Source organism: Mytilus trossulus, chromosome 7 (assembly GCF_036588685.1).
Source record: "Mytilus trossulus isolate FHL-02 chromosome 7, PNRI_Mtr1.1.1.hap1, whole genome shotgun sequence".
NCBI classification, from domain to species: Eukaryota; Metazoa; Mollusca; class Bivalvia; order Mytilida; family Mytilidae; genus Mytilus; species Mytilus trossulus.
Window position 1 is genome coordinate 12972018 of NC_086379.1, and position 144179 is coordinate 13116196.

Consider the following 144179-nt stretch of genomic DNA (forward strand, 5'->3'; position numbering starts at 1 on the left):
AGATTATGAGAAAAGACACCAAACTAAACACAATCAACAATCAATATATAGCACAGCTAGATATGAGCTAAAAAAAAAGTATGATCATATCTATAAGTTGTATTACATAAATTGTTTTTCTTATTTAGGTTATTAAGTTAAATAGAAACCTTGACCTTCTGGTTGTAATTTGAATATACTTCGATAGAGATATATTTCATCGCGAAATAGTTAACGAATCATTTCCATTTATTATTGTGTAACGATAAAAAAAAAATAGGTGCTTTGTATAGATAATTGAAAATTCATGTAGCATTATGCACGGAAAGAGTCAGAACAGGGATTGCGACAATTGCATACTTTACATTAATTTGAAGATTATGAGAAAAAACACCAAACTAAACACAACTGAGAATAGGAGCCAGTTTACATTCAGTCATAATATTTTCCTTATGGAAAAAAAGAATACATTTGATAACTGTTGTGTAGTGTCAGCAACACAACACTGGCACCTCATTAAATAAAGCCTTGAGGACTCTATTATATATCAACCATTTTGTTTGCAGCTATATTTTTTCTATCATGTGTAGCAAACGTGGGTTGTTTTTTTTTTTTGCTTCTTTGTGAATTTAAACAAAGATGATTAATTAAAAGTTTCTAGTTAAACACAAAAAAAAATAAACATGATGACAAAAAGACTTAAAAAAGACATTATAGACATATTGCTATTCTTTGTTTAGATCTTAAAATTGATACTCCAGGAACATTCGTTCGTTTGAATATAACTATAAATGTAACAAAACATGTTAACATACCTCTGTCCAAGAAAGTAATTGTACACTGGTGCAACGCAACTTTACTGAATAATGTTACCAACTAGATAACGATTAAAAAAAAACGAAATAGTTGTTTCCGGATAATTCTTACCCGTCAAACTTAACATGTATTACCAAATGTTACACCCGATCTGTGCAGGAACATATATATATATATATATACATATTTTATTGTTTTCTGTTTAGTATTAAATTTATATTAAGATCCATTATGTTAAATTTTCTGTACAATTTTATTTGGGAATCGCCAATGGCAGTCAGCAGGGTTTAAGAACATCAGTTGATCGACCTGTTAGTCAAATGCGCTTTGTTAAAATATACTTTTTCACTTTTGTGGGTCTTTTGGAAAATGTTGTTTGTGCTGTATTTAACAGTTCTACAACGAAATTTGTTTTACATGCACACGTATAAAAATTGCGGTTGTTATATATCCAACGCAATCATAGGTTTGAACGTAGTTTTCAATTTAGACACATATACACATATATAAATATATATATACAACTCGTCTAAACATCAACCCAGCAATGTTAGATCTGTAAATTTGCTTTCGCAAATTTTTTGTTCTGCCCTCGCCGGGATTCGAACCCATGCTACTCCTATATCGTGACACCAAATCGCCTGCAGTGTAACCGGCGCGCTAGACCACACCACCACCTGGGATTCATAAAATGAAGCTTTCGATGGCCAGTTGTTACCTTTCCACGACAGCTTTTAATCTAGCGTCGTACTACAGCACATGATATATAAGGCATGATTATGTTATATTTACATATCATCATAATATATAGATACTGGTTCCAGGTATGTGTCATATTGCTTATTTCTGTTTAATAAATTAATATGATTGAAAATGTACCACCAATCATAGAAAGCGACATAAATGTCTTTAATTTGTTTTTAATAAAAAGAGTTCGGTACATTTTTTTTTCTTAACCTTTTTTTTTAGCTTAATATAAATATTTATACATTCCTTATCGTAATAAATGCCACAATACGCCATTATTGTTGGTGAGGATGATGTAAAGAACTTAACATTGATCAGAGCAAAGAAGAAAGATATACAAAAACATCATACATTTTCCCCATGAGGTAGCTTAACCTAATAACATACAACAAGGACCCTTGGTATTTTTTTTTTATTTCACATATCTTTATTTATCTTTTTATGCTGAATTTAGAAATGCAAATGCAAAAGGAGTCACCAGGCTTTTATTTTTCCTCCATGAAGCGAAATCGCGATTTTGACCCAATTTTCAAACATATTTGCCCTCCAAAAATCAGGGCTACATCAAATTCAACAATTGTTTAAACTAAAAAGTAAAATCACAAAATTAATATACTTGACTCTTAGGAAAATTGAAAACGGAAAGTCCCCGATCAAATGTCAAAGCTCAAACACATTAAAAGGATAGATAACAACTGTCCTTTCCTGACTTGGTATAGGCATTTCCATATGCAGAAAATGGTGAACTTAACCTGATTTTATAGCTAGCTAATCCTCTCACTTGTATGACAGTCGCATCAAATTTCATTACAGTGAAAACGATTTGTTAACAAAACATAACAAGAATGTAACACATAGAGACACAGCAGCTAGCATTGTGTTATAATCTTAATCGATATAAAAACAAACAATAAATCACAATGAAGCACAAAACGACATATAAACAAAGCACACTAGCAAAAACGAAGACCAAACAGCCTATTCATTTCTACCAGTGATTTTTCCTTAAAATTTTGTGTGAAGGTATTTAATGATTTGAGGAACAAAATATGATGAAAAAAATTGGGGGTCACCGACTTAGTTTTGTCGCTATAGCAACCTCAGTTTCGTGTTTTCCCGAATATTAACATAATATTTGCTTGTTATATAAACTCTCAAAAAAATACTTTATATCAAACCTACAAGCATAATTCTTGTTTCACGTTAAACAGTAGATTTGTATCTAGCTGATACAGGTTCAAGAGTTTAAGACTCATATTGTTTTGATCTTTAAAAATATGATTTATTTCATTCCCGCCAAAAATAAAACGTAAAAATGAAAAACGTTTCCAGTATTAAAAAATATCTACCAGTGATTTCTTTATAATAATTTCAAGAAGGAAAGTGCCATGTGCACTTTTCAAAATAAAGCAAAAAAAAGTGTATGTCACCGACCTTTCAAAAAAGTTATGAGTAATTTTCATGTTTTTTTCTCTTTCGTTTTGAAGAAAAGAGTTGTCTTTCTTCAGAACATTGCATCTGACGTCATAGTACAAAACTTTCCTTGCTGGCGCACTATTTGAAAAAAATCGCAAATTGAATGTTTGAAACCCACATTTAAATTTCCAAGAATAACAACTTAATTCACCTACTTTATTATCCGGTAATACAAGAGATTATGCATGTGTCAGTATTAGATCTTATGATGTTGTTTCCGCACAATATTAACGTTCAGAAACATGCACCATCCGTCGGAATGGAAAATTGTTTGAAATTACCTTTCACGCCGCTTTTGTTAGAAAGTCTGTTTTTGTCCTCTGCCCCTCATTAACAAAATTATTGAAAATAAAAAAAGAAATGAAAGATGGCACTGGCTAACTACAGAGTATTTGACTATATCAGACTAGATGTGTGTGGGTTTTTTTTCGCGTTAATTTCAGAAGTTTGCCGTAACGAACTCATTTGCTACTGTTGACAGACGGACATACAAAAGCATGGACACAATTATATTTTCCTGACTAAGATGAACGTATAAAAGATATATTCCATCTAGTTTGTGAATTCATTATTTCTGAATATTTATCTTTCGTCCCTCTTTTAAGATGTAAGGAAATTAAAATTATAGGTATAATTTATGAATTAAAGATTTTGATTCTAAAACTTTATACATCTATCATAAAATACAATCCCTGTTATTACTACCTCACGTGTTTTGAATAAACTAGACAGTAAATATAAAATACAAAAAGTTTTTAATTTAAAAATAATTTTCTGTTGAAAATTACAAAGTAAGATTTCTCCAACAGGATAAAATATTATAAATCTAAATTGCTAATTTTGGAAATTAAAACAAAGACACTAAGGTTGTTGTCGGCATTGAAAATCGAAATTTGTTTTCAATCTTTTCGCTCATAGTCGTAGCTAAATGAAAGGGAGATATTTTTTGTTGTATATTATTCTTGGAGCAATTTTTTTTTTTGTCATAAGTTAAATTTACAACAATTAAGTTTTAAACACCGACCATTTTGATTTAAATCATATTTGCTGAGTATTAATTTGATTAATATGTTTTGCCTTACAGCTAATTTCCGAATGCAAGTAGGGTAAAACTTTGGTTGGCTTCCTTGCTTTGTTTGTATGAATGTTTATTCAAGCTTTGTAATTAAGATTGACATCTTCATATATAGGTATGTAAACCTGTATATATGATATTTAAATTCCATTGGACATTATCAAAATAAAATTATACAACATATACAAACAAACCAAAGTGTTGATCTACATACATTAGGAAATTAGCTGTAAGTTTCAGTCAGATCAGCCGAAATGTTTATCATTTCTTCTTAAGACAATTTGAAATGAAACAAATGACAAACGACAATGACCCTTTATCATAATTTAATTTTTATTATGAGATTTTGCCAAACAAGCAGTATAAATAAATTTTAACTTCATTGCCAGTTCGGACATTATTTTACGAGAATCATCCAGATATCAGTTACATGCATACGTTGCAAGTATGTCAAAACTTCTAGAAATAATTTTTTATCGGCCTGACCTTCTGAATACTCAATTTTTGATATTTTTGAAAAAATGACATTGAAATTAGAAGGATCAAATCATAGGAAACATGTGTACTAAGTTTTAAGTTGACATGCAGGACTTCAACTTCATCAAAAACTTCCTTGACCAAAAACTTTAACATGAAGCGGGACGGACAGACGAACGAACGGCCAAACGAACGCACAGATCAGAAAACATAAACTGGACATAAAAATAATTTTCACCCCGGTAATCCGTACACAATCGGCGCAAATGAAAGACAAAATCTACACAAGTGAAAGAATAAAAACAAATGAAATGCAGATCGGCGCAAATATAAGACAAAATCTATGAGCATGTGAAAGAATAAAAAAAATGAGATGCAGATCGGCGCAAAAAAGTCGTGATCAAAATTCATATTTTATTATTTTTATTAAAACGAAGGTTAAATATAGTGTAGTATCTTTTGTGTCCATTTGTGTTAAATTTCCACAAGATATCAGCGCAACGCTTAATTCCTCTTTTCTTGGGAGACGTATTTTTAAAAAGCGTACACCATGTTGGAATTCCGGCGTGAAAAACGCGAAATAGGACGTTATAATTTGACGTTTTCTCATTGCTAGAAACAACGTCATAGAGCTTTTATGTCACTACCAAGTTGCGTTAGTTGATGCGCATAAACAATAGGCTGTTTGGTACAGAGTCACATCATATGAACATAAACGAAACAAAAAAATGCACAAAAACAAATCACATTAGCAAAAATTAAAGACAAGAATACAAAAAAATATCAATGAACAATATAACACAATGACGGGATGTGTAAGTACCGAGCCACGCCAAATGGATATCATGAAAAAAGACTAAACAGTAAATTTTTTGAAGTTGATGCAGAAACTGCCAATGCGACTCTGATGCATAATACCACCGATGCCAATGTCAATTGTATAACCTTGTAACATTTCGTATAGTGGAAAAATCTGTCTGTTATTGTTATCTGCTGTTACAATACTAACGGTTAATTTTGTCGGTTGGCATGACTCTGGGTTTTTTTTGTTAACCGATATACGTTTTACTGTATTCCCTTTTCAAGTAACATGTTTCGGTGATGATTGATATCAAAACTCCATAAGTGGATAGATAATATCTAAATCATAAAACTAGTGACATAATTGTACATATGAAGAAAAAGTAAATGAAATTACATATTTCATGAATATTTTATGGTAAAAACATAGATCTTCTGCCAACACCAACACCAGTACCAGGCTGTAATGAAAAGTAACATAAGTATGATATTTTGTTTAAAACATTGCAAATTATTTGGTATATAGTGTAAATATTATCGCTAGACGGTAGCATAAAATGGAAATAAATTAAAGTAAAATAAAGAAAAGGAATAGTCCAACTTTATTTCTATGGTCTATTTTAGGGGAACTGTTTAATTACGGTCTCATTATGTACGATCACAATCGGCAATCATTTGGGGAATCCTTTGGGGAATACTTTGAAATATCAATAACTATGTCTGGAACGCTTCGTCTTACTCATGTGATGACCATTCCATGCGTCTTGGATATCAAAGACTTTCTTAGGAACACTTGATTACGCTTACGCGGTGGTCGTTTCAGGCGTCTGGAATATTAAAGATTCTCACAGGAACGCTTGGTTTAACTTACGTGGTGACCTTTACAGGTGTCTGGAATATAAAACATTTTCTCAGGAACGCTTGGTTTAACTTACGTAATGACCGTAACAGGCGTCCGGAATATCAAAGAATCTATCAGGAACGCTTGGTTTGAATAACTTAATTGACCGTAACAGGCAACTGAAATATCAAAGACTCTCATGGGAACGCTTGGTTTAACTTACCTGATGGCCATTGCAGGCGTCTGGAAGATCAAAGATTCTCTCAGGAACGCTTGGTTTAAAGTCCATAAACATGTAGTTTATTTCAGTTACAACTATTAAAAAAACATCACGTATAACAGATTAGAAAATTATTCTTTTTACATACTAGAATGAATATTGCTAAAAATCTTTCTAAATTAACAAGGCTCGTTTGTTTATGTGTTACATATTTGTTTTTTGTTCATTCTTTTACATAAATAAGGCCGTTAGTTTTCTCGCTTGAATTGTTTTACGTTGTCTTATCGGGGCCTTTTATAGCTGACTATATGCGGTATGGGCTTTGCTCATTGTTAAAGGCCGTACGGTGACCTATAATTGTTAATGTTTGTGTCATTTTGGTCTTTTGTGGATAGTTGTCTCATTGGCAATCATACCACATCTACTTTTTTATATTTAGTCTGAAGATTAGTGGTTGTTGTTGGTTCATGTTTGTCTGATTGGTTTTCGTAAAATATTTGTTTTAATACATTAGGCCGTTAATTTTCCCTTTTGAATTGTTTATCATGTTTCATGTCAGAGCCTTTTATATCTTATTAAACGGTATGGGATTTTCTCATTGTTGAAGGCTGTATGGTGGTCTAAAATTACTAACATCCTTTGAAATCAAGTAGATACATGACGTGGCAATCATACCACAAATGCGAATCTTTATAATATGTAGCTTGCTTGCCAGGAACTGTTTTGAAGTATCATGTCTTTAGAGCATATAACCATTTCTTTTCGATTAAACATGTCCGATTAAAAAGGAAAGTTACTAAGGTGTATATAATTATAATTTCTATGCAACAGACTGAAATGTCTTCAAATACCATTCGGACGTCATACCTACGGGGCGCCGAATGGGACTCTTGTGGTTTTGTACTCAAAATTCAATTTTGTACGGACAAAAGTGACTTTTGTTCAACAAAAATAAGTTCAGTTTAACAAAATTTGTATCATACTACAAATTTAAAATTTTGTCATACAAAATTATCTATCAGCGGACAAAAGTCACTTTTGTCATGACAAAATTTATTTTTGTTACACAGAGTTGAATTTTGTTAACTTATTTGAAAATTGGGCGACAAAAGTCAATTTTGTATTCAAATTAGTTTAGTTTGGTTTCTGTGAACTAATTTGCATACAAAATCGACTTTTGTTACACAAAATTGACTTTTGTGAGACAAAATTGACTTTTGTCTCAACAAAATTGACAAAATTGAATTTTGTCTGAACAAAATTGACAAAATTGACTTTTGTCTCAACAAAATTGACAAAATTGACTTTTGTCTCAACAAAATTGACAAAATTGAATTTTGTCTCAACAAAATTGACAAAGTTGACTTTTGTCTCAACAAAATTGACAAAATTGAATTTTGTCTCAACAAAATTGATTTTTGTCTCACGAAAGTCAATTTTGTCTCATAAAAGTCAATTTTGTTGTTACAAAATTGAATTTTGTCGTCACAAAAATGAATTTTGTCGTCACAAAATTGACTTTTGTCTCAACAAAATTAACAAAATTGACTTTTGTCTCAACAAAATTAACAAAATTGACTTTTGTCTCAACAAAATTGACAAAATTGAATTTTGTCTCACAAAAGTCAATTTTGTCTCACAAAAGTCAATTTTGTCTCACAAAAGTCAATTTTGTCTCACAAAAGTCAATTTTGTCTCACAAAAGTTAATTTTGTCTCACAAAAGTCAATTTTGTCTCACAAAATTGAATCTTACATCATACAATTGACTTTTGTAATTTAATTTCCATATCAGGTAACAAAAGTCAATTTTGTATGCAAATATGTTTATATTTGCATACCTTTTAGACAAAATTGACTTTTGTCATGACAAATATGAATTTTGTCTACAAAAATGAATTTTGTCATGACAAAAATGAATTTTGTCTACACAAATGAATTTTGTCATCACAAAATTGAAGTTCTCACAAAACAAGTCTGTAGCACATAGTTTTGTAAGACAAAACTGATTTTGTTGTGACAGAATTGAATTTTGTACAAAAACACAAGAGTCCCATTCGGCGCCCCGTAATACCGGTCAATATTGAAGATCTTACATATATATTAAATGGTTGCGATCAAGTCGCGCTGAGAGGTGGGGACTGGATCGTAACCCATGGCTAGCGAAGAAGTAGAACAAGATGTATTGTAAATACTTCGACTAAACTTAATCACCTCAATTGTAAATTTACCAAATCTAGGACACAAATCTTGAAATATTTAAGGACTAGTAGATCATGAAAAAACATTGGCGCTGATGACAAACTTATGCCTGTATATGTGCTAATAAAGACTAAACCTTTTAACCAATTAGAAGCATGTGAATTACGTCCAAAATAAAAATAACTTGCTATTAGATGTAGATCGCATCATTCAAATTTTTTGCTATTAAACGTAAATCGCATCATTCAAAACTTTTGCTATTATACGTAGATCGCATCATTTAAAACTTTTGCTATTAGACGTAGATCGCATCATTCAAAACTTTTGCTATTAGACGTAAATCGCATCATTCAAAATTTTTGCTATTAGACGTAGATCGCATCATTCAAAATTTTTGCTATTAGACGTAGATCGCATAATTCAAAATTTTTGCTATTAGACGTAGATCGCATAATTCATTTTTTTTGCTATTAGACGTAGATCGCATCATTCGAAACTTTTGCTATTATACGTAGATCGCATCATTTAAAACTTTTGCTATTAGACGTAGATCGCATCATTCAAAATTTTTGCTATTAGACGTAGATCGCATCATTCAAAATTTTTGCTATTAGACGTAGATCGCATCATTCAAAACTTTTGCTACTAGACGTAGATCGCATCATTCAAAACTTTTGCTATTAGACGTAGATCGCATCATTCAAAATTTTTGCTATTAGACGTAGATCGCATCATTCAAAACTTTTGCTATTAGACGTAAATCGCATCATTCAAAATTTTTGCTATTAGACGTAGATCGCATCATTCAAAACTTTTGCTTTTAGACGTAGATCGCATCATTCAAAATTTTTGCTATTAGACGTAGATCGCATCATTCAAAACTTTTGCTATTAGACGTAGATCGCATCATTCAATATTTAAGTACGAAACATAATATTGTTCACCATTATTAACAGATCCCCATGTCGACTCAGAAAACGGGATACAGTGGTCTTTTGTCATCGACATCTTTATGAAGAAGGTTGGCATTGCTATTTTCCATGTGTTCACAGAGAAGCTTCTGCTTCCTGATCCTATTTTCGAGGTAGCTATGTAGGTGGAATTATCTGAAAGAAAAGAAAGTTGATAAATATGATGTAGAAGACCATTTACATTCTGGAGGAAGGGGCAATTGGATTTTTTTTTCATGATTATTCTTATTGATTTGGTACGCATGATCTTTTTTCTAAAGCAAGAAAATCTGTTCCAAATTTTGTTGCATATTTGTTTCCTGTATTTTGTGCTGTAAAATGATCATTTTAATCCAGCTTAAAAAAAATATTATAAATTAAGGAATGTATCTCCCTCATGCATAGCTCTGATTCCTTTCACGGATTTGGCTATACTTTTTGGTACTTTTGGATTATAGCTCTTCGTCTTTTATATAAGCTTTGGATTTTACATATTTTGGCCACGAGCATCACTGAAGAGACATGCATTGTCGAAATGCGCATCTGGTGCAGAAAATTTGGTACCGTTAATGTTATTATTTAATCCAGCCTTGTGCAAAACTTTCTTTTTCAGTTCATACATGGACAATCAAGTCCTTTCATTTCATTGACACTAATTGTAAAATTAATAATGTGTCCAGCGAAATATAAAAAAAAACAATTTACATATTTACATGTAAGAATTTCGAGTGACATGTAAAAAAAAAAAATTCAAGTTATAATACTAGTATAAAGAAGAAAATTTCAGAATTTCCACCGTGATAAAAAAATCAAAAATCCTAGGAAAAATTAAGAATTTGAAGTCGTTTACGAAAGAAAGTTTCAGAAATTTGTGTTATGTTTTAAGAAGAAAATCTTAGAATTTCGAATGCAATAAAAAAAAATATTTTAGAATCTGTACATGCAAAACTTATGTAGAACAAACAAAAACAATGAACTATATATAAATGAAAACAATTGTAGAGTTTGACATCTTTTTTGAAGAACTATGTTTAAAACCAACATTATAGGCATTCATTCATATTCTTCATCAATATTCCTTATTTTTTATTTTCAAAAGATGTTTGAAAATATTAGTCTGTCTATTCTGCTCCGATAAACGAAACATACCAACAAGCGGTTATAATACAATTGAACTGAAACGACGAATTAAGTACTTGACTCACCCGGTATACAATTAGCTGTCATTGGTGCTGTTTCATTTAGGACACTACACTTCCCCCCAACTATGGTATACTGCTTCATCTGCAAATAGTCGACAAAACATGCATAGTCAACACCGGGGGATGTGAATGAAAAAAATTAATCAACAAAATAAAGGATTGAGAAACAGGAACCCTATCAAAAACTGAGTAGAACTGAGGAGTGCTCCGGAAGGGATGAGTATTTCCTTCTCCACAATTGACCTGCATCGTATGACAGACTATCGATAAACCCGATAAACAACAAAAAAATATTCCGATTACAAATCGCCATATAATGTCTTATCTAGTAACCTCGGCATTTGGTCAAATTTATAAACAACAATATCATCCCATGCAAATTCCTCAACCCTGATACATGTACGATTGTAAAAGTTAATAACGATCAGTGTTGCTGAACAATATACGTTACCAACAGAAATAATACAGACATGAAAGTTAAATACATTAAATTGTGTAACACAGATATGTCTGCAACATAAAGGGAGGCTTAATTGCCATACCCTGGAAGAAATACATGTATATATTAGCTCAACTCATAGAACATCATCCTGAGTCGCATGATAATGGCGGAGATGGTATGCACACATCATAGGCTTTATTGATTATTTGTAACTTGATAGATGATGTTTAAAAGAAAGGTGGTTTACAATGACACATCACACAGTCGGATCTCGATGTGTTTAATTCGACTCTTGGATAAGTAAATTTATATAGACAGTCCCATATAAAGTCCGGATACAGTTTTCTTTCTCCAAATCACGCTTGACTGCGATGAGTCGAACTCAGCTGATTCGAAATCCCGGTTTACTCGAAGTATTTCGTCGACGAAAAATGTTGAAAATCTAACACCTGTATCATCCATACATCATAAAAAAAATATATAAAAGGAACACAAATAAATTATTTTAATGTAACTGTAAAATGTACATGCCTTATTAAAGTCTGTTATAACTGTTACTCTTCGCATGGCACCAGCAGCTAGTGGCATATCTCGGTCAGCTCGTAACATCTTGTTATCATAATCATAATATACTGTGGCTGTAAACTAACAACACATATTAATGATTAAAGTCGACGGAGATATAAAGTAAATCAACACAATAAAACTCATACATGTAACACATCCCGGGTTGTATGCATATATGTGCAAGTTTTTGAAACGAAATTTGTCATAAATAAAAAAAAAACATTTTATATATGTCATTACAATATCATTCGAAGAATGTTGACAGTTTTATTTTGGTTCAGTCATGAACAGTTTGTTAGAAATATGTTTCAAATACAACAATGTACACGCCGTACGATCTCATATTAAGTTGTTAATTTCTGTGTCATTTGTTGTCTTGTGGAGACTTGTCTCATTGCCATCATACCACATCTTCTATTTTATATGCATGCATTAATGTCTTGTCTATTATTTTATTTGTTGACGTGCTGTTTCGTACAGTCTCAATTTAATTTTTTGTATTGATTGTTATCCCTCTGCATTCAACTCATTCATTGAAATCATTTTGCCCAAATATCAAATATATTTCTTATTCTTGTTATTTAGAATGATTTATAGGACTCAATTTATAACCATCATTCAAATGGAAAATGAGGAGGACTTGTTCTCAAAGTCGCCAATCTTGAAATCCGATTTTGCAACTATTAACTGATGATAAATTGGCATTTAGTGGTAATATGTATACTGAAAATAATGTTCCATTATAAAGAAATAAGTTTGGGATACTGAAAAGGAACATAAAACGTAAGGAAACAGTAGGCCCACATGTTTCTCTCTCTCTTTAGAAATCAAATATCAAATGTTTGCAACAAACACCACATACTAGTATATGCTTCGTTGGATTATAAGCTAGTCCCTTTTCGTGTTCTAATGCTTGACTAAACTATAATACTTACGTCTACGGGTGTTGGAATATTTGATACGGGGTCCAAATATCCTCCTAATTCTACCAAACTAGTCGTGAACTTAGTTCTGGTACAGCATGGCTGTGGGTCTGCACCAAAAACCAATGGCAACAAAAACAAAGCAATAAACTTCATTTTAAAAATTCTAAATTTTAAACTTCTAAATTTAAAAATCCGACTATCTTCTGACAACTCTTCGGAACTTCTGTCATATCTTTTTCACCTTTGTACATTTAAGCGGGAATTATCAGGTGCCAGTATGAATCACTGCTTATCTTGTGAACAAATAATATGCACTGTCTGTATATATCATGCAAACTGATAGTGATTTTTGACGTCATGTTTGTACTGTTATTTGGCTAAAATAATTTCACTATAGAGACAAACAATAATTTTCTTATGGTTTTGGAATGAGGTAGAGGTAACTCTAATGATTTCTCAAGGATTGGATTCTGATTTTCATGCACTTGTTGCTAGACTGACTTATTCTGCGCAGTAAAGAGGCCCCTCATGGGGGTCCTAGTAATCACATAATCACCATTTTTTTTTGCCAATATAATCACATAATCATTAAATATTTGCTTATCTTTAGTAATCAAATAATCATAAACTAAAAATACAGTCCTAGGTAATCAAATAATCATGAAATATTTGGCTTAATAATCAAATAATCATTAAAAAAACGGCCAAGTAATCACATAATCAAAAACCCCATGAGGGCCCTCAGTAAAGATAACTTATCACGAATCCTTCACCCTTCAAAAGATCATCAAAGTACTGAAGTATACTGAATATCAAGGGACCGCTAGTTTTGTGGGATGGTTACAGGCAATTCATATTTTCCGCGTTTGTTGCATAGCGTTCTTGCGATATTCTTCCGAATGCGTTAACACACAAATGTTCGGTATTCTTGATTTCAGTTATTTATATATATATATATATATATATCACGACAAACATAATCATATTATCTTGTTCTTAAAATATATTTTATATATAACAACCAATAATGAATGTTATTTTGCACTCGATAGTATTCGCGTAATTACACGAAATACGTCCGGTTATCAGTCGAAAACGCAAGTAAAGTGGGTAGAAATGTTTGTTGCTACACATAGCACAGGAACGATCTGACGGTCATCCGCTGTGAAAACCAAATGATAGTCTCCTATAATAGAACCTCTTATGCGCTTCTTCTAACGTATATGATATTGTGTACTTATGATATTCTAAATGAATACACGAAGAGAATAGCATACGAAACCCAATATACATTACTACTAAACTAAGTAAACGTTCAACTAACGTGTACATGTAAATTTCTTTTGAAAAGGCATGAAACGGTTAAAATAAAACCCGGTATTATGATTCTCTGATGGTGTACATGTTGCTTAACCTTTAATATGACGTGTAGCTTTTTTGACTTGCTTTTGTCAAAGTACACTTTCATGGTGTTATAACGCATTCTAATTTTGTTGTATCATATTTTGAATACAGTTACCATGGATATGAAATTAAACACACGGCAATTAAATTGCTTGCATTGTTCAACAGCAAGAATCTAAAGCGAGATATATACTTTATAATGGTTCTGTCTTTCAATGGTTTTGCGATTTCAAATATACCTACTGGCCTCTTAAATGCTGTTAACTAATTTCAATTTTGTCAATGGACTTAAAAAATAAATGTAAGAAGTGTTGTATCGAAGTGGCAGTATAATTCAACCAACAGCTATCATTCATGGGCCATTGGCTATACCCTGAAGTTGACTATGACTTAACAACATAAGCTGGTGACAGGACTGTAATGAATTTTTATTGTGTGTTTTATTTACACGGAGTATGTTTTTCTCTGGCTTCAGTTTCCTCCACCAATAAAAGCAGACATCTACATATAGCTAAAAGTGCTAAAAATGGCAGAAAATACCAACAATCAATCAGAAAGTTCGGATCCAGAAGAACTATTTCGTGTATCTTCGGGACCATATATCGTATATATCCCCACTAGTCTTTGAACGATCAGCAAAACATTCAGTGATTATGAGTATATTGTATAAAGTCATCTTCTATATAATCATGAGCATATGTCTTTATGATAATTTACCCTCTGGTTTTGTTTATGAATATGTTTCGGCAAACCGTAGGATTATACAAGAGACGTCAATCAATTACTATATTTTATACGAGGAAAGCATTACGGTCTCAAATTAGGAACTGTATATTTGTATATAGCATGCCTGTTTGCCACTTTGTTCATGTGTGTGTCTGTCCCGGGTCGGGAGCCTGTAAATCAGTGGTTGTCGTTTGTTTGTGTGTTGCATGTTTGTTTTTTGTTCGTTTTTTTAACATAAATAAGGCCATTAGATTTTTTTTGTTTGAATTGTTTTACAATGTCTTAATGGGGCCTTTTATAGCTGACTATGCAGTATGGGCTTTGTTCATTGTTGAAGGCCGTACGGTGACCTATAGTTGTTAATGTTTGTGTCATTTTGGTTTTTTGTGGATAGTTGTCTCATTGGCAATCATACCACATCTTCTTTTTTATACTGTTTGTGTGATCTAGGGTGCTGGATACAGTGCAGGTGGATTTGCCCAATGTCTTAGGTTCGAATACTTAGGAAATACCTAAATTTTGCGAAAAACTAAAGTTGTATACAAATGTGTTTCATTTCATTGGAAAACAACGATAATGGCTGAGAATCAATCTCTAATTCCATCCCTAACATTGTTATCATTTTTGTGAAATGGCCAACTGAAGCCCATCTCTGGGTTATGGATTTTCTCACTGTGTTGAAGACCCATTGGTGGCCTTCGACTGTTTTCTGATCTTTGGTTGAGTTGTTGTCTCTTTGACACATTCCCCATTCCATTCTCACATGTATTAGCTTGTTTCTAAATTTAAGGAGTGTTAACCAGATATACATTTGTATTCAGATATCGCAGATCAAATTTATTCGTTCTTTGTGTAATCATACGTTTTTTGATTGAGTTAAGTCTGCTAATTGATATTTTATCGTATGTTTTTATATGTTGTGATGTTATGCTATTGTTTCAGAAAAAGGGAGAAGGTTTGGGCCCATTAAAACGTTTAATCCCGCTGCAAATGTTTGCACCTGTCCTAAGTCAGGAATCTGATGAACAGTAGTTGTCGTTTGTTTATGTAATATATACGTGTTTCTCGTTTCTCGTTTTGTTTATATAGATTAGACCGTTGGTTTTCCCGTTTGAATGGTTTTACACTAGTAATTTTGGGGCCCTTTATAGCTTGTTGTTCGGTGTGAGCCAAGGCTCCGTGTTGAAGGCCGTACTTTAACCTATAATGGTTTAATTTTTAAATTGTTATATGGATGGAGAGTTGTCTCATTGGCACTCACACCACATCTTCCTATATCTATATAATAACCCTAAATAACATTTTTAAAAGAAAAACATTTGTACCATTGGACATGTAGAATTCTAGTATGTGTACCAGGTGTGGACATGCAAAAATTTAAGGCCTAGGAAATAGAGCACATGTTCCACAAACTTAATATTCAAGACATTTATACAAGTTGGTAGAGAAAAAGTAAATCTTTCGTTTCCATTGATCATGAAGCATGAGGTCCATGTTTCCTGTCCTAAATTAGGAGATAAGCTAAATGTGTGCTATTTGTGAGGTGATGAAAAGAAGTTTCAATAAAATTAAATTTTGTGATATATGACTGTCTGTGGTTTCAGAGGTCATCTAGCTAGATGATCTAGGTCATCTAGATGACATCTAGTAAAATATATTAGACCGTTGGTTTTCCCGTTTGAATGGTTTTACACTAGTTATTTTGGGGCCCTTTATAGCTTGTTGTTGGGTGTGAGCCAAGGCTCCGTGTCAAAGGCCATACTTTAACCTATAATGGTTTACTTTTTAAATTGTTATTTGGATGGAGAGTTGTCTCATTGGCTCACACCACATCTTCCTATATCTATGAAATGTAGGTTTATATTACCAAGTCCATTAATTGTTTAAAATTGTTAATTTTTGACTTTTTGTAATTTGGTCCTTTTTTGGATAAACTATTTAGTATGTTATAAATCAAATGAGAATTTGAATAAAATAGGTGAACAAGAATTTGACAACTTATGCCCCTTTAATGATCTCAGCATTAAACTTACAAAACATTCATTCAACCAAATTTTATGCCAACAGTATTTATTTGATATAAAATCTTAATCTGGTTATATTTGTTATTCTTGTGGGATTTTGTCTGATGCTCGGTCCGTTTCTGTGTGTTACATTTTAGTGTTATGTCGTTGTTCTCCTCTTATATTTAATGCGTTTCCTTCGGTTTTAGTTTGTTACCCCGATTTTGTTTTTTGTCCATGGTTTATGAGTTTTGAACAGCAGTATACTGCTGTTGACTTTAATTTTTACCTTAGGAAAACAGAGCTAAAGGAGAAACAGCTTGATGAAATATACAGTACTCCCAGTCACACTTGCTTGATATTTAATACTTTTTCAGCATTATTGCCAATTTTCTTATCAGTCAGTTTCTATTGGTAAAGGAAACTAGAATGCAAGAGAGAAATCTCTACAACCTTCGAATGCACCTGCCGAGTTCAGGCTTTTAGGAGCCAGCTGAAGGACGCCTCCGGGTGTGGGAATTTCTGGCTACCTTGAAGACCTGTTGGTGACCTTCTGCTGTTGTTTTTTCTATGGTCTGGTTGTTGTCTCTTTGACACATTTCCCATTTCCATTCTCAATTCTATTTTGAACTGACAACATCAGTGTTGACAGGCTAGTGATACAGTATTTTAAAAAGTCTGATTAGGAAGGAAAAACTAAGTTTATACAGACTACAGTCAAGACAACATTATAAAAACAAGATTTATTATATATTTAAGGCAAAACAATTATAAATAATTGAATAAATAAATTATGATCACAGTTATATCTTCAAAATCAGACAGGAAAATTGGTACTGTGTACATTCATGATAAAAAAATCAAAGAAAATTACAAGCTGTTGCACTGAAGATTGGTTTCTACCATCTTCAGTCAACATTATCTGAATGGATGGATCTTTGAAAATTTATCAGATATACTTATCAATTACAATGTAGAATAAAATATTGATTTTTTTTTCTTCATTTAACAAAATATTTATGCAATATGATCTTCTCAACTGTTTATTTCCCTGTCATGCCTGTAAGGGCTTATAATTTTCTTTTAAAAATATTCAAATGTATTCAACTAATTTTAAAATATTCCAAGGGATCTTTAAATGACCCTCACAATACTGACAAAAATATTGTCTTCATACTTATTTACATATTTCATTATCACAGTTTTTGTATACAAATATAGTTGATATTTATGTTTTCCTACGTGTCTTGTGGTCGTATATGACAATCTGTATGTATTTGGGAGATTCTATTATTGTTCTCTCTGTGTTATCCCCTGGTGAAGGAGCCTGCAAAATAAAATATTCATAATTTATATTGACATATTATATATAGAATAAATCATTTTAGAACATTCACATTTGTATCCATGAGAATATTGCATAACAATACATAGTCCACTTAAAAAGTTTTGTACTGAAACAAAATTCAAAGTAGATTAAATCAATATCTTCAAGCACAAAGAAAAAAAGTATGGAAAACTGATTTGCCAGACTGACGGAGAGACAGATAGACAGAATGAAAACCTAAAGTCCCCTTTGACTTCATTCATAGGGGAATTATAAGTTGCATCCAAGTCACATTTTGTTAAAGTTAACAGTTTAACCATTACAGGTCAAAGTAAGGCCTTCAATACGGAGTTTTAGTCGAAACTGAACAGAAACCTATAATGAGTTTCAAAAATGTTTTAGTTTATTCCAGCTTTTCAAGAGGCATTTGATTATCAGCTTATCACTGTTAATATTAACTTACTTTAGGGTCCACATCGACTTTCTTTCTGTCTCTCTTATTTTTAAATATCAGTCCCTTAGCATTGTCAGCCATTACTAGATAATTTGGTGTAGGGTTTGATGTTGATGTCTGTGTTTCCCAATTATAAAAACTGAAAAAGAAAGAAAATCTTATTTCTATAACAAACATATAAATATAGATTCTACCAAGCTGCATCGAGTGTAATACGAAATTTATCCACTCAAGACAGTTTAATTTTCAAATTTAAAACGCAAGGCTTGCCTGAGGGTTTTACATATTTTTAATTTAACTGTCAAAGTGGATAAATATTGTATTACAAGAGATTTGATTGTGGAATCTGTTTCTCTAATGATTTACTAACATTATTCAGGCAAATTTATTCCTTCTTTTGAATGATCAGCAAAAAGATGTCAGTCAGGGGTACTACTTGTACAAGTGTATTTTATTTAAGTGAAAAAAAATATACACATATAAGTAAATAAATAATGTTTGAATAATCTCCCCTTAATTTTCTGAAAAATTTACTTGTATAAGTAAATTTTTCTTACAATCCCACAAAAATCCTCAAGTTTTGAAATGTAAAATCATGACTTTAATGATTTTTCCCAGGTTTGCTCAAATTTTTTCATTAAAGTTCAATGTTTCATCTCATTAATTCATCAAAGAAACTGATTGAGCAAAGATCTTGTATATTTGCGCAAGGCCTTCAAAAATTGCTCCTTTGGGGCTTGTAAATGAGCAGTGTTAAGAAGATAACAGACAAATGGGACTTCATTGTCCATGAAATTACACTTAAATGATAAGTAAAGACATCTGCAAATGGTACACAATTTAAAATTCTATTAGAGCAAAGAAATATTCAGAATTTAAGAAAAGAAGAAAGGTTGATTTTTTTACCTATACAAGTAAAAAAATCTGAATGGCGAAGGGACATAACTCAGCCAATATTTTTTTTACCTATACAAGTAAATAAAATCCACTTGTATAAGTATCCTACAAATTTACTTATATGTGTATATTTTTTTTTACTTCTTCAAGTAAATAAAATACACTTGTATAAGTAGTACCCCTGACTGGATGTGTTCTTTCTATGTGATGTTATCAGGCATGGTCGCCTTTTTCATGCCGTCACAATAGGTAATTCAGAGGAAAGCAAGAAAATTTGATGCCATAATTGGATCTTAACCAATGAAGAACTGAGATCAAACGGACCACACGTTGATTAAATTTTTTTTATACAATGGGTGCAGAAAGGGATAAATTGACAAAGAATTAGAGAAACAGTATAATTAAAATAAATAATTTAGATATAAACATAAAATTTCAAAATCTTGTTGCAGATTGAGACATTTGTTTTGAAAAAAACACCAATCTGATTGATCATTTATATATCATCTCAATTGTTATAAAACTGAAAGTTTTTCTGATCAAATGATACAAATTAACATAAATATTTGTTTCTGACTCCTTGTTTGTATTGTGTGTAAATGACTGATTGATTTTCCATCATTTAGCAGAAAGAACTTACAATCAATGAAGAAAATGAAATTGCATCCATACAATCACAACAGATTGAACAAGAATGTGTCCTCAGTACACGGATGATCCATCCGCACTATCATTTTCTATGTTTAGTGGAAGGTTAAAATGGGGGAAACTATCTAATTTGTCATTAAAATTAGAAAGATCATATCATAGGGAACATGTATACTAAGTTTCAAGTTGATTTGACTTCAACTTCATCAAAGACGACCTCTACCAAAAACTTTAACCTGAAGCGAGACGAATGGACAAAAGGATAAACAGACGGACAGACGCACAGACCAGAAAAACATTAATGGACAATAAGTGAATGAGATGCAAAAGAAAATATGTTTCACTGGGTTTTTTTTAAACTTTGTATGATTTTGAGAATTTTAACATTATTTCATAATTCAAAGGTAACTAACCTTAAATCAGATGGTCTTGGTAAGAGTTTTTTCTTTCCAGAGAAATATGGTTCAAAATCTTCTGTCTTGAGTCTGTGAGCATAATCTATATAACCAGAAATTTCCTGATCCCGTGCATTCTTATCTCTAATGAATATAATACTCTGGAAAAAAGATATAAGATCTATTATGTTGATTAGGAACAGTAAAAGTAAGGTATAAATAGTACGTTTCTATAACTTGTATTGTATTGTACATGTATGATGCATTTTATTATCCTGACAAAATCTGATTGTGTGTTATAAAAATCCCTTTTAATGTGCATGTTAGCAATGTACTATCTTTATTATACATGCACTCTTATCTGAGTTAGGGGATTCAACTTATTCATTTCCTGATCCTAAACCTATTTTATATGTAAATTTTCTCTATTCCTTTTTTTTTTTACACATTATTTCCTTTAAGAATTGAATGGTTTTTTTGTAACTTCATTGGGTGTAAAAGCGTTGATGGAAGTACATTTTGTATGAAGCTCAGAAATATGTGCGCAGTCAAGGCTTTTGCAACCCTATGAAGGTACAAAAAGTAGCATTCAATAATTATAATTACATTTTTTAGCTATGATCATGAAAACATGAATTTTATAATTGTTTTATTTAATTCACATGTGCACTTTATTGTGGGACCACGTGTTATCATGAATGAAAAGTTTTATTGAGTAATGCAATTGCTTAAGGAATAACATGTGATGTGCAATTAGCAAATCAGAATAAAGTATTCTTATGAAACACACATTTAATGTAATTATATAATGTTAACACTACTGTGGATTCATTTATTTTTCGTGGGTACCAATTTTGTTGGATTAAGAAAAACTTGCATGTTCATGGATATTTAATTTTGTGGTTTATACATAACCTGCATACAAGCCTACAGAATTTTTTTCTTTCGTTTAAATTTCAATTGGCGAGGTTCATCTATTCCCAGAGAATCTGAGAAAATTGGAATATAACGAATAATTATGACTCCACAGTATTCTTGCCATCCTGCAGTGCAAGTGATACAAGGTGCATGTTTCTGTCAATTTATTATTGTGTTGTTTACTCTTGTTAGTAATCTCCTTTTCTATTCTCTAAGCAAATTTTATTACAATATTTTAACTTCATTATCTTCCATTCTTCACTTACTGTCATTTTTCCACTTCTATTTCCTTCCTCTCTCATTGCAAGAGCTTTCAAAAATGGATCATTTATTTCCTTTCCTGAATGTGCCAAAGTCCTGTTAACAAAATTATATAATTCATAAAGGTTAATTAATCTTATAACACATAATATAATGATGAAATTTTGAATATTATTTACTTCTAGTACTTATTTTTTGTACCCACAGAAAAGACAAAAAAATAAATTCAGTAATACAGGTTCATGTAATATGAAAGTAAAAAAGTGCTGTACAAGTATAATTTCTTCTACCAAACATCAAAACTGATGACCAGACAACTTTAGGGAAAACAAAGCAGCTAAATCTAAGTGACAATAACAACAAAATGTCAAAACATAAAGATTCCCAAAAAATGTCTGTTAAGGTTTCATCATTAAAACAAGAGGTAGGTTGATATTTCCATTTCATTATTATGCAACATTATTATGAGTATTGTTGTGGTCTGAATTGTTCATGGGGTGAGTTTTCCTGGTTTTTTTTTTAAATGTTTGATTATTTCCCTTTGATATAGATTGTAAAAAATTGTGAGCATTATTTTATAACTGAAGTAGTATTTTTTCGCAAAACAACTGTTATATTCATGTTTGTTAACATTAGGATGTGTATCAGTCAGTCAGATAACCTTAAACGGACATATATTTTTTTTGCCTGATGGACAGAGAAATTTTGTCTTATTGTCAGCCAGCCATATTAGGTCCGAGACCACAATTGTCGTCCCTTGATTTTCGTTGTTCATGAATATAGTCCCTAGTGTTAACAGTGGGTTACTTGCCAATAATTTTTATACCCCTTCCAAATTTATTTCTCCATGTTTAATGCCTCAAATTGTAAGTAGGGGGCTGAAATTACACTGTAAAAAAAATTAAGAATTTTACAGGAAAGTAGTGATTTGGTCCAGCTGAGAAAGGTTAAAAATTAGCACTTCAGAAGCTGTCAAAAGATTTCAAGACACCCTAAACACAAAATTGTCCATATTTTGAGTTAGAGACGATGAACTTCTCTATAATTTTGATATAATTTGTCCCAAAAGTAGTACAACACACTGTAAAAATTTCACTGAGAAAGCGTAGGAGGGATTTTTTTTAATTTTCATTTATGTTCTTAAAGAAATGCACTACGAATTAATCGTGGTCTCAGACCAGTAAAGCCATGCTTGTTTTCATCTTGAGGGTCAATTTTTTTATAAAAGCAGAATTTATCAGACATTTAGAATACTTGATTGTTGGTTGCTTAAAATGTGCAGTTGCAAATATCCTATGTATACACTTTGTAAATCATTTGTTCATGTAAATGCATTGATCTGACAATTCTTTTTTGTTAGTTTCATTTTTATTCACATACTTCTGTTGACTCCTTTTAGATAGTCGACTAGCTTCAGCAGCCTGTTTACGAGCCTCAAATTCTTCACGCTTCAAAACTTCTCCACTACCTCTGTATCCAAGCTCAACAACCTGTCTAGCCAACTCTTCATCCTAAAAATACATAATGTTCAATGAAAATGATTATTGAAACTAACTTTTTATACTGTACAATATAAAGGAGTTGCAGGGAAGGCACAATTCAATTTTTAAGTATGCCCCAACCAAATGTTCTGAAACACATACACAATGCTTATATTATAACTATAGATCAAGATTGGATTTTGGTAGCTTCACCTTCAAAATGCATACTGTTCACAAATTAGAAAATTACAGAATTTTAAGTTTCCTGACTTGTGTCCTTAAATATAATGTTATTTGCAAGCGCCAGCGGGGACATTGTCTGTGGCCTCAACTTGCTCAATGTACACATTACCCCCTGTGCCAGGTTGTGACCTCAATGGAAATATTCAGCATTTATTTAATCAAAACATAGACAAGTGTGCACGGTCAGCATGGATGTATAGTAAAAGGCATGCCTGACCAACAATGGTTGAAGTGGTGTATGACCACAAAGACATTTGGCAGAACAGGTTAATGGACCATATGTCTCGAAAGCAATAACTGCAAGACACTTGCCAACTATCATCTGTGGCCTCAATACACACATTCCCCATTTATCTAAATTTTGATGTGAAAATCCATGGATGGTACCAGCGGGATTCAAACCCTCAATCTCAAGGCAGCTCTCTAACCAATTGAGCCAAAGAAGATCTTCCCTTACTCAACTAGTTAGACTACCTTTATATCTCCAGGTCTACAACTGTGAACACTTCCCCCTTTTCTTTTTTTCGGTTGCATACCTTCCATCCGAGCAACTCACAGGTCCACTACTGTACAAACCCGAGACTTCTACTCCGAAACCCTCTGGTCAGTTCCCTAGATACCACCTAGAATTGTCATGGTTTCGTTTGACCAATTCTAACATCTCACTGCCAGGCAATATTCAGAATACAATATTCTATGTACAATGTTTGTACAAGTAGTAGATGCTCGCAGCGCCGATGATGTGAAAATCCATGGATTGTACCAGTGGGTTTCGAAACCATCAATCTCGGGATCTAAAGGCAGCGCTCTAACCAATTGAGCTAAAGAAGATCTTCCCTTACTCAACTAGTTAGACTACCTTTATATCTCAAGGTCTACAACACTTTCAATCAAAATATATAGAACAGTAGAGTATAGGTCATCATGCACGTATTGAAAATGGCTTATTTGACCGAAACGACCATGGCCGAAGTGGTGTATGACCAAAACAAAATGTGGCAGAACGGGTTTTTGGCCGAAACGTCTCATAAAGTATCACGGCAAGACACTTTCTAGGTCATGATGAAGGCTATATATTGCTTTCTGAAGATTCATGTTTTCAAATATCATGAAAAAAAATAACCTCAAGATAGTATAAATCGATTGGTTTTATCTGGAAATCAAGAAACTCCTCGTAGGTGTTGAAATCTGCGACAATATTATCGGCTCCACCTGCTCCTTCTTCCTCCATGTTGTTTACATGCCGTATAACATTAAATGCTAGTAAGATTACACACAATATAAATCTAAAGAGAAATTACTCATTTCACAATAAAGATGACTTTTATTGGTAAAATAATAAAAATGTTTATTCGTTTAAAATAGATATATAAAAATATTGCAAACAATTATCAATTAATTATAAAAACATAGCTATCGCTTTATTGCGTATGAATTCAGTAGTTACTAAGGCAGAATGACTAAAGGAAAGAATTTTAATATCAAGTAAATAAAAAAACTGGGTCTCACTAATTAGCGACAAGAATCGTCTAGAAGCGACGAGAATAATAATTTTAGCGACAAGAAGCTTTTTAGCGACAAGAAAACATTTTTTTTTATTAAATATGCATTTAGTCTTTTTTAATATACGGGCAATGAATTGATATTTTTTAATATTGAATAGCAATATAATATTTCCCACAGAAAGTAACCAAAAGTTAACGTGCAATAAATTCTAATATTGCACTAGTGCAATAAATCTCCAAAATTCATGACGTCATCAACGACAAAATCTTAGTTTAAACCAAATTTTACTTTCAAATATTATATTGCTATACAATATATCGCAAGCTCATGCAATATAAAATTCTACTCGGGACAATATTCCCCAATATTCATGCAACAACCCTATATTATTTTATTGATAGATGAAGAAATTTTATATTAAGAGGCAATGTCAGAAAGCACCAGGCAGTACTGTTCAACTAAAAAAAATAATTGGTAAAAAATATATTTTACCTTTCAGTATAACATACTGACTGGGAAAATATAATTTTTTATATTTTTTTGTGAATTTGACATTTTTTTTTAAAGAAAATCAATATAAGCGCGCAAACTGCGAATATTCATTGAAATGTATGGGGAAAAAAACAGTTTCTAACCGTTTTCAATGATCCATCATCGGAGAAAAACAACCGCTTATGACTAAACTACCTATATAGAAGTCTACTATTATGTTGGTGTAAAAAATAATGAAAATAAAATTTTTGGTATCTTTTTTGCTTTTTTAAAAAGAAATAAGGTAAAAAAATGCTAAAATAAGGAAAATTGAGAAAGTTGAGTAAAGCCAGTTTGTAACCGTTTTCAATTATCCATCACCAGAGAAAAACAGCACTTATGACTTAACTATCTATATGGAAGTCTAGTACTATGTTGGTGTAAAAAATAATGAAAATAAAATTTTTGGTATCTTTTTGATTTTTTTCAAAAAATAAGGTAAAAAAATGCTAAAATAGGGAAAATTGAGAATATTTGAGAAAAAACGTTTTCTGATCGTTTTAAATTATCCAGCACCAGAGGAAAACAACACTTATGACTAAACTACCTATATGGAAGTCTAGTACTATTTTGGTGTGAAAAAATTATGAAAATGAAGTTTTGGTATCTTTTTGATTTTTTTTCAAAAAATAAGGTAAAAAATGCTAAAATAAGAAAAATTGAGAAAATTTGTGAAAAGCCAGTTTCTTTCCTTTTTCAAATATCCATCACCAGAGGAAAACAACACTTTAAAAAAATAACGAAAATTCAATTTTTGGTATCTTTTTTACTCTTTTAAAAAAAATGAAAAAAATAAGGAAAATTGTAATATTGAGAAAATTATGTTTTGCCAAACCAAAATGGTATTACATGGATTAAGTTGCAAAATACCATAAACTTTTGCATCTTTATTGTATTTATCATGTTTAAGTGGTAAGTTGTAGTCTTGTCGCCACTTTGTTCCTTTGGTTGCCATAGCAGCCATAAAATGTACACTATTCATTTCCTGTAAGCCTTTTTTGTACAAATTTTCACCAGGAAATTACTTAGTTGGAAGATGCAAGAAAATTCTTATTGAATTGGCATGTAGATCATAAGTCAATGTCACAGATACCTACAATACAATTTTATGCTGTACTTTGACCTTTGACCTCAAAGTAAAAAGATGACTTTTGTTTACAATTCTTTGTAGGGAGCATGATCTGTTTGCCCTTTGACATTTGGCACATGTGTGCAGCACCTCAAGACAATGTGTTGTGTTCCAAGGACCATCATCCCCAAATTTATCCAAACCTTTTAACAAAATTTCATAGAGATCCATTGATTGAAAATAAAGTTATTGTCGGAAAACCAATGTGTCTTCAGACAACAACAATGACGACATCATACCATTATACATTTCCAAAAATTGTTTGCGGTCGAATAATAACTGATTAGAGCCTCATTTCTTAACCTTATATATTCTGAACTCCCAACTGGCATGACCATCATGACCATGGATCTTGTCCATTGATATTTTTTTTTGGGGGGGGGGGGGGCAGGGAGGATTTCAAATCAAGGACGGACACCACATGAATACATTGGTACATGCACGTATATACTTGATAATGACAAAATCTACAAATAAGGATGCTCTTGGTTTTTGCAAAATAAAATATGATATGCAGAGTGGTTTAGTGCCTTATTGAAGGCTGTACCTATTACTATAAACTTTTACATTGTATGGTCTCTTAATGGAGATTGAGATGTCTGATTACACTTATGCAGAGGCGGAATAAAGGGGGGCAGGGGGGCTTATATAGGGAATCACTGAAGTGTGACTGGAGCGAACCCCCTTAGGTCAGTCAGTGGGCCCCCTCTTATGAAAATTTCTGGATCCGCCACTGTTATACTACATCTTCTGATTATTATTGTGTTCCATAGCAGTTTCTTCAAAACCTTTGGAAATAGAAGCACCATTTATCTTCATCACTTGGTTTGTATAAAAGTCAGAATATGACAACAGAGAATTATTCCTATACGTCACAATGATTATGGCCTAAAGAGAACTGTGATAGGTACATGTAGCCTTGAAATTGGCAATCATATAAAAAATCTCCTTTGTTAATAAGGCGGATAACTTGGCCTGATTAAATGTGACATATACTTAGCTACAGTGTTAACATAACAATTAGTTTATTCTGTCTATTCAATCCATAAATTTTGGTCAAGATTCAAATGCATGTACTGCACAAAACAAAAAATAACAAGGGCATACCACATTGATACTTATAATAAAGTTTATTTTTTGGTGTACATATTTCTAAATAGCACAGAAATGTTAACACAATTATTTTAAAAAATACAATTTTTGACTTTTCTTTTCCTTTAAACAGATTTGTTTTAATATAAATTGGTCCCATTTCCTGTTACTCTGTAATAATTTGAAATTTATTTTATCAACACATATACATCTTTTTAGTAATTCATATAACCCCTTGCTTAACCGATAAATGACATGTATAAATATTTGCCTATAAGCACATGAAACGTGATAAATATCTAAATAGTTTCAGAAAAAATTGAAATATTCTTTCAGACACCCAGTAATATTTTAAAAGATACAGATCCATAAACAATTAAGTTGATATTCTTAAAATTGTCCTCTATTAAAATTGTCATTTTCAACATTGAGGTCTCTCAAATACTGAAGTAACTGCCAAAATATTACCAATAGTCAAACAATACACAAAAAACTAGACTAGGTATTGAAATGTTCTTCTGGTCACTTTGAGGGTCCCAAACTGGTTACAGTTTCATGTGTGTTTTTCTTTTAGCTCAGTCACCTGAAAAAAATTGAAGGAATAGTCAAGCCATACATTTATACATCAGTTTTTTGCTTGAAAATGTTTTAAATTAATTATATTAAATAAGATGAATTTTAATATTATATACATGTATTCAAGTACACATATTTGAAGTTAAATATAATTTTTTAGAAGATTTCACATTCAGGACTTCATATACATTTGTAGTGAGAGATTAAAACCCTTCTTGCATATCTGGAGAATAAATACTTGGTCTCATTAATTTTTGTGTGTGTGTCATCTGTGTTTTAATTTGTTCTTGAATTATTAAAAGCTGACACTGGTCATCTCAAAATGTTTAACGATTCATTTGTTTTTTCACAATTTGTGCATCATGTATTTTCTAGACAATGATGCACACACATAATGCATTTTGCAAGTTTTTTTTTTATATATTGTACAAAGATAGTTTCAGTAAAAACAAATTATAAGATAGATATATTATTGTTCCAAAACACAAGAAAAGTAACTTTATCATAATACGACAGGGTAAACGTAATACCATAATATTAGAGATTTCCAATAAAATGACTTTACTCGACATAACCGACCTAACTCAGCGTATTTCGTCCTACTACATTGAAGCGTGACGGAGGGGAGCATACACTGCATGCATGTTTTGCTATTTGAACACGCATTGTTGCTGGAATATGCCTTCAGTAAAATTCAACCACAACTGGTTTTTTTTTACTCTTTAAATATTTTGTCATTAAACTTTGAATGACTTTATTGAAATAAATACTATAATAGAAAAAGTAAATTAGCAACTTGTAATCAAACACACCCACCATTTTTTGTCATTTCACTTGACCCATATTTTAGTTCTTCTCACATTATGAATTTTAAAAACTACCGAGACGACATTTAGCATACACATATTAAAATAACAAATTCCGAAGCGAGAAGGTTGCCTTTTTATTGTTTTTAAAAGATTTAACGTTTAGCACACCCGAATGTAAAAGGTGTACTCGACTTTTAAAACAAAATAATATTTTTCTATAATTTAATTGAAGATAATTTGAAGTGGGCAGAAATTCATATCAATTATCAATTTTTCAAAAGTACTTTTTCGTCTTTAACTACTATGAATCGTATGATAGGTATAGATACGTATATATACGTGGTCTTATGACAGTGATGTTTAGGCGGGAATCTCAATAATCACGTGATATATACAAATCATGATTTCTTTCGTTTTTCATCATCTTAGAAATATTTCATATTGATAAAATTTATTATGAATGGGTGTCATAGTTACGGAATACTTAGTTAAAACTTGAGTAACGCATTTAACAAAATTATATTGGTTAGCAACAACCGCCCGGTCCCGTTACGTAAGTACGTCGAGTTAGGTACGTATGTCATTTTATTGGAAATCTCTAATACGACAGGGTTACGACCCCCCCCCACCCCCCCCACCCCGGTTACGTAAACGTAATACTTACTGTGATACATAATAAAATATCATGTAAATAAAATATTTGGAATAAGTAATTTTAATAACAAAAAATATGTTTCTTGGCGCTTAATAGTTTCTTGTCGCTTAATAGTTTCTTGTCGCTTAATAGTTTCTTGTCGCTTAATAGTTTCTTTTTGTCGCTTAATAGTTTCTTGTCGCTAATATTATTCTTCCTGTCGTTTCATGACGCTTCTTGTCGCTAACATTCTTCTTGTCTCTAATTAGTGAGACCAAAAAAACTGAACACATGAATTGAAAATAAAAAAATCAATGAAAACTGAGTAATTTGTGTATTTTCAGTCATTTCTTAAAAAAAGTGCTTTAAATTTCATTTCTATTGGAAATTGTGAATTTATTTTAATATTTTTTTCAACATTTACTCTATCTTTTCTTAGTTTTAAAATAGGGCAAAGTGAAATCCCGCAAATTATCGCGAGATATAAACAATCTCCAGGACGACGAATGGCGGCTGCCACAGTATTTCTAGACTTTCTAAAAAAAGCTTAGTTATTTGTTGACAAACAAGACTACAACACAATACTGACACGCATTAGAGATACGATTCTGAACTTTATATTGAAATAGCTGTCACTTCTGTAAGACTTTTATATTTTCACAGGTCAACCATTGACATTGTCCTCATTCTAACTTTCCAGAAAAAAAATGTTCATTTAACAAATTAACGATTTTCTTTCATGAAAATATAGATAATTTGATTAACACAACCTTAAAAACATCTTATAATTCAACAGTTGTTTTAATAGAATTTTAAATGTAGGGTGCAAAGTGGTAGCCAGGGAGGAATGCATTTTTTGAGCGAAAGGAACTGATACCAATAGTCACTTGTTGGGTCTCTCATGTTACATATACTCACCAGTTGCCAGAGTAATTTATTTCACTTCATACAATAATTCTATAATATTTTTAAAGCGCCACCTACAATATATAAGTACAAAGGAGAAACTACATTTGTGATAATTATTTTACAAGAGAGGATAATTTACAAGAGAGATTACTCTGTCATCACGACAAAGATTGAAGATTGAAGAGTTCTTTTGATTTGCCAATATTGCAAAATGTCTTCCTTATTTCTGCTGGCGTAAAAAATAAATAGCATATAAACCCACATCAATGTTAAATCAATTCTTACTGCATATACTGTGACATTAAAACATAAGCATTGTGTGCATGAATAGTCCAGATTACTCTGACTCCAATGGCTGTTTTGCCAGACAAGCTGGGGCCATGGGACGTCAGAGCTCGTCCCATATCAAAAAGTGGATATTTGCCCACCCAAAATAGATGCACTGCTTCCTCACTTCTGGAGCCAACTGGGGGTCTTGGAATTTTATAAATCGGGCATCAATCTCTTCATTTTTCATTTATCTCTTCATTTATGTAAGTTTCACCTACCTGCCAATCTTTATTTTTCTATATTTTAACAGTTTTCATAGTGACCCCTCCATTTCAGCATTTTGACTTTCACTTTCAAATATGGACGTCAAGTTACGAGAGAGTTCGTGGCCTCGAGACTCAAATATACAAATATTTATATTTTTTTACCTCCTTTGTAGGAGATCGATGTTTAACATCTAGAAGCAACCACGTTTTTTCACCTCCTTTAGAGGAAATCGCTAATCAGCATTTAGTTCCGACCACGATAACAATCGGAAGCTCTCGGACCTTTAGGTAATTGCATCGTAAATGAACAAGTTGTCACATTATGGTCATTTGCACTGTTTCTCGTGGTCGCGTGATAATCTTTGAAAATGATAGTCAAAATGCTGAAATGGAGGGGTCACTATGAAAACTGTGAAAATATAGAAAAATAAAGATCGGCAGGTAGGTGAAACTTACATAGATGAAGATAAATAAAAAAAGGAAGAGATTGATGCCCGATTTATAAAATTCCAAGCCCCCAGTCGGCTCCAGAAGCGAGGAAGCAGCACGTCTATTTTGGGTGGGTAAAAATATCCACTTTTTGATATGGGACGAGCTCTGAATCCAACGGCCCAAGCTTGTCTGGCAAAACAGCCGTTGGATGTCAGAGTAATCTCGGACTATGTGTCAGGAAATTTAAAGGATCCATAAATGGTCAAATAGAAAAGTTGAAATAGTCATAGGTTCATACAAACATGCTTCTGTTGTTTGGTGGCTGTCATGATTTCTGGTTATTCTGTCACTTTTGATTACATTATGGTATACAATGGTATATGCCTACATTAATTCCCTCTTTTACAATTACAGTGTAGTCCCCAGTTGTCCGTGTGGCCGGTGATATCACGCATTTACTGATTTCATCATATCAACACAGTAACAAAGATAATCATTTTATTCATTTTTTTATTCTTCCGAAGGGATGAAAAAGAATAAATTTGATAAGTGCGAGGGGTCAAATATTTAATAACTGCAATCTCATGATTTACATTATTTGGCCAATTTGAATTTCCATTTAAAAAAAATACATTATCAGATAAAATTTGTTTTATATAAATCAAATTTATATCAAATTGAAATAATTTTTGCTCTGCATACTTGGCAGTATACATGGTATACATGTGTTTGGTTCAAATTCAGCTATATTTCATCTATAGTCATGATAGTAGAAAATCTTTCCTTTTTTTTTTTTCCAAATAAGCTATTTTTGGAAATCACCAGACTTTGGAGGAACTCTCAGAACAGGGGTTTCCTTAATTTTAGACACACATTACACACAATATTGAGGGTGAAACCATACAAACAGAAGATTTTATAATGAATGTAATCACATAATATTATCCAAATATTGGTTTTATCAGTCATGTCAGTTGAATGAAGTGAAGTAACGAGTCTTAGGTGTGCGGATTCACCGGACTGCACCGTACATGAATTGAGGTATAATGTTCCTATGAGTTTAGGGGAAACACAGGTACATTTGTACAGGCATAATTTTTTGGGAGTTAATACAATGTATTTGTAGATACATGTACATGTATGTGTCTTCATTGACAATTTGACAGACAACCAGTAAATATATATATGGATTCAATTGATATTAATTTAATTAATTTAATTATCAAACAAATTAAACAAATTAATAATTAATTAAATTATCAAACAAATTAAACAAATTAATAATTAATTAATTGGTTGAATTACTAATTAATTAATTATGTTTTGACAAGTTTTAAACATGTTTTTGTATATAACAAGCAAGTTATAACAATTCTTCATTAATTTTGCCTTGATCATATAGTAATCCTTATTGAACTCACCTCAATTCCTATGAGCAAGACAATTTTGTTGTATTCTTTTTTACTTGATGTATGATTTAATTTTGATTTAGAAAATTGTTGGATTTTTTTTAGAATTAAGAAGTCATGGTTTTAACCGATTTACCTTTTGAACGTGGAACATTGATCCATCAACGTTACAATTTGTTGAGACGACCAGGAAGTGCACCTGCTTTCAAGAGAGATGAAGATGAGAAAAAGGAACAGAGCAAAACTTATGCTACTTTTTTAAGGTAATCAGAGTTTAGGATAGAATTTTACTAAAATTACCATTGGCTTATTCAGATCATGGGGTGCTATAAAAAGTTATATTTATAATGAAAACGGCAGTGAGGCCAATTTAAACATATGTTCAACTGTGTAATAATATTTAAACTGTATATGAGTTCTTCATATATCCATGACATGTCTACTTTGGTTAAAAACTACAAAAGCATCAACTTGGCAATTGGTGGTATTATATTCAATCATAAGAGACATACTGAAACAATGCTGTATTTGTTCACAAAATATGTAGTAAACTTTGAAATATAAACTTCAATTCATGGACAAATTTTGATTTAAAGCACCATTTATCGATGGAATATATATATGTGGAAAATAAAAATCATAGCAAACAGGTCTGAATATTATTAAAAAAAATGTGCATAGGGTTAAAAATGTATACTATAGATACTCAATGAATAGATTGCACTAAGACACCTAGAACATGTAGAATGAGCAGTGTCACAACAATATCATGCCACATTAAAAAAATTAGCCCTTTTGTCTCATTATTGCAATATCTAATGGACGACTTCACCTTTGGGTTTTCAACTTTGAATAATGTTTTAGGCTATTAATAATGTATTGGTCAGTGTTTTTAATCCATATTGAATATCTTTATCAGGGAGCAAGAAAGGAAAGTTGATCCAGAACTTGGGTTTTTAGACTCAACAAGATTCACAAATCCGTATGTTGTAAAGAAGAACAAAGAAAGAACAAAGTTCTCACATTCTGGCAGCGGTAAACCATCCATTGTGTCTCTGTCCAACAGGATTGCAAATGGCCAGAAAGAACATAACAAAAGAATCAAAGTGATTGAGGTAGATAAAAACAAGAGTACCTCATATCATGGCATTGATATATATTTATACTGTGATTTCTGCAGTGTGAGATCTTTATTGTTCTATGATTAAAAATTACCAATAACTAATTCAGCATTAATTCATTTTTCACAAAAAAAAAATTTGTACATTTGTAGGTCAAAATTAATTTTTAATAAAAACAATTTAAGTTGTAAGATATGTTTGCAATGTTTTAAGTGGGAAATGTAAAAGAGGTATTCTGATCCCAGGAAAATGGGACTTATTTTCAGCTGACTGAAGCTTGAATCCTGATAAACAGTGTGTTCTTGTAAGATAAAGAAAGTTCTGTTAGATTTGAAAAAAATAATATATTTATATTTTCATACAGGATCACATGTGGCAACATAAACAAGAAGAGCGAGAACTAAAACGTATTGAAGGAGATATAATCAAAAACCAGAGAGCTGTCAGACATACCATGAGAGATTTTGAAAATGGTTGGTATAACAATTCTTTAGTAAGAGATAAAAATTATGATAAAAAATAAACAAGAATGGTTTTACTCGTCATATTCGGGGCCATTTATAGCTTGCTGTTCGAGCTAAGGGTCAGTGTTGAAGACTGTACAATGACCTATAAGGGTTTATTTTAAAAATTATGACTTGGACGGAGATTTTTCTCATTGGCACTCATGCCATCTCTTCTTAAAGCTATATAATATGATAAAAACCAACGCAGAACAGAAACAACAGTAGAGAAGAATATGGCAATTGGCATTACATTTTTGTGAGGAGATTATGATTTTAAAATGTTACAAAATAGTTCATTATTCTGAAAATTAAGGACATATATATAGACATTTTTAAAGCAATTTCAGAAGATATTTTTAATAAGAAACTTATTGAAAGGAGATTTTTAAACCTATATTCTTGAAGAATGTGATTTTTCAGATGAAATTTATTTTAGAAAGAATGGAATGTTTAATATTAAATAGTTTATATGAATTGTTTTGACATAAAATACATATATTGTAATATCAGAACATTTTTTAGTCACATCTAGCTAACATTTTTCTCATTCTCGCATGACGATAATGTTTTATATATCAATATTTTGAAATCTTTTAAATTTGTAGACTATAATTTATTTGAATTATCTCCCTTGGTGTATGTTTTCATTATTTTCTGCAATTTTACAGCAATAAATAAAAAGAGATTAGAAGAAGAAAAAAAATTAAATCAAGGATTGGAGAAATACACAGTCATACAGAGAGAACATATACACAGGAAAGAAGAGGTAACTAAAATATAAAAAATAAAAAAAACAACACTAAAATGCCTGGTAAAAAAGAGTTTATACACAAAAAGAACACATACGTAAGTTTCATTTATACATTGTCAGACACAAAGTTTCAAAAGACAAACAGCACTATGAAAAATTCTGCGGCAAAAGGATTCATACTTATATCATGTTTATACTTTTTTATAAAAAACAATAAAAAAAAAAGGGAACTACTTATTCATATTTACAAGTTTTGAGATTGAATAGTTATAGAAGACAAAATGTTCCCCCAAAAAGACATTATTATGAATTTTCATAAAGAGATATGGAAGTCTTTTATATATACCAAGTAGAAAGGTTATCATGAATTATTTCTTACGTTTTTTTCAATTCTTTAAAGTTTAAGGAGACTGTTTGTAAGTATTTGGCATTGACTTGCTTTATTTATACACAGATTTCATAAATGTTCTCATTGTTAAAGGCCGTACATTGACCTATATAGTTGTTAATGTCTGTGTCATTTTGGTCTTTTGTGGATAGTTGTCTCATTGGCAATCTTACCTCACCTTCTTTTTTATATCATTGTAGTTAGAATTAATTCTGTTGTGAAGCATGGACTTTTATATGTGTAATCTTTTTTGAATTTTGAATTTATATTATATCGTTTTAAGAGAAAGAGCATGCATTTATGAAATAGGAGATAGACATCAGCACATACATGTAAACACCTTATTGCTACTTGTCTGCCATTACTGGACATCACAACAGGTCCCTTAAATTTTGACATCTTATGCAAAGTATCTGACGCTACAATGGAAAAGTGGTTGTTGTATGACATAAATAGTTCAAGTGGCAAAGATTCTCAGGTCAATCATGGTAGATTTCCTTATTGTGATAAGGTGCACTATATAGAAGCTCTTTACATGATTTTTTTCCTTTCCATCTTAGGTCAATATTCCAAAAGAAGAATTCATCTCCAAATTTACTTTTATTGTCAAGATGCAATAATGTTTGACAAACTTTAATGATTCATTCAATAAAGCATATTTTGGTGATAAATAACAGAATTAAATTTTACCTGCACTGTCCTGTGGCAAACAGGATGACCATTGAACTAGAAAATAAAATACAGCACACAATTAACAAAGCAAGATATTTTTTTTTTTCAGCTGATGACTGCATGTCTTTGCAACTATTTTTGTATGTGTTTGTTTCAGTTAAGTTGGGAAAGAGAGAGTTCAAAAGACAGGGTAGAAATTTTTTTACGAACAGTTAGTCATATGACAATATATATATATATATATATATAGTAACTTACACTTTCACTTTCAGTCAACAAAAGAACGATCTCAACAAACGATGAACTTTGAACAGGGAAGTAAATCTGTTGGTAGAAAGAATGAGCTCACAAAGTAAGTAAGATTGAATATATATATCTTCCCCTAATTCTTAGCTGTTTTATTGTTTACCTTACTTGTTGATTATTTTTATTTAATCAACATATGGTTTGTTTGATTATAGCTATTCATTGGTCCAAATTTGATAATGACGTCAAATTTTCTTGCTTTCCTCTGAATTTCTTATTGTGACTTCATGAAAAAAGGCCACCACACCTAATGACCTTGCATAGAAAGAACACATCTTTTTTCAGATCAATTGAGAAGAAGGAATAAGTTTGCCTGCATACTGCATACACATAATTAGAGAAAATGTTCTCTATATTTTATTTTTTTGCCAATTATTCTCTATCCAGACCTCTTTTTTTTTTATATTTGTCCATCAATAAGTCAAATTAAAACTCACAATTTATTGCTACTTTTGATTTATTAAAGGTCAGATACTGCTAGAAAATATAAAGCCAAAATGAGTGAAATAGAATTAAAAAGGACTGAATTAATGAGACTGAATCAGGAATATGAATCTAAAATGAGATCAAAAGAGGTTTGTTTATATATGTATTATTACAGGGAACACTAAATTTATTTATTTTAATATGCAAATAAAAAAGGTTAGCCTAAAATTTGATAAACAACACATTGTTTATTACTATGGGATGTTTAACAACCTTGAATAACAATGAAGGTCTAGGTGGTGGGTTATTGATTAAATTAATGTATCCTGTCATTTACCGTGATTTCAATTTTGAACACCTCATTCAGAATTTCCCATTACATCATTGTGAAATTTTTTATTCATATTGTTTATTATAATATTTATCCACTGCACATAGTTGAATTTTAAAATGCTTGGTATAAAAATTTATCTATTTCTTGTTTTCCATTTATTTTAACTCTGAAAGGGCTCATAGAATTCACAAAACTTGACAATTAAATTGCAAACAATATAGATAAAAAATTGTTGTTGCATTTGTGATTTTTTTTTACTTTGTAAATGTTTGTTCGGGATTATGTAACTTAGACAATTGTAAATTGCCTTTTTTCCTAAAATTGCAAATGGAAATGGGGAATGTGTCAAAGAGACAACAACCTGACCATAGAAAAAACAACAGCAGAAGGTCACCAACAGGTCTTCAATGTAGTTAGAAATTCCCGCACCTGGAGGCGTCCTTCAACTGGCCCCTAAACAAATAAATACTTGTTCAGTGATAATGAACGCTATACTAATTTCCAAATTGTACACAAGAAACTAAAATAAAAATAATGCAAGACTAACAAAGGCCAGAGGCTCCTGACTTGGGACAGGCGCAAAAATGCGGCGGGGTTAAACATGTTTATGAGATCTCAACCCTCCCCTATACCTCAAGCCAATGTAGAAAAGTAAACGCATAACAATACGCACATTTAAAATTCAGTTCAAGAGAAGTTTGAGTCTGATGTCAGAAGATGTAACCTAAAAAAATAAACAAAATGACAATAATACATAAATAACAACAGACTACTAGCAGTTAACTGATAAGCCAGCCTCAGATTTCAATTAAACTGATTGAAAGATTATGATTTCATCATATGAACATCAGGCACAATCCTTCCCGTTAGGGGTTTAGTATCATACCATCATAACATATATGAGAAGAACATAACCCGTGTCATGCCAACAACTGTTTTTTAAAGGCAGTGCTTTAAGGCCTGACTTTTAAGTCATGAGGTTCATCTTTTCATACGCAATCTTTGCAGGGGGTCTTTTGGCCAGAAATAGACCCGGAAATGTTCGAATTTCTCCTCTTCTTTTTATGGTATAATATGGTTTTTGTTTCTTTCATTTACATTGGGGACTAAAGAAACGATCAGTGTGTATTGTTCGTTTTATAGAAATTGTTATTAGTGTGTATTTTGCATTATAAGCAGTCAACCTGACTACAAACTATCATTATGTGTATTCCGTGTGGAAAGAGGTCGGGTCAATTTCGAGTGTTATCTGACATCTAAAGATTCTTTAATTAGTTCAGACGTTGATATAACAATGAAAAGTCGACTGAACATGATTAATATTGCATCTTCTATAATTCAAAGCGGAATTCGGTTTATGAACGAGAAACCGTAAAAGCGTTTCTAGTTATGTATGTTGTCTACGTATTATCCTGGTTCCCGATACTACGTTCCGGGTATTAGCTTTTTGATATATGTGATGTGTAACATTACGATCGGGTACCAGCCAATCTACGTGTGTATGTGTATATGATTTCCCGCCAAAATGGCCGATTTACAGCTAAAAAAATAGTTCATAAACGTTCCGTATAATGATATGCTAATTCATGATTAATCGTAATTTTTTTTTATCTTTGTATAATAAATATAACAAAATGGATTCCACAAAATTGAAAATAACATTATTTTACGAGGATTTCTCATATTTTTCTCACTTCCGGCGCAGTAATACGTATGTTTTGAAGAAGCTCGAAGGATTTGACAAAGTGAATTGAGAAGGAAACGGATAGATATACGTCCTTGCTATCAGGTAAAACAATTTAAATGTACAGAACAAAACATTTACTTCACGCAAATAGTACAGGCTTAAGCTTTTTACTGTCTTACACGACTGTAGTCGAGTGTTTAAACGACGGCGGTGACCTACAAGGTACGGGTCATACTGGGTCAAGTCTAAATATGTAAACATCTCCACGTGCTATTAGGTAGAAAGCATCGTAATGCAATGTCTACAATTTTTCCTCCTTTATACATCGTTTAACCAGATATATTTCTCTTTCAAATACTCTTTAACACGGATTGAATGTACGTATATTTTCTAGTGTTTTCTTGTCCTTATTAAAGTTCATTTGTTGATGTTTAAATATTTTTGAACGACTGAAAACAGGAGTGAATGAATGCAACAATTATATATACTGAAGACTTGGGCTGTAAAATGATAGTGTACGTATATCATACTGATAATTAATCTTGCAGTAATTATGTTAATTTAGGATGTAATGACAGGAATTCACGAGTTATGCCTCAGGCTTTCTGAAAAAATATCAATGACAATGTAAAAAGGAACAAAACATTGACACGAATGATGCTCTCTTCTATGTTATAGTTATTTAGGTATGTGTGTTGCACAAGTTTCAAAAAAACTTAAGTTATAAAACTTTTTTTCAGGGCACAAACCCACTTTAAAGAGACTTGTCTACTGCCATACCCATCCTATTTTCATGCTCCATTTGCAAGCAAGAGACTGAATGGTTTGCAAAATTAAAAATCAGGACGGTGTCCAATTAAAACAAAAGAACTAAACTGGATGAATATTGTAGGAGAAATCTAGAGGAAAGTTTTGATTTGTGAAATTGGTTTTCCTGAAAAGTCATTCATCCTAGCCTGTAGAAAGGAACTATAACTGTCCACCACCAACTGACGAGCTAATGTTGAGCTTCACATATGGAATTACTCAAATACCATCAATGTCTATGTTTTCAGCACAGATTTCACAAGTTATGACAAAGCTGTGCTTTTTTTTATACCTGTTAAAGAGTTGTATACTAAATTTAATTTTTTTATCAATAAATATATATTGTGTCATTTAAGAACTTGTATTTTGCCAAAAAATGCATACTAGTGAATGAAAGTGGTGCAGTTCATTTTGCTTTGGTATATAAAATTGAATTACAATTGTTCATGTTATTGGAATGCTTATAAAAATAAGGAGATGTGGTACAATGTATATGATATTTAGTGAGTTTATCAAGCAAAAGTGAATAAGAAATAGGTATAAGCAGTTACAGGTACATGTACTACTGTACAATCTCAAACTATGAGAAAAACTCATACCGTAAAGAGAATTTCATATTTACAAGTAAGTTTTGTCTTTGTGTTGAATAATTTTCTTCTATTGTTTTAATTTCAAATATGGGAAGTGGTTAAATGCTAATGAGACAGCTGTTATGGCCACAGAGCTTTAATTGAAAACTTCTTTTTCATTCATACCGGTAGATTTTGCCTGGAGTTAGAAACATATCTGCCAACTTTTCATATTGCACATGGGGGTTTTACGTGAAAGATGGTCAATATAGTCATACAAAACCTTCAAGGGAGCCTTCAAATGGAAGCAGGACAAGTTGCCCCACTGGCTAATCGCCCCACTTTTTTAAAAACTGCCACAAACTGATTTATCAAATCGCCCCACATGTGAAATTGGTTAAATCATGTTTAATATTACTCCTGTCAACTCGCCCTACTTATAAAAAAACGGTAATATTTAGATTAATATATACAATTAAAAATAAAAACTCGCACCACTTTAACGAAAACTAATCTACACAGAATACAAACAAACCAAAAATTAATTTAATTACTACATGTATTATTGATATATACTGAAATTATAATTCTAAAAATAAAACTGATTGTTGAAGAATAACTGTAAGTTTTGAAGCTTAGTTATTTGCATAACAGTTGAAAAGAAACCAGTTAAATGTATCAAAATGCAATATAAGGAATTTAACTTATATTTAATGGAATAACATCTTTTTCCATAAGTGGGGCGAGTTGGCATTACTAAATTCATCCTGGTTAATAATATATTTATCTAGATTTCACCCATTTCCATTAGGTGGGACCAGTTGGCAGGAGAAATATTAACGGGATTTATCACAGTTCACAAGTGGGGCGATTTGGTAATTCAGGTTGGGGCAGTTTTTTTGTCGAGCCTGCGACTTTTGTCGCAGAAAGCTCAACATACATTGTAGGGATAGTGATACGGCGGCGGCGATGTTAGCTCAGTTCTTAATAGGTTTATATTTTAGAAGGTCCGAGACCTGGATGCTTCATACTTTGTATATGGTTGCCTCATGTTATGAAGATTCCGTCGGTCACATGTCCAATGTCCTTGACCTCATTTTCATGGTTCAGTTACTACTTGAAAAAAAAGTTAAAAATTTTTGTAATGTTAAATTCTCTCTTATTATAAGTAATAGGATAACTATATTTGGTATGTGCGTACCTTGCAAGGTCCTCTTGCCCGTCAGACAGTTTTAACTTGACCTCGACCTCATTTCATGGATCAGCGAACAAGGTTAAGTTTTGGTGGTCAAGTCCATATCTGAGATACTATAAGCAATAGGTCTAGTATATTCGGTGTATGGAAGCACTGTAAGGTGTACATGTCCAACTGGCAGGTGTCATCTGACCTTGACCTCATTTTCATGGTTTAGTGGTTATAGTTAAGTTTTGTGTTTTGGTCTGTTTTTCTTATACTGTTTGCAATAGGTCTTCTATATTTTGTGTATGGAATGGTTGTAAGGTGTACAGGTCTACCTGGCCGGTGTCATATGACCTTGACCTCATTTTCATGGTTCAGTGGTCAAAGTTAAGTTTTTGAGATTTGGCCTTTTTTTCTAATACTATATGCAATAGGTCAACTATATTTGGTGTATGGAAATATTTCATGATCTATATGTCAGTCGCACAGGTTTTATTTGACCTTGATCTCATTTTTTACGGTTCATTGCTCAGTGTTAAGCTTTTGTGTTTTGGTCTGTTTTTCTTAAACTATAAGCAATAAGTCAATTTTATTTGTTGTATGGAAGAATTGTAAGCTGTACATGTCTACCTGGCATGGTTTATCTGACCTTGACCTCATTTTCATGGTTCAAAGGTCAATGTTTAGTTTTCTTGGTTTATGTTAAGATTATGTGACAGTTGTAATAACGCTTTATTATTAGGACTATCAACATAATATCAATGATTAGTAAAGAAGAATAGACATTTCAGTGTGTGCACCCTTGTTTTTAAAGTGGGGCGAGTTAGTGAAAAGTGGGGCGATTTGTCATGGATTCCCTACAAATATATTCTAATGTGGATTTTGGCTTCTTCGTGCATTAGCAAGTTCATAGCCATTGTTAAATTAATTGTTTTCTTTAAAATAGTCGACAAAATTGCTCTTACAAAATTTCCATTTGGGAGCCTTGAGCTCGATTGGGGAAATACTCTGCAAAAACTGACAGTTGACAGGTATGGTCATCAAAAAAGTTGACATGTTACTATGTACATTTACCATTATGTTACTTGATGTCCTTGCTATACACACAGTACAGAGACTAGTCAATCTTTGTGAACTTTTTTTTATGGGAGTCATAGAATATGTGTATACAATCAATAATTAAAAATAGTCTATTTATATTGAAAAGGAAAAGTTCTTATATGTCTAAAGAAAAGGGACGGACGACACCAAAGGGACAGTCAAACTCATAAATTTAAAGCAAACTGACAAGGCCATGGCTAAAAATGCATTTCATGGGAGGCACAGAAAATATACTGTAAACAGTAGACTAGATATAGGTGAAATAGGTACAAAAGAACTCTAAATCTTAAATTCTACAAACCACCTCTGTTCTATCCATGGAAGATAATGATATAACTGGACTAGAAATACACACAACCTGTAATTAACTGCCTTTACAGCGCTTTCGCGCTTTGATTGAATAAATGTGTTTAGTTCCGATGCAAAGACCCTATAAGTGAATCAATATTAACGCCAAAATATGCAATCTTTAATGACCTAACAACAGTATCGTAACTATATCCCTTCTTAATAAGTCTATTTAAAGGTTGTTTTAGTATCTGAGGAGAATATTGACATTTTGTGCTTTATGAAGAATATTTTCATAAAAATATTTTTTATGATAACTGCGCAAGATTTTATAGCACTGTGATAACCAATTTATCTGTGTATTTTTCGAAATGAAAACCAAATAGGGTTAGTTGTTTTAGAAATGATTCCTTATATTGTTAGTAATTTTTTCTTTTGTAGTATCGGAATTCGTGGACTTATTGCCTTTTTTGTGTCTTCTGTCTCTTTTTGATACAATGCTGTTGGTTTTTTTAGGAAGAAGAGCACAGATTACAACAAGAACTAACAGACTTAGCCATTACTTTGAATATGGAGGCTCAGAAAGGCAGAAAACAACAATTTGATTTGAACAAGTATGTATCCTTTCATATACTGTAAATTCAGAAATTATTGTGTGCATTTATTATTTCAAATTTGTCATTTTAAAAAAAATGCAATTTTAGTTTTTGTGATATTGAGATAATTTCTGTTTAATTCAGAATAAAAAAAATCAAATGTGATAATAAAACTTCACAATAATTTCTGAATTAACAGTACTTGTTTTAACATCAACAGTACACATTTTATTGTATCAGATACATATTTCAATAATAAATGCCTCTCCTGTGGAGCATGAGGCCAAACTATTTTAAGATCCTTAACTAACTCATTATAAAATTGCAGAGTATATATTTAAAAAGAAAAAAGACAAAAAGTATAGCCAAAGCCTATAATCCTCAATTTAGAATAATTTCCAAAGTAGGAATTTTATTAAGATATATAAAAAAAAGAAGATGTGGTATGATTGCCAATGAGACAACTATCCACAAAAGACCAAAATGACACAGACATTAAAAACTATGGGTACGGCCTTCAACAATGAGAAAAGCTCATACCGCATAGTCAGCTATAAAAGGCCCACATAAGACAATGTAAAACAATTCAAACGAGAAAACTAATGGCCTTATTTATGTAAAAAAATGAACGAAAAAAAATATGTAACATATAAACAAACGACAACCACTGAATTTACAGGCTCCTGACTTGGGGCAGGCATATACATAAATAATGTGGCGGGTTAAACATGTTAGCTGGATCCCAACCCTCCCCCTAACCAGTGGACAGTGGTATAACAGTACAACATAAGACATGTAAGAACTTACTATAAAAATCAGTTGAAAAAGGCTCAATTCATCAGATGGACAAAAATACAAGTGGACATGTCCTGGTACTTATACATCCCGACACAAAAAGACAATGAACAGATCTGAGAGTACTTGCAGTTATCTGACAGCTAATTCAAAGCCACTAACAACTAATAACAAAATCATGCATCTAAGCATAAAGAGCATGTTACATACATTATTTTTAATAAACAAATTCTATTATAATGATAATATATATACAAACAAAATATGTTGATTTTGTAAGGTTGTAAAATTTGTGCCATTATTTCAGAGAGAAGAAGCGACAGGAAGCCAACAAGATAAATGAAGACGTATCAGCTGATAAATCTGTAGAAAATAAAATGATGTAAGTATAATTAAAAGGAGACATAGCCAGCAGTCAAACAACAACCTCATGAACAAAAGACATATAGGGATCAATAATGTACAGTCTGAGTTTATTAGAATTCTCTTATCGTTTATGTGAAATGTTTCACTTGGGAGAAATGTTTGCTCCTTTTGTATTTGAAATGAATACTGGAATATTTCTACTTTATTTTTTGAAAATTCACTCCAATAATTGAAAATTAAATTTCACAAAGTTCCTTTCAAATTACATAAAGATGACAAACAACATAAAACTGTATCATGTATATACTGGTCAAAGAGGATAATTTTAATTTTTTAAAGTAAACAAAAGGCTTTTTCTTTTTCTTGCATGTATAGTTTTGTTTGATAAACTGAATTATTTCACTTGTTACATCTGACAAAAAGTAATTTAGAGGTTGGCATGTTTGGTTTTGTTTGATAAACTGGGTTATTTCCCTTGTTCAATCTGACATAAAGTAATTTTGATGTTTCCATTCTGCAACCAGTTTGTCTCGACAATAGCTTCAAACCTCTTTATTTTAATGTGTATATTTACCAATCAGGTTTACTGTAACTCTTACAATTTTCTAACTCAGTACATACTCAGTACATAGTCCACTTTTGAATGGTTTTGATTTATTTATTGTATATTGAAGATTCATTTATTTTTGTAGATATCCATTTTCTTGGATTAAGGAAAACTTACATCTTTGTGGATATTTGATCTTATGATTTTGCAAAAGCCTGCATACAAGCCTATAGAACATTTGTCATTTGTTGAATATTTAATTTCCACAAAATCCAAAAAATTGGTATCAAATGACATACCCGTAGCCAGGGGGGTTCGGACGAACCCCACCTTGAAAATAAATAAGCACTGTTAAAGTCAATGTTCTGTTCTAATGTGACTGTTAAAGTCGAGTTTGTGAGTCCAAAGAACCCCCCCTTGGAAATTCCTGGCTACAGGCCTGAATGAATAATAATGAATCCACAGTATTATGTTAGAAACAGAAAAAGACAATCTGTTTCATGTATCACATTTTAGTAAGTGAACCTTATAAAGGAGGAAGGTTTTTTCTATTAACAGGAGAAGTGATGGGGACACTAAGGCAGCAGAATCAAACAAAAGAAAATTAAGTGCTGATTTAAATGTAACGAAGTCACATTTAGATATTAAAAAGAGAGATGGTAAGGTTTTTTTTAGCAATTTTTTTTTATCTTTCATAATGCTGAAATTCAACATTGCAATAGTATAATGAAGAAATGAAAGTTTCTTCAATAGATTAAGTAGTATACATCAAAATCACCAAAAAATAAACTTTAAGATCCCCACCTTTTGTTTTTAGTAATTACTTGGCTAAAGGGTCTTTTTCAGCCTTTAGAAAATACAAAATCAGGGTATTTTAGCTGAAAGGTGTGGACAATTAAAAGGCACCAGTGAATTTGAATCACCTCATCCATAAATCAGATATAAAGTGAAAAATGTAAAAGATAAGGACAAATAGTACATTAAACATAGTCAGAATAGTTTAGGAGACAAGTCAAAATAGAGATACACATATTTAAAATATGTACATGTTTTGGAAGAAATTATTGTGAAACAATCTGGAAATTTTGATAAAAATAAATTTAATTAATTTTTTGAAAGGTGTATTTGAGATGTGGGATTTGAAAAAAAAATTATAAATGCATTTCATTTTATAAAAAACCAAGAGGTCACAAAATGGAAGCAAAGTACGGGTTTCAACAGGATAAAGAAACAAAAAAATCCTCACTGGTATTTTGAAAGTTGAATTTAATTCTGCATAGTTAATATGATTTCTGCTATAAACTTCTAGTCATATAAAAAATCTTGTACATTTTATTGAAGAAATAATGGTATTCTTAGTGTTGTTGATAGAAGGGAATGGAAGAGAAGGATTAAATTGAATAAGATTAAATGAATTAGAAAGCTACTTTCTATGAAATGTAAAGATACACCATACAAAAAACATTATTTTTTTATTTTCAGAAACTCGTCATTTAACTGATACTCAGTTTAGGTTGACTGATAATTCTAACACACAAAGACAGTTAAATGAAGCTGCCTTACACGCTGAAATGGATCTCAAAGCCAAACAGATACAACAAAAATTAGAGGTAACAATTAAACTTTATGTTAGCATTTGTTGTCTATCTTTTTGGTATTTTGTTACAAGGGACATCACTCCTTCTACAGCAAGTTCCGATATAAATGAAAATAGTAAAACCAAACCTTGATGTGAAACAAATAGAAATACCAACCTGTTAATATAAAGCTATTGGTTCAAGCCATTTGCAAGAATAAACACCTTGAAAAAGGATACAGGTATGAAAAAATATTACAGTTAATAGGGATTACATGTCAGGTACTTGAAATTATGCATGTAAAAAGGTGTGTTTGATTTCATAGGTTTTGTCATTTGTCTGAATGGGAGGGAGTTGATATGATAATGAATATGACATATGAAATATTATATAAATACATATTTTACATAGAAAACATTATTTATCATAATAAACTTAAAGTAATATTTCAAGTGGTGACATGTCCAAAGCTTTGTATCAGCTCATTTTAAAAAAGTATAATTATAAGGTATGTTTACCTCATTTGGAATATGGAGTTAAAGACTATTCTTCCTGAAAAACACAGGAAGTTTTGGGAATTGTCTCCCCTTGAAACAAGCATTGGCACTTTATTTTTTGAAGAATATAAATGCTGTGATCAATATACTTTATAATAATTTAAAGCTTACTTATTAGCACTTCTTACTTTTTCACCAAATTCCAAAAGGATGGATCTTCCACTGAATATATGCATGAATGCATTCCTCAGATGTAATTTTATTTTGGAAATTACTCCTAGTGTTATAAACAAAAATGTTGCATATTTTTTTTAGGTATGTAATGTTGTATTATCAAAATTTGTGTTTAACAGTGAAAAAATGTTAAATAGCAGTATTTTCTGCTATTTCTATATTTATTGTTGCACAATTTTAAATGCCTATTTGAAAAATAGAATCAAATGTTTGCCTTTTCATTCTAGAAAACTCAGTTTCCTACATTTCAAGTGTTATTGCAGCAAGACATCTTGCAGCTTTTTCTAATATCTCTTTCTGAAGTTATTGAGTTGTTTAATTTATCCTATATTTAATCAGAAAGTTTCATTAGAGTTGTCTTCCTTTGATTATGGTTAAAAACTAGCAATAACTTTAAATTAGCCTAGTGTATATACATCCAAAAATAGTCACCAAAAACAGTCAATATTTATGGGATCAAATACAAATGTAATTTGTAAATGTAGACATAAATGTACCTCAAACTTTTTGTACAAAAGTGATAAATATTTAAAATGTTAAATATGCATGATATTTAGGGAGACATTTAAGAGATCGAAAGCTATATATTATATATAATATATATCTTGCTTTTTGTCATAATTATATTCAGAATGGGTTAAATATTTGTGTATGACACATTCCTATAGGTTTTTGTCCTCCTTAATGAAGACAGACATGTAGAGTTTTCAAAATTTTAAAATAACTTAACACTGGAACCATAATAATAGTTTTTATTCATATTCCATTTTTTAAATGCAAAATATCATAAAAAAAATCAGTCCTCACCCGAACAGTTTAGCAGAAATTATTCAATTAGTAATTATAATGTTTCTTGATGAAACCAAATTTCACTGCAATTTAATGAATTTTGTACTTTAGACCTTTAGAAGGATTTCACCTTGAAATACCAAAGACTAAAGAGTCTTGAAGTTTGATCAATAACAACCCTACTTTAATGATAATGATAAAAAAACTTTGAGAAGAATAAATGTGATTTGTATGTTTTCCTTTTGATCTTACTAAAATCAGGGGATTACATCATATACACAATGTAAAGAAAGCAATCTCACACATTCATATCAATTTGTTTCAATTTATCAATGAAATGCTTGCAACTTCATTCATACAACGGAACAACCATTACTGATATTATTATTGTCGAGCCTTTGACTTTAGTCGAAAAAGCGAGACTAAGCGATCCTACTTTCCGTCGTGTTCGACGGCGGCGGCGTCCACAAATATTCACTCTGTGGTTAAAGTTTTTGAAATTTTAATAACTTTCTTAAACTATACTGGATTTCTACCAAACTTGGACAGAAGCTTGTTTATGATCATAAGATAGTATCCAGAAGTAAATTTTGTAAAAATAAAATTCCACTTTTTCCGTATTTTACTTATAAATGGACTTAGTTTTTTCTGCGGGGAAACATAACATTCACTCTGTGGTTAAAGTTTTTAGAATTTTAATAACTCTCATAAACTATCCTGGGTTTGTACCAATCTTGGACAGAAACCTGTTTATGATCATAAGATAGTATCCAGAAGTATATTTTGTAAAAATAAAATTCCATTTTTTCCGTATTTTACTTATAAATGGACTTAGTTTTTTTCTGCGGGGAAACATAACATTCACTCTGTGGTTAAAGTTTTTAGAATTTTAATAACTTTCTTAAACTATCCTGGGTTTGTACCAAACTTGGACAGAAGCTTGTTTATGATCAGAAGATAGTATCCAGAAGTAAATTTTGTAAAAAAATAAATCCATTTTTTCCATATTTTACTTTTAACGGACTTAGTTTTTCTGCAGGGAAACATTACATTCACTCTGTGGTTTAAGTTTTTAACATTTTGATAACTTTCTTAAACTATCCTGTGTTTGTACAAAACTTGGACAGAAGCTTGTTTATGATTATAAGATAGTATCTAGAAGTAAATTTTGTAAAAAGATAACTCCATTTTTTCTGTATTTTACTTTTAAATGGACTTAGATTTTCTTCCAGTTAACATTACATACAGTCTGCAGTTTAAGTTTTTAAAACATTTATTAGATTCGTTAACTATCCTAGATTTTTACCAAACTTGGACAGAAGCTTCTTACAATCATAAGATAGTATCAAGAGGAATATTTTTATTGATTTTTACCTCATTTTTGTTGTGTCTGTGATTTACAGCAAAAGTAGGCGAGACACTGGGTTCCGCTGAACCCTTACAAATTTAATTTTGATATATTAAGAACAATTCCAAAATCTTCTTAAGACAACTTTTCATTAATTTATAAACGGTTTCTTCATTCCTTCCTAATGAATGCTTAAACTCAGTCAAAGGATGTTTCAGCCTAACATTGGAACAATCATTTGACATCATGTATACTCTGACTCAATGCAGAATTATGTTGCCATGATTAAGGACAAATATATTTTAAATTCATTTATAAGTTAAACTTTAAATATGTACACTGAATTTTGGGTTTTTAAGTCTGGGGTGAAGTTGAAAATGTCAAGTCAGTTTAACATTGTGACCGAATTATTGCAAGCAGATATTAAACTCAAAACACCTATGTATTTTCCAATAAAATGTGACCATCCCATACATTGATTTAGATGTAAAACATATAGTTTTATTTTAATAGATATTTTATGGAGTATGAATATTATTGTATACCAGTCACCACAAGAAAGTATCCATCTAAAACTGAATGCCTCAAAGTACAAAGGAAAAATTTACATCTTAATAGTCATATAAAGTCATACCATTGCATTGATATGATATCCATAAAAAGATGAAATAAACAAATCAAAAATCTACAGAAAGGCAAGTGTAAAATGGAGAAAAAAATCAACAACTCTTTTTCATTAAATGTTTCACTGTTGAAAAGATAAGTGAGAAAATTGTAGCAATGAAGAAATTAAACTTTTTTTTTAAAGTAAATTTTATCAAAAATTATTAAGTGGGTTTAACAATTTTCTTCAGATACTATTGATGGAAACATTTCATTTATCTTATGTAAATGGGAGTCATAATTGAGTGCATTTTAAACACTTTTCTTGACAGTAATGTTTTGAGATGTCAATTTCGCTAATTGTCGTACATTTCACCCTAATACATTACCACATCTGCAGGTGTTGTACATTACAAATTGATATAGGTTTATTAGTTATAGATGATTTATGGGAAAACTGTTTTGATGTTGATGTTAACCTATGTTTTTAGTATCATTTTTTTTCATTTTACGTATAATGTAGAAATTTTATCCTTATAAATGGAAACATTCTGTATAATTTATAGATGATATATGTATGCCATTTGTTTTCTCTGCTGTAGGTCTATTTATAATCATCATATGGCACACAGGGCACAGGAAAGTAGTCATTTTCTTTTTCGTAAATCTGTAATTTAAGGTTTTCAAAGTTGATATTTTTATTCAAAGTAAAACACATAGCACCATTGTACCTTACCTAAAGCATCAATTTAGTACAAGTCTACATGACAATATGATCCTAAGACAATCAATTATCCAATTAAGTTAAAAGAGTGGTGGTCTTGTTGCAGTATTCTAGCCACAAGTGTTGGAGGTCATAGGTTGGAGTTGGTGAAAAAATAGGTGTCCTTTCAAATTCTAAATAAAAAAGATCAGTTCATTCAATTGAAATATCTAATTTATCTTAAATCTTCGAAATTGGTTATTACAAAAAATTGGAAATCCACAGTCAAATTTATGAAAAAAAATGTTTTAATTATTTTTTTGTTTTTCAAAAAAACCATAGACATAGTTAAAAAAAAGAAAAAGAAAATGTTCTTTTAACACAGGTAACTTTTAGTACAATCATAGTTTTTTTTATATTAATAATTGTCTTGTTACATGTTAGTTGCCTCCCTTTAGTTGTTGGTTAAAACTTTGATAGGTATTTATGTAATTGTGTCATTTCAAGAGTTAAAAGTATTATTTATGAAAAGATTGGAAAAAGGACAAGTTTAGGCCAAATATTGCCTTGAATTTCAATTTTATCATTAAACGTCAAAATTGGTTCTTAAATACATGTATGTCCATTTTGGATATATTGACAAAATCTGTTGATTTTGTGCATTTTTCAAGTAAAAACTATAAAATGGTCACATCCTGGAATCCAACATATTTTGTAATCATAATCACCGATCTCAAATCCCTCAACAAATCAATCTTCCTGGCCTGTGCGGGCCGCAATTAATTAAGCTAAAATCTTTAAAGAAGTTTAAAAAATATAACATAAACTGACATTTCAACACAAATTATTTGTAATGAAGGGATCATTACTTGGTAATTTATAATGCGATATTCCCAAAAGAAGCTATTTTGATTTATGGATATCACAACATACTTCAGTGTGAAATTTGTAAAAAACATCAAAACCTTTTCAGAGTGAAAGTTATAAAAAAAATAAGCAGAATTCTTTGCCAAATAAAATGAAATAAGAACACTCCAGGATTTCAATACTAGATAAAATGTACTGGTTTATAGATACATAGCTTATGGTACAAGTTAAAAGTGAATCAGTACATAATACTATAAAGCTGTATTTTCACCCTGTCATTATCAAATTTGAAGACTCATTTGATTGTTAAGTATATGTAATTCTTATCTACCAAAAAAATGAATTACTTTTTTTAAAGGACAAATTGATAAAATCAGTCATTTATTTAGTATCTGTTTGATTTTCCTGAAGCGCATTAATCTAAATTGATACTTTAATTAGTATTTAAATAAGAACTTTCATAGATTTGTTCCAGTGTTAATGTATTCCCACGTTTCTAATATTAGTACTACAGCCAAAATTATAAAAATAAATTATATCTTATTGTCAAATCTTTAAGTTTTTTTCAAATCGGTAGCTGTTTATTTGGTGTTTTCATGTAAAAAGTGATTACCTCCCAAAATTTAAACCGAAAGATAAAACATACTTCAAATAATAGAAATATTAAACCAGCTACTAATTATTTTTGATGTTCCTCAAAGGACACACAAAGCTTGCAATGCAATCGGATAAATTACTCCAGGGGTTTCCATAATGGTATAAACAGTGTTAAATATCGCTTTCACAAAATTACAATTTGACAACAGCTTTTACCGAAGGTACAAAAGTTTACAGGAAACCCAATAACATTTATGTTTTTGTCACATCGTAAACTACCCATTTTGTGAACATCAATCTCGGGGAAAATTATGTGTTCGAATTACCAATTGATGTTTTTTGACTCGTAACATTACTTGGCTAATTTTACAATGTACTTAATTTTTGTCACTGTTTGTAGCTTCTGATACGGAGAAATGTCACAACATGGCACTAGTTAAAAGTCGACATCAGTAAGATCTAGAGATGATTTTTAAAACATTCTTGTGACACAGCATTATTTGGTCATTATAGGTCACATTTTTTTTAAAGTTTCAAAAATGTGTAGGTTTTAGGTACAAACATTTATTAAAGGCATGTCATAATTTTAATTTCAATGTATAACGGGGTTAAATAAATTTGTAAATTCATGCTTCTAAAATTATTACTATAATATTATATGAAAACTCTTACTGTAACATTATGTTCTATGGTATTAAAGTTGAATAACCACAATTTAAAATTATACAAGGAAAGTTTAAGATAAGTAACTAGAAGAAATGATTTTAACTCCCCATTTATCAATTGCCATTGTTTTTCTGCCCTAACTACGATAATAGAAGGGCATTATGTTTTCTGGTCTGCGGGTCTGTTCTTTCGTCCTTCTGTTCGTTCATCTGTTCGTCCGTCCGTTCATCTGTCTGCTGGTCCTGCTTCAGGTTAAAGTTTTTGGTCAAGGTAGTTTTTGGTGAAGTTTAAGTCTTAGTACACATGTTCCCTATGAATAGATCTTTCTAATTTTAATGCCAAAATAGAGTTTTTACCCCAATTTTATGGTCAACCAAACATGGAAAATAGTAGTGCAAGTGGGGCTTCCGTGTACTTGGGACGCATTTCTTGTTTACTTTTCTTTGAATTTGCACAGTACAACACACCACATGGACTTCCAGGCAAGGCTTCCAAAACAGTCATATATTCCAGTCATTTGTATAATGTCTGTTAAAAGTCCGGCTGGGCAAAGCATGAAACGGTCATATACTTTTTAGTTTTCAAGACTTTTGCGGTCATTTTAATATAATTCACGATCTTTTTGACCCAAACTTTTGGAAGTTCCAGCGCAGGACTTCTTTGGAATCTACAAAAAAACCACTAACAACACAAGTATAGATATGATAATGTTAAGTTTTACATCATCACCATTTACATGAATGGGTTCAGTAATAAAATTTTCCCAATATTTTACAATTTTGTGTTGGAAGGTTCATTCATAAAAGACTAATTTATCAAAATTTAGGAGGCAAAGTAAATTAATGAATTCCTTGTAAAACTGGAATGCCATGTGAATAAAATCATATTATATGAGAATTGATTTTAATTTTAATTCAGATTGCGATTAAAATGTCATCAGTTAAAATAAAGGTAAACTACAACTCATTTTCTTTTCAATTAATATGCAATTGAAAATGTCTTGAAAATGTATCATAATGTCAAACTGTTATGAAAGAAAACACAATTACATATTAAGAATAATCAATTTAATTCGTCAACTTTAATAATTTGTGACATTCACATTTATTTTTATGAAAAAAATCCCAATATTTGGTCTGCTCTTTCACAATTATTTTAAATAATTTTCAATATCAGAAAAAAAACTTTTAAATGAAGCTAATTAATACAATTACTAGTTAAATTGTACATCAATTCAAAAAGCAAAATGTCAACCTGTCAGAATTCAAATTGAGGCTATAAATCACATTGTGGTTATAATACCCCCACAAAGCTGAATACTTTGCAATGTTTTTGTGTGAACTCCTGTGAAATTGGAGAAATTAGTTTAATTGTGGCTTGAGTGAATAGGTTTAAAACTGTTTTATTGGGTCATCAAATTCACAACTATACCAAGTAACATGGCTTATCTGTTTGCAGATCGTTAAAGACAGGTGCTAAGGTTTATGTTTGTTTTTTTACAACTTCATCAGTTTTGTTATTGGTAGTCTTAATTGTTGTATTTTAGTTTATCATAAAGGATTTGTTTGAATCTACCAATTATATTTTCCCAGTTTTTTTTTAAGGAACATGTGCTACTTAATTTCGAGCTATTTCAAACCTCATTTTTGCAATTATTGTCATTTTTATATTTAGATGTAGAAAATACTTTTTTAGACTAAAAGGTGTTTTGCACATGTCCATTATTACACACTAGCTGAAGTTGTTAATGTTTCAGCTTTTACTTATATTTGATATTAATCACCTTTGTGGAAATTTCACTTTTAACCAGCTACTGGTATTTAAAGAAGGGAAGGTGGCACCAATCTGTCAATTCGCATTATATGTGCCACCTTCCCTTCTTTAAATATACCAAGAGTTGACAGATTGGTGCTTATATTAGCTGTCATCAGCAATCAAAACCTTTATATAGAAGATTAAATTATCTTTATAAATAGTAAAGGATTGACTGTTCACCAGCTATTTATAGCTTAAGTTGTGAAGGGAAGGTGGCCTGTCATCAGCAACAAAAATCTTAATATAGAAGATTTAATTATCTATAAAAAGAGTAGAGTATCACAAAATTCACAAGCCACACTATTTCAATTGTAATGTTTCTGAGGGTTTCTAAAGTCAACCCAAAACTGTACATTGAATGCAGCTAAATTAACATTTTACTTGAATGACTTTTGAAATACAGATCTGTTATTGTCAAATGAAAAGAAAAAGTCAATAACACTCAATAATATTTGCATGCTGCATATTGTCCCTGTGTGTGCCTGTTCATTAGTCATTGGTGTATTGACATCAGTTGACCTCAGTAGATCTGGGGTCAGATGTTAAAGAATCCTAAATTTACATTTGTCAATGACATCTATGGCAATTACATAAGGGTAACTTTGAAATACATGTATAAGCAAAATATGATATTACAACCTTAGAGTCTTAATGCAGATGCTGAGCTAGCTGTAGAATCAGTATCACAGAGCTCAGTATAGAGATTGAGACCATCATAATCTTGTTGTTATGTATGCTTTTTGGGCTTGAATGTTAAGAATCACAAGTACATCAATTAATAGTCTGTTCTTTTGTTTATATACTCAGATGGCATTATCATGACATGCCTTGTGTTGGGAAAAAACATACCACATTCTTTGGAGGAACATTTGAAGTTACTCTTTTAAGGATTGTTAGGTTAAATTTGCAAGCCAAAATTTCTGCTTATACAAAAACAAATATTTATCTTACCTTAGGCTTAAATTCACTTTGAAGGCCTGCATTTTGGTTGCCACTGGTTGACTTTACAGTTTTCTACCTTAAGTGATGACTTATACAAGGGATTGCATGGGACCATCTGGAGTTTTAAATCTTTTGTATACAAAAATTAACTGTCATACATTTGTTTTGTTTTCAGTCTCACAATGCCAGAAGAGTACATTATATGACAACAAATTTGAGGAACAAAAAGGAGAAAGAGGAAGCTCAGCAGCTTGTATGGGAGGGACGATTTAAACGACGAAATGCTGATCAGGAAAGACGAAAACATGAAGACTCACTCAAATTTTTCAAAGTAAGTAAAGTAAAGTAAAAATAAAATATTTGTTGACCTGCTATATATGCTTATCTACAACATGCTTTTATAAATCAAGACTGGTTTCAATATATGAAATAATAGAGTTTTGTAAAGACTTGAGGTTTTTTTTGTTTTTTTTAATTTGTCTGTGTTCATGTAAATAACTTCCTAGGTCTTTGTTTGTCTTGTATGATTTTTGATTTTAGTTTATTTAAATATTTCAGAGTTAAGTTATCACTTAAAACTAGTACACATTGTTGTGTAGGGACCTGCTTAAGCATACCTCCAGCTGCAGGATTTTCTCAGTGTATTGAAGACCTATTGGTAGCCTTTGGCTGTTTTCTGCTCTTTGGTTGGGTTGTTGGCACTTTGAAAAATTCCTCATTTCCATTTTAAATGTTGACAGAATAATACCTTCTATTGCCAGTACTTTCTTTTTTCAGTGCTTCAAAGACATTTTTTACTCTAGTTGTTGGTTGTCATCTTTGGTCATTGCATGTCTATTTTTACATATATATATATATATATATATCAAACTGTGTTTAAGAACCAGTTGTCATGCTTGGTATCTAAGTGCTTATAGGTTAAGCTTGTTAGGTGACTTTGTTAAAAGATTCTAGCTTCATAAACCATAACATTAATGATAAAATTTTGCAGAAAACCCCTTCTAGTTTTATCTTATTGACATTTAAGTCAATAATAACAAACAATGTGTGTATCTGCATGTTTTTTGTTAGGTCAGATGTAACAAATAATGATTGGATTTTCCCTTTCAAGTTGTTCAATTGAGATTTGACAAGGAAGCACATTTTATTTGTTACATGTAAAAAAAAAAGTTCTACGCACTTACTCATGTCATTACACAAAAAAAGAAGTCACAGAACTTTGGATTGAGGATTTTTAAACTTCTTACTTACATAATCAAGATCATACAGATGTATTTCAACTTACAAAACCACAAATATGAAATTGATTGCGGATATTTTTTGTCATTCATCGGTAATGACATAGCATTCTTGTTTTTCCCTATATATCATACAAAATATGACATTGTGACTATTAGTTATAACTAGATTATTTGGTAAATATTTTTGACATAATAATTATAAAAAAAATTAATCAACTTGTGTGGCAAGCTATTGACGAAATAGTTGTCGTTGAAATTGAATAGCCATTCATTTACGTTATCGACCTTGTAATGGTAGATCCCTGCAGTTGTTTTGAGTCGAGAACATCTGGTTATTGGGGATTAAAGCGACATGAGCGTCTTTTTGTACTCTGATAAAAGACTTGATTTTATCATTTTGTCACTTAATTTGTTCAGACCCAGGAGGACATTCTGTTTCTAGAATATTATATATCAGACGCATTCATCATGGATTTGACAAGAATAAATTTTAAGGTTCAATATCAATTTAGAATATTTTTTTACATAACTTTGCAGAATGATGATTCAAAAACAGAGATGATTGATTTGTTCTTGCTTAAGGTCACCTCAGCAGGAATAAGCAGGGGCTGATCCAGCCAATTTAAAAAGGGGGGTGTTTAACCCAGGACTAAAAAGGGGGGTTCCAACTACATGTCCCCATTCAAATGCATTTATCGTCCAAAAAAAAAAGGGGGTTCCAACCCTGGAACCCCCCACCCCCTGGATTGGCCACTGAATAAGTTATACTGTGACAATGAATCAAAGGATGTTATATGATAACTTATATTTTGGAATAAGATTTTATTTCTGAACCAACATGATTTTGCACTAAATGTCAGCATTTATGTTTGACATTTTATGATTAAACATATTATGTTTATGACTTTGTTAAATATTTTGAGTCAGAGAGGGACATATACCCTTATTCTATGATGCTTTTAATATGTTACTTGATGGCATCTAGATGTCCAGTCAATCTAGCATAAATTTGACCCTAACCTAAAAGTAATTGCAACAGAAGATTTTTAAGTTTTAATCTTTAGCATTATACCCCAAATATACACAGAAAAAAGTCCCATAAAATCTAACTTGAGGAAGACTAAAACAATCACCATTTAGAATTCCTATGGAGATTTGTATTGAAAAAGGAGATAACTCTTGCAAAAAAGGCAGAAATATCAATAAAAATTGATACAAAATTATAACTTTACCGCTTCTTTTCATCAGAATGTATTGATTCTTGATTTTTTAACGGTCTTTACAGTATAATAAACAACTCTTAAGGTGTTTTCATATATTTCATCAAGCTTTAATCTAGATTTCGTAATTCATTAGTTGACCATTTATTGAATTTTTCAACATGTCAAGGTGAAGAATCTCAAATTTAATAAAAATAATTAAGCATGAATTCTTCTTTTTGTGGTTTAAAGTTTCTTTAGATAAGTAAGTTGCTGAAATAATATAATATACAGATATAAACATTACCAAATTTTCACATTATTTTTTCAAAATGGTTACAAAGCTTCAAATTTGCAAATTCTTTAATGAAAAAATGCATGAAAAAAATAAAACTACCCATACCATTTTGGTTTTGTACATTTCATGAGCAGAAGATTATATATTTCAGTCAAATACAAACTTATAACCCCATCAAAGTATCATACTGTTCATACATTTCAAGAAAAACTACCAAAAACTGACCAACAAAGACTCATTTTGTAAGAGTTATCTCCCCTTCCAATGTTGATTTCCATAGGAAATTAAAAGTGCTGATTTTGAGTTTTCCTCAAGTTAGATTTTATGGGACTATTTTCTGTGTATATAAAGGGCATAATGCTATAGATTAGAACTAAAACATTTTCTGTTGCAATTAGTTTGAGGTTAAATCTTAGTTTGACTGGACTAATGTGGATAGGGTCTCTTCTGTCTTGTTACCACCATTGTTCTTCTACATGATAGTCCTGCAACTTCTTTAATTTTTTTAGTGAGAGCTTGGGTTTCCAATCCCAAAACATCAATTTTGGTACTTATAGAATTTATAGAGGACAGACAAAACATGTCTTTCTGGGAGACTCACAAACTCCAGTGGTGATAATTACTGATTTTGCAGTTGTTGGGTTTTAAAAAACAAAACAAAACAAAAACAAAAAAAAGATCAATTTTACCATTTCTACATCATGTACTTTTAGAATTTAGAGATGACAGGCAAAACATGTCTTTCTGGGAGACTAAAAAACTTCAGTGGTCATGGTGGTGTTAATTACTATATTTTTTTTTCAAAATTATTAAAACAACTGTGAAAAATTGCTTACAGTTTATTGTTTGTTTCTACCATTCTTTTGTAAGTTTTTTGGATGAGCGAATTTGAAAATCAATACTTTTAGAGGTCCAGTTTTCTTCTTTAAATCATAGTTTTTTTATTTAGGACGATTTTATAGACAACTGAATTAAGAAGGTTGTCTTTGAAATACCCCCATATTATTCTCTTAATCATAAATAAAATCTTTGATGTGTCTAGTCATATATATAGAAAGCCATTTGTTCTCTATAATAGTTTTAGTAAGAATGGCATTGATTTGCCACTAAACCATATTTTTTATTCTTGTTAATTTTTGTATACGTACCAGTCATTATAGTTAAATGCAAATTTTCTGTTTTTTTTTTTAAGAAAATGGTTAACAAAGGAGAAGACCAAGAAAAGAACTTATACAATCAAGTCAGAAACTCTGAATATGCTCGACAAAAACAAGAACAAAGCGTTAGACGAATACAACAACAGTTAGCCGAGATCAAACGCAAAAACTCTATTAAAATACGGGAAGAACTTTCTGAGAGACAGAGGGTGGAGAGAGAGATAGAACAAGCATTCATAAGGGAGAAAGCAGAGTTAGATAAGGTAAGAAAATGGTTCCATTTGCTTTTAATATTCCAATAACATGAAGACATTTGTAATGTTTATATGAGAATGAAAGCAAGAAACAAAATCTTGCAGCAGATGACTATATGCACAACACGAAGTTAGTCAGCTTGAGACGATGAAAGGAGTGCTCATTATTAGTAGGAGGAAATTACAGAAAAGAAGAAGGTGTATAAACTTATAAATCTTGCACTTATTACAATATAAAATAATCTCTTTTATCTGCATGGTAAATTATTTTGAAACAAGTGACTTTATGAAAGCAGAATTATTGGTGAGATTTCCTTTCAAACCCTTCTTTGTGAATGTTTTTGTTGATTCTATCACTAGTGGAAGATTCAAAAGGTCCTTGAAAATCTGCTGTCAGTGAAACATTTAAGGCTCTTCTAGATTTAAATGGTTTCTCCCAGAGTGTTTACCTGATGAATTTTATTTGGGATGAAATTTAAACTTGGCTATATAGGGAGTTGGTAGTCATCATTCAAGTAGTTTTACATTACAATTATTTGTTTTGCAACTTTATGACCATCTTCTTGAGGCAAAATCTTCCATTCTGAAGATAACTCTCTTTTTTTTTCATTGAGAAAAATCTTTCCATAGTTATCTCCCCTTACAAATCTTGTTTTTATTCTATGCTCCTAGATCTGGCACATGTTTATAATTTTATTTTATTCTCATGTGACACAAATTGTAATGCATGTAATAAGGCAAATTAATTTTTACAACCAAATATATCTAAATATATTATAATGAGGACTAATTTACAAAGCGTGTTCCAAAATTGGTTACAAATTGTTGAACAAACAAAATGATTAACATAAATTTGGAATTACAGTCCATCTACTACTAATGAAATGACGAAATGTCTGACGTATTTGACGGCAACTGTTTTTGTGCTTTGGGATCAGATAAGATAGTGATATTTAAAAGAGTTGTTGACATTCTTTATAAAGATATGAAAATATTAAAGATGGCAATTTGTCAGAGAATAGATTGAAAGCAACCACAATAACTTGAGTTTTTATGGTTAATACCTAATAACGCACTTCAGTGATTTTGAAAAATGTTTATAATTTACTGACATTAAAGTACTATACTTTTTATAATTTGTTTATGTCAAAAGTTGCATTTTATAATTTTCTCCCTTACAAAACATCCTTTTAGCTAGGATAATTTTCATTCATTCTTGAATTCTACGAATCATTACGTTTCAAAAGAGTCTAATTGTCGTCATAATTAGTGGGGAAATAAAATGTTTATAACCTAAACACAGACATGACACCTGTTTATGTATTACAAACTTGTGACTTTAATTTTCCATAAGAATGAAATTACTTTATTGACGGAAAAAAAAAATGTTATTGAGTTATAAACATTAAGATATGACAAGAAGTGTTAATATGTCCTTGAAATTAAAGCATGAAAGTAATTTTAATTACTTAAACTTGTTATAAGTAATGTCAACTCATATTTCATAATTTTTTAAAGGAGTTGTAGAAAAAAATTGAAAGAAAAGAAATTCTTAAATGAGGACAATACCAACTTAAGATATATAAAAGAAGATATATATATATACATTTAATTTCTGCTGTAAAAAATAAAGCTTTTAACAGATTTCAGATCAACACTTAAGAAAACTAGTAAGGCAGAAATATAAGTTTAATTAACATATATTTAATTTTTTAAGAATTTAAGAATTGCTATCAAGGAACTCATAAACATTTAAACAAAATAGTTGACATGAAGTCTTTTAGATGTGCAAAAGGGTGGGGTGGGGGGTAAGGTTTACTCTTGCCCATCTGTACAGACAAACTGATGTTCAGAAATTTGTTTCTATACTCTTACTTTAGTCTGCCTTGACCTAATGTTCTGAAGGCTTGTTTTCACCAATACAGATCAAGTTCGACTAAGGCAGGGCATTATTTCTGCAGATCACAAGTTACCGAGATCCTGTTTGTGATTGAACAATAAGAGCACCCAAACCCCAGAGCAATCCTTTATGACAACATACAGAAACAAATGTCATAAACTTTAAATAGGTTTGAATTTGAGAATTGACTCTTGATTATTTACAAGCAAGAGCATCTGTGTCCCATGGACCACCTTTTTTTTATATTTTATCTCAATGTGGCAAATAGCAAAGTGCACATAAATATTAATTGGAAATCGGGAAATAAAAATTGTACAAACTACAAAAGGTCATGCCCTTTATTATTTGGGTCAAAAATTTTGTCCTTAAAGTTCAGCACATAAATCATAAATAGTTAATTTTTTAGATTGAATTACTTTATTTTTTCAAAACAATTTTAGATTTTCAATATGTTGCGGGTTTTCCCATTCAATAAATTCTTGTTAATTTATCTTTTCATCTGATTTTGCTTGTTAACAGTTGTCACCATTCACAGACAAATTGTTAGATTATTTTTATGAATGAATTTTAAATATAAGGCACCTAACAAGGGAATCAACTGGTCAGATAGGTTTTAAAAGATAGAACTCTAAAAAACAATCCTGATTCCATAGCTAATTTTATTTTGAAGGTCATTTGGTAATTAGTAAGTTAGAGAATCATTTTTAAGGAAATTGAATTGGTAATTAAGTATTCACATAATCATGATAATATCAGTCTTAGATAGAAGCAAACTGGAAGGCTAGAATGATGTTTGACACCCTTTACACAAAATGTTCTCAAATTCAGTACTTTCTTTTTTTTACTGAACTAGTACACAATTTAATATAGGGGCCAGCTGAGACCATCCCCAGATTCTTGAATTTCTCGCTGCTTTGAAGACTTAATGATGGCCTTTGGCTGTTGTCTGCTCTTTGGTTGGGTTGTTGTCTCTTTGACAATTCTCAATTTTACATGTGATTTCATTGTTCTCTAGTAAAGAATGGCTAGAAAGTACAAAAGTTTCCAAGTAGTTAGATTGGTAAATGGTAATGCATTTATTTATTAGGCATTTGTTCACAATGTTGATATGTTTGAAATTCTAAATAAAGTGATAACAAAATATTTAATTTCCCTCAAGGGCCTCTCTGCAGGTCACATTATTTAGACCACCACCGTTGTGTATGACATACAGTTAATCTCCAGTAATTTATGTCTGTACTGTCCAGATAATGATCTCTACGGCCATTGTTCTTTACAAGTTTTGATCAATTATTTCTTTTGATTTTAAATCTTACTTGAAAAGGAAAAGGTAGAAAATACTATTTTGGGGGTTGTTTTGTTATAAAAAAAATAATTTTTTGGTGACATTGAGAAAAGGGTAGGTATTGTATTTTGTCTGCTAAGAGGTCAAGTTTTGTTCATGAAACAATTGAGTCCTTGTCCGACTCATATCATAAAAGGTTAGAAAATTAAGTCTGGATTTTAAAAAGTTTGTTGTATGTATGTAACCTTATAATTATGATTTTTTAACTTTGATATTTCTTTTGAACTATGAAAGGCATGAGTTTAAGATGATCAAGGTCAAAGGTGAATCAGACAAGATGAAAGTTACCACATTCAAATCCATTAAAACAGTAGTCAAAGTAGTCAGAACATCTTTCTTTAATAATACAAAGTTGAGCAGTGTATAGATTCAGTGTTGCATTGTTGGTGTTTCTTCTTTTCCTTGGTGGTAAAGTTCAGAAAGTTCAGCAGCCACTTTTTTTTATGCCCCACCTACGATAGTAGAGGGGCATTATGTTTTCTGGTCTGTGCGTCCGTTCGTCCGTCTGTCCTGCTTCAGGTTAAAGTTTTTGGTCAAGGTAGTTTTTGATGAAGTTGAAGTCCAAACGACTTCAAACTTGGTACACATGTTCCCTATGATATGATCTTTCTAATTTTAATGCCAAATTAGAGATTTTACCCCAATTTCACGGTCCACTGAACATAGAAAATGATAGTGCGAGTGGGGTATTCGTGTACTGAGGACACATTCTTGTTGTGAATATTTTATTTTTATAAATTCCTTGTAAATTAGGGTTCAGTAGTTTGACCAAAAGTAGCAGAACGATCAGAAGTGATGGTTGCCACCAAAATACAGGAGCAGAAGCTAAAGTACTTGACATCAGTTTGCTTTTCCTAGTTATACAATTTAAATCTTGATCAAATTTTTGAAGATGTATGAATTTTTTTCTTAATTGATAAGATATGTTTTCCTGTATTTAACAGGTCCTAATCAATCTATTTCTTTTATACCTTTATCATTGTTGATTTTTTAAAAGACAAAATAATGAAATGTAGGGTAATTTTAAAATTCACGATAAATATCAAAACTTTTGGAATAAAACATTTTAAATGGGAATTAACCTTTAGATATCTGCTTTATCTATATTAGAATTGCACATATTTTTATCAATGTGCAACAAAGACTATGTAAATATTGCTTTTGAGTCAGAAAATTAAGAACAAGAAATTAAAAGATGATCTTATAAAAACTGGATTAAAGTTGATACTGGCTGAAGTTCAATTTATCTTTTGAACTTTACAAATAAAAATGTAAATGTTGATTTTATTGACCTCTCATACCATAAGTGAAAGTCAATGTTTGTTTTGGATTTAAGGTCTTAAATCTGTGTCATCTAGCCTGTCATCTTGACTTTAGTCCTCGGTAAATAATCCAACAGGGTTAGTTATCTAGGGAAAACAGAGATTTATTGTCAAATACATACATGTAGGATATTATGTACTTTTAAAGCAATATAACATGGAGGGAACACAAAATCTTTGTATTCAAATTCAAATGTGGCTTATTAAGAAAACAGATGCATTTTTCAGTAGTTGTTGTGGAAAAGAAGACCACAAGAGTAAATTTTCCTTTGTTGCTGTTAAATTTTTTAAAAACATCTCCTAAAAAAAAAAAATTGCAAACAATTTATTTATTGATTATCAATAAAATTTTCTACAGAAAAAAATAGAACTAGTTTGACATTTAACTTTATGTTCTACTTATAACATGTATAAACAATGAAAGAAAAAATAACTTAACTACAACTTCCAAAAAACCTAGCAACCCTAGTCACACATGTTTTTAATTTACTATTTTCTTTTGTTTTTACTTAATTTATTCAGAAAATTGAACCCTAAATGAAACCTCCAAATTAAAGTATAAGTTAAATATCTTTTTAAGGCATCTAGCTTACACAATGTTCTGACCTGAAGAAATTCATGTAATATTTTTCTTTATAATTATTTAGTTACAATTGATTTAATCTGTCTGATACAATTAGGTTACAGTGTTAACAATTTGTTACATTAGTAGATATTATCAGCCTACATAACAGGGTAATGATCAGTTATTACTTGTCATTAATACAAATTCACCATTTATCACAATCTGCAGGAGGGTTCCATGAACATTATCAAGTTTGTCACATGATCCCCATTTGTCACAATCTGCAGGAGGGTTCTACGACCACAAGCTTGACACATTCTGTAGATGTTCTAGATGATGATCAACCAGAAGATATTGGCACATCATATTGCACTTTTCCAAAATAAATTGGCAAACCCCATTTGGATTTTTTTGTCTTAATAATGTAAAAATCAACACAAACAATGCTTGAACCTAGTTTTCAAGTTGCAAACTAAATACAGCCCTCCCCCGAGACACACACCACACACACTTTTAAAATTGTCTGGATCAAGGTCTTGAAAGAGAAGAAATCTGAAACTGAAAGAGTACTGATAAAGTTTCTAGAACAATCTTACTCTTCATTAATTCAAAAATTCCCTATATTGATAAATTACTGCCTAATATCTAGTGACAAATATTGCATGCTTGCTTAGGAATAAAACACTATCAGTTTAAGAAACCCACTTTACACTAGACCAGTATCTAATAACTTATTCTCAAAGATTGCTTTAGGTCTCTGAAGTTTAAAAATTGTTCTCCATTCTTCAAGGCCCCCAAGTTTCATTATAATTGGACAATAATTAGAATAAATAAGGTATGATAATAGAATCCTTCTACTTGCTTTGATAGAGATTTATAGTAGAGTTTAACATTTCTAAATAGGAGAGATAAAAATCGACATAAATTCTGTTTAGCCAATTATGGTATTATAAATAAGACAAAAAGGGTCAGGTACTTGTATAGATCATAGTAACAACAATTTTATAATGGTTGTGACCTCTAAATCAAATATAAAGGTCGCTTATAAAATGATTTTATCCTTCTTGATAAAGCTAATTTTCTAACATGAAATTTTGCATTGCTTTGCACTGCATTTGTAGGGTCAAGGATAGATTTATATGACTGTGCCAGATCTTGGTTATATTTCATGATTTTTGTCTGAATGTTAGGATCTTTAATTGTGTTATACTTTTGTTTATGAATATGATTATATGTTCATGCTTGATTAAACTTGTTTTGTCTTTATGTATTTTCTCATTTGTTTGATTTTCCAAAAATTTGGCATTGAGACATGTTCATGCTTCATCGAACTTTAAATGTCTTCACTTCTTTTCTTGTTTGTTTGATTTTCCAAAAATTTGGCATTGAGAACACATATTTAATGCATCACTAAATAGATATTTTGTTAGTACTTTTTTAATGATGATTGGGGCTGAAAATACTGCAGACAGTGCCAATTGTCTATTTGAATTGATTTAAGTTGAAATGAAATATGAATTATTTAAGGAACTGCAGCTATGTTATCTAAACTGTTATTGACTTTTCTGGAAAGTAGTCAATTGTATAGTGTAAAAAAGATTTGCAATTCATGTAGAAATTTCTGAGATGAAACTGCTTGAATCTGATGACTATAGATCTAAAATCTTCTAAGAATCTATGTTTTCAGCATTAATATCAATATAGAGTCATATGTGTGTCCAATAGCACTGAAACAATTTTGTAATTTTGTTTTAATATTTAGAAGAGAAATTTGCCAGTTTTTTGCTGTGTACATATAGGTGAAGCCAACGCAATTTGTAAAATGAAAAAAGTCTTCAGGGGAATGTTTTATACATAGTTCTTAGGAGAATATATGGGGTTTTAAGTTATGGGAACATTTATCTTGATATTTTCTTGATTCTTTATGGTCTGTCTATGCCCTGGGAACATTGTATCCATGGTTATGGGAAAATTAGAAAAACTTGTGTATTTCAGCTTTATAAATTGTATATTATCAAGGGCCATTAAATTGACATTTTGTTGTAGTTTCTTGTTAAGGTTTGTTACCAATACCCATACAGTGTAATTTTGTACCACTAAGTTAAATGTTTATGCCCAGTCTATTATAGTTAAAAGGATTTATGTTTACAGGTCTTTTAGTCTGTCCTGTTGTTTGTCTGTCCATCATGATGTCCTTCTGTTTGTCTGTCAATTCGGATCAGGTTAAAATTTTTGGTTAGGGAAGTTTACTTTGAAGCTTTGGTCATTTCAACTTAAAACACACGTTCATTATGTGAGGTGTATAACCAATTACCATTTGACCCCAATTTTACACCTTTATAAACATGGACCTAAGATAGCCCAAGCTTTGCATGCTGTACTATGATACAATGATTCTTGTTATTGACTTATTTTCATATTTTATTTTATTTACAGGCTCATGCAGAAAGAGAAGAATCTTACATCAAGTTACAGAAACACCGTCAATATCTAAAGGAAGACAAGTACCAGTTAGAGGAACACGAGAGGGAACATGTACGATTGTTACGTGTAGGAAACGTAACTGACAGTTCTACTGCTGAAGTATATTGAGATATTGTTTTAATCAGTGGTACTTAAAAAAACTGCTTTTGCATCTTTGTTCCTGTGTATTGTCTATGACCATCAGCTGTCATATGATTATAAACAGCATATATTGTCATGTGATCATAAAAATCACATGACTTACTTTTATTAATGTTAGGATTTGTGATGTTTGTTAAAGGATGGAATGGTCATATGATCTTTGTTGATGTATGGTTATTTGAACCTTGTTGATGTATGATCATGTGATCATTGTTGATGTATGATCATGTGATCATTGTTGTATGTGATCATGTGACATTTGTTGATGTATGGTCATTTGAACCTTGTTGATGTATTGTCATGTGATCATTGTTGATGTATTATCATGTGATATTTGTTGATGTATTATCATGTGATCATTGTTGATGTATTATCATGCCATATTTGTTGATGTATTATCATGTAATCATTGTTGTATGTGATCATGTGACATTTGTGGATGTATGATCATGTGATCTTTTTTAGTGAATGATTGTTTTTGAAGCTAATATGAGGCATTGAATGTATATATAGTTTACTATAATTTCAGTTGTCCCTTAATGTACATCTACTTTTCTGTTGTCTGAGGGGTACACATGAATGGGTAACATTGCTGAAAAAAGCCACTGCCCTCTAATGCATATCAAATAATAGTAATCTTTAATGAACCAAGTAAAGTGTATTTACAAAACCAAGAGTTTTTTTCTAATGCAATGTGCGTCTTATTTTTTCATACAATTATGTTTATAAATAATTGAAAAGACCAAAAGAAATGTAGGTTAGAATAGTTGGCCTTTCTTAAGTGCCTCAAAATAGATTGAAGATTGCAGTAAACGCTTTACAAAAACCTAACTCTTGTACGTGTTAGGTAACGGTATATTTGTTATGATAATGATTTTCTTTTCATATACCTTTAATTTCATCCAATATAATCTCAAATCAGAAGTAAAAGTTTTACGATGCAAAACGTTGATATGAAAAAATGATTTGAACAAATTGAAAAATATCATTCTCAATTTCCATAATTGTTCATTTAATTGAATCTTACAACTGGTGTTAGGAATAGAATTTCATACCCCTGGAGTCTGACGGCATTTTTAGGCTTTGTTTACTTTGTTAGGTATTGAGAATGGACAGTTTAAACAGACATCTAATTTCTATTGTTGTAGTATTTAATGATCAAATTAAAATTTAATTTTTGATGAATTGATAAAAAGGAATTGGAACAGAGATTTACCCAGGTGTTTGGGGGTATCAAAGTGTCATAATTTTTAAACCATATTGAATTTTCATGTGGATTATTCTCATAGATTCTTGTTTTACAGTGAAACTAATTTTAACTGAAACCTTTGCAAATAAAAAAAACAATGTTTAAACTGAACCCTGCACATGCATACCAAGCAAAAACACCTGTTCAGACCAAACTCTTGTAGGACAAATGTGGATTCATTTATTTTCGTGGGTACCAATTTGTGGATATAGGAAAACTTTTCGTGGATATTCAATTTCGTGGTTTTGGCAATGTCTGCAAATATTCCTTTAAAAGAATAGTAATCCTTTGAACATTTGAATTGGTAGTTCCTCTGTGCCAAGGAAATCCACGAAAATTAGTATCCAACAATATTAATGAATCAGCAGTATTAGGCATAGTCTTTAGTAATTCAACTTGCTTAAATCAAACTAATTTGTCATTGGAACCAGTATAGTTCAGTTAATATATATTTCACTGTATGTTATAATATGTGTTAAAAGTTGATTATATCATTAGAAAACAATGATAATCATGTGCTATTTACATCCTATTTCACATTATTGTTATTCAACAATTGGACCATAGAAGAGCAACAAGCAAAAAAGAGAAAAGGGGTATAAAGGAATTGAGAACTTTTATAGGAATTTTTATATAAAATTGTAAGATTTTGATAAATTATCAATATTTTTCCCTATTGTCTTTAATGTGTTTGTTGAATATGGCCATTCTTTGGCTTAGTTGTTTTTATTATAAAGAATGGAAATAAGAATGGCATGATGGAGAATCATGATATTTAACCAAATAAAGTAGACATCATTTGCTAACATATTTCTAAATTATATAGTAGTGAACTGATGAAACTGCCATGTTGTTGAAATGCAAGATAGAAAATTTGGTTTAAAAATCTTGAACCAATTTATAAGTGTCTTCCCCAATATTTGCTGCTGAAGTGTTAAAGTAAATGTGCAAGGTAGAATTATTATTTTTAAGTTTTATTTCCTTTTATAACTCATTTTTTTGTTCTTGTCTGTTTAATATTAAGAATGTGAATAAACATTTATTTAATTGCACAATAATTTGAATTAATTTCTGTTACTTTTGATCAATGACAAAAAAGAGACCAGTACATTTCAGGTAATTAAAGAATTGTTCTCTTTGATTTCAATATGTCATGTGTAACAGCTATGATATTGAAGATTGGAGTCTATAATGTAGGAGTTTCAAAGTACATTATGAGTACTTGACTTCTCCTCATAGAATTAATTGAATGGTATTGCATAATTATTAAACATTAATTATTTTTTTTGTGTTTTCAATCAGCAAACCCCACATTATGTGGTAATGGGTTACCAATTTAGATTTAACCACTAGTTAAATCGATACATAAATTGGCAAATTATTGAAATTATATAAAATTTTTGATAAAAAAAATTTCTAAAGTTTGGTCTTGTATTACATGAAGTGTATTCAGTATACAAATTTACATCTTTTAATTATGCATGTATGAAAAGTTTCTACATTTTCACATACACTTTCAAGTCATTGCTCATTTTCCATTGAATCAAATGGTTTGTTCCCTAGTCTTTCAGTCAATTTGTTTATTATAATTCACTATAAATAACTTATTGTGTACTGTGTTATGTCTATTTTATACTATTGTCTTTTTATAATATTTATTTGCTCATATTCTTGTTACAATATTAATTTTATGTTATAGTTTACAGTTTAAAACTAAATTCTGCCTAAATTGAATAAGAAGTAGTTTGTTATGTTTATAGATTTTGTTCACATAAAAAGTAGCTATAAGTATATTTAATTATCTGTTGTTTCTCTTTTTTACTTTATCATCTTTTTATTTTTTTTAATTCACTTAGACACTGCCATCAAATGTATTAACACATTTAACAGTTGACATATCTTTTTTCAGAAACATCATTTTTAAGTTTGTATAGCATGGCATTGTGTTATTTCAACTGAAAATTATCATAATTTTAACACTGCAAATTTGAAACATCACAAGTGATATAAATTTACCATTGAAAATATATTTTATAATTCAACAGAAATATATTTTTGTTATTGATCATGAACCTCTTTAAAAAAAACCTGGGACATGGTTTAATTGTATCCTTAAAGGGTAATAGTAATAGATGACAAGATGATCTCTTTTCAATGATTAACTTTCAATAGTAATTTATGTGCGGTGTATTTTGTTGAATTTGCACATTATTTGCTAGAAAAACTCAACACAGATATAATTATAGTTTATAGTACGTTTTAATTTAATTTTGTTCTTTTAACAAACTTTTGTGAAATGTCATGAGAGTTTTCACTTTTTTTGTTGTTGAAATTTCCCATAGATGTAGTTCTTGAATATCCCAAAGCTAGGTTTCTATGTGTGCTGAAGTAAAAATTGTATTGTTTTATTCTCGTAAACATTTACCCTTGTGTCAAAACTGCTGCTACATTTTAAAAATTTACACAAGCACTATCACAGTCAAATATTTGACTAATGTGTCAAAACAATTATATATATATATTGGTATTGTTTATGCCTATGGTTTTTAAGTTTAAATAGATGAATAAATGTCCATCTGTACATTTTAAGTTATTATTCTATTGCCTCAAGGTCCTGTGCAAGGTGAGGTTTCACCCTTTGATACTCAGACAAGCAGTGTATAGTTTAGCTCATGGCCTTCAATATACAAATGAGTCAAACTTAGACACATAGTTATCAATAAAATGGAATGTTTATGCGACTGCCATACAAGTGAGAGGTTTAGCAAGCTATAAAACCAGGTTTAATCCACAAGTTTCTACATAAGAAAATGCATCTTCCTATATCTATATATGACAGTTGTCAGGAATGTGACAGTTGTTATCATTTGTTGATGTGTTTGAGCTTTTGATTTTGTCATTTGAAAACACGAAAACAACTCAAACTAAAGACTGTGCATTGGGGGTGATATCAGGTGCTCTGAATGTTCTAACAGACACACAAAACAACTATCAGGATAATAGAATCGTCAAAAGATGGGAGATCGGTTATTAACAAGATTATCATATCATTATGTGTACTCTTTATAATTAGTCAGTGTTTATAATGTAATATCGAGTACAAAGTGTATTTAACTTTCAAAATTGAAAAATATCTTAAAAATATCAGATGGACAATTGACATTGAAACTAAACTGATGCTGTAAAAGAAAATACATATCGAAAACGTTAGCAGTTCAACGAAGGCATGGTTATGAATAAAAATTTACGCATGGTTGACGGAGTGGATGTAAGGTTAAATAATACACGATCCTGGGCTCATCATTGTGACCTTTTTGGCTTAAATACTAGACCACTACTAGACGTCTGGTCATTATGGATATGGTGGTAAGACAAAGTATGTCCACAAGGAGTTCAATAAATCTGCAAAGTTGTATAGAAACCTTTTTATAGGAATAGGTGAGTGACTTTTCGTAAATTCTTTACATGCAACGTTTATAAATTTGATTCATAAATCACAAATATTATAATCTGGATTAATATTCCACTTTTATTTTAAATACTAGTGTTAGTGGTTCACGTGAATGTCATAGCAAATTTATTGATAAAATAGATGATGTTTGAAGAATAGAGGTCAGGAATACAAATCAGCGTTTATAACGTAATAACTCGTTTTAAGTCACCGTCCAAAAAGGGTCAGTGTGAAATATGCCATCACTTAACGTCCGTTTTTCATTGACTTTTTCAAAATTCTCCTATACCCTTTCATGGACAATCGGAACTAAACTTAACCCAAAACTATTCTTATGATATTTATGTTTACAATTGAGTAATATAATCTACTGATCATCAGGGCAACAATTGCGAAATTAAAACATAGGATTATCTAGGATATTGAAAACTTTTTAAACAAGAAAAAAATCTGACAGGGTAAATATGATTAGAAAGTAAAGCATTACCCCTTCCGCTAATGTTGACCAAATGGTTTAGACTCTTACTAGACTTGATGCCACTTTATCTGTATTTGGCAAAACTTTTAGGAATTTTGTTCCTCAATGCTCTTCAACTTCGTACTTTATTTGGCCTTTTTTACTTTTTTGGTTTCGAGCGTCACTGATGAGTTTTTTGTAGACGAAACTCGCGTCTGGCGTATATACTAAATTTAGTATGATGAGTTTAATGTTTAACCATTTTACATGTTCAAACTCTATTGAACAATGAAAAATTGTTTGCAGCATAAACATTTGAGAAATGAATAGCACGAAAAATGTAGAGTATTACATTTATCACGTAACAGAAATGAGTTGTCTCAATTTTATGCAAATATGCAAGGTGACCGATACAGGTTCTTAAGTTATAATAGAACATCAGAATTTTACAACTGTCTTGAATTTTAATGAAACGTTCATTTAAAGCTTTATATAAAACATATTTGTCTCGATAATGATTGCCTAAAGACTACATTGTTGTACTAGGTTGTGCCACCAGAGGGAAGTATTCGTCAATGGCTCAAACCATCATTAAGTTCTATCTGATTTCTCATTTAATGTTAATTTAACTTTGCTGTATGTTGAGATAAACCAACAAAAAGGAAAATTTCGTTAAATAAATCACACTGGCTGGGTGTCAATTTCACAGATAGGTTGATGTCAATTATGTTTATGAAATGGAATGCCGTTCTTTATGAACACTTTGTACGATTTGTCAACCTGAAATACTTCAAAGATTACCCATTGAGAAAATAAAGTATCAGCGAGCAAATCTGACGGGAATATTAATGTAAAATTGATTATAAAACATTTGTCATTTATCTAGGCTTTTCATAAGATGACACATGAAGAGTTTGTCTTGTTAAATGATATTTTGCATTGAACACTTTTAATACCTTTCCCTTTCTACTTGACGACTTACTCTTTGTATATCTAAAATTAATTGTGTAGTTTATACCAGGAGATTACAAAAATGACTTTAACAATAGGACTATATTAAAATGTTAACTGATTCGATATGTCAGATACAATTTTATGATATTGTTACTGTACGGTTCCATTACAATAAAATGTATATACACTACATCAATATATTCAGTTCTGTGTAATATGTGTCGCTTTAAGGGTAAACTACGCGTCGAACTTAATCTTTTCTGTATATTGATATTGAACGATCAGCTACAAGTCACAAAATGAAACTTTTTATTGAGAAAGGTCTGATTCTATTTCTTGTTTTTCTCTCCAATATTTCATATTAACCACTTTCCCTTTTTCTACTTGCTTAGAACAAACCTTTTAAATGTTAAAGAACTTGATGTGATCAACTTTGAATTCGGCATGATACATTTTATATTATATCAAGACTACGAATAAATTCATAAATTTTAATTCAAGAATAAGTATTTGGTGAGAGATATTCAAAAGCAAAAGTAGATTTAATTGATGATTAATGGTTAAAGGAAGGTTGCAGATACCATATTGAATTTCACACTAATAAGTCGTCTCGAAAACAATTAACAATTGCATGGCTAAAAACTAAAAACAATCAAGAGACAACAAAGTCTACAATATTGAACATTTATAACCTAAGGTTGCATTTCTGTATATATAGACAATGCAATTTTCCACAGGAACTCCATTTGCGACTAACACTGTAAAACTTTAACTATGAAATTTCGTGTAAAAAACTATATCCAAGAATGGAAAGTTGATTTGCACTACTGTTTTATTCAAAGATCAAGACATAGGGCTGTGCAGCATATTTTCAACATTAATATGCCCTGAACTTGTCTGAGTTTAAATTTATACTAAAATGATGTACTTCCTCCACCTTTACCTTTTGCCTACTTCAGAATTCATTTTTCACCGCAAAAGTATGTTTTTATACTGGTAATAGTTCAAAGTAATGTTTCTATGAAATGAAACAAAAAGCTCATATATTGGAACCAGTATGTCAACAAATGAAATTATCTATGAATATGTTATATCCTCCCTAAAAGAGACGTGGTTTGAGAAACAGATGTATTTACAAAGTGCAACCTATAGACTGAGCAACATGAACCAATAGAAATACCATGACAAATCATGTAAAAGACAACGTAACGAAAGACACAGGCAAATATAATTTCAATCGATGTGTTCAAACACATTACAAAAGAGAGGCGAAAGATACCAAAGGGACGTTTAAATTCATGCATTTCATAAGTTCAAAATAGACAAACAACTACATGGCAAAAAGACAAATACAAACAGACAAACAATAGTAAACAAACATATATGTATGCATTTGAAACATAATACAAAGCAGTATTTATAATATAACATGTATAATTTGAGGTAAACTTATAATATTCTTATACCATTTGGACAAAATCTACTTTTTAAAACTCTGAATACATCGGAGTTTTAACTTATACCTTTAGACGTCTACGTTTAAGTCTTCTTATGTGTAAGACAAACACGTTTATTAATACTTACATGCAGATAGATACTATGAGGTTTAAAGATGATTGACAGATACTTTGTAGATCTCCATGCTGTGTTATTAGTTAAGGGACAATAGACTGGTTTATCTTCCTTATGTAAATAACTTACTGATATAAGTACAATTTCTCGCGAATCAGAAGCATTTAAGTTTTTTCAAATAACAACACAATTATTCGCACATAAAACAAATATGACTTAAAAATTATGTCTAAATCAAGTGCAAAATTGTTGAACATGCATTTATACAAGTTCTATTTAAGTCATATGAAACGAATGAGTGGTGAAAAATAATATTTATCCAATTCTAGAACCAATTGATGTTTGTACATGTATCATAAACGTAGTGCTCTGTGCACGATTTTATCATTTTTTACGCAAATACATCGTATAATTGTCAATTTTGTATAATTGCCGTGTTTTGAAGCCGAAGTTTACCGATTGTCACCTTATGGTAAACAAATAGCAAAAACATTGGTATTGAGCACGTGTTTGACATGTTTTATGTTTATTTTAATGACAGATCCATTCGTATTGCGATCATCCGATTTTTACGAGGAGGGTTACGCTCAGGTCACTATGCATACGGAAAATAATTATATGTCGGTGATTGCTTCCTGGAAACAAGCATTTAAAAATAAGTAAACTTCTTCTCAATATGGACAAATTAAAGAAATTTCCTCAGAAAAAAGTATATGTACATAAGTTGTTTAATGGAAATTATTCATTTCGTTCTAAAAAACATATGCATATTTTTTTTTTATTAATTTGAAGTTTCTTATGACTTTAAAAGTTATTTAAAACCAGAAAGTTACATAAACAAGTAAATGCGCATGTATTCAAAAGCAGATAGCCTTCAAGTCACCACGTGATAACATAATATTCATTATTTCATCACATGAAATGTTTCGACATAAAGTATTAAGAGAATTGACGTTTTATTTGATAATGTGATAAACGTTCTCTCTAATCGTTGTATAACATTGAAAAGTCAATGCTATTGTTCATAAAAAAAAATCCATTAAGATCAAAACATTGTTAGTCTTGCATTGTTTTTTGTTTTCTTTTTTTCATTTAAATGTTTTGGAGTTTAGTGGGACGTCCATGTTCACTAAACTTGCACACACTTGTATTTAGGGCAAGCTGAGGACCACCTCCGGGAGATATTTTCTCGCTGCGTTGAAGAACCATTGGTGCCATTTGGCTGTTGTCTGCTCTTTGGTCGGGTTGTTGTCTCTTTAGAATATTCCCATTTCCATTCCCAATTTTATTTTACAGCGTTTTGAACATGTAGATTATTTTTGAAATCTATCCACAAAAATCTAAATTCTAAACAGTCTTTCAATCTTTACTCACATTTACGGTATACTAGCTGTATTGAAGTGTAGGTCTGGATTTACTTACCCTCCCGGATCACCTGATATCACATCCTATGTTGTTGTGTGTGGTAAGCTATTGTTTGTTTTTTGGTTGTTTGTCGTGTTAAGCATGAACGCACCAGTTTGTCATTAAGTTTGACTATATCTCTGCTACCTACCTCTTTTAGGTTCTCTTGGATATTTCTAATCATTTGATAAAATTATGAATATGTGAACATGGCTGTGATTTGCAGTCACGATGGCTGTTGAAAAATTAAGAGAATGCATCAACTAAATTCCTATACGCCTTCTTCTTAGTACTCATATCATCAAAAAATTCTTTGTTTATGAAAATAAGTAAAACTTTCCAAATCTTATTTCATCAAATGACCTCAATCTATACACATTTGTATATTTCCAAAAGGTATAAAGGTTTAAATCTTTATATTTGACTAAACGTAAAACAGTATTCATGTTTCAATTGTTGCTGCTAATTCTTATACTGTTGCAGTTTTAATAAATGTTAATACACATTTACTTTTCTATATTCGCTAGAGGTATAGGGGGAGGGTTGAGATCTCAAAAACATGTTTAACTCCGCCGCATTGTTGCGCCTGTCCAAAGTCAGGAGCCTTTGGCCTTTGTTAGTCTTGTATTATTTTTAATTTTAGTTTCTTGTGTACAATTTGGACTTTAGTATAGTGTTCATTATCACTGAACTAGTATATATTAGTTTAGGGGTCAGCTAAGGGATGCCTCCAGGTGCGTGAATTTCTCCCTACATTGAAGACCTGTTGGTGACCTTCTGCTGTTGTCTTTTCTATGGTCGGGTTGTTGTCTCTTTGACACATTCCCTATTTTCATTCCTAATCCTACTACTTGCATACGTTTTGCATTGATTGCCATTCTTAATCAAAATTCATATTTTAGTGGCAGCAGTTAACATAAATCTCTCAAAATATTTATTTCGCGCTTTGAGCATTTATGTGCAGGAATGAACCATTATATTGATGTAATCTATGTGTTCATAAATGAAACTGTGATGCTGTGAATTTAAGTCAAGACCGAGAACAAATTTAAAAACGATTTTGGTCTCAAATAAATTCGGTTGAATATCATTCTACCTCTTTTCAGTCATCATGATGAAATCTATCATTCTACCTCTTTTCAGTCATTATGATGAAATCGACAAAACGTCTTCCCTAGTAAAGCTACTAAAATAAATCTATGAACCGAGTTTGGTGTATACTTGTTCATATTAGCCTCTGGCTTTTCCGAAGAGGTCAAAGTGCGCATCTGGTGTAGTACTTATGCAATTCATACCCCAAATAGACAACTCACCATCCAGGTCACAGTTTGTAAAGAGTTAACAAATATAGGCCAAAGTACTGCCATCAAAACTGCGCTCTGGCTCACAACGAACAACAAGCTAAAAATAGCCTAATAAATTGTCAAGTGAAAAACAATTTAAACAATTGAAACTACGGTCTCATCCATACGAAAACGAGAAACGAGAAACACTAATGAACTACATCAACAGACGACAATCAGTGAACATAAGTTTGCTTACTTAGGACAGGCGCTACAGAATGCAGTTTAAACATTTTAACAGGCACCAAATTCACTATAACCTGAGGTAGTAGCGTAACATAACAACGCATAGAGACACCTTATAGAATATCAATTGAAATGGATTAACTCGATCTAAAAGAAATTATCAAAAACTACTAAACATTAACTGAACGAACAAATTTTGACCTTTTTCATTAATACAATATTAATAATTAGTTATCAAAGGTTCCAGGATTATAATTTAGTACGCCAGACGCGCGTTTCGTCTTCATAAGAATCATCAGTGACGCTCATATCAAAATATTATAAAGCCAAACAAGTACAAAGTTGAAAAGCATTGATGATCCAAATTTGCAAAAAGTTGTGACAAATACGGCTAAGGTAATCTATGCCTTAGATAAGAAAATCCTTAGTTTTTCGAAAATTTCGAAGTTTTGTAAACAGGTAATTTATAAAAATGACCACATTATTGATATTCATGTCAACACCGAAGTGTTGACTACTGGGCTGGTGATACCCTCGGGGACGAAACGTCCACCAGCAGTGGCATCGATCCAGTGGTGAAAATAGTTATCAAAGATACTAGGATTATAATTTAGTACGCAAGTATAAAATATAATATGGGAAAGTCTTTTGTGCAGAAAACATAACTATTATTAGCACAAACTTGTAGCTTTGAGACCGTAAATTCTAGAAGAGATTGAAAGTTATTTGAAAATATTAGTGCTGTGTAATTATTCAAGGGACAAGCTTATTTATCTTCCGTGTTTAAGTATCATTAATCCCGCATCGGAAGCAAAAAATATGACAGTTGTTATTCATTTGTTTGATGTGTTTGAGCTTAAGACTTTCCAACTGATTAGGTACTTTTCGTTTTTAATTTTCCTCGCAGTTCAGTATTTTTGTGAATTTACGTTTTGTTGCTTCAATTCAAACCAAGAATTAATCGTACGTTTAACCAACTCCAATTGAAAGTTAAGTCTATACCACGTGAAAACGCTGTACATGCCAGTTGTTACAACAGTTGTTTAAAACCAAAGAGTTACATAAAATGTTTATTCGCAATTATTCAGAGGTAGCTAGCCTACATATCACCACGTGATCATATAATCTTCATTATTTTGTCACATGAAACGTTTCTTTATATCAAATTTAGCGAATTGACGTTTAATATAATACAGTGATAAGTATTCTTCAAATCCGTTGTATAACCAAATATTGGTTAATCCAGTGTCATTGTTCAAGATATAAAAAAAATAAACGTGAAACATTCAATAGCTTTGAAAATATGTAGGACCAATTCCAAACAAAATTATTTTGCAAAAGTACAATATTCTAAATATGTGTTTCACATTGTTCTAACATTTACCATGTCTAAACATATCTATTGGGTATTAATGTGTCAAACTATGAAAATCCACCTACCAACTCTATCCTTGTTGTATACTTTAAGAATTTTTTATACTCAAATTAACGAGTCAACATTTATTCCACAAACAACGAGAACTTTCCAAATCATATTTGTATTTGTAACATATTTTTTTCAGTATCCATAACGGATCCAAATCTATTTTATTAAAATCGATAAACATTTATACATATATCCTGTTTTCTACATGTTTTTCTGATATATAAATAGAAGAACAACTTCAAAAATCAATTGATCTGGCGTCTTCGCTCGTCTTGTGGTTTTTTTTAAATATGTGATAGGAAAATAAGAAAATGACGTCATGTTGATGACCATATATGATCGACACAAATATGGCCAAATAGAATATTCGTTATTTCCCGCAAAGAAATATTCGTCGGATGCATACATTACATAGTAAACAAACAAAAAGACCAGTTAACTCTTATTATGTAAAAAGGGCAATAGCTATCAAATTCATTTCCACCAATTTTTGATTATTACAATTAAAAACAATTACCCAAATTATAAAAAAGTCAAAAAATAAACAATTAACAAGTGGTAGGTTCAATAATATGTAGCTTTGTTTCGGTGTATTAGAGTCAAGGCGCCATCTAATTTACCCAAATTATAAAAAAGTCAAAAAATAAACAATTAACACGTCATAGGTTTAATAATATGTAGCTTCGTTTTCGTTGTATTAGAGTCAAGGCGCCATCTTATTATCTATCGAGTTGACCACCGAATTCCTTCGATCGCCATATATAAGCGACATAGATAAAAAAAAAAAAATATGATATAAATAAATAGCAAACTCGTAGATTTGGATTTTACTAGTTCTGTTTGATTTAATATTATAGATAAAAAATATATGTTAATCATCGTTTTTACTTTTATGAAAATGATTTTTGTGTGTATCCAATTAAGTAATCAAATTATTTACACTTGTTTCACTTTCCATGTTGACATTCTTTTCCTTCAAATAATTGAACACGCACGATTTATGCGTTATCAATCTAATGCTAAGGAGTTAAATTGAAGTTCACGTAAATACGGATTCAACAAGGTTAAATTAATCACTTGCAAGTAAATAATTAATTATCAATATTCCTCAACTTATTTTGATAAAATTGAACCATACTGTTTGCTAAATGCGAATTATTATTTTACTATTCATTAATGATCGAATAAAAATATATATATATATTTTCATTATATATAGCTAGAGCCCCTTTTACATTTATAACTGGTGTCACCTTACTGTATGTGCTAAAACCGATGGTAGTTAACTGTATGTGTTGTGTGTTCAAATATAATGCAAAGTAAGATCTCTCAAGTCGACTTTATCATCATGACCCACTACCGTTCTGAAAACAGTTCACAAAACAGACTTAGCAATATGGTCATTATGAAAAACAAAATGCTCTCTTATGAATTCTATGTATCCGCGGAATGTTCCTTTGAAAATACCATTTTGACTGCATATTAAACGTGTTAAGGGGGCTCCTGGGTATAAATGATTTTTTTCCCTAATATAGGATTTCGCTATATTTTTTCATAAATGAACTTTATCATATATTAAAAGAAAAATGAAACAAAAAAATGGGGTCACCGTTTATTTAAGCTAAAATCTGCCTCTGGAAAAAGCATACATTTTTGTTAATGTCCTTTTTTTCTGTTGAACTAATAGGAGAAAAAGAGGAAATATCGAAATAAAAAAATAACCTAATATAAGAAATTGCTTAAATTTTACAATAATTTAGTTTATGTACAGCTTATTTGAAAACAATAATAAAAAATATAGGTCACCGATGAGGTAAAAAAGATATTTCAAATTTCAGGCAAAAAAATGGCATTTTCGCACCAAAGGGAGATAATTTGGAGCTTTTTCAAGTTTTAAAGTCATCTGGGTCGAAACCAAATCATTTTTGTTGGTTGTTTTTTGTACTATATCATAAAGTAACAACTAATAGTGTAATAAATAAAATTTGTAATGAAAAAATAAAGGTTTAATTTTTTGCTTAAATTTTTGTACCCAGGAGCCTCATTAAGATAATTTTTGCTGTTATACTCTACTTGAGTATCGAACAGGTAGCTTTCTACATGTTATAAATCAGACTGGAACCATGTAAATAAACTCAACACTGAACATAATGTATGCATCATAGAAGACATTAACAAAAACATCTTTTAATTAATTCATGTGTTTTTATTTGTTTTGTATTAATCATGTTAATATATAAGGAACAGTTTATGTTGGTAATGTTAGGCATATTCAATACCATCATTTCTCAAAATACACATGGATTTATTGAAAAACGTGACTGGTCAACTTATAGTTCCAGCCTCTTTTTTTAATTGAATTCCTCAACTCTAGCAAGTAGTTTGGCAGGATATACTGTATTCCCTTTTTTAATTTTCCTAAGAGTTCGGTATTTTTGTTACTTTTTCTTTGTGTGGTTTGTGTGAATAAAAGATATGATTTTTAAAATAATAATTATAAGCGGATTTGTTTGAAACCCCAAAAATACCACAGAGTAAGCACATTGCTTGTTTGTTATTTCAATTTCCCTTTTATTTATAGCACGCACATTTATCATAGTAGAAACAGGCAAACTTAAATTTTGTTAATACTTGATTAACTTCCACGTATAGGTGTAATACCACAAAATCATGGTACAACACATCCAGTTGCATAAGAAAAAAGGCCGAAAAATATTCCTTTGAATTTGATAATGGTAGGTACTTAATTCTACATTTTATTGCAGTAAAACATTTCTGGATCATAAACATATATCTTGGGTATTTCAAGGCAGCATTTTATTTATTTGGGGTTTCTATAGAATATTTTGGAACTTGCGGTAACATGGTAACTAAAGCCTTTACACAGGTTAAATAAGGAGGAACATTTGATTGGTTAACTTCCAGTGATAGTTACCTTCCTATATGCAATGAAACATTATGTGAATTTTTTTAAAAAAATTTTTGAAAAAAAACCTGGACAGGATACAACTTTACTTATGCCAAGTGTTTCTTTATTTAAAACAGAGACATATTTTGACATTTATTTTTTAACAGTGCAAATTTAACAAAGACTAATAAGGGAAGATTCATGGTGGTATTAAATCTATATGTTTTCACTTTTTATACGCCCGTCAAAATTTTGACGAGACGTATTATGGTATACAAATGGCCGGTGTCCGTCTGTCCGTCTGACTGTCCGGCGTAAACATGTTGCACTGTAACTTAAGAACGACTTATCCTAATTTCATGATATTTAATATAGTTGTTTCTTATCATGGTCAAATAATCTGTGTACTTTTTGGTAAAAAGAAGTTTAAAACTGTTTGAGTTACGGCACTTTGTAACTAAAACAGGGTTTTGTTTTTTCACATGTCGCGCCATATCTCAAAAACGATTTATGATTATTGCTTAAAACTTTACACATAACTTTGTTATATTAATCTTAAGAGCTGTATACGTTTTGGTAATGATTCAAAATTTCAATTTTGAGTTATTGAGTATTTTGTAAAAAAAAAAGGGGAATTATTTTTTACATGTTGTGCCGTATCTCAAAAACAATTTATGATTATTGCTTAACACTTTACACACTTCTTTGTTATATAAATGTAAAGATCTGTATACTTTTCAATGATGATTCAAAATTTTATTTTTTGGAGTTATTGAGTATTTTGTTAAATAGGGGAGTTTTTTTTACATGTCGCACCGTATCTCAAAAATAATTTCTGATTATTACTTAAAACTTTACACACTTCTTTCTTATATTAATTTAAAGATCTGTATACTTTTTGGTTTTGATTTAAAATTTTATTTTAGTGATATTAAGTTTTTTGTGAAAAAAAAAACCAGGTGGGGTTTTACATGCCGTGTCTCAAAAACAATATATGGTTATTGCTTAAAACTTTCTCAGAAACTATTTATGATTATTGCATAAAACTACCACACAAGACTTCGGGCGTATCATGCGCTCATGGCGCAGCTGTTTATAAAAAATATTATATTAAAAAAACATGCTGCGTTTTTGTCACGTTTTGGTTATACGTTATTGCGTAAAACCTTAATATCTCCTGCTAAAACATACACAACAATTTCACGTGGTTAAATATATATCACGAGGTATAAATTAATGTGATGATATTCAATGCCAATTGGGACTTAATATATATACTTATAAATATTTGTAAGAAAACGAGATAAATACAAATGAATCGTGCAAATTTCATAGAATTAATTGCACAACGAGGTCATTTGCCACAATTTGACCAATTTGTACTTAACAGTTTCTCTTTTTAGTAATATGAGGTTCGATCAATATCGTGACTACAACATTTTATGAATAGCAAAGATTTTTTTACAGAACACACGTCAACGACTACCATTCATGATTCGAATGATTTTTTCAAGTAAATATATTTATATACCTGTATCAATTCCTGTAGAATTGGAAGAAATGTTCGTTTTTTTCATTTTTCATTGAGGGGAGAAAAGGGGGCAGAGGTAATATTTTAGAACAAATATCCATTTTTTAAATGTTCTGTGTAATATTCTATGAGGGTTGCAAATATAAATTTGAAGAATGCGTTGTAATTGAAATATGATTTCACTAATACTGTTAGTCGCATTTGCATTGTGAAATAATTCTCTTAAAGGAAAATACCAATTATATCGAAATCCGGGTAAAATTCAAAACGGAAAGTCGGTCATTAAATGGCAAAATCAAATGGTCAAACACATGAAACGAATGGATAACTTCTGTCATAATCCTGACTTGTTATAGACATTTTCAAACATATAAAATGGTGGATTAAACATTGTATTATAGCTAACTAAAACTTTCACCTGTATGACAGTCGCATGGTATTCCAATGTACAACGATGTGTGAAGAAAACAAGCAGACAAAATAGATACCAATGTCAAAAATCGGGTACAACAGACAACGTTGTGTAATAATCTCAATCACTATAAATCAAACAAATATGCAACAAAGAAACACAAATGGAAATTAGCAAAAACGTGAGACAAGAATAAATAAGACATTTTTACCATAGCACAAAATAACAAGTGCACACAGAAAATATTATATAAATGGGATTGTTTTTGGCATGTCACTTCGGGATTCAGAAATAACGATTCTCTTAAACAGTAAATTTCACACCACGTTTTTATTAAAAAGTATTTCAATCTTTATCTGAATTAAAAGTATCAATGAAGATCAGAACTGCACTTTAAAACACAAGATAATCTGTTCAAAAGATGTATAAGAAGAATAATAACAATTTCTAACAGCAAACTAGGTGAGTTGAAATCTGAACTCATACAAGAAACAAGATTGCCTTAAGAGAAAAATTAAGGAAGACGTCACTCTACAATTTAAGGGGGAAGGAAACAGAATTCAGTACACCTTTAACGAGGAACTATTAGACACTGTTAAAAACCTTTCATCCTTAACTCCGATACACAGGCATATAGATTAGTTCTTGACATAACTGATAAGATCAAAGGCCGTAATAAGAAAATTTGCATAGCTGATTCTTCCCCTGCTGGCTGGGGAGCCGTTAGGGAATACGAAGCCAGATTCTGAAGATGAGAGAAAGATACGACAAGCTGAGACCAGAGGTATCCGTACCTCGAAGGAGAAGTCTAAATCTCGCCAGCAACCTTACCCGAAAAATCCGCCTCGTCAACAACCTGCGGAATCATATGATAACCCTGCTTATGCTCAGCATTATCAACGTAATCGGCAACAGCCCTTTCATTTGAGCTTCGCAAGGTGTGCCACTACTGCAAGCAACAAGGCCACTGGAGAAAAAACTGTTCTCTTCTCGCAAGCCTCATACAACAGCAACCCCACTACCTACCAGAAGGAGTAAAGTAGAGCCTGAACTTCAGTCACTTTGAATGATAAGTATTTAGAAACTATTAATGACCAATCTTCTACATATTTTCTTCATAGCGATCATATAGAATTTTTTTTAGAACAAGTTCAATATTTTGAATATTGTCAGTCATATGGCAAATTTAAAGGGATGAAACGTAGATTAGCTTGTCATGTAAAGTATTGGAAAAATATAGGTGCTTGTCCTTTTGTGCTTGATACAGTAAAAGAGGGACGAAAGATACCAAAGGGACAGTCAAACTCATAAATCTAAAACAAACAGACAACGCCATGGCTAAAAATGAAAAAGACAAATAGAAAAACAATAGTACACATGACACAACATAGAAAACTAAAGAATAAACAACACGAATAAAAAATGGTTATGTTATCCCATTTATAGATACACCTTTTAAAATGTACCACAGAAATAATAGCACGGCAGAATACCAAATACTGAAAAGTCCGGTAAGAATGCCTTATTTTAGATATGAGTCAATTGAATAAACACATAAAGCGCCCAAAAATAAAATTTGAGGATAAAAGTTAGCTATACAATATTTTGACAAAGATATGCATCGGGTGGGATATGCCCATTACAGGGTACAAACCCGTCGAGGTTTTATCTGAGTTAAAGTTCTGGTTAGAAATTGTCACTATGATTAACTATCGACAAATAAGTCATTACAGTAAATCTTCTGCTGTCATATACTCGGATGCTAGTAATATTGTCGGTGGTGCATACACCGTTGAATTAGAAAATAAGATTTCCATAAGATGTGGACATGAAGTGAAACGGTGCAAAGCTCCACCTGGACAGAGCTGAAAGCTATAGAGCTAGCCCTTTTTTCTTTTAAGAATAGTTTCACAGAAAACAATATAAAATGGTTTACTGACAATAAAAATTGTGTCAAAAAAGTTAATTCGCGAAGTATGTAAGAACATCTTCATATTATAGCAAAATCTATTTTTTTTCATTTTGCATTCAAAAAGGTATATTAATTGATATTCAATGGATTCCCAGAAAAAAATATGAAAAGGCTAATTATATCAGTTCAATAGTCGATTTCGAGGACTGTGCGAGTACAAATATTTTTCAATTTTTTAAATGATATGTGGGGTCCTTTTTCGATTGACAGATTTGCAAGTGTCCAAAATAGAAAAGTTATGAGATTTAACTCCTTATTTTAGCAACCTTATTTTGAAACAGTTGATGCATTTTCTCAAGTACGTACCAATGAAAAGAATGTTTAAATAAAATATTTCAATAAATCGTTGTCAAAGCCTTTCCCAGCACCCCAACTCCATAGATCATAAGGTGTTTCGAACATCTATTTAGACCAATTAGAATTAACTAATTGACCATGGCCATGTCCATCGTCAGGAGCCCAATCCATTGCATAGTGACACTTATTATAAAAATACTGTAATTTTTATTAGGGGCTCAAATATTTCAATAAATCGTTGTCAAAGCCTATCACAGCACCCCAACTCCATAGATCATAAGGTGTCTCGAACATCTATTTAGACCAATAAGAATTAACTAATTGACCATGGTCATGTCCAATATCAGGAGCCCAAGCCATTGCATAGTGACACTTATTATAAAAATACTGTAATTTTTATTAGGGGCTTTATATATATGTATATTGTAGCAGGCATGACCTTTTATGTTGACATGGCCCTAGTATCGATAATTTTATTGTAACAGGTTTAGTCATTTGTTTTACAGTACATGACCCTAGTATCTAAACAGATATTGTAGCTGGCGTAGAAACATTTGCATATATATCAAATTTAACTCTGTGTATAGATATTTGAAATATACGAATAATTCGTCTTCTGTATATGCATATAAAAAAAGTAAAATCACAAAAAACGAGTTGCAGATATTTTTTTCAGTAGGACAGTGGTCAGACTTTAATTCACAAGTTGCCGCTAATAATGATCGCAGCAGTTTGTTCAACTAGTTACAAGAATTCCCTCTTTCATCCAAGGCTTAGAGTACTCAGAAGAAATATGGATATGCCTTCAATAGTCAATATTCTTTTTCACCAATGCCGGCATCTCATTTACATATTTCTTAATATTTAATTCATTTGTCTGAAACTGCAAAAATATGTTTCAAAATTAAATGATGCTTTTTACGCCATAAAATGGGCACACAAACTAGCTGACGTTGCTGATCCCAGTGAAAATAATATAGTTGCATCTTGAAGGGGCTCATAGAAAACAGGTCATTCAGTTGTGAAAAAAACCTATCACACCGCATATTTTGATGAATATTGTATGTAAATATGCTAATATTACTTGTAATTTAAAAGATGTAAGAATAGCCTGTAATGTGTTTATCAGCCTGTGCTGTTTGTTTAAGATTCTCCTAGTTAGCTAACTTGAGCAGGTATGATATACAGTTTTCCCCTACTTACCTTACATTTTATTTAGTCAAGAGTAAAGAGATGTTGTCATTTCAAAAACAGGAAATATTACATGCCCAGGAGATGTACTTCAGCGTTATCTAAAGTTAGCTTACATTCCGGAAGAATCGAATGAGTTAATATTCAGATCTATTTGTTATTGTAAATCTTTGAACATATGAAAACCTAGAAACAGTAGTCATATTTCCAACCCACCCACCCTGTTTTTAGACTTTACAGGATGTAAATATTATGTTATGTAGAAAAAAGATACATGTATGTATTACTGTAGAAAAGATGTCTTCAACTATAGAACATTTTTCTTTTGTAGATTGTGTTTATGTGTGAGACAGCAAAGACATTTGTTTATTGTTTATAATAAAATAAGCTTTCTGTGCTGTCGGAGCGAGCTGATAAACAAAAACGGTGTAGAGTTTATTATATAAATGTTTCATGTTCGTTGGAAGTATTGAATAAGAACATAAAGCCGTTTATACACCAAATAAGTATATGGGTCATTTGATGTAAAAATTGTAATAATGAAAATTAAAATAATTTGGACCAATAATATTTATTATTGAATACAATCTTCATTTTGATGATATTATTACAGTCATAGAAAAAATTGTTCGACCCTATAATTTATTTTCTTTCAATTTGTGTTCCTTTGGGCCCCATTAAGTTTCTGCTTTTGACCCTATGATTTAAACATATGCAGATAAAACAATACAATACAAATAATATCATTATCCATTACAGCTTCCACAAACCTACGTACATCAATCAACATAGCTACCTATATATGAAACTAAAGCAAATGTTGTATAGAAACCAAAACTTACTTGTTGATCTCGCAACGACATAAGGAAATTCACAACATACTAGATTTTTCATAATGTATGTCTGTTAGATAAGAACGAATGAATGCTGTCTAATCAAGAAAAAAGTGATTGGCACATAAGAAAAGATATAAATCTATTTAATTGTAAAAGAAAAATTATTTAAAACAAACGTTTAAGTCTTTGTGAAGTTTTTAATTTCTAACATATACATATATACCAGATAAGCAATGATATAGTTAGAATCTGAAAGTACACATATAAACCTTTGATACATTGATTAAAAAATTACTTGACGAAAATGGATCGTGTGTGAAATTATTTCAGATGCAGCCTCTTTGACTAATGTCACGTGATAATCTCGTTTTCATTATTAAACCATTGCAAAATGTTATAAAACAAATTTCTCGTTTTATGTAACAAGGTGATAAATGCCCATTTACATGTTATAATTCTATTATAATGCCATTATATTGTTGTTCTATTATAATTTTGAAAATTCTTTGAACGGCAAGATTATTTTTATCTATTTCAGTGTGATATCAAACACACGACTTGATGGGCAACTTTCTACTCGCAAAGTGGTATTAAATAAAGGCAACAGTAGTATACCGCTGTTCAAAGCTCATAAATCCATGGACAAAAAACAAAATCGGGGTAACAAACAAAAACCGAGGGAAACGCATTAAATATAAGAGGAGAACAACGACACAACACCGAAACGTAACACACACAGAAACGGACCAAGCATCAGACAAAATCCCACGAGAATAACAAATATAACATCTAAACCAAATACATGAATTTTGGATAAACAAGTACCGTGCCACGTATTATCTTAATATCTCAAAAATAAGAGAAAACACACGACACAAAATTAAAATGCAACACACACAGAAACGAACAATAATATAACAATGGCCATCTTCCTGACTTGGTACAGGACATTTTTAAAGGGGAATAAAAATGGTGGGTTGAACCTGGTTTTGTGGCATGCCGAACCTCGCACTTTCATGGCAAAGTTAAATATAACATTGAAATGACAACATAATATTACAGGACAACAATACAAATAAATGGGAGAACATATTAGACAAAGCAACACATGACTAATAGATAACGAAAAGAATCAGGTTTAAAATTCAATACCTCAAAAACGCGCCTCTTCAACACAAGAATCACCAGTGACGTCCAGATATAAAAGATCGAAAGTGAAAAAAAGTACAAAATTGAACAGCACTGAAGATCAAAAGTTAAAAAAGGTTGTGCCAAATACGGCGTAGTTTATATGCTTGGGATAAGAACATCCTTATTATTTAGAACAATTAATGCTATTGTAAACAGTAAACTTTATCAAATAAATATGAAAGAGATATACATAATGAAACTGAAGTATTAACTTATAACTGAAAACTAAACCCGAATACATAATGCTAAGACCAGCACAGAATAGACACACCCGATTCAGTTCAGGCCTAAACGCAGTAAATCGTAAATTTTAAATGACGTCACAAACGATGGCGAAAAGGCACAAACATTACGCCTCATTTGAATTCATGAAATTTAGAAACAGCATGACGTCACATATGAAAAACTAAAATTCAAAAGTAAGATAGAATTAGGATTGATTTTAGATTATAATAGAACTAAATACTGATATTACATTTAAACACAATGCATATTACAATCCTTATTAATACCAATTAACTATAATATATATATATGTCCAGTTTGTTATGAATCCAACTTCAAACGTTAATTATCGTACAAAATTAAATATAATTAATACAGGCGGTGATTAATTTTTCTATCCGTAACACTTAATACAATAAAAAGAAACGTCAACACATTTGACAAAATCCGATGAGAATTACAAATATAACATAAAACATTTAAACTAAATACATGAATTTGGGATAGACAAGTACCGATTTTACTTATCTCAAACTGAATACAATACAATTGTGAATGGAAATTGGAAATGTGTCAAAGAACACGACCAAAAAGCAGACAACAGCAAAAGCCCACAAATAGCCCACTTCATGACCATTCCTCTATACACTCATCAAATAAATACATTTACCATATATTAACAATATCACAGAGAACATCATTGAAAGTCGATCAAAATCCACAGTCGTTGAATAAATAACAATGTATAAGTTTTAAAAAAAAACTTTTGATAAATCTTTTCACGATCTACGCAAATTTTTATGTATTGCATGTGTCTTACGGATTGCTATCTGTAACACATACCTTCGATTTTATATCTGTGTTAGAGCAGAGACACACATATGTATGTCTCTGGTTAACAGAAGTCATACTCTTTCATTGGAAATTTTGAAACTAGATATTAACTACAGTCGCCCTGGAAAAAAAGACACACAAGATATGATTATTTCGAAATTCATCTGATATAATGAACATGCATATATTCATCAACTATGCACATTTATGTTTAAATTTCATTTGAATGTTATACAAGTGGTTTACAATGACCAGTTACTAATACGATTCATCTGAAGCACTGCACGTGAACATGACATGACATTGTCAGACTGGTGTTGGTAGCAGTCTTCATACTTTATACCAATAATAACTTACATCACAGAAAAATCGGGGTTTATTATTTACTCACGTGAAAATCGGCTTTATGTTCTTCTCATATATGTATAATACTACGTTTTCTGTTAAGTCTGTGTTTTATGATATACACTTGACGTGAAACAGTACTTATGTATCCCGTCATACTTTGAACCACACAATTATTTTATTTATTATTATTACTTTTACTGTATGTATGCCGTCATACTTTGAACTACAAAATTATTTTTATGTCTACCTGTGCGAATTTCAAATGCGCAATTTTACACCTAGACTGAAAACCTTCTATCCTTCACGGGTAGACTTTACATCGATAAATTAAGTCGTATAAGAAAAACAAAATGTTAAATTTGATGTATGCCTTTTTGTGCTTCTTCGTTACATTTGTTGTTTTTATTTTGATATTAAGATGATAACTCAATATTGACTGCTGTACCCCTATTTTTGACATTTTTACACTTTGAGTATATTTGTTTTGTTCATGCATCGTTGACAATGTAATGGAATTTGATGCGACTGTCATAAAAGTGAGAGGTTTAGCTAGCTATAAAACCAGGTTCAATCCACCATTTACTACATTAGAGAATTCCGGTACCATGTCAGGAATATGACAGTTGTTATCCATTCGTTTGATGTGTTTGGACTTTTGATTTTGCCTTTTGATTTTGGATTTCCTTTGTTGAATTTTCCTCGGAGTTCAGTATTTTTGTGTTTTTACTTTTTATGATGGTATGATACTAAACCCCTAACAGGAAGGATTGTGCCTGATATTCATATCATGAAATCGTAATCTTTCAATCAGTTTAATTGAAATCTGGAGCTGGTATGTCAGTTAACTGCTAGTAGTCTGTTGTTATTTATGTATAATTGTCATTTTGTTTATTTTGTTTGGTTACATCTTATGACATCAGACTCGGACTTCTCTTGAATTGAATTTTAAATGTACGTATTGTTATGCGTTTACTTTTCTACATTGGCTAGAGGTATAGGGGGATGGTTGATATCTCATAAACATGTTTAACCCCGCCGCATTTGTGCGCCTGTCCCTAGTCCGGAGCCTCTGGTCTTTTTTAGTCTTGTATTGTTTTTATTTTAGTTTCTTGTGTATAATTTGGAAATTAGTATGGCGTTCATTATCACTGAACTAGTAGATATTTGTTTGGGGACCAGCTAAAGGACGCCTCCGGGTGCGGGAATTTTGCGTTACATTGAAGACCTATTGGTGACCTTCTGCTGTTGTTTTTTCTATGATCGGGTTGTTATCTCTTTGACACATTCCCCATTTCCATTCTTAATTTTAATTATGTTGATTGGTTTTCATCATAAATTTTATGCGTTATTATCACTTCTATTTTAAATGAAATTCGATATACAGATTGTAATCTAGGTTATATTTACAATGACTAGTGAGTAATACGAGTCACATTAGACACTGCACGTGAACATGTTATAAAATTGTAACACTGGTGTCGGTAGCATAATTACTACATAAGGTATACTAATAATATCTTACATCACAGTTTATTATATCCTCACGTGAAAATCGGCTATAAGTTGGTCGGTTTTCATCATGAAGTTGTGTGTATTAATTAGTAACTCTTCTATTTTAAATGAAATTCGATAAATAAATTGATATCATGGTTATATTTACATTGACCAGTGAGTAATACGAGTCACATTACGCACTGCACGTGAAAATGTTATAATACCATAATAACATTGGTGTTTGGTAGCATTCTGCATTCTTTATACCAATAATAACTTACATCACAGAAAAATCGGGTTTATCGTGTACTCATGTGCAAATCGACCACTTTGACTCGATTGCTACATCACAGCATGCTGTTAGTTGATCTGTTTTCATCATGAAGTTGTGTGTTTAAGTAACCCTTTTAGCTTAATTGAAATACGTAATACAGATTTTAATCATGGTTATATTATACAAATTATCGTAGATGGTACATTATTATTGGGACAGTTTATATTACTACTATCACTAAGTTGGTACTTCTGATGGTAGACTATTAATCCTAAATGGTATCATTAACCCAATAGTCAGAACATAGGTGTTGGCATGAAAAATGTATATATATATAAACGAAAAGACAAACAATGATTAGAAAACACCCCAAAACACGTATTGATCAACAAGAACTTAACCAACACATGTAGGCGAAATAAGCGTTCAAGATGAGGAAACAATTTTTGTTTACTAACCACTGTTAATTTTTTCATCATCAAATTGCGGGTCTAGCTTTTTTGATTCGGTTACAATGGTTCTTTCAGGATTAACCTGCCAAATTATAAGTATGACTCTTTTATGGGTATAACTCTTTTTACAAATACATTGATGAGTCATATCCAGAAAACAATGTATCATGTAAAAGGTAAATATTTCTGTTTCTGTCGTAAGACCTAGTCACATAGTTATTCAATTCCAAATGACAAAGAGATAATTTGCAGAAAAAGATAGACATAGCCTTGACACAAAGACAGCGAACAATATAATAATATAATACGAATTAATGAAACAAGAGTGAAGTTAAACAACACTAATTTCTTGAACACAAATTAAAATTAGGGGTCAATTGATGTGTTACGAAATGGTATTCATTGTGTGGCTCAAGATATGAAATAACTGGTAAGTAATAACATGAATTAGTCTCATGATGTGATGTAGCAATCGAGTAAAAGTGGTCGATATTGTGGCTACAAATAAAACCTGGTCTTTGTCATCTGTAACGGGTGCGTGTTGTCTCTGTTGTCTCTAATTGTACATACACAATAACTGTTGTATGTCTTTAAATATCAACTGTATTTGTACGAGGCTATGAAACAAGGTGTATGCAAGCTTTTATCGAGCTATTACACCTGTTTCGAGCCGAGTACATACACACTTCATGCATTTAGAATTGGGAAAAGGGATGATAAAAATAACGCTTCATAGAATGAGTGCAATGCCTCAAAACATCTTACTTTTAATATTTTTTCTTTAAACGTTAATATGAGTAATAATATTTCACAACGAAGTTGAAAAAACAAGAAACTGTTTGTTTTGATATCAAACACAGCGCGAAGTCTCAAAATTCATAACTGTTCATTCATTCGGTTTAACTGTTTAGAAAAGAGGTTAAACAAAATGTGCTAACGTCATTTAATCTCCTTCATTATGCACATTGTGTGATATCTAAATTGATTGAAGCAAAATTATCAAGCTTCAAATTGATAACAATCATCCTTCTTTGAGATAATGGCGTCAATTATAAATAAGTTCCAAATAATGGACTCAACATTTAACATATGTAGAGCAATATTACTGGAAGCCAACAGATCAAGTTGAATAATTGAGAAACAATTTGAAGGTAAACATTTTAATAAAAGAGGGACGAAAGATACCAGAGAGACAGTTAAACCCATAGATCGAAATTAAACTGACAAAAAAAGAGTAACAAACAAATAATAGTACACAAGACCTCACATAGAAAACTAAAGACTAAATAACACGAACACCACCAAAAACTGGGGGTGATCTCATATGCTCCGGACGGGTAAGCAGATATTGCTCAAAATGTGGCATCCGTCGTTTTGCTCATGTTATTACAAACCTGGTAAATAGTATAATTTGGTAGATCACATTCGTGTAAAGGGATGGTGATTTTAATAATTTGTATGTCATTTCTGGGCCTTATTAGCCAGAAATATAAGGACCGACTTATTAATACCAACTATTATGTTGGGGTTTGGATTTGTCGTATAACTTACAGTAACCTTAAATTGTTAATTTCTGTATCATTTAGTCTCCAGTGGAGATTTGTCTCTTCGACAATTATACCAATTTTTTTTTTAAGTACAAATGAAACTATTAACAAAGATATTGTCAACAATCCTCGAAAAAGAGAGGCGAAAACAAACTGACAATCTCATAGCAAAAAAGCAATGGAACATTATCAAAATACAAACATCATACATTACACATTACACAACATGAACACCTAAACTGATCAAATAGGAGTTTGATATATTGTTTGATCAGTCTTGGAGAATGTGTTGTGTCTGCTGTTTGGAAGTTTGTTTTTACATGGACATATTTTAATTTTTTATATCTGCAAGAATACGATTCTTTTATGTTATAAACATTTGTAGCAAATAATTGAATGTATGACGGAGTTCAACATATTTTTATATGAATATATCTTTTTAAAATATATTGTGTTGTCGTCATTGAGATTTACAGATGACACTAGATGTACTGGTGAGGCAATCAATAGAAATGTTGAGATCAATCGAGTTGACCAGTTTTAATTTGTTGTTGAAGCTGGGTTGAAACCGGGTAGAACAACCGACCTTCGACAGGACAACTTTTAATTTTAGTCAATTAGGAAAAAAAAGATAAGTGGTATTATTATTGTGATGTGATGAGCAGCCTTGTACAATGATAATTGATGTAAGTTTACTTCAAAAACAAAACAAAAAAGGATTTTTAATACATGTAATACAACTGCACTTGACGATTCCCCCCCTTTTTTTTTTAGATGGTTGTATAAAAAAGAGGAAACAAACTTTTCAAATTGCATGCGTTCGTGTCGCTTTTAAAAGTTTCCTTTATCAGGATAATAATGTGAACCGATAATCTAATAATATACAAATATTTCAAAATAGAAGTGAAAATAGAAAGATGCAATAAAAAAATACAAGTAAAATAAATGGTGTAGTTTTTTGTGTGTTTCATTATTCATAAATCCTTGGCTTGGAATATATAGTACGGGTAACAAACTTTTTATTCTTGATGTTACTTTTTTCCATTAACCTAGCTCTACCTCCTTAAACTAAACGTAGCACACTGTTTGTCAGATGATTAATCAGGTTATTGGACTGATATACTCAAATAATTGCATATTCATGAATACATATATTATGTTGTTGAACTTTAACTAATTCATATGTTTTTATTAACAAAACAACGGTAGAAATGAAAAACATTAACCGTATCATTTTTACTGCACCACATACGCATGTCGACAATAAAGTTTTTTTTCATCGACGCCTGGGCCTAACATATTTCAAATCACTATCCCACTTACTACAGAATGTACCAATAATGCATTCATATTCATCAGTTACGAAAAAAACATTGGTGCTGAGAATACCATCGAAAAAGTGTTCAAAAAGTAAAATAACAAAAATACCGAACTCTAAGGAAAATTCGAAACAGAAAGTTATTATCAAATGGCAAATTCACTAACCTAAACACATCAAACGAATGGAAAACAGCTGTCATATTTCTGACTTTGCACAGGCATTTACTTATGTAGAACCCAACGTAAACAAATGATAAATGGTTTATACCCAAACAAACCCACACAAATGATAAAATTACTTTTTGTTATCTTTTAACCATGTGTGTTTTTGTCTAATATGTTCTCTTATTTATTTGTATTGTAGTCCTGTAATATTATGTTGTCATTTCAATGCTATATTTAACATTGCCATTCAAGTGCGAGGTTTGGCATGCCACAAAACCAGGTTCAACCCACCATTTTTTCCTTTAAAAATGTCCTGTACCAAGTCAGGAAGATGGCCATTGTTATATTATTGTTTGTTTCTGTGTGTGTAACATTTTAACGTTGCGTCGTTTGATTTCTCTTTTTTTTAAGTGTAAATTCACATTGCGATAAGACGTGTCACGGTACTTATCTATCCCAAATTCATGTATTTGTTTTTTATGTTATGTTTGTTATTCTCGTGGGATTTTGTCTGATGCTTGGTCCGTTTCTGTGTGTGTTACATTTCAGTGTTGTGTCGTTTTTCTCCTCTTATATTTAATGCGTTTCCCTCGGTTTTAGTTTGTTACCCCAGTTTAGTTTTTTGTCAATGGATTTATGAGTTTTGAACAGCGGTATAATACTGTTGCCTTTATTTATACTGTTAGTTCATTTGACTTCGCAACGTTTTGACCTTAATAAATAACATGGAGAAAATAAGGTATTAAGCAATTTTTTGTTTGGTCATCTTTCTGAAAAGATAATCAGTCTGATATAATAATATTATTGTTTCAATGATTTTTGGAGTATTTGGTTACATCACGTACACATCGGATTAACGATAAAATCACGTGAGGGAAAAAAACATGGCTATTATATTACTAGCGGTTTACATCACCAAATGAGTATTACATGTGATAATTCAACAAATTATCATATTCGTATGGTCATCTTTTTGAAAAGATAATCAGTCTGATATAATAATATTATTGTTTCAATGATTTTTGGAGTATTTGGTTACATCACGTACACATCGGATTAACGATAAAATCACGCGAAGAAAAAAATCATGGTAATTATATTACTAGCGGTTTACATCACCAAATGAGTATTACATGTGATAATTCAACAAATTATCATATTCTATAAAAAGATATGTTTTGAAATTTTAAGATGTGTTTACGTCTCACTGACTATCTGAATGAACCCGGCTAACCTGGTTATGTTTGGTACCTTGCTTTTCTCTTCCTAATCGATTTCGTAATTGGAACATCAGTAAACTACTGTCGCCTTCATTTATACTAAAATAACGTTTTAAAACCGGACTAACTATTCTTAAAAATAAATTGAAAACAATTCATACAAAAAGTTTTAAAATATATTTATAATATTCTGAATCGTATACAAGTCAAGCAAACGAAATGTACAATAAGTTGGAGAAACATCCCTCCTGTTGAAGACAGTATATTGCTCTCATGAAGACTTTTGGTGATTTTTCTTGGTTTGTTTTTTTTTACATATACTCCAAGATATTCGTCATGATCAAGTTAACTAATATGTACAAAATATGTTACCCTGTCAGCAACCTAGTTTAAGGTGCAAAGAAAACTAGCAAATACAAAAACAAAACGGACTTCTAAATCAAATCAAAGATGCTACTATGCATACAATCCTTTACATATTCTAGAAGTGAAAACAACCCTGTTTTCAATCTTATAAAAGGACGATAAACTTGACAGACCTGCCGTCAGTTTTTCATCTGATAGATAATAGGTAAATGCTCCCATACGGAATACTGTACACACAACTTGACTCTCATTTATTTTGTGTACAAGCCAGTCTAAAAGTTTGACACCTTTGTATTGTCGATCGACACTAGAGAGGATTTGCCTTCATTCCGCCCTATTTTTTTGTCTTGATTAATTAAAACAGGCTTTTGATTTAATCTGATCTAAAAGGTTATCTACCGAATACTTTAGACACACATTCAGCGCTGTCAACTCTATTCTGTGCCTTTTTTACTTAGGCAACAATATGACGATTGTTCAAATCTTATTGAGAAGACACAAATTAAGGTAACGAACAAAAAATGAAGTTAATAGGCCTTGCAGACAAAGAAGTGCTTTTGTGAAAAGAAATATTTGCAGAAAAAAAATAGAACAACACGTTAAACATTTCTGAGACACTTTTTTGTATTGAAAATATACTATCATTCAACTCATTTTTCGCGTGCGATTCAAAATCTCAATTTTCGCGAGTAAAAAAATACTGCGAATACAAATCGTAGCGAATTTGTAAAACTTTGATATAGAAAATTGCGTTGAATGGTCGCGAGGTGGATAAACTATCCGAAAAAAATAAGTTGGTTAACAGTATTTAAAAATTCACCTGAGTATGTATGAACTTGATGTTCATCTATAGTACATTAGTCCTAACTATGTCTTAGTTCTCTTTGTTCTCCATCAATTTGAGATAATTAATATGCTTTTGCCACCTTATTAGCTATTCATAGGAGCTATGACCTATGTTGATAACTTTTAGGACGTTTTTAGAAAGAATTACTTATCTATATCAAGCAGGCTAATTCTGCTTTAAACAGGTTCCAGAGAGTTTGATGCGTCCAATCACCATTAAACGCAACCTTTTAGAGCTAAAATAGTGTGCGTATTTGTACAAGTATAAAAAATAAAAACCAAATCTTTATTGATCATTCAAATTTTATAGCAAGAGACACTTACCCTTTCGGCACATCCTGTCTTGTTGTTTTATGATGCAATTTCTTCAGTTTTTGTATTTTCATGTGTTTTCCCATCTTATACATTCTTATTTATTTTTTTGGGAATAGAACATGACAGAAAAAATAAAAAAAGATAATCACAATCGCATGAATTGTAAACCAGTGTTTGTTCAAGCACCTTTTGCTATGCATGCACATTTTAGTTGAATGTTAAAAGGTAAAATACCGAACTCCAATTTAAGCAAAATTCAAAACGTATATGCCAACATCAAACGCTTACCACATCAAACGAGTGGATAATAACTGCCATATCCCTGAATTGGCATGATGTAGAAAATTGTGGATTAAACCTTGTTTAAAAGTGAGCAAAACCTGTAACTTGGTCCGAGACCACAATTGTCGTCCCTTGATTTTCGTTGTTCACGAATATAGTCCCAAGTGTTAAAATTGGGTTACTTGCCATTAATTTTTATACCCCTTCCAAATTTATTTCTCCATGTTTAATAACTGAAATTGCAAGTAGGGGGGTGAAATTACACTGTACAAAAAATTGGGCCCAGAATTTTTAAGGAAAGTAGTGATTTGGTCCAGCTGAAAAAGGTTGAAAATTAGCATTTCGGAAGCTGTCAAAAGATTTCAAGACGCCCTAAACATAAAATTGTCCATATTTTGAGTTAGAGCCGATGAAGTTTTCTATAATTTTGATATAAATTGTCCCAAAAGTAGTACAACACACTGTAAAAGTTTCTTTGAGAAAGCGCAGGTGGGATTTTTTTTAATTTACATGTATGTTCTACGAAATAGTTGTGGTCTCAGACCACTTAAAAAACAGTCTCATAACATTCCATTATATTGACAGCGACGTATTAACTTTAGTTCCGGCTGTACTGGATGACTCTCCGAAAGGAGGTAGTTCAGGAAATCAACTCATTTTCTCAACTTATTAATTTTGTATTTTCCATGGTTTCTGTTGTCCATGCATTATGTTTTTATTCTACAATCGTCTGTATGGTTTCAACGACTTTCCAATAATTACACTGGGAGTGAAATAAGTATACGATAAATTAAGGCCACCTCATTTCAACTTTGAATTTACGTGTTCCATTTATTTTCCCCTTTTGTCGTATGTTTTTTGTTACCCATCAGTGTTCTGTTGTTTCGGTGTTTTCTCTTAAAGTTGATAGTTTCCCCTCGGTTTAAGTTAATAACCAGGATTTGTTTTCTCTCAATCAATTATGACTTTTGAAAAGCGGTATACTACTGTTGCCTTTATTATTAATCTCTAACAAAAGATAACATTTGATCTTTTAATTTAGAAACAAAATAATTTACAAAACAGTTTATGACCTAGCAATTTTAATAAACAATATAAGGTTGTTGTTAGAATTAAACCCCAACATATTGCATAAGGCTGGAACGACTTGAAACCAGTCATACCATATATTGGGAACGAGTCGTTATGTTTACTATTGGTAAGATCCACCATATAGCGTAACATTGGCTGATCTGTTCAATCAACATATGACTTTTGCGCAAGTACTGTTAGGGCTATATAATTGAAATTTTATGCGGCTGTTATAAAAGAGGGACGAAAGATACAAGAGGGACAGTCAAACTCATGAATCGAAAATGAACTGACAACGCCATGGCTTTAAATGAAAAAGACAAACAGACAAAGTTTAGTGCACATGACATAACATAGAAAACTAAGGAATAAGCAACACGAACCCCATCAAAATATAGGGGTGGTCTCAGGTGCTCCGGAAGGGTAAGCAGATCCTGCTTCACCTTTGGAACCCGTCGTGTTGCTTATGTGATGACAAATTCGGTAAATAGTCTAATTCGGTAGGTCACATTCATGAAAGGGAAGGGGATTGTAGTCACAACTCGTGGTGGCTTCTGTAAAATTTACGAAGGAATGATTTAAACTTCACTATTTGGAACTCTTGGTTTAATAATAAGAAGTTAAGATAGCTATCAAAAAGTTTTAATCCTATATGTTCTACTAAGGAAATCCCTGTACCAAGTTAGAACTATGACAGTTGTTATCCATTCCTTTAATGTGTTTGATCTTTTGATTTTGCCATTTGACAAGGGACCTTCCGTTTTGAATTTTTTTTTTTTAGTTTATTTTTCGTTTTATGTTGAAGCTTATTAATTGACATAATTGATAAACATACTTGAAAATGTTATAAATACAGAAAATATTGGCTTAGTCTGTTTAGCAAGAAACGTTGATAAAACTACACAATTAATAACCTACCAGATCATAGAACCGTATAGCGGGTTATTTTCGCGGGATGATAATTTTCGCTTAATTTTGCGGATAGAACAAAATCGCCTAAATAAGTTCAGCCAATTTAAAAATGAATCTGCAAAGTTATTCTTAAAAGTCTTGAAATCCGCTAAAATAAAAACGCCATAATATTTCTATACCTTATTAAATAAAAATCGCGAAATTTAACAACCGCGAAAATAACCCGCTATACGGTATATCATGACATGCGACTGTAATAGTTGAATTCATATAGAATAAAACAAAGCTTGATTTCTATCGTCCCAAAACAGCGTAAGATGAATATGAGTTTAAGTGAATTTTCATAAAATGCATATTGTGCGAAATATAAATGACTTGAATTGTTTGACATTTTTCGTTGTCTTTATTCATTCATTATTTTATTTTATCAATCACTATAATTATTTATGTAGTATGAGTCTATAAACCCCTACAACACCTTTTTATTTCCGTTATTGCATTCTTATTTTTCGTTAAAAATTACATATATCCGTATCTATGACCATACTTGATTGAAACTCAATGACCTTAAACAAAATATCGAAATCTTACGGAATTGTTGATTTATAATGCTCCCCTATGAGGACCTGTTGAAATGAATACTCGATCAGATAGATAGTTTTTCATCCTATCTAGCTTAGCTTGTAATTAATTCCACTTTAATGTAGTATATTAGGTGTGACGTTCGAAATCTTTAATTACGAACAACGATCAAAACGATTATTATCTCTAAAGACCTTCTAATTGTTTGACAAGCTAACAAATTATGACGATACATGTTGTCTTCAAGTTTAAATTCGACACCAGTGTCTTGATTTCAATCCATTGATAGCTCTAATCTTTACGGTAGAAGTAGCTTGATGAGTTAATCAATTAAAAAGTCAAAGGGTAAATAGACACAGGAAATGAGTATCCCGGGAAAGGTATAAGAATATTACATCGTATTCACCCAAGACAGTTAGTTAAGAGAAAATAGTGAGTATCAGAATAAAAAAATCACATCTGCATTTAATTTCGTGGTAAAAGGGTCACATTTTCGAAAAAGGCTGAAAAAAATTTGACGAAACAGATAAAGTAAGATTGACAGTTTAACCTATATACATTGCAACAAGGTCGATTTATTACCAGTATTTGTTTGGCTCAAATTGACCAAAATTTTAGTTTGAATTCGGTTAAGTAACTATTTCCTATGGCATAGATATTGGAATGCATACCCTAATATTTGATTAGAAACCAATGCAAGGTGTGTTAGTTCTATATTAACCAGGGGTCAATGCATGTCATTTGTTATTGTTGAAGTGGAAACACATCTGCATATTCGTACATGTTCATACTAAAGCAAAATTCTGCAATAAAGCACAATGTAAGACCTATCCGGGACAGAGTTTATACAAAACGAATCACGGAATGTCTTTTGAAAAAAGTAAAAATACAAAAATACTGAAATAGGAGGAAAATTCAAAACGGTAAGTCACTTATCAAAGGGCAAAATCAAAAGCTGAAACACATTAAACGAATAGATCGAATCGTTCTTTTTCATAAACTTAAGGTGGTGTTAAGATACCAAAGAAAAACGAGAAATGTGACGTCGAAGACATTTTTTCTTTTATAAAAGTTTATCATTCATTTTGCAATAAAATAAAATGATCCCTAATTTTCAACAGGGTGGAGATTATATGGGGACAAAAAAAAAACGCCGAGCAAAAACTGAATGCAAGAAAAAGACGACAGTTCAACCTTCCAAGAAAAAGCTAAGACTAAATAATTGCTGGGCAACCTCAACCCAACTCCAAACATGGTGAACTGGTTTGCTCCGGTAGAGTAAAATAGAGGCAACAGTAGTTTAAAGGTGTTCAACTCTTGTAAAAAAACAAATATACGTAAATAATTTCACCATTAATTTAGAGAATACAAAATCAGGATCAAGGAAAACTGAAAAAGTCATTTTGATATCATCGTCAATATGCGTAATTGGTGTTGGAATAAGTGTTGGAGATAACAAAGTAAGATTTTTTAAAACCTTTTACACAGAATTTGGATCTTCGAATCCACCCCAAGTCCAGATTAAATAGATATGAGGGATTTGAATTCATGTCAGGTATTCCGATGCTCGACAGGATAAACAGTGAGATCACAAACATACTGAACTGCGAAGAAAATTCAAAAAGGAAAGTCCCTTATAAAATGGCAAAATCAAAAGCTCAAACACATCAAACGAATGGAAAACAACTTTCATATTCCAGACTCTCTCACTATGGTTATATGCCGTTTGTTGTTTTGTGTTCGTGTTGTAACATTTTGTGATGTTAAATACCCGGACAGGATTATGGAATTCGGGTATCAATAAATGGATCTTATCCTTTGCCATCTACCTGACGGTTAACAAGATCAATGTAGCGAACGTGTCAACATGATCATTTAAACTCTATAAACTGTCGACATGTATCGTCAACATGATCATTTAAACTCTATAAACTGTCGACATGTATCGTCAACATGATTATTTATACTCTATAAACTGTCAACATTGTAATGTTTACATGATTATTTATACTCTATAAACTGTCGACATTGTATTGTCAACATGATTATTTATACTTTATAAACTGTCGACATTGTAGCGTCAACATGATTATTTATACTCTATAAACTGTCGACATTGTATTGTCAACATGATTATTTATACTCTATAAACTGTCGACATTGTATCGTCAACATGATTATTTATACTCTATAAACTGGCGACATTGTATCGTCAACATAATCATTTATACTCTATAAATTGTCGACATTGTACGTCAACATAATCATTTATATTCTATAAACTGTCGACATTGTATCGTCAACATGATCATTTATATTCTATAAACTGTCGACATTGTATCGTCAACATAATCATTTATACTCTATTAACTGTAGACATTGTATCGTCAACTTGGTCATTTATACTCTATAAACTGTAGACATTGTATCGTCAACATAATCATTTATACTCTATAAACTGTCCACATTGTATATCGTCAACATAATCATGTATACTCTATAAACTGTCGACATTGTATCGTCAACATGATCATTTATACTCTATAAACTGTAGACATTGTATCGTCAACATAATTATTTATACTCTATAAACTGTCGACATTGTATCGTCAACATAATCATTTATACTCTATAAACTGTCGACATTGTATCGTCAACATAATCATCTATACTCTATAAACTGTCGACATTGTATCGTCAACATGATCATTATACTCTATAAACTGTCGACATTGTATCGTCAGCATAATAATTTTTACTCTATAAACTGTCGACATTGTATCGTCAACATGATCATTTATACTCTAATAACTGTCGACATTGTATCATTAGCATAATCATTTATACTCTATAAACTGTCGACATTGTATCGTCAACATAATCATTTATACTCTATAAACTGTCGACATTGTATCGTCAGCATAATCATGTATACTCTATAAACTGTAGACATTGTATCGTCAACATAATCATGTATACTCTATAAACTGTCGACAGTGTATCGTCAACATAATCATTTATACTCTATAAACTGTCGACATTGTATCGTCGACATAATCATTTATACTCTATTAACTGTCGACATTATATCGTCAACATAATCATTTATACTCTATAAACTGTCGACATTGTATTGTCAACATAATCATTTATACTCTATAAACTGTCGACATTGTATCGTCAACATAATCATGTATACTCTATAAACTGTCGACATTGTATCGTCAGCATTATCATTTATACTCTATAAACTGTCGACATTGTATCGTCAACATAATCATTTATACTCTATAAACTGTCGACATTGTTTCGTCAACATAATCATTTATACTCTATAAACTGTAGACATTGTATCGTCAACATAATCATTTATACTCTATAAACTGTCGACATTGTATCGTCAACATGATCATTTATACTCTATAAACTGTCGACATTGTATCGTCAACAATCATTTATACTCTATATAAATTGTCGACATTGTATCGTCAATATAATCATTTATACTCTACATATAGGTAATGTCATGATCAGCAGAAACCTACTATCAAGAAACTATTCTGATAGGAAACGCAAGCCTTCTGTGTCTGATTACATATTTCCAAGCAAGGCTTCATCGCAAAATTTGCCTAGAAGGATGACAGGCTTTCAAATATACGAAAATACCAAAAAAAAATTAAATTAAATTGTCCTTTTCGTCGCCAGCTGTCAAAGTAAACATATGTTAAGTCAATAAGAGGCATCCTTGTTGTAGTTTTCTATGATTATTTGCTCCAATAAACATCAATACTTTTACCTAGTGAAGACAGGACTCTCTGACTCCAAGTGAACTTTTAAACAATAGTCTAAAATGACTATCAATATATCAAAAGGAAACAGCTTTAAATCTATCAAACAATCTGCACATAATTAATAGAGGAAACACAATTAAAATTACCATCAGGGAAAAAAACATGTACAAAAATGGATATAAACCTAAACAGATAAAGGATCAATCTAAATCTAATACTTGGGTTTTTCTACCCCGTGGATTAACGTAGCTGTATTTAATTTGGGAAACCCTTTCGGAAATTTGGATCCTCAATACTCTTCAATATCGTATTTTTTACCTTTTTAACTCTTTTAGTTGAAGCGTCACTGATAAGTCTTTTGTTGACGTAACACGCGTCTACCGTACAAAATGTTAATCCTGTTATCTATAATGAGTTTATCAAGGTATTTTAAAACTAATACTCGAAAATTGACAATGCCATAGCCTAAAACGAAAAAAGAAATACAACCAAAAGACAAGCAGTATTCTTCATAGATAAAAGCTGAAGACCAAGCAACATGAACTCTATCAAAAGGTGAAGACCGAGCATTATGAACTCCATCAAAATATGAAGACCGAGCAGCTTGAACTCTATCAAAAGGTGAAGACCGAGCATTATGAACTCCATCAAAATCTGAAGACGGGGCAACATGAACTCCATCAAAAGGTGAAGACCGAGCAACATGAACTCCATCAAAATCTGAAGACCAAGCAACATGAACTCCATCAAAATATGAAGACCGAGCAACATAAACTCCATCAAAAGGTGAAGACCGAGCAACATGAACTCCATCAAAATCAGAAGACCAAGCAACATGAACTCCATCAAAATCTGAAGACCGAGAAACATGAACTCCATCAAAAGGTGAAGACCGAGCAAAATGAACTCCATCAAAATCTGAAGACCGAGCAACATGAACTCCATCAAAAGGTGAAGACCGAGCATCATGAACTCCATCAAAAGGTGAAGACCAAGCAACATGAACGCCATAAAAAGCTGAAGACCGAGCAACATGAACTTCATCAAAATCTGAAGTTGATCTCAGTTGTTTTGAAAGAATAACATATGCTGCTTACAGTGTGATAGCCATCGTGTCACATCCATAAAATACGTTGATATGTATCACATATTCTGTTTTCACCATTCATAGTTTTCTTAATTGTATAACACAGGTTTAGAAAGCATATAATTTCCCAAAGTTTGATTTTCAATTACCACAAAGGAAAACCTGTACATAGTTTGTGTCCAAATGTTAGCGTCATTATTCCGCAAGAAAACGTTGTCAATGAAACTGCAAATTGATATTTTAGTTCGAACTCAATACATGAGAAGACTCTTAAATCAGTACAGTATAAATTGTTTTCTTTATGCACGGTGTTTTTTTTTATCCTTTCCATCATGATGAGTCAAGCCATTTCTAACGGATGTTTTTAACAGTGTGTTCATATGTTGTGCTGTTGTATTACTATCCGATAGTGGAAGTAGTAAGATTTCACAAACATATGTAACATCACCACATGCTGTACGTGCTTATCCCAAGTAAGAAGCATACAGTTTGATAGTTTGTGTGCGCAATTTGCAACATTTGATAGTTTTTTGTGCGCAATTTGATAGTTTTTGTGTTTTGCTGTGTTATGTTTGGGTTTGTTTTGTTGCGAAGAAGGCCGTTTGTTTGTCCGTATTAATTTTTTCAGAATGTTTATGTTGGGCCTTTAATATAGGACTATACAGGTTTGGAATTCTTAACGTTTAAAGCTGTGAAATGACATATAGTTGCTTGCATCAACGTTGTTTGGATTCTGGTAGAAAGTTGTCTGAATGGCACTTTTATCATATCTCCCAATTTTTATAAGGTTTAGATTTTTTTTTCGTAAACTATTTGAATCATAATTATGGAATAAACACTATGTTGGCAAGATATGTAAATGCCTCAAATTACAACAAAACTATAAAATATAAGGTTTTAACATCAATGACATTTAATGTTATTAATGATTTAACATGTGACAAACATTTTAAATGAGTTAACATTTCTCAACAAATGAATTTAACAATAACATTGATACATATTTTTCAATAAATACTACAAATTAAACTACTTATTTCATGTGTGATTTTGATGATGAGAGATTAAAGAAATATGCAATATTTTAACATACATTTATGTGTTTTTTAATAATAAAAATACATTGATAGAGAAATAGACTAAATTGGTATATTCAGGTGATTCATAAATTTTGAAAACCGCAATATTTAGATTCCAAAATTCCATGATTATGTAAACGTTTAAAAATGATGGAATAGTAACAAAACATTTGCATGTACCAGAAAAGGATGACTCAGATCTTTTTTAAGTTGTTGAAAAAAATTCCCAATCATAAGTAAAGTATATAACAATTATTCCACATGTTTTTGATGAATGAGATATCTACCTGAGAATATGGAATTCATTAAATAAACATCCTGAAAAACATACATTTCATGTACATAACACTTCATGTACACTTCGGTACCCCTCAATTTTATCAATTCGTAAAACATTTTTCTACAATTTGCATCCGTGTCCTTTTTTATTCTTTTTCTTTCAAGGTCAACAAAACGTTTACTTTCAGCGTAAAACACCTTCGCATAAAAAAAACATCTTCAATGCCATTTTTTATCTTGTTACCTCTTCACAAGTCTTTCCACCCAAGCGAATGTCCAGTAAATAAATCTAATTAATGCTTTAGATGAGGTAGATTGTTCGCGCACATAGCGCGCATTCAACAAAGTCTGACGCCTTCGACGCATTGTCTGTGATGACGTCACCATTTCGTTTTCAACTCCCATCCAATCAAAGGGAAGTTACTGGCCACTATAGGCTGGCAGTGAATCTATTACATTTCCGGTTTCAAATTTTCGAAATATTCGAAATTTGTTTAAGTTAATGAATTAATAATCCACAGTAAGACACCGCCTCGTGCATGCTACATTGACACATAAAAAGGGACTAACAGAGATATTTACAATTGTAATTCAATTTGAGTTCTATCGACACGCACATGAGTTAACGGTCATACTTGGATAATTTTTTAACACAACGTTTCTGCTTTCATCAAAGTACAACAAAGTTACGGATGACATGGAATCTGGTACACAGCATGGCGCTGGTACGTCCTTATATATTCCTATAGCATGAACCATGCTTTGTATTGTTGCGTGGTTTGATGGTCGAAGTCTCTGTAAATGAAAAAAACCATTCAAATTTAAAATTATGATATGAAAACATTCAAATAATAAAAACTCAATGTAATTGGAAGTATATTTAAAGATAGGAAAAACACTGTTCATGGATAGAGATGTCGTTCACTGTCATGTTTAAACCCGCCACATTCTGTATATCATGCCTATCCCAAGTCAGGAGTCTGTAATTCAGTGGTTGTCATGGTGTGTTATATATTTTTTTCATTATTTTGTAGATTAATTAATCCGTTAGTTTTTCGTTTGAATTGTTTTACATTTGTCATTTTGGGGCCTTTTATAGCTGGTTATATGGTATGGGCTTTGCTCATATTTTAAGGTCGTACGCCGGATGACCTATAGTTGTTAATGTCTGTGTCATTTAGTCGCTTGTTGAGAGTTGTCTTATTGGCAATCATACCACATCATCATTTTGTTAGGCTGTAATAAAGATTTGAATGTATTCATATAGATAGAGAAACGTAGATACATGGACACTGAGGAAAGGCAAATACAGAAATAACATTCGACTATAAAAAATATCGGCAAGTTCAGCATAGCATTGCACACCATTTTTAAATTTCCTTCACAGTTCTTTTCAAAAATTCTTTTATTTTCTCAACTGATTTTACACTACGAGTCTCACTTGAACAGCCAACAGTACAGGGGTCGTTTTTATGGTCAAATAGCAAAAACGCACTATATATCATCATAATTAACCGAGGAAAAGACCCTGAGTTCGTATTGTCCTCGAAATGACACTGTCAGATGTACTGATAAAATCTTACTAACTAGGTGATCGACGTGTCAGAGAAAAATGTAGGGTTAAAAATGTAAGACACTACTTTTTTATTCGGTGTTTTTTCTTAGAGTGATACCTTTTCAAAGCTTATTATTTTGTGAAAAATGGTTCTTACTTTTTGATTAAAGAATACTTTGATAGTGATTATAGAAAACAAATGTTGATGAACGTGGAAGAATGATATTTGAGAGGTCCTAGATTAAAAGCGTTCTATTTGTAATAGGACAAATTGTAAATAAATAGAAATATATGGCGTTTACAGTCAGACAATAAACACAATGCTTCTCAGTTTTTTATAATGTGTATATATTTGCAAAAATGATTAAAATTCCCTGTAGGAACCTTTTGAATTGTTTTACAAAATGCACAGTATGGAAATACGTATTATAAAAGCTAAAGCTATTTAATACTCCGGAATCACCACATGAACTTTACTTGAACAAATACTTTAAGATAGAATTTTCAAATTAAATAAGATTTTTCTATTTGTTTTGTCCATAGTGGTCATTGATTTTTGCCCTAAACATCATTTACGTATTAATGTCACACTGATAAAATATTGAAAATAAAAGCTCTTTAAGCCGAGGATGGTCTCGCTAGTATTTTCCTCTTTGTACGGCGAATGGTGTTTTTGAAGTTATCACCATACAGAAATTGAACTAGCGGGAGTCAACACAAAATCAGCTATGATAAAATACTTAGTAATCTTCAGACATATAATTTTAATGCCTTTTTTCTGCTTATTTTAAACTCTGGTATTGCTAAAAAGAAATCAAGGAATTGCAAGTCAAAATGAATTTCAACGAATTCATTGCATTGTATTTTCTTGTCGGGGATTAATTTCAGTTGACATAAAAATATCAAGCGACCTCGAATTGAAATGTCAAATCAGTTTCTTGTAAATTTTCTAAATAATAATAGAAGTTAATATTATCTTCAAATACGTACAAACTATTATTTAACCACGATGAGACCTAAGTAATCTTCGAGGAGGTAAAATACTCCCGGAAAGTTATCTATTTCAAAGCCTTTTTATTCTCCGCCCATTTTACTAAGGTCAATGGGTAACAATAATGCGAAAGTGTTCGTTTCAGTAGTATAGTTTTAACTGCATTTCAAAACATGATATGTCATATATATTTCAGTGTAAAATGAGATTGTACAATTTATAGTGAGGAAAGCTAGTAATTCACTTCGGAATATAAACAATATATATCTTAATTCGATTCGTCTTCGTTACAAGCCCTATGTGGAACATTTTTTTCTTTTATATAAATTTATTAATTACAATTTCGAAAAATAATCCTTATATTAATTCATTTCATACACAGTTTTAAATTTCACATTACCAAGGCCCTGTAGAAAGGATGGCAATTGTAATCGCCGGATAGTATAACCGTAGAAGCTATTCAACTAGAAGAAAACAAATTAACAATACATATGTGTCAAGCGCACTCGAATGATCAGAAAAGTTTAGGTAAAAAAAACTGTTTATTTAAGGGTAGATTCATATCTCTAATTCTCCTATCAATAGGTTCAAGATCAACAAACTGATATATAATACGCCGAAAGAATCAATGAAATCAAATACACAAAACCCGATCTTTACTACTGAAAATAAATAAAAACGATTTTCTTCTCCATAGTTTATTTAGAAAATTGACTAATTTTGTTCGAACCTCATGCTGAGTTTGTAGACAAATATTTACGAAAGACGACATTTCAAAGGGAATAAAATAAAAAGAGCGGTCATATAGAATTTTGACTAAACTTAGAACACCCTTGATAAAGGCTTATATTGACAATATATAATATAATTCTTTAAGTGAACAATTTATGTGTAACAATGGGACAAAAACATATCGCCTTATTTCGTTTGATCACCTGTAGTGCAAGAGTATAGATTTTTTATGAGAAAAAAAATCATTAATTTTCAAGATTACTTTATTTCGGGAGAAAATAATGATAGCGTGCTAGGAGTAGAGGTTATTTATAAACGGACTATTTCATTTTACATTTAGCTTAAAAACCATTCATTGCCCTTCTGTCACATTTGTCCATTTTTTCGTCCATTTTTAAAATACGTTTGATGGGTTTGAAGTAATTGCATGAATTCTTGAGTTTTTGAAACTGATAGACAGAAGCGCGTGCTTTGATGAACTAGTGTTTTAAGAATTTCAAACAAATCATTAACAAATCGACCATCCAAAATTTTAGTTTAAAACATTATAAAATCTATTGTTTTTTTTTTCATATGTCGAGTTATGCTTTAACAAATTATACTTGTCTAGATGCAAACAAATTACAAATGAAATGGTTATGATTAATTCACAAAAATGATAAAAAAACCAAACAGTCCTATTGGTTCAAAACCATCGGAACATTAAAAACTATGCGTACTACAGTTTCCTCATCATTGTATAGTAGCATTGTCTTATGTTGTATTTGTTCTGGTAGATAAACTCATCATAAATACAGCACAAATTGTGGGACTGAATGTATACAACAAGTTTTTTTTCCGCTGTCAGTGGTGAGGTGTCTCGCTCTAGACCCTCCTCCAAATTGTTAACTATAGGGTACATAAGTATGGTAATACTTGGACAGTTTAAGCCTTGTAAAAGTGGGGCACCCTTTTTGCTGTGCTGGATGTACAAATACGCAGCAACGTTAGGCCAAAGTCAATGCAAAGTGTAGGATGAGATCCACAGACACAACACCTTAACAGCACTTGCAACAATTCTCTGACGAGTTTGTGTATGGACTGCTGTGATGTAAATCATTTGCTAATTTTAAAGGGCCAGTCTAGTTTCAGTCGGATATTGACATACAAGCACAACCACGCTAGAAATGTCAATCTTCAAAAAATATTTTAGGCATTTGTCAACAGCCATTTGACTTCATTATTAAGATGTTAATAACTTACAACCGATTACAAAAGTCACAACCTTAGTCTTAAAATCAAGCTTTACTTTTGATTTTTACCTCTAATGTACGCTTTGAAAACTATTTTGTTTACAAATGGTTTATAAGTTACTTAAGGGTATTTGGAGAATAATCCTACGGTAAATATAAACTTTGTGACGTTTACTGACAGCTTTAAATAAATTGTGTATACCAGTAAATGATTGAAGCTACTAATAGTTTTTCTTGTTTTAATGATGTTTTAAATATATTGAACATTCAGAAATATTTGCGATGTTTTAATTTGTTGCGAATATAAAAGCGCAATGATTCATCTCGCATATTCCTCCATCGTACAAATAAATGCACACAAAAATGAACCCGGTCTATTTTATATGTTATCAATTCATAAGAATAATGAACCCTGTCTATTGTATATGCTATCGATTCAAAAGAATAAGTACTTTTAGGAGCTGAAATTATTAAAATGCCTAAATTAAGTTTTAAAATAATCAAGTAGTCCTTATCGTAAACAAAGCTGCATATGCAGAGAACAAAAAAGTTTCAAAATGCGGTGTACAATCTGGCTGAAGTCATCAATGTCTTTTAGTAGAAACACATAAGTGATCTAATTTCATGAACAATATATTTACAGACAATGATGGTACATGTATCAATGATGTTTCTGGCTCGTGGTGTATGGTAGTCAGGGGAACGAAACGTTGACCATTTGTTGCATTGACCCTGTAAATGTGAAAACTTAAAGATATCAGGCTTAAAATCTAGTATTGCATACGAGCTGCGTGAATGCCATTACGAGCAAATTCACTTAATTGTGCAATATTAAGGAGCCTAAGGAGTGTGGCCTTTCTATATAAGAGTACTAACTCACCTTTGTCAGAGGAAATGGACACGAGCCTGCGCAGTAATGAGCATCAAATGACTTCGGTGAAATTATCCAATCACCCCAGCCGATATCAGCAAAGTCTACAACTAGCTTTTTACGGCCACATAAGTTTTCAGTATTTTCTACACTCGCAGAATTAGGATGATAATTATCCCATTCTTTGGGGAAAAATAACTTATTCCTTCTTCGATTTTTCCTTTTTTTATTCTTCCTCCGTCTTTGCTTCCGTCGCTTATTTTTTCGGATATTGTCTTTGCTTGGATATGGAATCAACATTGAATCTTTTATTTTTATTCTACTTTCACTTCTTGTTTTCAAAATGTTGGGATGAGTCTGAGGTAAATTGTAACGTCTGTTTATTTTCTCGTAATCTGCTGGGTCTTCGGGGATTTCGTTTGTTAATATGGAACGTTTTGATCTGTTTGAATCTAACGGTTTTTCGGTTTTATTCTTTTTCTCATTTCCGCTTCCTGTTGTAGATTCCGCTGTAGGGAGGTCTGTTGTTGGCGTCAAGTTACCCGTTTCTAAAACAACATCAGTTGGTGCACTTTCTTTAAAACTGTCTAAAGATATGCTTTGTGTGTCATTGGAATATATTATGAGAAATGGTTTTGAATGCTGTCGAATAAATTTTCTTAAATTCAAGTGTTTAACTTTTCCATGCCTTTTCTCTAAGACAAAATTCAACGCAAATAGATGTGGGATATCCCGTCTGGCAGCTAGACAACTCAGAATAGAATTAGTGACGTCATACCATTGCCAACCAAAACTTTCGACTCTCATAGTAATTTTGCCATTTTCAGCCATATAGTGAGGTGCTATTTCGTACATTTTAACGTTAATATCATGATGTTTTGACCAATTCAATTTCTTCTGTTTACGTCTGCTATTATCTAATTTCTTAGGTAGGGTTTGCTTTTTCTGCTTACGTTTGTACAAATGAATTTCTGCACTCAATACCCTTTCCGTTCTAACAACCGACGATAAATTGAACAGGAACATTGGTTCGCCATTTAATTCCACTGAAAAATAAAAACAAGTCAATTAATATTAAAATGTTTTATGATCACTGATGCACGGAAAACATTTAGCATATTAAAGACATTTTATTAGAATGACAAGTTCTAAACAATAGACAATAATTGCAATATTAATAAGTTGTGACACAAGCAGATCATAAACTGAAAATCAACACTTTATACTGCAAAAATTATGAAATTCATCACTTTAAAGGTGAAAATTTGATAGATGATATGCTATTTTAGACTTTTATGACAGAATAAATAATGCATTGGATGCATTCTTATATTGACAAACAAAAAGGTTTTAAATGTTACAATTTTAAGTCAATAAAATTTTAGTATTATTTCTTTGATGATTAATCACTTTGCATTTTAAGTTTTTTTGAATTTATTTAGATTTAGTGCATTTTAACGTGTATTTCTGTGATTTCACTAAAGTGTATATATGATGGAGAAGAAGTTAATCTAGTTTAGAAATATCAATTTACGATAAAATATTGAGAGCGTTTGAAGCACAGAGAATAATGGGCAAAATGTATATATATATATATATATATATATAAAAGGACAAGCATGTTATAATTGGGTTTTCGTATAAAGAGTAGAAAATATTTGACAAAACAGATATAGAATAAGTAAAAAAGAATTATACTTTAAAGAATACTGAAAGGAAATCTCGTATTTTTCGTGCGCGTATAATTGACGTTGGCAAATCGCGAATCCCATGCATGCCCGTAACGTCACTGGATGTTATAGTCTTTTCAAGTAAAACAGATTTTCATAAAGATTTTCCACAAATGTGTTAAAAAGCTGCCAGGAATTGACAAAAAAAAACACAAAAAAAAACTACCAAAAAAATGTATATGACGCTAACGATACCAATGACAAATAATGACAATGCCCTATGAGCGTTGCCTGATTTCAAAATCAAAGATCGGCACCTATTTGCGGTCACATTCAGATACATCAAAATTACATAAAACACCTTGCATGTATCTTATCGTTTAACAGTAAATAAAACCCTTAAGGTTAAGATTGCTATAAATGTTTACAAGTTAACTGCTGAGTCATTTGCTTGTACTACACTAAAACTATGACGGATTTCGGCAGATGCTCATTAAAAATTCATAAACACCGATTTTGAATCATAAACTTCAAACGCGGAAGTATCATTTTAATTGTGATGGCTCAAGGGCTTTTGTACGCTTATTTCTGCGTTCTTATAAAGTGACGTCATATTTTGAACTAATGATTGATTGATTGTTGGCGTTAAAAGATTCAAAATGAACATCAAATTAATTTTTAGGGTGTAAAATTAACGCTTTGTGTGTCTTCTGATTGATTTGTTTCCAATTTATAGAATATTTTAAACCATGGAATATGATAAATGACGGATAAGAAGTTTGAACTTGTCCTAAATTTACGATTTAAAGAGGTCGTACCAGGAAGCGTAAGGGTTCAATTAATGATGTCACCATAAAACGTATATTATCAAGTTGGTAAAGGTGATAGGTGTTGAAGAAAAATATTTGTTACAGCGAATTTTATATTTTGAAAGACTCAATGCAGGTCCTATGTCAAGGAGTATGTGGATTAAACAAATCGACGCAATTTTAAAACAGCAAATATTCGAGTAATCTCCCTTTATTCTATAAAATTGAGAATGGAAATGGGGAATGTGTGAAAGAGACAATAACCCGACCATAGAGCAGACAAAAGATGAAGACCACCAATGGGTCTTCAATGCCGTGGGAATTTCCCGCACCCGGAGGTGTGCTTTAGCTGGCCCCTAAACAAACATGTATACTAGTTCTTTGATGGTGGACGTCATACTAAACTCCAAAAGTCACACAAGAAATGTTTATCTCATATATGCAACAACGTCTTTTGTACACATTTTGTAATTATGGCATTTTGCACAAAATTTCAAAATTGCAACCTTCAATCACTTTTACTTTCAATGCAGACGCATCATCTGGAAAATGCAGTGTTTTCAATGAGAAGCGATAGCTGCATTGTCAGACCGTACCATGTGGAACATGACTTTATATATATATATATAGCAGGTTAGCCGTTGGTGTACCTTTACTGTCCGTGCGGGACCCTCATGGGAGAGTCAAGGTCGTCAAACAACCCCGTAGTAAAATCGTTACCATAGATGGTAAATGATATAGGTATTTGTTATCATATAATCCGTTAAACCTCAAACGCTTGATTTATATACACATATGGTTAGTTGAATAAGATGTATGTGTTTGTTTACACAAGTCAAACTTTCAAATTAACCTAAAATATTTTTATTAAAGTGCAATTTTAGTCCATGAAGGTTCCGCGGTTCGAAAAGGAGTCGACGAATGCATATACATGGTGTGAATATGACCCCTAAAATTGTAGAATAAGTCTGAAGTTTCAGATCTTAGTTATCAACTGCACGAAACCGTGTCTTGGAGGAAATATATGTACCCCCAACCAAGGAGTTGTATATTGTAAGACAATAAAAATCCTTGCCCTCGCCATCTAATATGATACAAACTTTTATCAATTTAACTTGCATTACTTTAGCAATGACAATTTCTATGTGTTAAAAATTCACCCAAATCTATATATTTATACATAGTTATGTATTCATATGACAGAAATATCTATAACCCCAAGTTTATACTGTAAAAATATACATTGGCTAACTTTTATGAAAACGAAGTGTTAGAAATTCTCAAAAATCTATTTAGAATACGTTAAATGTCAACATAATAAAAGTGTTACTATTTAATTCGTTTACCGGGTATGTCACTGTCCTAATAAAAATTTGATATTTACAGCGTACTACGCCGTCGCGAATAATTTATTTTAACTCTGTTTTTATAAATATCAACAGACAATTTAACGCCAAAGTTTTCATCAGAGGTGTAAAAGATCTATGTCCCTCGGGCAACCGGACTCGACTACCTACAAGTATGGCGCCATATGTTAATCTCTTGATATACAGCTTGTCCACTGGTAAACTGCGTTCCAGTGAATGATTTAAAACTTTCAATTTTAGTCGTCAGCTTAAATTATTATCAAGTTTTGTAACATTTTTAAGAAAAGTTTATAAACTTGTAAATGCTTATTTGTTACAGTCAATTTGTACTTGATTGACTGTTTTGGTGACAATGATTGTGGGATTTGTGAAAAAAAACCTAGCATTGAACCACTACCATAGCAGCACTTTCCGGTTGCTGTTATATTTCCGCCCAAGGCAGCTGCAACAGTACTTGTGTTAACTGTCTGTTTAATGCACTAGATGGGAACAGATGTAATGCAGTTTCTTATACAAAAGAGAAGAGGAAGATTTTTTATCATAAGAAACACTGAAAGTCAAAATGAACGAACGAAATTTTGATAAAGATTTAAGGTGCCATATATAGTAGCACACAAAATTACAAATATTATAAAATGTTGAAGCTCACTAGGTTTTTCGAAACATTTATATCTTTAAAAAATGAGGAGAGAAGGGACACGAGAACCGAAACATAAGCTAATATACATGCGTATATATATATATATATCTTTCATTCCATCCTGAATTTATATTCTTAGTAAAATTCATCATATGATTGAAATCTGTACTATATGAAACATTCCATGTACAGATGTCTTTAAAATAACTTTGTAATGAATAAATATTAAGTCTTCATTTTGTCCCAACATGACTCGAAAATAAAATTGTACATTTTCCATATGAATAAAACACCCATTGAATATTTCCAATGAAACCGACTTTTTAACGTCTTTTTTATTTGAGAGGTTCCACGGACCTCCACGTAGAGCCTACACTTTTCTATTCTAACAACTTCTTCACGTTAAAGATAAAATTTAGTTTTAAATTTTAACAAAGTTTTAATTTATTGGCAGTTGTAAAAGAAAGATCACTACTTCATGTTGTGATTGAGATTAGTATCTCCTCAGTTTAACCTATAAATATCCAAGTCGGATTGGATCCGCATCGAAGTTTACATACATTAAATCTTAGTATTTAACAATATCATTTAAAATTCATTATCCTCCTGTTTATTGAGTGAAACGAACTTCAGCCCTCAGTATTCTGACTTCATTTTCCAGTGCATGTTGTGTTACAGAGTTATCGACCCTTGACGGTTCTGCGTTATGAGCTAAGCGACAACATCTGCTAGTTTGGAAAGTTTCTACTAATTCACATCGTAAATTGTATGTTTTCTATTCAACTGCGTGAGAATTGGTATTCGGGTTTTATATCTCAGTTGATTTATACATGCTCATGACCAGGTGTTTTATGGGTGTGAAACCCTTTTTTACGCAATGCCATATCATGACATGTTTTGATTGTTGCTACGGAAACTACATGTATCACTATTCGGGAATCACCCGACATAATTTCGAATCGTGTATCAGTAATACTCATTGAAGATACAATTTAACTTAGTTCGGCCGACTACTAGTAATGTTTCGTGTGACCACTTTCAACATTGGCGCACAAATTAAAACTACGCAATTAGGCCAAACCAATTTCCGCATGCGGTAAAGTTCAAGAGCATATTGCAAACTTATTGTTGACTATGCTGAGTGGAGTTAGCTGATTGTAAAGGTCGTTCAGGGGCCTATAAATGTTACCTTCTATTTTACTTGGTCTCTGGTGATGAGTTGTCACATTGGCAATCATACCACATCTTCTCATTTTAGTATCAAACTTTCAAAAAATTATGGATACATCTGGAATAGGTCATTCATGTATATGCCTTCGAGTGAAATAACCTTTCACATAGTTTCCAATTTTTATGAACTGTATGCTTACAGAGAAACATTTAATACGGAAACATAATTAGAAAAACGTGTCATACTGTCATAGTATATACCAATATGCCAAATTGTTTATTACAAATGTGAATGAATGAGTTTACTAAATCATTAGGTTGTTGCCTCTCTGATTAAGATACCAGCCAATGATCAACCCATCCCATTGATGAAATTTATATCATAAACACGATTTATTAGTTTCAACCTTAATAAAGTAACTGTTGATGTGACAAACATTTGGACATATTATATATTTATTAGTTAATATGTATATATTTTTAATGTAGGCGGCAAACATTTGTTTCAACTGTATCCGAAACCTTGGTACCAGTAAAAACCCTGGTCTTAGATAGATATAGTTAGCATTATAAATGGCAATAATACAGTTCATTGAATTAAGCCAAAGATCTTCTCAATGGTCATTCTTGCGTTGTTGTGATATCATTTGAACTTTGAAGTTGCAATATGGGAAGATTAATGCAGAACGCGTGCTATAGAGTACGGAAATTCCATTGTACAAGTTACTTATCCAGGAAGAAACCTCGCAAAGACGAGACAAGACAAATATATTTTGGTGGGGCTCTCGTCGTTTGGGAAATGACTTGGTTCCTCTTCCATAGATCACACCCACCAAACTCGGTCTGTCACCGACAAATATAAAGAAAAAAATCTAGATTAAATATCTTATGCTAAATATTTACAGTTGGATTAAAGTTGTGAATACCTCATTTACTTGTTCAACTTGACTAATTGGTTTTAGAATTACGATCGTCAGACAAGAATCATTCTTAATCAAGTTTTAATCGGTTCTTGATAAAGGCTGTAGTATAAATTTTCTACAACCATAGAATTAAAGTCATTTTAAGTTGTTTGCTGTTCTAGATATCAAATCTTTGTAATTAAATGATTATTTACATTAGGAAGTTGATTGGGTTATACCAGGAAACACTGATAAAGTCACCTTCAATGGAGTCCCGAACAATGCCGTTCGGAAACTTTCATGCATTGTTAGATAGATAAGCATGTTGACATTCGCATTAAAACCAATTTTACAGTTTACATACAAACATTAAAAGGCGCATAAACAATTTAGATGTCACAAGTATCGTGATAGAACGTAGATTCTTGGCCTAAATGGTTAGAAGGCGACCATCCTCTGAGCTATTGAAAAGGGGGTCGTGTATAAAACTCTAGACGTTACGGTTAAGTGCCATAAAATCACTTATTTCAGAAAAGTTCTTTAGACGATTTAAACTTTAATATTTTACTGTAATTTTACGACTGAACTTCAGTTTTTAATACCAATCACTAAAGGTGTAATGCTTGCATGTACGACAGACTCGTGTGTTTATACAAAACTCGTCCGTAGCGCTTGGTTAAAACATGTCAATCGCCGAATCGTTTGCAAAAATAGGACCATTGAAACAAAAGGTACGAAATAAGGTTGCATAATTTTAGCTATAGGCAGAGAAACACATGTCGTGACGTATTCTCCCTACCTTCCGTTTTTTTCTGATGAAAAAATGTATAGAATTATATCATTAACTACTGAATTAAGACATCCTTCACTTTTTTCCCTAACATTTAACGACTTTAAAAATCATGAATCAACTATATGTTTGTTTGATTTCCGCTATAAATATCATATTAATGGTTAATAAAACATATAAAATAAGTCATTTAAAATATTTTAAAAGCCTGGTATAAAATGATTTACACACTTTTGGTCCATTTGATAATATCTAATGCAGTAATTTAAAATTCATGCAACAAAAGTTAATCTTTACCTAACTTTCACTTGTACCCTCCGGTATAAAATAATAAAGCATGTTTTAATAGTAAGGTTTTAACTATTAAAATCAGATTTAAAAGTTTAAAAAATAATTTTGTTTGATCTCTTATTTCTATGTTGTTTACTTTGAATAACAGTTAAGGTTTAATTTCATAACCGTTTATTCTCATATAATTAATAACAAATTAAAAATTTACATGATTTTGCGATATCTTTAGGACATGTTTGCTAAATCATGATACTTTTCATGCACAAAATACGTAAGAATGTAAATTTTAGCTCTTCAATTTTTATTTGAAAATGTCCAACAAATTTTTCAAACACTTCCTAAAAAGTTACCCATTTCGACGACAGTATACAGAACGTTTCTTTCCCTGATATTTGTGTGCCCTTTTACTGTGCTCTTCTTATCAGCGGACAGCAGCTTCTTGTTTTTCGTCATAATGTATATTGATTTTTTATTGAGTTTTTATTGTACACTTTATTGCATTAATAAGGAATCATTTTTGCACAATTGTATTTTATTATCGCACACAGTTGAACTGTTTAAATGACAATGCAGATACTTGAAATAAAACAAAAACCGAAAAATTGTGTTCTCTAAATTTTGGTGAGAGTTAATTTTATTAGTGCATGTTCTTTTTATCAGGATCAGTGGTCCACAAGTAATAAAATATAAAAAAAGAAGATGTGGTATGATTGCCAATGAGACAACTATCCACAAAAGACCAAAATGACATAAACATTAACAACTATAGGTCACCGTACGGCCTTCAACAATGACCAAAGCCCATACCGCATAGTCAGCTAGCCTATAAAAGGCCCCGATAAGACAATGTAAAACAATTCAAACGAGAAAACTAAATACGCTGTTTAAAATATCCTTCACATATACAAGTCTCATATTTTTTCCTCCATTCTTTATGACTGATGTTTATTTATCAATTGAATATGTCATTTCTTTGTTCAAGTTGATAATTGTTTGTCTCAAACACTTACATGATAATTTGGCAATAAACTCTTATCAATTAAAAACTTCAAAAGCTTCAGTGTTCTTTAGACCAGAAAACTAACAAACAAAAAAGAAACAAATCCTAAATTACCATATTTGGAATAATAACAATATATTTACATAACATTTAATTAATAAATCATTAAGGCCATATGGTTTATTGGTAATATCACCAGTATATCAATTTCATATTTGTAACAATTCAATCGTGATGGACATAAACTGGCCAATAATATGTCATTCAATGCTGTAGACATGAAAAAAATACAATAATTGACTAATTATCTTCATGCCCCTTAGGTCATCCTTGTCATTCAGGAATATGACAGACTTGTAAACGACAAATTCTCGCAAGGTAAACAAACTGAAATCAACATATCATCGTCAATTTCATAATTACACGATAATAGAATTAAGCGGTCTTAAGCTGATAAAAAGTGGCTTTAATCTTACCTTCCGCAGGTGAAAGTGGCTAGTCCCCGGGTCGGTTATAGATACGGGGTATTGACAAACTTGTCTGGGTAGTGTTTACAATGTAATTTATAATTGTTTTACTAAGAGAAATACTTAATGAAATTTTAGAGTTCTTTTTGTTTGCTTGAGGTCGTAAAAAGATAAACTGCCTCGAACATATTTACTTAGTACTGAATGATTTTTATAGTTCTGAGATAACTTATGATAACTGTATTGTAAAAGTTGAAAATACATTTTTCATTGACTTTTTCTTTGTGTTCCAATTTTATACAATTAGATTATATAAGATACTTGATACGTTTATACTATTTACTCATTAAGAAAAAAATATCTTAACAATCTGATCATAGCATTATTCTTGGAACGTCTTTGATGATAAAGAACATCATCAGCGTATTAATATCAACTTCAAATGTTGAACTTCAACGTTAAGTTCTATTTTTAATGAAAAAAGGTTCTATTATACACTTCTAATTAAGATTTGGATCAGAGATATTGTTGAACAATAAGTAATGTCGCGCCAGTATTAAGCACTCGGGTTTGCAACGTTTTTTGCTATGTCCGCAGGCTCGCCAGAAATTACATTCAAATAAAACATCGACGTAACTGTGATCTTAAAGCGCCTTTGTGAAATTAACCGTAATATTAGATCAGATAAGAAATGAAGTAGTAACAAGGTTAATCCTGCTATTTCATTCATGCTTTTTAACAGTTATTCAATTGTATATTGCTGTAACCAGTAAATGTAATGTCGAATAATTACAATGTAAAAAGGGGGTTGTGGAATTCATTTTCGTTTCTGCGGACACACTGATGCAACCATGGTTTTAATTATTCAGTATAATACTTTGACATTTAGTAAATTTATAGATTTGTTTGTTTGATTAAGATCCAGTGTCCGATATTTCAAATCCCTACACTAAGACGAACACCGTTTTATATAGGGGCGTACCTTTTTAGTATCTGTGTTTCCATTGTTCGAGAGTCACCTCTCCTCTATAAGGGTGCTTATCGAATTATCTCACCTCCGTTTATAGATTTTTCATTTCAGTTTATAAATGCGCAGGGCGCACAATGTTACATGCGCTATTTAATTATCATATGTTTTAGTTTGTAGAACAGAGTGTTCCCTATTCGACGCGCTAGTTTGCAGAACACATGATTATTTTGCAAAGGGCTTTAGGCTCGTGATACACAAGTCATTTTTGAAAGAAGAGCATTCAGAAAGACAGTATACTGACATTAAAACGTGAGAAGTCGTTTTACTTTGGGCGTGAAGTCGATGCCTCTTCGGTATTTCAAATCTGGTAATTATACATGTGTATAAACTATTTTCGAAAGCGAGCTATACATGCAAGACTTCTTTTTACTTTATTTTGTTAAAAGGAGCATTTTGCTATCAATTAAGTTTTCCATCATTTAAAAAGAAATTAAAGTAAATAGAGAAACATTATATAGCTAGTCAAAGTGTCACTCAAGAATTGTTTGAAGAATAAACATATTGTCATTTTTGACGCTATGAATTCTTTTGCTCAGTTTTTGGTTAAACATTAGCTACAAAATCCACTGATTTCTATAAAATATACTCAAAGGAGCTCATCTGTGAAATTACACATTTAGTTCTAATACATTTTGGGTTGAACAGGTTCAAACGATTTTTAAAATTCATGCAAATTTCAATGTTTTTCGTTCTCAGTATGGTTTTGTATCGGATAACCTTAAGATGTTAATTTAAAGTTTTGTTCACGGCTCATCAGTGTAAAATCAAGCTGTTATTGAGTTTGAAAATGGTTCTGAAAATCCAGCTGACAACTCTATGCTAGGGTAATAATGACAAATATTTTATGATTAGTTATGATATTTTTTATGTGAAATGAACAATGCAACTTGCAACACAAGGTAATTGCTTGTCTGCTTTATAGTCCTGTCAATGGAAGGACTTAATAGAATGGTGCTATTTCGCCTTTAATTTAGGAGAGTACATGATGTACAGATTCGTGTATAATACACTTAGCATGCAAGTTTATAAGCAAAAAGAATAGTCAATTCAAAGATATTTTTTTTTAATTCTGATAAAAGGTGGAATTAATATACTAGTAGACAGATATAACAATTGTTCATACATGTACAGGCATTACCACTGAACAGCAACAAACATGAAAAGTGGTGTAAAATAACCCCACAATTTGGATCAATATAAGACTCTCTAGTTCCTCACCCCCACACCCCCTTTTTCTAGTTGCAACTGCTTTGTCCTATCAGCACAGGCACACTGGTATGGGAAACGCTTATTAATAACCTTTTTTCCAAATCCTAGACGTGTATCCTTCGCCAATCAGCTTACTATATACCAATAAAGTACATATAAGCAATGTCAAAGTTATGTGCAAACGTGATAGACAATGACATCGAATTATACCAGCCTTAATCTTGTTGATTTGCAATTGTGTGTGAATTTGAGCACATAATTCGATTACTTGATGCTTATGCAAGAGTTGCTTACCTTTCATGATTAATTATAAATAACATCAAAGAAGAATAAACAGTACAGTTCGTACATTAGCATCTTATTATCCATAATTATCCATGCATGTTTACAAACATTATGTAACCATTTGCGTATCACCAAATGCACGTGAGAGAAAGAAAAAAGAGAGAGATAGAGATAAGATGAAGACATTGCTTGTTACATTAGAAATACTAGTCAGTTTTAATTTTAAGTGTGAAGACGATTTGTAATAAGTAAATATAATGGAGAATGTCAAATTAGAAATATACAAAGCAATGCACTTTAAGTTGCATTGTCATTGCTATCATAACGAACATCACAATTTAAAACAGTTTAAAAATTTAAAAGTTCACGTGCAAATGATCGTATCGCTAATGACCAAAGCTATATTATTTCATGAACGAACCCATTACGTTCTAACACGGTATGAAAAAAAGTTTCAAAATTACTTGGTTGATCTGATAAACAAAGGTTAATGAAAAAAGATAACGATATTTGTTTACCCAGGATCGTAAGGAGTAAAAACAAGCGCATCGTTTACAAGTTTGGTTGTCATTAGATATTACGGTCGCAAGCAACTGTAATTTGAAATCTTTTGTCATTATCTTTCAAATTCATGTCTCTACACCCATTCTAAACAAATAAGTTGGCCGTGATTTCGTGATAGTCAGATTCGACGCGTTCTTGTCGCCCGTCTTCACATACCATTGGATATTTGAACCATAACACGAAAATCAACAATATCATCAGTTCTTGACAAGATGTTTGGTACATAAATTATCAGAGAAAGGTTTAGTGTCGAAAAGGTATAATGAATGATTTTCAATTGTTTATTCGTAAAAGTCGTCTGGGTACATGTCAAATTGGCGAAGATATATAACATTTAAACATGAATTTCAAAAGCAAACTTCCCCTACTGGCTAGAGAACAGAAGCGGAGATATATCAAAGCACAAAAAAACCAAGACAAACTGGCAAAGCCATGCATGGCAAATATAAGAACATGCACAATCAAGAAAATCATTAAGAAAAAAATATATTGCTGTGCCGACATAATCATCGCAGCCATGTGGCATATTTTTATTAATCGATGTAAATAGATATAAGAAGATCATGTGGTATGGGTGCCAATGAGACAACTCTCTATCCAAGTCAAAGTACGGTCTTCAAACCTGAACCGTTTCTCACACAGAACAGCATGCAAGCTATAAAGTGCCCCAAAAAATTACAAGTGTAACACTATTCAAACGGGAAAACAAACAAAACAGTCTTATTTATGTAAAAATCAAAAAACGAGAAACACTTAATATGAACCACACCAACAAAGTTACGACATCTACACAACATCAGATTCCAGTTAGTATACATGTAAAGTACATGTATGTAATGTAATATGTACTATGTTAGTACACTATTGGTAGTAATTTAATGATCTGGCCATTATGCAAGCAGGAGACAAGTAGTCTTTAACCTTCAGCTATTTACAAAACTTTAACAAACCGATGTATGTTTCTCTTAATTTGATAGCAAAAATAAATCTGTTTACGTCAAAAACTATTTGATTTGTATACATTGAAATATATTAGATTAGGTTGTCTGTCAAAATGTACATGGAATTGAACAATGTTCGTATCATGTTAATTGTGATTTTGGTATCACTCAAGTTGTTTTCTGCACTATACACTATTGGTTTTTAGATTGAAAACAAAAATGTGACTCTTATTTATAATTATATTTTGGAGAACATTTTTACAGACAAAAGCAAGTTTTCTTTCTCTATAAAGTTACTTTCCGTTTAGGAAAAATGAAAAAAACAAACACACTAAAAAAAATCAAGTAAAAGGTTGAAAATCGTCAATTTCAAAAGAGAAATATTCAGAATATTCTTAAAATGAAAGTTCTAAGAGTATTTACAGCATAAATCTTGGTTTTCGATCTTATTGAATCCAAGAGGTTGAAATGGTGCTTTTTAGATTTTTTAAATTAGCTTTCAAAAGACGACCAACCGGACACCGACAGCAAACTTCAAACTTTATAAGTATACATACCTATATCTGCCTGTATACTCCGCACCGTATTCCCTAGCAGTTGTCCTTTTGCTATTTGGTTGTTCTTGAATCTTTCATACAAATCCATCATGTATTTAGGTGCTTCATTCTCAATTTTGCCTGGATGTGGTAATAATTTACTTTTGTATTTCGGTGAATCGGAAAATCCTAAGAGCGTCCGAAATGTTTCATGCATAACAACATTTTTGTTTCCATTCACTACTATTTTCTCTTGTTTTGAACTTCTGGTCAGTGTCGAAATTGAAAACAAAATCGTTAATTTTAACAGTAAAATTTTCATTTTCTAATTTCTAAATTTTTATCACGCTGCTTTGTAGAAATAAATCCGCTTACATTTGGTTACACTTGTATATTCACATAAAATCAAAAACTATGTCATATTTCGACAACAAATATTCCAAGAATATTTATATTATTACTTGTTCAATAAATATGCCATAATTTAACAATTGTATTCCTCGGGTTAAATGCACTTATTTAATTTATCACATAGCAATTAACAGCTAATTATAGACTTAATTGTAATAATAATACTCGATCCTTCCGATATTGTAAATCACAAAAAATATATTTCCATAATTGAGTGTTACAACCTTTCAGAAATATTTCCTTTACACAAATACTTATATGTGCAAGAAATACAATATTTAACAAATACGAACTGTAATAAATAAAGCTCGTTTCACATTATAGATTGGGCGTACAAAAATCACCACGTGAAATATGAATTGTCAATACTAGTAAACGTTAGCCACGCCTCCTAATCGAGTATGCGCACCAGATTGTACACGCTCCGTTAAATATTCATTCATACAATTAAAAGGTAAATAAGTAATTTATTTTCTTATCACTATACGCTGTAGTAGAACCAAGATTTAATCTACGTTTCAGCAGTAGATTATTTTTTAAAGAAATTCTCTCGAATTATTTAAGAAATTCGAATACAAAAATAATAACTTTTACATACTTTAGTTAAAGTACATATCCAAACACTTAAGTCGAGTATAAAATGAAATTAAATGAAAAAAACATCATACACATGAACTAAATATTTTCGCGTAAATTGAAAATAATTTGTCTGTCTGAACTTAACCATGTTAACCGTTGTTACAAGATAAGTTAATTACATATTGCACTTTGTACGTTTCATCCACCCACACTTTTTCTCTAATTTTATTATTAAGACGCTTGTATTGAGTAGTAAAAAAGCGATATGTTACAATATTTATTTATTTTCATATTTACTTGACCTCCCCTCTGTTGCCCTTTAAAATATCGAGTAGAGTAGAAGTCGCCAATAGCCAATTAAAAGACCCCTTCATTGTAGTATGAAAGCGACTGGCTCCTGCGGTCTGTGTACGGGAAGTTTACAGATTTGTAAACTGTTTACTCATTTAGACGTAAGAAATCTAATCTTAAGTTTATAGTATCTTATTGTCCCAGTGGGGAAACGAAATACCACTAATCGCCCTAAAGGACGCCATACTAATGTACCTTTCACACCCATATAACTAGCTTTGCATTAATATTACGGTAAAAGGGGCGTAACTTTGAGCTATGCTTACCTTTGTTCTGTATGAAGTGTGGTTTATAACTTGTAAAAAAGCATTGAACTTCGCTTTGATTGTATATTTTATCTTGTCCATAATCTACAGATTTTTGTTTGTTTTAAATATTAAATAGAAACCGCAAAAATTGTACCTTTTTCGGTGTATATGAAAAATACCTTATGAAATGTGTTATTTTATTAATTTATTGTGTCATGTTTTTAAAAGTTAAACCACAATTACAAATCATGATTTTTTTCCATATAAAAACGGCATGCCATACTTATGGAATGTGAACAACTTGAGGTATTGGATGCATTAATATATACATGTAACTTTTGATTGATTACTTGTTGTTGTCTTAACGCCCAGTGGAAAATATTTCATGCATATTCTGAAGGACGCATACAAATTTTCAATAAATCTTGTAAAAAATGCAAAACTGGTTAAACACTTACATGATAATACCGGCAAATTGATAGAATGATAGTTTCTAACCTTACGTACAGTCGCGAATATTTCATGCATATTTGAGGATTAACACATTAACAAACAATAAGCAGCTGAGAATATAATGTCTGATTGATGTTTGTTTTACGCTCAGTATACCAAGGACGATAACATATATACTATATAGTATTACAGCTAATTTTCTAAAGCATGTAGAGCAAGACTTAGGTTAGCTTGCTTGCTTTGTTTTTATATTGTAAAATCATTAGGATAACACCCAATTAAATTCAAATATTATATATACAGGTAAAACTATGCCTATATATATTGTTTAAAGATTTCAATCTTATTAACAAAGCTTGTATAAACAATTATACAAGCAAAGCAAGCAAGCCAACCAAAGTGTTGCTTTACACGCATTAGGAAATTAGCTGTAATGAGATAAGTTTTTCTCTGGCCATTCCGACTTTCTACACCAATAAAACCTGGCCGCTACGAAATAGCCCAAAAGTGGCACTGAACAACCAACAATCAATTAATGAGCCTGATAATTTCAAACATGAGAAGGTAAACATAGACTTTTTTATAACGAAAAGTATCCGAGGCAATGTAGTGAAGAACTCATGAGGTCACATGATGTCATCTCATCACTGAGAAGCTTACAATTGCAAATACTCAAATACTCGGACACATTTGTAAGTAGGCACATGTGTTTTATGTGTTATGTATGTTGTTCCAAAAACTTGTCCTGATCAAATTTTTGGTCAGCAAAGTGCAGATAACCGACGGAAATTTATTTTCCTTCTGATATGATTAAATTTTGCACAAATTGTATTATAACCAAATAAGGTACACAGTTTAAGAGTATCGGGGACTCACATTTCAGACAGGCTAAGGTGATGAGATAGACAACCCCAATTATTAAAAAAAAATGTGAAAAATTATACTCTTCTTAGCCTAATGGCAGAACTTTGACTGTCCAGAATGATATCAACTAAAAAAAATAAAATTTGTTCTAGCAAGACCATAAGCGTGAGCTAATAGATGGAATGTCCAGTGAAAAATAGTTCTTACTTAGGACGAGAACATGTTTTGTGTAAATGCCGAATAAGTATTAGGTTCAGGAAAATCAGATGACCGAGGTGAAGGTTATAGAAATTTAGACTCCTACTCAAAAAGCAGTATAAGGATAGAAATTTTGCAGTTTAACAGGCTATGTGCACGTGCCCCCAAAATACATGTTTTTGCATAGATTCTATAACTAATCTCCAAAATATAATCTGAGAAAGTAAAAAAAAACGAGCAAAGCCCATACCGCATAGTCAGCTGTAAGGGCCCCCGAAATGATACAGAATGTGTTGGGGTTAAACATGTTAGCGGGATCCCAACCCTCGCCTAACCTGGCAATCTAATTAAAAACCGATCTTTCATCGCTCCCGTTTTCTGATATGTCGCGTAAGATTGCTAACCTGCATGGGACAGTGGTGTAATAGTATACACTATAAGAACGAACTATAAAAATCAGTTGAAAAAGACTTAACTCATCAGATGGATACAAATACAAACACTTAACAGAGTAGACGTGGCTGGGTACTTGTATGTCCCAACAACAAAGAGACACTAGGTACATATCTGAGAGTAATCGCAGTTAGTTTGCTGTGTGGAATGACAACAGGGAACTTTAGAATAAAGTAATGATAATCATCGGACAAAAACTATGAGGGATATTTCACATGCATGCATATATCGTTTATCTAGTCCTAAAACTGGACCAATTAAGGTTATATAATTCTTGGTTTAGCAGTTTGTGAAAGAAACTTTATACCTACATATTTACTAATGAAAATCATTTGTTAATGAAAAGAGCATAATTTTATGATAATTTTATACTAATTTTGAAATGAATTTTATTTATCAACAGACCCAATTTATCAAATCGAAATAGGTCAATTCGATTTTAGATATTTTTGTCAGTCAATGCTACGAAATCAACATGTCAATTTCATAATTTATTAGTTATTAAAATTAGATGTTTCAAAATAATATCTTTAAAAGTGCATTGAAACTGTCCTTGAAACCACGATACACTTTATAACGTTCCCAAATCGTTTAATTATCTTTGTCAAAAATAACATACTTAAATAATAATTTATAACTATAAATATACAATTTTATTGTAAATTTTTATAAACATTTATTTACATGCAACTTTGTAATATATTAATTTATTTTTAACCACCATTTTATTTAAGTGGGCTACAGAATAGTTCTTTTCACGGAAGCATTTAACGCAATGCAATGAATGACATGAGCTAAAGGATCATAGCAGAACACGCTACTATAGGGATGGCGTAAATCACACATAAATAAGATACAACTGTATATAGTTTGTCTTTTTAAAAGTAAATACCTTAAAAGAGTTATTAAAAGAGGGTGAAAGAACGACTCTTGCACTGAATTTCCCGTCTATATAATCCCTACCAAAAGAGTAACTTTTATGCAAAATCTTTGACCTAGTTGTCTGATTACCGTTACAATGAAATGTACACCTTTGATCAATCACTTAGCAGAAAGATGGCAAAGATCTCAACAGAAATAATATTCGGATGTGAAATGGTTTATGCAGTGCACCCTTTAAAGCATTTAACCCGTTTAAACGGTGCAAAAAGATAGTTATGTCATGGAAAAGATCTCTTCAAATGTAATATTCGGAAGTAAAACAGTACGAAACATAGGCAACAGTAATATACCGCTGTTCAAATATAAAGGCAACATTATCATACATATTTTTGTATAATGAGGCAAATATCTCCTAAATTATGATACGGAATTAGTCTTCGGAACCTGTCTTGTTTATGCAATATACCCTATAAATATTTAACCTATTAAAACGGTGCAAAACATAGTAATTAAATTGAGAATAAAAAAGGGGAACATATCAAAGAGACAATAACCTGACCAAAGGGCAGACAAAAGACGAATGCCAGCAATGTCTGCAGATATCTCTTAAAGTAATATTCGGATGCACGGTTTACCGGTTTATGCATTGCACCAATGATTTAAAAAAAACATTTAATCAATCTGTTAAAACGGGACAAAAAGCCAGTAGTTATGTCATGGAAAATATTTCTCCAAAAGTAGTATTTGGATTTGAAATGGTTTATGCACTGCACCCTTTATAAAATTTAACCTGTGCATGGTTGCAAACCATGCAAAAAGACACTTATGTCATGGAAAATATCTCTCCAAAAGTAATATTCAGAAGTGAACTGGTTTATGCAGTGCACCCTTTAAAGCCTTTAACCTGTTAAAACAGTACAAAATAAAGGGAACAGTAGTATAGTATATACACTGTATACTGAATTAAAGGCAACATTATCTAGCATACTTTTGTATAATAGGGCAAAGATGTCTCCAAAAGTAATATCTTCAGTTGTGAACTCGTTTATGCAGCGCAGCCTTCAACATGTGTAACCTGTTAAAACTGTGCGCAAATATAATTATGCCGTAACAAAGATATCTCCAAAAGTAATATTCGGAAGTGAACTGGTCTATGTAGTGCAACATTTAAAGCATTTTTCGTAAAGTTTTGGTTCGATTGCGCCATCTTCTTCTTCTTTCGTTACAAGGGGTATGATTTTTTATTTGCAAAGAAGTTATAATTTCTTACACTTATAAAGTTATGTCGACTAATTACTGAATTTACCTAATTTTTAATATACCGACCGGTACGAACATTCAGAATAAGGATGGATTTAAAAAAAAGCATCATAGCAGGTTTGATAAAAATACAAATATTTATAATAATTGCGGCACTTTGAACATCAAAGTCCGTTCGGTTATATATTTAAAATCGCCGTTTTCGCCGAAAAAAATTGGCTGTCAAACGTTTGAAAAATCTTCATTCAATCAATGCAATGGCTACAATAAAAATACAATAGGTGTTGTTATAACAATCATCACTTGGAAAATTATAAAAAGAAATTCTGCATACCTTTAAAATGTGCAGCACTTAAATGTAACATGAAATCAAAATAAATTAAGATAATAAAAAGAAAAAAAAAAGATTTGTTTTAAAGTAATTTGAATTAAAAAAAACAAAATTAAGAAATGACAAATACAAAACTGTAGGAGAAAAAGTTATGAAGAAATACATGTTGTATATGCATGTCCTTATTATACAAAAAAATCCGCTAAAATAATTGAAATAAATAGAAAACCAAATAAAAAACTATTTTGAAAAAGGGGGAAGGCAAAACAAGAATGTCTAAGTCCCCAAGTACCTTAGAACATTTATACTCACAGGCAACATTAAATTAGCATGAGGCAACATTAAATTTTAATCAGAACGAGCGCCAGCTAAAGTGAAAACTGATGGTTTTATTTTTGTTTTTGAAATCGGGATCCGTATTTGGCTCCACATGTTACATTCAACATATTTAATCTCCTGTAATAAATTCAGTTAAAAATCAGTAAAAGAGGGTTTCTTGCATTTACTTCATACAGAATGCATCAAACTTAAAATGTGTAAGCTCAAAATGCATTTTGAATGTAGATGATTTTGTGCATTCGAAGCATTTTTCGAAGTTACGTTCACCAGGAACGCTTGCATTTATAAACATTAAATTTTGAAACCAAGGATGTACAAATACAAAGAAGCTGTGAGAACTATATGACCAATATTTGTAATTATCTGCTCAAAGAGTACTTTCTAAATCTGATGAATTATGAGACAGAGTCGAACAGAAATATATAGGATTTGCTAGAATTTGATATGGGTTTGCATGACTATTTGATAGGTAGATACGTAATCACGTTCGTCTTGGAGAAGATGGGAATAAGAGTAAACGTGTTAGGTGAATAGGTAGCCTTCTTCTCGTTCAGGAACACGAACAACTTTCTGTACCTTGATATATAAGGGTGCTATAAACAGTTTCGTATAAAAAAAACTAGGGGTTATTCCCCGGCTAAAAATAACCATGGAGTTTATTTACTCAATTGGTGCAAAAGTATCATGTTTTTTGTGTTTGATTGTAAAAATGTGTTTGTTAGCTTTCAATTAAAACAGGTTGAATGATTGAAATAATTAAAAAAATTATATTTACTTTACATGTTTTGAGGGGAGACAACACTGTAAACAGCCTGTTTTTTTGGCAGTGAAAATTGAAAACTTTTTTGCAGCCACTGTAGCTCTTTGCGGAGCAGGAGACCGTAACCTGAAACAAGATTTTTTTGAAAGGCCAGGTAAACCCTACAAATTTCATACAGTTATGATTATGAAAAATATGCATGGATCATGTCTTCATGGCTGTGCACATGACCTGGTTTCAAGTTTTTTCTGTTAAAATTATACCTTTTTCCCCCATGTTCATTGGATGGAAGGATTTAAATATATTAAAAGTACACATTATTTTTATTTCATTATAAACTAGAGAACATTCTGATTCGAGTGATATCTAGTTTTATACAAGTATCTTTATTAATGAGTCCACCTATAAGAGGCCGATTATACAGATACCCTATTTCCCCTGATTCATACAGACAATTGAGTAACCGACCCCTTCTCTCATTCTAAAATTTCAGGACCATCATATCGATTTATTATTAAACAATCCTCATCCTGAATGCATGCGTTCATGAACTATTGATATCGGATGTAAATTAGTAAACGCTCATTAATCAATTAATGAAGCATTCATGAGACATCTATGCCTATACTAGTAATAGAATGTCGAGTCTAATTTCTTCACATAGTTCTCCACAAGCAGAAATACTAAATATATTAGGTAATAATAGTACATAACTCGATCACTCCCAGACAGATTGGACAATTCAACTGAAAGAACAAGATTTACAAACTGTAGACACATCCACGGATTTTTTAACATGCATATATAGGACCATCGACTGTATCGTTTGTTAATCGTGAGAGTCTAGATGGGGTTAACGTAATAGAGAATAATGGACCAGTTATATACTGTACTACAAACAATAAATAAAGAATAGACAGTAAAATATGCAAAAAATAAATGAATAAAAGATACTTAATATGCTGAGAAAAATGGATAAAAATATAAAGAATACACTAGTATAGAGAAAAATGGATGACAATATAATCAATAGAAAAAATGACTTCAAATTAAAGAAAACAGAAACGAAGGACACGATATTTAGACACTTTGTCATGTCCAAATGATTTTGTCATTTTTGGTATTTGGTGTTTAGGGCAAATCTATGATAGTTTCACTGCCTTTTAAACTCTAGTCTATATAGTTATTGGCATATCGTGAATACATTTTTTTGAGACCTTGGTCCTTTGTTGTCGTTTTGGTGTTTGGTTGCTGTTCTGTTAGGATATACTCAAATATTCTTTTAATCATATCCACGAATCCTACAGCATAATATTCAAGGCCAGAACTAGATAAAAATTGATTGAATTTAAAATTCTAAATCAATAAAGATCAAACCTCTCAAAAGAAAATTAGATTAAAGCCAGTTCCAACACAAAGTAAATTTATTTTTCACGTTTAATCGTTATTTGTTTTATACAAGTCATGAATTTAATATTGACAAGCATGAAATACACAAACTTTAAAAAGGTAAACTCGTTAAATTCTATTGTGTAAATTAGCTGAAAGATGTGTATTAGGTTCCTAATTAATGGATGGCACGCTCTTATCCTCATTTAAGGGTCATCATTTACATAGAGATTGTTACATAACAGTGCGACCCCTACTCCACCCAAAAAGCGCCAAGTGTTTGTTCAAAGGTCCATATCTCGTTAAAATTCGACACTGTGTAATCACTTACAAGAGATCAAAATATTGACTTAGAAATCAAACTCTTCCCTGTATTACTGTAAACAAAGACTTTCAATAGCTGAGGTATTTTGCTTAACCACTAATTTAATAAAAGAATTCGATGTGGAATGCGTCATAATTTTTCAATCCTATTTAACAGTTTGCAACACATAACGTATCTATCAGTGCAAAATTAAAATGTTTTATTTCTGTAGACAGTAAGACTGAATCAACTTTCTTTTCAGTTCAGTGTACGGTTGGCATTCGTTCGTGTACTTTAGCAATTCGATTAAAGATTCAACAGTAAAATTGAACATGTTTCTATGGCTCGTAATCGAATGACACATGCTTTGTCCAACTCGATTACACTTGCCTATATATACAGATTTATGCTTAGAGATATATTTCGCGTGCCACTGTATACATAAATTTCACGTGCCAAAAATAAATCATAGCCGCGTGCATATACATAAACAAAATATAGATTTGCCTGTTAAACATATATATATACACCTTCCTGTCAATATATTTATCGTGCCTAGAAATAGGAAGATGTGGTGTGAGTGCCAATGAGACAACTCTCCATCCAAATAACAATTTAAAAAGTAAACCATTATAGGTTAAAGTACGGCCTTCAACACGGAGCCTTGGCTCACACCGAACAACAAGCTATAAAGGGCCCCAAAATTACTAGTGTAAAACCATTCAAACGGGAAAACCAACGGTCTAATCTATATAAACAAAACGAGAAACGAGAAACACGTATATATTACATAAACAAACGACAACTACTGTACATCAGATTCCTGACTTAGGACAGGTGCAAACAATTGCAGCGGGATTAAACATTTTAATGGATCCAAACCTTCTCCCTTTTTCTGAAACAATAGCATAACATCACAACATAGAAAAACACACGATAAAATATCAATTGGCAGACTTAACTCAATCAAAAAACGTATGATTACACAATGAACGAATAAATTTGATCTGCGATATCTGAATACAAATGCACAGTTAATTAAATATTAAAGACAAACATTCATGACCAAAAAGCTAACAAACAAATTCAAACAAAGCCATGGCAGGACATGACCGAGAAATATTAAACCAATCAATATTCACTTTAGAAAAAAAACGGTTTTAAAAAAATAATTATAATCTTGAAGTTTATACAAATGTAGTAAGAATAAGTGAAAAATTGAAGATATTACAAATAATCAAAGCTAGTCATGCTAGTGTACAGTCAAGATCCATATAAATAAAAACTAGAGGCTCTAAAGAGCCTGTGTCGCTCACCTTGGTCTATGTGAATATTAAACAAAGGACGCAGATTGATTCATGACAAAATAGTGTTTTGGTGATGATGATGTGTTTGTACATCTTAATTTACTGAATATTCTAGCTGCTTACAATTATCTCTATCTATAATTAACTTGGCCCAGTAGTTTCAGAGGAGAAGATTTTTGTAAAACATTACTAAGATTTACGAAAAATGGTTAAAATTGACTATAAAGGGCAATAACTCCTAATTGGGTCAACTGAACATTTCAGTCATGTTGACTTATTCGTAAATCTTACTTTGCTGAACATTATTGCTGTTTACAGTTTATCTCTATCTATAATAATATTCAAGATAATAACCAAAAACAGCAAAATTTCCTTATAATTACCAATTCAGGGGCAGCAACCCAACAATGGGTTGTCCGATTCATCTGAAAATTTCAGGGCAGATAGATCTTTACCTGATGAACAATTTAACACAGTGTCAGATTTGCTCTAAATGCTTTGGTTTTTGAGTTATAAGCCAAAAACTGCATTTTACCCCTATGATCTATTTTAAGCTGTGGCAGCCATCTTGGTTGGTTGGCTGGGTCACACCACATATTTTTTTAACCTAGATACCCCGATAATAGTTGTAGCCAAGTTTGGTTAAATTTGGCCCAGTTGTTTCAGAGGAGAAGATTTTTGTAAAAGATTACTAAGATTTACGAAAAAATGGTTAAAAATTGACTATAAAGGGCAATAACTCCTAAACGGGTCAACTGACCATTTTGGTCATGTTGACTTATTTGTAAATCTTACTTTGCTGAACATTATTGCTGTTTACAGTTTATCTCTATCTATAATAATATTCAAGATAATAACAAAAAACAGCAAAATTTCCTTAAAATTACCAATTCAGGGGCAGCAACCCAACAACGGGTTGTCAGATTCATCTGAAAATTTCAGGGCAGATAGATACTGACGTGATGAATAATTTAACATGATCAGATTTGCTCTAAATGCTTTAGTTTTTGAGTTATAAGCCAAAAACTGCATTTTACCCTTATGTTCTATTTTTAGCTGTGGCGGCCATCTTGGTTGGGTGGGTGGGTCACGCAATACATTTTTTAAACTAGATACCCCAATGATAGTTGTGGCCAAGTTTGGTTAAATTTGGCCCAGTTGTTTCAGAGGAGAAGATTTTTGTAAAAGATTACTAATATTTACGAAAAATGGTTAAAAATTGACTATAAAGGGCAATAACTCCTAAACGGGTCAACTGACCATTTCGGTCATGTTGACTTATTTGTAAATTTTACTTTGCTGAACATTATTGCTGTTTACAATTTTCTCTTTCTATAATAATATTCAAGATAATAACCAAAATTTCCTTAAAATTACCAATTCAGGGGCAGCAACCCAACAACGGGTTGTCAGATTCATCTGCAAATTTCAGGGCAGATAGATCCTGACCTGATGAACAATTTTACTCATGTCAGGTTTGCTCTAAATGCTTCGGGGTATGAGTTATAAGCCAAAAACTGCATTTCACCCCAATGTTCTATTTTTAGCCATGGCGGCCATCTTGGAAGGTTGGGCGGGTCACCGGACACAATTTTAAAACTAGATAGCCTAATAATGATTATGGCTAAGTTTGGTTTAATTTGGCCCAGCAGTTTCAAAGTAGAAATTTTTGGAAAAGTTAACGACGCCGGACGACGGACGACGCCGGACGCCAAGTGATGAGAAAAGCTCACTTGGCCCTTCGGTGTTGTAAATGGGCGAATGGTGAATGTACGAATATGTGTGAATGTTGAATATATGAGTTACCTTTTAGTCGGGAGTGTCCAACCAACTAGGTTATCAATCAAGTCTCTAGTTCTAAGTATACGTCTAGACACAGAGGTTGTTTGCAAGTAACTGACTCGAATCGTCAAGTTCCCGCTGTCAGCTGATCTATATTTCTGGTTTCCAGTATGACCAAATACCAACTTTATCAATACAACATTCCTCCCCGTTTTCAGCAAGAGTGATCATCTCCATATAATTCCACCATAAGACTATATACATATGTCCACAGATTAAAAATATCACAACACAAAATTATCCAACAATCAATGGTAAAATCTGTCCTTCTGTACACTAAAACCTATCCTATACATAAAGTCATATATGTTATATACAGTTCTTTTATTTTGTATAACTTCTTGGCATTATCTGTTGTTATCCTGGCCACCTCCTCTGTGGAGACATTGTGGAGGTTGGCTATCTTTTCAGCCAAATCTTTCACCAACAATGGAGAACCAGTACTTCCATCAGCTCCTGGTAGGTATGATGCGTCTGTTTCCAATAGCAGATACCTTAGTTCCAACTTGCATACTAATTTCCTAAATTGGGGGTATTCTATCTCATTGAGAAGAAAGGGGATATTCCAAATTTTACCTCTGGAAATGCAATTTTCCATTTGATATATTCCGCATACGATCCATTGAAGCAGTGTCTGTGGATATGATGGTCTACAGGTAAGTTGTCTGTGAGACATCTAAGGCATTCGTTGGATGTGTCATAGTTTCCCCGACAATGTATGACCACAGGTAATCTTTTCTGTTTTGCAATTCTTGCCTGCTTTCTCAGGATATCATTTTGTTTTTCAAAATCTTTTGACGATGGTCTCTCAGTTATATCTAACCCACATTCTCCTACCGCAACTACTTTCTTGGAGTCCAACAATCCCTCTAAGTCCTCTAACCATATCTGTAGAGTTCTTGGGCTTTCATGGTTAACTGTTCTAGGATGTAAGCCGAAAGTCAATCTTACCCTTTTATCTTCTCTATTTTTTTCGCGATCCGAACTGCTTGGCCAATTCTTAGGGAAACAGTAATTTGAAATTCCAAATTGAAGACAGTTTTTTATCCGATCTTTATCAGTGTTGAATTGCGGAAAGTCAGAAGATCCGACTCTCCTTCTTAATTTTTCCAAATGAAATTGTGAATCCACATAGTTGATTTTAACTGGAGGTATGTATAGTTGGAGACGTTGTTCTGTAGATATATCAAGGTAACCCGAGTCCAAAGTAAGTAATGAAAGTACTTTCAAATGGACAAGAGAAGATAGAGAGACGGCTGGGTATGGTTTCATGTAGGCTGTATCCGGTTATAAATGGTTTATACGGTTGAATGAAAGAATGGGAGATACGTCTTCATTAAGGAAGGTGGATTGATGACATACATATTTATATTTTTTGTTTTGGTTTACATAATCGCAGGCTTGTGTAACTTCTTTGAATCCAAATGCATTTGATATTTGCGTTAAGTATCCATTAACCAATTCAACCCACTTCTGTTCATACTGTTCTTCTGTGTAATTACAGCCAACATCATCCGAGGAGTGAACTTCGATCATGTGTGTTTGTACGAACCTTGCTTGTCCAAATTGAAGTTTGCAGTTCCAGCATGCCGTACTTGGGAATAAATACCATGGCAAATGTGAACGAAGAGTGTGCCTTCTAGGGTGTGTTAATTTCCCTTTACCCAGAGGACAGCTACGGCCGCGTTTCTTTACTAAAGTTGCCCCATTAATATGTTTTGCTCCAGTCTTTTGTTGTTCTGTTTCATCTTTGTCTGAGATATAATCTTCATAATCCAAGTCTGTGTCTTCATTCATACTGCAAAAATTCAATGAATACCAACATTCAGTGAATACAAATAATATTAAAATCCATGAACCAATGATTATACATATATACATTACCAATCTACTTCAACGAATAATCTATTCTAACTCCCAGTCTTGCACGTAATCTACAAGATAAGCTGGTACCTGACGTCTACGTCTCCCCCTACTAGCAGTAGATGTTTCTGCGTTATTTTCTACGACAACATATATAAATGTATGATCCAGGTCAGTAGCGTGGTCTAACAATTCGTCTATATTATGGATAACGGGTCTATGTCCCTGTTCTTGGGTCAGAGTATCCGACTCCAGAGTGATATCCTGTAAATCATGTGTAAAATTAGTATCAGGTTCCGATGTCAGAGAATCCGACACCGGATCTGGGTTAGTAAATAGTCCAGAAATATCATATATATCATCCAAATCTGCTGAATCTTCATTCTCTATTGGTACGTTGCTGTCAGTGTCTATAAAATATTGTTTCTCAATCTTTATAACCAAATGGGAAGTTCTGTGAAGTAACACATCTTAAGTCGGTCATGGTGAACCACCGACTCTGTTTTCTTGTCTTGTATCTTATATAGTACTGGGGATTTTACTTTTGTGACGATTTAAGGTCCTTTCCAGGGTTGTTTAAACTTTGGGGTCTGACCCACTTTGGTAGCAGAGTTTATCTTAAGTACTATATCACCAATATCATACTGTTGTTGGTTGGTTTTTAAATCATAGTCATTCTTCTGTCTTTTCTGGGCTCTTTGTAAATTAACTCTTGCCAGCTCATGAACTTCATATAATGTTTCCTTTAATTGTTTAATATACTCTGGTGGGTCTTTAGCAGTATCTCTTGATGTTCCTAACATTAAATCTATCGGATGGAAAACTTCACGTCCCAGCATCATAACGTTTGGTGTAAATCCTGTTTGTCTGTTCTCTGTAGCACGGATGGCTCCTACTAATTGTTGCAGGTGCACATCCTATTCACATTGTTTCCAGACACAGAGGTTGTTTGCAAGTAACTGATTCGAATCGTCAAGTTCCCGCTGTCAGCTGATCTATATTTCCGGTTTCCGGTATGACCAAATACCAACTTTATCAATACAACAACAGTATCAACAGGTCGAATTATCAAGAAAATACGATTTGAGAGTACTCGCAGTTACTGATAGCTAGTTAAAAGTCAAAAATCATGCATCAGAGACTAAAATCAAATAAAACACATCCCAGGGATTTAGTATTTTAACGTCATTAATAGTCAAAGAAGACATGACTTGTGCAATGCCAAAAATAAATGTATCGACAGGTAGTAGGATAGTGAAGAGCGACTTCTATAGAAATAAAAATTAACGTGTCTGTGTCTCTATACATCTCGCCTCAAAAGATAATGAAATTTAGTTATGTTTTAATTTGCTAATGACAAAATCAATATTAGATAGATAGATACATAATAGATAGATTTCACGCGCATGTAGATAGATATAATGTCCCTTGAGATAGATTTTGCGTGCCTATATGGATATAATAGTGAAGGACGCCTCCGGGTGCGGGAATTTCTCGCTTCATTGAAGACCTGTTGGTGACCTTCTGCTGTTTTTTTTGTTTTTTTTATTTGGTCGGGTTGTTGTCTCTTTGACACATTCCCCATTTCCATTCTCAATTTTAAATAGTAATTCATTACGGTATACAATATCAATATAAGTAATAATGAAATAGTAAACAGATATGTTATGGTTATAAAACAAGAATGTGTCCATAGTACACGGATGCTCCACTCGCATTATCATTTGCTATGTTTAATGGACTGTGAAATTGGGATAAAAACTGTTATTTGGCATTAAAATTAGAAAAATCATATTATAGGGAACATGTGTACTAAGTTTCAAGTTTCATCAAAAACTACCTTGACAAAAAACTTTAACCTAAAGCTGGACGGACGGACGAACGAACGGACCGTGACGAACGAACGAACGAACGAACGAACGGACGAACGACCGGACGAATGAACGGACTCACATAACAGAAAACATAATGTCCCTCTTCTATCATAAGTGGGGCATAAAAAGTAAACGTCTTAAGTACGCTGTTATGTACTTACCCAACTCGTTATATCAATTTAAGCTTAGTCGTTAAAAACACTCTAAAATAAAACAACACCCAAGTACTAACCGGCTTGTTGTTATAATACATTCAATATTATACGACTGCATGTTATGTGTCAGCGGTAGACACTACAACAAAGAACACATACGTGCGTGCAAACGTCGAGAAACACTTAAACCCGGAGTATATATTTTACTTGTCCAAAAAAAGGCAAGCATGAATGAAAAGACAAGTTAATGAGACATCTACACAATATTACAGTTTCACAATATATAGATTAAAGATAGGCTTATCCTAATCCGGAAGTCAATAAACTCTGGGACTATTATACTAGTAAAGTCCCAGATAAATTTAACAATA

At 31.5% G+C, this 144179-nt stretch overlaps 4 protein-coding genes and 1 long non-coding RNA gene across 6 annotated transcripts; 2 read left to right on the top strand and 3 right to left on the bottom strand.

Annotated features, from left to right (window-relative positions):
* Positions 1–5769: 5769 nt before the first annotated feature.
* Positions 5770–12965, bottom strand: LOC134724650 (uncharacterized). The gene is made up of 6 exons (XM_063587801.1): positions 12730–12965; positions 11759–11872; positions 10789–10867; positions 9578–9739; positions 6436–6527; positions 5770–5832 (listed from the first exon to the last, which is right to left on the bottom strand). Exons 1-6 carry the CDS (start codon positions 12871–12873, stop codon positions 5785–5787), a joined length of 639 nt encoding a protein of 212 aa, XP_063443871.1. The 5' UTR covers positions 12874–12965; the 3' UTR covers positions 5770–5784.
* A 4616-nt stretch (positions 12966–17581) lies between these two features.
* Positions 17582–24875, bottom strand: LOC134724651 (cilia- and flagella-associated protein 299-like). Its single transcript, XM_063587802.1, has 6 exons — positions 24601–24875; positions 23134–23264; positions 21759–21849; positions 20593–20735; positions 18644–18773; positions 17582–18180 (listed from the first exon to the last, which is right to left on the bottom strand). The coding sequence occupies exons 1-6, from the start codon at positions 24706–24708 to the stop codon at positions 18082–18084; spliced, it is 702 nt and encodes a 233-aa protein (XP_063443872.1). The 5' UTR covers positions 24709–24875; the 3' UTR covers positions 17582–18081.
* Positions 24876–30237: 5362 nt separating this feature from the next.
* Positions 30238–71856, top strand: LOC134724653 (calponin homology domain-containing protein DDB_G0272472-like). 2 transcript variants are annotated; one of them, XM_063587804.1, is made up of 15 exons: positions 30238–30394; positions 32046–32118; positions 33144–33303; positions 33960–34155; positions 34526–34634; positions 35336–35433; positions 36751–36830; positions 37251–37359; positions 43693–43790; positions 44875–44949; positions 46039–46139; positions 46963–47090; positions 56294–56449; positions 60049–60276; positions 67836–71856. In XM_063587804.1, the coding sequence occupies exons 3-15, from the start codon at positions 33158–33160 to the stop codon at positions 67989–67991; spliced, it is 1680 nt and encodes a 559-aa protein (XP_063443874.1). In that variant the 5' UTR covers positions 30238–30394; positions 32046–32118; positions 33144–33157; the 3' UTR covers positions 67992–71856. The 2 variants fall into 2 exon arrangements, with proteins under 2 accessions (XP_063443874.1, XP_063443873.1); XM_063587803.1 differs by lacking the exon at positions 32046–32118 and having other exon boundaries at positions 33146–33303.
* On the top strand, positions 38484–41301 carry LOC134724654 (uncharacterized). Its single transcript, XR_010108471.1, has 2 exons — positions 38484–39333; positions 39972–41301. It is a non-coding gene; the product is annotated as an uncharacterized LOC134724654 (long non-coding RNA).
* Positions 71857–108425: 36569 nt separating the features above from the next.
* On the bottom strand, positions 108426–128733 carry LOC134724655 (bone morphogenetic protein 3-like). Its single transcript, XM_063587806.1, has 3 exons — positions 127967–128733; positions 114284–115320; positions 108426–109688 (listed from the first exon to the last, which is right to left on the bottom strand). The coding sequence occupies exons 1-3, from the start codon at positions 128265–128267 to the stop codon at positions 109497–109499; spliced, it is 1530 nt and encodes a 509-aa protein (XP_063443876.1). The 5' UTR covers positions 128268–128733; the 3' UTR covers positions 108426–109496.
* Positions 128734–144179: the final 15446 nt, after the last annotated feature.

Coding starts and splice junctions, on each gene's coding strand:
- LOC134724650 (XM_063587801.1), bottom strand. CDS start 12,873: ATGAAGTTTATTGCTTTGTTTTTGTTGCCATTGGTTTTTGGTGCAGAC. Junction 10,868..11,758: donor TTATAACAGACTTTAATAAG/GCATGTACATTT, acceptor GACTATTTGCAG/ATGAAGCAGTATACCATAGT. Junction 9,740..10,788: donor GACAGCTAATTGTATACCGG/GTGAGTCAAGTA, acceptor CTTTTCTTTCAG/ATAATTCCACCTACATAGCT.
- LOC134724651 (XM_063587802.1), bottom strand. CDS start 24,708: ATGGAGGAAGAAGGAGCAGGTGGAGCCGATAATATTGTCGCAGATTTC. Junction 21,850..23,133: donor TCTAAAAGGAGTCAACAGAA/GTATGTGAATAA, acceptor TTTTGTTAACAG/GACTTTGGCACATTCAGGAA. Junction 18,181..18,643: donor AAGTCGATGTGGACCCTAAA/GTAAGTTAATAT, acceptor TTTATTTTGCAG/GCTCCTTCACCAGGGGATAA.
- LOC134724653 (XM_063587804.1), top strand. CDS start 33,158: ATGGTTTTAACCGATTTACCTTTTGAACGTGGAACATTGATCCATCAA. Junction 33,304..33,959: donor ACTTATGCTACTTTTTTAAG/GTAATCAGAGTT, acceptor TATCTTTATCAG/GGAGCAAGAAAGGAAAGTTG. Junction 44,950..46,038: donor TCTGTAGAAAATAAAATGAT/GTAAGTATAATT, acceptor TTCTATTAACAG/GAGAAGTGATGGGGACACTA.
- LOC134724655 (XM_063587806.1), bottom strand. CDS start 128,267: ATGAAAATTTTACTGTTAAAATTAACGATTTTGTTTTCAATTTCGACA. Junction 115,321..127,966: donor GAGTATACAGGCAGATATAG/GTATGTATACTT, acceptor TTTATTTTTCAG/TGGAATTAAATGGCGAACCA. Junction 109,689..114,283: donor GTCCATTTCCTCTGACAAAG/GTGAGTTAGTAC, acceptor TTTCATTTACAG/AGACTTCGACCATCAAACCA.